Source organism: Phytophthora infestans, genomic scaffold, assembly GCF_000142945.1.
Source record: "Phytophthora infestans T30-4 supercont1.7 genomic scaffold, whole genome shotgun sequence".
NCBI classification, from domain to species: domain Eukaryota; phylum Oomycota; class Peronosporomycetes; order Peronosporales; family Peronosporaceae; genus Phytophthora; species Phytophthora infestans.
In genome coordinates this window covers 4187983-4320696 of record NW_003303752.1, presented here as the reverse complement: position 1 = coordinate 4320696, position 132714 = coordinate 4187983, and the positions used below count along the sequence as shown (strand labels likewise).

Genomic DNA, 132714 nt, shown 5'->3' with positions numbered 1-132714 from the left:
AGTGAGAGGCACTATGGGGTGACGGAAGCCGTTCAAGTAGAACGGCGTGATCCCCGTGGTCGCGTGCACCGCGTTGTTGAGCGCAAACTCAACAACTGGAAGCTGCGACGACCACGTACGTGGCGCTGCCGCGCACACACTGCGCAGAGTGTCCTCGAGCACTCGATTGACGCGCTCTGTTTGGCCGTCTGTCTGCGGATGATCCGCAGTGGACATCTGCAGACGAGTTCCCAGTAAATGGAACAGCGTTTTCCAAAACGCAGCCGTGAACCGCGGGTCTCGGTCCGAGACAATCGTCTCCGGGAGACCGTGATAGCGGAAGACGCCATCGACGAACAACCTTGCGGTTTGTTCGCCCGTAACAGTGACGGGAACCGGAGCAAGATGTCCCATCTTGCTCAGCCGACACACGAACACCAAAATTCCGGTGTTGCCGTGTCCGTCGGCAAGAAGCCCAAAGATGAAGTCAAGACTCATCGACTTCCAGCAGTCAGCCGGTGCGGGCAGGCTCTGTAGTGGAGCTGAGGAGTGCCCTGCGGGTTTGACCCGCTGACATGTTTCACATGTCTTAACGTATCGGGCGACCCACTTGTACATGTGGGTCCACCAGAAGGCCTGAGAGACCGACAGAAAGGTCTTCTCGCGGCCCAAGTGGCCGCTGGAGGGCGCGTCGTGCGCCTCCGCGAGGATGTCGAGCTTCATATCCTCGTCGTTGGGTACGACCACCCGTGGAGGTTCATTGGGCTCCACCCGGTAATAGAGGAGGCCATCCTTCAGCTCATATCGGTGGAGCCATGAGCGCTATCGCGACGAGAGCCAGTCGGACTTCGCGCTCGTTCCTGCCATGAGGAGCTTGACGATAGGCGCGACAGCCTCATCGTCCCGATACGCCATGCGTATCCGATCATATAGATCCGTTGCCACCCGCGTGATGTGGGCCATCTCATAGTCGGGACGCCGAGAGAGGGCGTCCGCAAGCACGTTGAGCTTGCCCGGCTTGTATTCGACGCGGAAGTTGTATTCCGCGAAGAAGGACAGCCACCTCGCCATCCTTTGGGAGAGGTGAGGCGAGTTAGTCGCCGTCCTCAAGGACGCGTGGTCTGTGTAGATCACAAAGGGCCTAGAGCCCAGAAGGTGAACACGGAACTTCACAAGGGCATATTACATTGCCAGGAGCTCCTTGTCATGGACAGGGTAGTTCCGTTTGGCGGCTTTGAGCTGCCTGGACTGGAGCGAGATGACTCGTTCCTGTCCAGCCGTGTCGTCCTGCAGCAATGCACACCCGATGGCGCAATCGGAGGCATCGCAGACGACGCTAAACGGCTTCGTCTCGTCCGGCAGAGCCAGGACAGGGGCCTCTTGGAGACTGGCCTTGATGCTGTCAAAAGCATCCTGGTGCTCTTGTTCCCAGCGCCAGTCGACGTCCTTCTGAAGGAGGCTCGACAAGGGCTTAGCGAAGCCCGCGTACCCAGCGCTGTACTTGTGAAGGTAGTTGGCCAAGCCCAACCACTTTCGAAGATCCTTCTGGGATCGGGGCGTCGGCCATGCTGCTATGGCCTTGACCTTGTCTGGGTCAGCCCGAACGCCCACGTTGCTGACGAATCAACCGAGAACTTTAATCTCTGGTGACGCGAAAACGCACTTGTCGATGTTGGCGTAGAGCTTGTTCGCTCGCATCACGTCCAACACTCGACGGAGGTGTCCTAGATGCACCTACATGGCCGTCTTGCCTCCCTCGGCACGGCTATGGACGAATATGTCGTCGAAGTACGTCTGTACGAAGGTACGCAAAGGGCGGAACAATTGCGTCACCAGACGATTGAACGTCGCCGGGGCGTTAGACAAGCCCTGCGGCATGACGAGTCACTCCCTAAGCATGCCGCTTGGAGTGCTTACCGCGGTGAGCGGGATGTCACTCTCTCGCATCAGGATTTGGTAGTATCCGTCTACCAAATCCAGCGCACTGTACAGTACGCTCCCGGCCATGTTGTTTAACAACACATCCTTTCGTGGGATTGATGTTTGGGCCGGCACCGTCGCGTTGTTCAGCTTGTTATAAGCGTAAAATAGACGCCACTTTCCGTTCGGCTTCCGAACGCAGAAAGTCGGCGTCGAGTGTGGGGATTTCGATTCCCGCACCATGCCTGCCTTCGCTTTCGCGGCGAAGTAGGCATCAATGACCTCGCACTGTTCGCGCGAGAGAGGCCATTGCCTCGTGACACAATACTTTGTGCCGGGCACGAGATCAATCTCGTGCCGTACGCCTCGATCCGGTGGGAGTTGGGTCGGTGGATGTTTGTTCACCACGTCCGCATACTCCGTCACCAAAGGATACACCGGATCCTTGGGGTTCTTGAGAATCTCAGAACCCAAGCGCGCCTGACGCTGCTTGTTCATGTCTTCCAGGACGTTCTCGTCCAAGACAGAGGAGGAGTTCAGCTCCTCCTGAGTGGTCTCAGGTCTCATGAGTACCATCTCAGCAATCTCTCCAGCCTTGAGGTTGGCCAGGAAAGCCTCAGCCGTCATTTCCTCGAGGTTCAGTATCTCCGCAACCTCTGGCAACGGTTCCAAGTGGACACCAGATGGCTTGACGGGTAAACCGGTCTCGCCATCGAAGATGTGATAGCACTCTTCCATCGGCCTGGTCGGAGGACCCCGGGCCCTGGACTCCGAGTCGCTTGAAGCGACGTCGATCGGAACGAATTTCGGATCCGACTTGAGGCGGCGGCGGCGTCGTCGTCGACGGCGATCGTGACGGGGAGCTTTGCTACCCACGTCTGGGGATGTCGGCGCTCCGACACCCGAGGCACTCGTGGCCTCGTGTGGTACTGTGGTACCCCCATAGGAAGCGTGTTCGACGCCTTCCTCTTCAGTTAAGGTCTGGGCGATCGCGTGTGGCACTCTGTTAACCACACAGGAAGCGTATCCGACGTCTTCCTCTGCAGTTAAGGTCTGGGCGACCGTGTGTGGAACTCTGCTACCCACCTTGAACACACTATTGTCAGTCAGTGTTCGTGACAGCTACAGCTGTCTGCGGAACTAAGTTACTCGCTTGTGGACCTAGGTTTACCCACTTCGCCAGCGCCTCTTCTGGGCGCTGCCACCATCAAAACATCCTCGGAGTCGTCATATACGTCGACGACTCCCAAGCATCTGCCGGATGCTTTGGTACCCTGGCAACCCTTGCGGGCGCCCCGGGTCCTGACAGAGGTGGGAACATGACTCACCAATGCTCTGTCGGACTGCGCAGGGCGGCTGGCATCGATTGCCTTGCCTCGCCAGTCGATCCAGGGCTCGTGCTTCTCAAGCCAGGGCATGCCCAGGATCATATCATATGGATCCATATCGAGAACAGTGAGCTGTTCGAGGCTGTCAAAGTCTTCAAACTTGACAGCCAGATCCACTTGGACGTTGGGGACAGTGACGACCTTCCCGTCGGCCAGTCGCACTGACACCGTCCCGTTGCCCTTGCTTTCTCTCAAAGCTTCGGACAACTTGTTGCTGTTACGAGCAACCGTCTGGCGGCGTGCGAAATTCTTCGACGCCCCAGAGTCAATCAAGATTCTAAAGGGATGATCGTATCCCCGTACACATCCGTGTACTACGAGCAACCCGCCGCTGCTCTTCGCCGATTCGAGAGTGCGACGACTCTCAGGGGCTAAGTCCCCGTGGTACGCGCCACCCGCGCACCCATCACGAAGACTTAGTTCTTCCCCAGTAGGGCGCCCCGCCCCTACTGACTCCCTGCGTTCCCCTGTCCCCGGGATCCTGACTTCTGCCAGCGACCCTTGAGGACGGGCTTGGGGAAGGACCGTCTGCGGAGTCTTTCCGCGGGACAGTCGCGCTTGAAATGGCCCATCTTCCCACAGCCGAAGCAGCGGATGTCACGCTGTTCGGCGGACCCGAGCTCCATGGGAACTGGTCCGTTGGGGCTTGTTCGACCGGGAGCCGACAAGGAGCTCCCAGGCCACGCTGAGGCCGGCGTACGCGCCTGGCGATGGCTGTACTCTTCTTGAAGAGCCACTTGAATCGCCTCTTCAAGGGTGTTTGACTGCACCCGGAACAGCTGAGTGCGTGCGGGGCCCACTCGAAGTCCGTCCATGAACACAGTCATCTTGATGTGTTCATTGAGTGGGTTTCCCACTAGGGACACCGTGAGCTCCCGTATCTCTTGCACATACTCGTGCAGTTCGCGCCTTCCTTGTTTACACGCGAGGAAGCGCGAACGCTGGCGGTACTCGTAGTTCGCCGGGAGGAACGCGGCTCGGAGCTGTTCGCACAGCTGAGCCCGGGATGTGAAACATCCAGGGGATGTTGCTTCCCGAGTGTACACCCAACTCTTAGCACGACCGCTAAGGTTGGAGAGTGCAAAAGCAACACGCAGTTGCTCGGTCGAGATCAGAGCCGCGTCCATCGCGAGCTCTACTTCTCGGACCCAGAAGTAAAGGTTCTCGCCTTCCTTCCCTTCATACGGCTTTACCTTCAGCCGTATTGGCTTCGGGTGAGGCGGATTTGCTTCCGCCGCCGGAGCCTGCAGGTTCTCCCGCACATGCGCGATGAGGCCCTGATCGTACGCGTCGAATGCATTGACGCGCTCGAGCTGCTCAGCCGGTGTTGACATCATCCGGCTCTGCAGGGCCTCCATCCCGAAGATGCCTGCCATCTTCCGAACCGACTCGAACTGAGAGTCGTTCAAATGGGAGAAGTCGTTCCTATCCATGGCAACGAACTTCGGAGGTTCAGGTTGTCTACCCGCGATGGCGTGGATTGACTACAAGTGCTACTAAGTGTGACGGGGTCACACAGCACCTTGCGCAAGAGGAAGTTATCTTCCGAGAGTATACAAACTCTCAGTGAACGGCAGTTCACAGGTCCCCTCTTTTATTAAAGAGAGCGAAGTGACCTAAATAAGGTAGATTGTAAACTGAGTATATTTATAGGTAGGATAAGTTCGGGTTTAATACAAACTATTAGTTACCTATAGAAATGCAATGTCATTTAACCAATGGTTGGCTTTGAACGACTTTGGTACCTTGTACCAAATATCCCGGAGTATGACGTGTCATACTCCTGAAGTGTGAAGTGTCACACTTCATGTAACCAGGGTACACTTAGGGCTACGTACCCCGTTACAACTTTTCACGAAATTTTGCGCCTTACACATCGTGCTTGGATATAAATGTGACGGGGTCACACAGCACCTTGCGCTAGAGGAAGTTAGCTTCCGAGAGTATACAAACTCTCAGTGAACGGCAGTTCCCAGACCCCCTCTTTATCAAAAGAGAGCGGAGTGACCTATTTAAGATAGAATGTAAACTGAGTATGTTTATAGGTAGATAAAGCTTGGGTTTAATACAAAATATAAGTAACCTATAGAAATGCAATGTCATCAACCAATGGTTGGCTTTGGACGACCTTGGTACTTTGTACCAAATATCCCGAAGTATGACGTGTCACACTTCATGTAACCAGGGTACACTTAGGGCTACGTACCCCGTTACATCCTCCCCCACTTAGGTTCGGTTTACCGACCAATCAGAATGAAGAGGTGTTCGTAACAAACTTTCATTCTCAAAGTTGAAAACCATCGACTTGGCCGCGCGAGCGCGGCGGAGGCTCACTTCGCAGTCAGAGCCTCGAGCAGCAGTTTATGCGCTCTTTTTCTAGGTCTCCACTTCCGTTTACATGCCTCGTGGTACTGCAAAGAGCGGTGCGAAGACACGCTCCAAGGCTGGTGCCGGGAAGGCGCAAGTTAAGAGCACTAAGCCTCGCGGTAAAGGCTCGGTACTTCAGGAAGCTACTCAGGTGGCCTCCGAAGCGATCGGTTCATCGGGCGACAAGGCTGTGGGCAAGCGAACAAGCATGCGCCGCAGCCCGTCGCCCTCGGCCTCAGACAATCGTCCGAACCCTCGGTTCGTGGAACGTGAGTTCGACTCTGGCAGTGAGGACGAAGCCGAGTCCGAGAGCACGCACGATGCTCCTGCGGGCTCTGCGGAGGGGCACAGCCCAGTGCCCAGTGAGCACAAAGTAGGTAGCGTGCAGACGCCCGCTAGTGATCACGGTGATCACAGTCCCAGGACCTCTGTGCGCTCTGAGAGTCCGGCCGTTAAGGCTAAGGGCGCTCCCAAAGCCGGTGGCGATGAGGAAGAGAATCCTCGCAAACGTCTCTCGCTTGCCGAGGGTCTTGCGCGCGCTAAGGCCTCTAAAGCCGAAGGCGCCAAGCCCTCAAAGAAGTGTACCGCCTCTAAGTCTCCACTCCGCGAGGAGAAGGAGACTCGACGCTCGTATCAGAGTCTCTTCGGCTCCTCGGATGAAGAGGAGGAGAAGGAGGAAGAAGAGGAAGAGGAGGGTGCCATTGTTGAGCCCCGGGAGGTCTCGAATGACCTCGACCAGCAGCAGGAGGATTTCCAAGCTGCCCAGCGTGTGCGTGGGGGTTCGGTGGCGGCACCCGTCAGCCAGGGAGCTGCCATCAACTCAAGAGGGTATTGGCCTCCCGAGGAGAGCTCTGGGGCTGACCTCTTCTTAGAGCTTCTCGTCGCTCCTCGTGGCCTTGTGGGTGGCCACACTTCTAGGGGCATCTATAAACGAGCCCTTGTTCAGAAAGAACAGTTGTTCGTCGACAACTTGGAGGCTGCTCGGTGTGTGCTTCTCGCGCAACACCGCATTCCCCTTTAGGACTTCACGACTTGTCGTAAGAAGCCCGAGACCCGGGGTGGTCTCTATCCTGTTTGGGGATACCCCTGGGTTATGCCCGAGAACTGTCCCACCTGGAATTCTTGTGAGGACATGTTCTGGGCGTGGGTAGAGTCTCTCGAGTACTCACCCACGGAGTTACGGGAACTCCAAGAAGATCAGCTGCTGTCCCGCATCCTGGACCAGCGTGATCTTCGTGTGAGGTTTGCCCACTTGGTCAGCAAGCGCATGCTGCCAAGGGACATCCTGAAGCGCGCGGCTTCTAGCGCTCATGATGAGCGCGGGTACGGAGTGTCTTCAACGTCCGTACCCCGCTCGGGCAAGAAGCCCCGGACTACTTACGAAGCTGTCGCCGCTTCTGTTCCCAGATTGCGGCAGCCTTCGGGCAGTCAATCAGGAGCCGTTCAATCGGCTCCCACGAGTTCTCGGAGTGGGCATAACCCCTCCACTTCACGAGGAGCTGTCGCTTACCGCGACGCCGTTGCTCCTGGAGGATCCGCTCCACGTGGAAGTGGGCTTCTTTATTCCGGTCAAGCAGGGGCGGAAGTGCCCTCGTACGAGTACGAGTACTCGGCGCCTCCCGAACGCCACTCTCGTCCGAGTGCTCCGGCTGCGAGTCCGACACGGGGCCCTGAGGCTGACCGCCTCCGTCAACGTGTCCTCGTGCTCGAGATTGCACTTGGCCTTGGGACTGGCGATGATGCTGCCGCCCAGGCCGGGAATCAGGGCGAGCTCCCTCGTCATGCGGGCCGCCTGGACCTGTTGGAGCGAGAGGTCGCGGGCCTGCATCTGCGGGTGGATCGCCGGGCCTCTTCGTCCGATCTGGACAAGGCCTTTCGCATGCTCCGACGGATAGAGGCTCTGCTGCCACGTCTGGAGCCGCCTGCGGCACACTCCCAGACGTGCGCGTATGGTGCGTTCCCGGCGTACTCAGCGTACTCGGCGTATGGCGCCGGGGTCCGTTCGTACGGAGCCCCTCCGGCGTACGGTCTTGAACGCAGCCTTGCCGTTCCGACCGAGGCTTGGGTGCCTGCTCCGACGCCGTCGTCGACGTCTGTGACCGGCCCTCGCTTCGAGAAGCTGGGTCAAGGGGTCTTCGAGTCAGCAACCCCCTGCGGATCAAAGTACCGCTTAAGACGTCCAACATAGAGCGTCGGGTGTGTCGTCATTGACTTTGGCAGGTCGATGGTGTACGACGCACCATGTCTGGCCTGGACTGCAAATGGTCCGACGAAGCGGTGCTTCAGCTTGTTGCTGCCGACAGAGCTGACAGTGTCAAGATGTAGGCTCCTCGTGTCTAGTAGCACTAAGTCCCCCACTTTGAATACACTTAAGTTTACTCTTCCATGTTTGTCGGAATACTCCTTTTGTTTATCCTGGGCCGCTGCCATGGCATCGCGGACCCTGCTGACAGCGTTCAGCTTAGTATCCATAAAGGATTCCACTTGTTTCCGCAGCAAAACTGGTCTCACATCCGAGACCTGGGAGGAAAGGGCTTTCCGAGCCTCTCCCCCACTTAGAATAGAGACGTCAGAGTCTCCTCGAAGAGTGAGAGGCACTATGGGGTGACGGAAGCCGTTCAAGAAGAACGGCGTGATCCCCGTGGACGCGTGCACCGCGTTGTTGAGCGCAAACTCAACAACTGGAAGCTGCGTCGACCACGTACGTGGTGCTGCCGCGCACACACTGCGCAGAGCGTCCTCGAGCACTCGATTGACGCGCTCTGTCTGGCCGTCTGTCTGTGGATGATCCGCAGTGGACATCTGCAGACGAGTTCCCAGTAAATGGAACAGCGTTTTCCAAAACGCAGCCGTGAACCGCGGGTCTCGGTCCGAGACAATCGTCTCCGGGAGACCGTGATAGCGGAAGACGCCATCGACGAACAACCTTGCGGTTTGTTCGCCCGTAACAGTGACGGGAACCGGAGCAAGATGTCCCATCTTGCTCAGCCGACACACGAACACCAAAATCCCGGTGTTGCCGTGTCCGTCGGCGGGAAGCCCAAAGATGAAGTCAAGACTCATCGACTTCCAACAGTCAGCCGGTGCGGGCAGGCTCTGTAGTGGAGCTGAGGAGTGCCCTGCGGGTTTGACCCGCTGACATGTTTCACATGTCTTAACGTATCGGGCGACCCACTTGTACATGTGGGTCCACCAGAAGGCCTGAGAGACCGACAGAAAGGTCTTCTCGCGGCCCAAGTGGCCGCTGGAGGGCGCGTCGTGCGCCTCCGCGAGGATGTCGAGCTTCATATCCTCGTCGTTGGGTACGACCACCCGTGGAGGTTCATTGGGATCCACCCGGTAATAGAGGAGGCCATCCTTCAGCTCATATCGGTGGAGCCATGAGCGCTATCGCGACGAGAGCCAGTCGGACTTCGCGCTCGTTCCTGCCATGAGGAGCTTGACGATAGGCGCGACAGCCTCATCGTCCCGATACGCCATGCGTATCCGATCATATAGATCCGTTGTCACCCGTGTGGTGTGGGCCAACTCATAGTCAGGACGCCGAGAGAGGGCGTCCGCAAGCACGTTGAGCTTGCCCGGCTTGTATTCGACGCGGAAGCTGTATTCCGCGAAGAAGGACAGCCACCTCGCCATCCTTTGGGAGAGGTGAGGCGAGTTAGTCGCCGTTCTCAAGGACGCGTGGTCTGTGTAGATCACGAAGGGCCTGAATGAATTCGCAACTTCACAAGGGTATATTGCATTGCCAGCAACTCCTTGTCGTGGCCACAGTAGTTTCGTTCGGTGGCTTTGAGCTGCCTGGACTGGAACGAGATGACTCGTTCGTGTCCAGCCGTGTCGGCCTGCAACAATGCACACCCGATGGCGTAATCGGAGGCATCGCAGACGACGCTAAACGGCTTCGTCTCGTCCGGCAGGGCCAGGACAGGGGCCTCTTGGAGATTGGCCTTGATGCTGTCAAAGGCATCCTGGTGCTCTTGCCCCCAGCGCCAGTCGATGTCCTTCTGAAGGAGGCTCGACAAGGGCTTAGCGAAGCCCGCGTACCCTGCACTGTACTTGTGAAGGTAGTTGGCCAAGCCCAACCACTTTCGAAGATCCTTCTGGGATCGGGGCGTCGGCCATGCTGCTATGGCCTTGACCTTGTCTGGGTCAGCCCGAACGCCCATGTTGCTTACGAAGCAACCGATAGCTTTAATATGTGGTGACGCGAAAACGCACTTGTCGATGCTGGCGTAGAGCTTGTTCGCTCGCATTACGTCCAACACTCGACGGAGGTGTCCTAGATGCACCTCCATGGCCGTCTTGCCTCCATCGGCACGGCTATGGACGAATATGTCGTCGAAGTACGTCTGTACGAAGGTACGCAAAGGGCGGAACAGTTGCGTCACCAGACGATTGAACGTCGCCGGGGCGTTAGACAAGCCCTGTGGCATGACGAACCACTCCCAAAGCATGCCGCTTGGAGTGCTTATCGCGGTGAGCGGAATGTCACTCTCTCGCATCAGGATCTGGTAGTATCCATCTACCAAATCCAGCGCACTGTACAGTACGCTCCCGGCCATGTTGTTTAACAACACATCCTTTCGTGGGATTGATGTTTGGGCTGGCACCGTCGCGTTGTTCAACTTGTTATAAGCGTAAAATAGACGCCACTTTCCGTTCGGCTTCCGAACGCAGAAAGTTGGCGTCGAGTGCGGGGATTTTGACTCCCGCACCATGCCTGCCTTTGCTTTCGCGGCGAAGAAGGCATCAATGACCTCGCACTGTTTGCGTGGAAGAGGCCATTGCCTCGTGACACAGTACTTTGTGCCAGGCACGAGATCAATCTCATGCCGTACGCCTCGATCTGGTGGGAGTTGGGTCGGTGGATGTTTGTTCACCACGTCCGCATACTCCGTCACCAAAGGATTCACCGGATCCTTGGGGTTCTTGAGAATCTCAGAACCCAAGCGCGCCTGACGCTGCTTGTTCATGTCTTCCAGGACGTTCTCGTCCAAGACAGAGGAGGAGTTCAGCTCCTCCTGAGTGGTCTCAGGTCTCATGAGTACCATCTCAGCAATCTCTCCAGCCTTGAGGTTGGCCAGGAAAGCCTCAGCCGTCATTTCCTCGAGGTTCAGTATCTCCGCAACCTCTGGCAACGGTTCCAAGTGGACACCAGATGGCTTGACGGGTAAACCGGTCTCGCCATCGAAGATGTGATAGCACTCTTCCATCGGCCTGGTCGGAGGATCCCGGGCCCTGGACTCCGAGTCGCTTGAAGCGACGTCGATCGGAACGAATTTCGGATCCGACTTGAGGCGGCGGCGGCGTCGTCGTCGACGGCGATCGTGACGGGGAGCTTTGCTACCCACGTCTGGGGATGTCGGCGCTCCGACACCCGAGGCACTCGTGGCCTCGTGTGGTACTGTGGTACCCCCATAGGAAGCGTGTTCGACGCCTTCCTCTTCAGTTAAGGTCTGGGCGATCGCGTGTGGCACTCTGTTAACCACACAGGAAGCGTATCCGACGTCTTCCTCTGCAGTTAAGGTCTGGGCGACCGTGTGTGGAACTCTGCTACCCACCTTGAACACACTATTGTCAGTCAGTGTTCGTGACAGCTACAGCTGACTGCGGAACTAAGTTACTCGCTTGTGGACCTAGGTTTACCCACTTCGCCAGCGCCTCTTCTGGGCGCTGCCACCATCAAAACATCCTCGGAGTCGTCATATACGTCGACGACTCCCAAGCATCTGCCGGATGCTTTGGTACCCTGGCAACCCTTGCGGGCGCCCCGGGTCCTGACAGAGATGGGAACATGACTCACCAATGCTCTGTCGGACTGCGCAGGGCGGCTGGCACCGATTGCCTTGCCTCGCCAGTCGATCCAGGGCTCGTGCTTCTCAAGCCAGGGCATGCCCAGGATCATATCATATGGATCCATATCGAGAACAGTGAACTGTTCGAGGCTGTCAAAGTCTTCAAACTGGACGGCCAGATCCACTTGGACGTTGGGGGCAGTGACGACCTTCCCGTCGGCCAGCCGCACTGACACCGTCCCGTTGCCCTTGCTTTCTCTCAAAGCATCGGACAACTTGTTGCTATTTCGAGCAACCGTCTGGCGGCGTGCAAAATTCTTCGACGCCCCAGAATCGATCAAGATTCTTAAGGGATGATCGTATCCCCGAACACATCCGTGTGCTACGAGCAACCCGCCGCTGCTCTTCGCTGATTCGAGAGTGCGAAGACTCTCAGGGGCTAAGTCCCCGTGGTACGCGCCACCCGCGCACCCATCATGAAGACTTTGTTCTTCCCCAGTAGGGCGCCCCGCCTCTACTGGTTCCCTGCGTTCCCCTGTCCTCGGGATCCTGGCTTCTGCCAGCGACCCTTGAGGACGGGGTTGGGGAAGGACCATATGCGGAGTCTCTCCGCGGGACAGTCGCGCTTGAAGTGGCCCATCTTCCCGCAGCCGAAGCAGCGGATGTCACGCTGTTCGGCGAGCCCGAGTTCCATGAGATCTGGTCCGTTGGGGCTCGTTCGACCGGGAGCCGACAAGGAACCCCCAGGCTACGATGAGGCCGGCGTACGCACCTGACGATGGCTGTACTCTTCTTGAAGAGCCAGTTGCATCGCCTCTTCAAGGGTGTTTGACTGCACCCGGAACAGCTGAGTGCGTGCGGGGCCCACTCGAAGGCCGTTCATAAAAACAGTCATCTTGATGTGTTCGCTGAGTGGATTTCCCACTAGGGATGCCGTGAGCTCCCGTATCTCTTGCACGTACTCGTGCAGCTCACGCCTCCCTTGTTTGCACGAGAGGAAGCGCGAACGCTGGCGGTACTCGTAGTTCGCCGGGAGGAACGCGGCTCGGAGCTGTTCGCACAGCTGAGCCCAGGATGTGAAACATCCAGGGGATGTTGCCTCCCGTGTGTACACCCAACGCTTAGCACGGCCGCTAAGGTTGGAGAGTGCAAAAGCAACACGAAGTTGCTCGGTCGAGATCAGTGCCGCATCCATCGCGAGCTCTACTTCTTGAACCCAGAAGTGAAGGTTCTCGCCTTCCTTCCCTTCATACGGCTTAACCTTCAGCCGTATTGGCTTCGGATGAGGCGAATTTGCTTCCGCCGCCTGAGCCTGCAGGTTCTCCCGCACATGCGCGATGAGCCCCTGCTCGTACGCGTCAAACGCATTGACGCGCTCGAGCTGCTCGGCCGGTGTTGACACCACCAGGCTCTGCAGCCGAAGATGCCTGTCCCGACTCGAATTGAGAGTCGTTCATATGGGAGAAGTCGTTCCTATCCATGGCAACGAACTTCGGAGAGGTTCGGGTAGTCTACCCGCGGTGGCGTTGATTGACAACGAGTGCTACCAAGTGTGACGGGGTCACACAGCACCTTGCGCTAGAGGAAGCTAGCTTCTGAGAGTATACAAACTCTCAGTGAACGGCAGCTCACAGGTCCCTCTTTGTAAAAAAAAAAAAAGCGAATTGACCTATTTAAGGTAGAATGTAAACTGAGCATATTTATAGGTAGATGAAGCTTGGGTTTAATACAAACTAAAAGTCACCTATAGAAATGCAATGTCATCAACCAATGGTTGGCTTTGGACGACCTTGATACTTTGTACCAAATATCCCGAAGTATGACGTGTTATACTTCTGAAGTGTGACGTGTCACACTTCATGTAAACAGGGTACACTTAGGGCTACGTACCCCGCTACAATAAACCACGACGAGGGGTCTCTCAAAAAGCCTGCTATTTTAACGCTCCGCATATTTGTTGCCTCATCCGTGTCTCGCCACGCGCGGAGGTCCCAATCGCAAACGGTGTCAGCACTTGGCATACACGGGTTACCAAAGCGAGTGTATTCGACTCGGTCTGACTCTTTCCAAGCGTTTATTTCCATGTACATTAGGTCCTTGAAATGACATATTTAATCCACTTGATCACCTCTTGCTTTCGCCCAATGCTAGCCGACTGCCTTTGATGAGGCATTATTGCAAGTGACGGAAAAGTGTTTCTCTCTGTAGAATGGATGATCAGCAAGTTTGTAATAGCAAATTTGGTAGTTTTTACAAGGACTTTATTCAGGAGAGGCTTGTGTTTAATAGTGCAGGCATGTAGCACCCCACAGGACACTATTCGGTAGGGGTTTTTATTTGGGCGCATCCGTTAGTTCATTTAGCTAATACTGTACCGAGCAAAGCATTCTCTGCGGCCGCGAACAGGAGCAGGGAATGCTTTGTTGCTCGTTAAACACATTGACATAATGCACACTTGGCGGTCGCATGATTCCTTTTAAATGAAATCAAATAATAAATCAAACTGAGCTTAAGCCGGGGTCACACGTTACACGAATTAAATCGATATCGGCTCCTAGCACCCTACCTTCGACAATTGCTATCTCAGTAATACACTCCATGTGAGAGAATGTGACGGGGCACACAAGCACCTTGCGCAGAGGAAGTTCTTAACCGTATTTCCTACCCGTGTGCCCGGCCTCAGGCGGCACGGAGGAGGTGATTTGGTCATCAATTTGAGCGCTCAGGCTTCGTGAACTGGAAGAAATCCCGTCAGGTCAGAAAAGCTAAGCTACGGCGCTGACGATACGTATCATTGTGGGCTCGTTGCCTTCTACAATGCGCTCAAGCTTTTGGGGACACCGGGCACTGACTCTTTGCCACCTGGTCGAAGTCGCTTAAGAAGCTTGTCATGAGCTGGTGAGCAGCTTTCCCTAAGGCTGCAGGGAGAGTCTGACGGTCAGGCAAAGACGTGGCAGCAGACTGTATGCGTTACAAAGCAACAATAGTCTTGGTTCAGGTCCAAAGCATCCAGATCCAGATCACCTGCGGTGAGGCCTGTCACAAGAAGTTGCAAACGAGTGTTAGCTGCCGAGTACACTATAGAAACAGCAACAGCAGAGCCGTACCATCAACCGCCATACGCAGGGCCTCTGAATCCATCCCTGCCAAACTCACGTGTGCACGGAGAATACGGTTGACTTGAAGAAGGTGCGTGTTACGGGTCTGCTGATTTTCGAGGACCTTTAACGTGTCATTGTCGATATACTTGCCCTTGGCGAGCTTGACCAAGAGAAGATGGAGCTGGCGAGCTTGTTCGGTGTTGGCTCCAATTGCAGGCTTGTAAACTTTGCGTTATCTAGTCAGCTTCTTGTTCAAGGTAGTGATGAACGCGTCACGTGCTTGAACTTCAAGGTGTTGACACCTCAGCTCTTCCGAATGCTGCTCCATTGAAGACTACACACTCAAGAGCATAGCGCCGTTCTTGGCGTCGGACTCGCAGAGAATCTTGATGTCTGCACAGAGAGCTTCAACTTTGGTATTGGCGGCCTTCAAGAACGCCTCCCCGTTTTTCCGAGCCATGATTTCGGGAGCCACCGAACGTACGGCGGCAGCGGCCTCGGTCTGTGAAATCCACAGCTGACGCTCCAGACTGACGACTCGGTCAGTAAGGTCCGCTAACGCATCAGGAAGAGGCTGTACAGCCACGAGAGCCTCGTCGAAGCCCACCGCGGTCTCACGACGACGCTGAGAACGAGCATCGCCGTGAAGAGGAGGAGCGACGTTGATCTGCACTTAATGACGAGCCATCGCAGTCAAGTATGGGATAATTGACGTCATCATATGATAGATCGATGCTTCCCTGCTCTCAGCCAGCAAGACGCGCAACGAATCCTCGGTGACCGGTGGAGAATCACCAGCAGGCGCAGGCGGAACAGGAAGAGCCATCTCCGTGGCTTCACTGGCGACAATAGGCGCTGCCGAAGCTGCCGTAAGTGCTGAAGATGCTGGAACTAGAGGAGTCGGGAGTCCAGCAGACGAAGGCGCTGTCGAAGTAAGTGGAGTGGGCTGAGGGTTGTTCGAAACCTCGGTGCCGTCCTCCCGTGAAACAAGACGAGGGATATGTGGAGGTGAGAAAGTTACCGATGATTTACGAGGAAGATGTTCTGGCTTACCTCCAGCTGCTCACGTTCATGTTGTCGGCGAGGTTGGAGACAATGAAATGCCTGAGTCACGGCACGGTTAAGACGCTTGGACATCTTAATACTTGATGGTGATTTGGAGAATGAAGAAGATGTCACAACGGGCACCAGTACCGTGGCTTCCATAGCGACAAGGGCAGTTGTAGTGACATCTTCAAAGTTACGGATAATCGTCCGTCAAGAAGATGCTCAAGCGATGAGCACTCGGTCACATGATGTACGGTGACTCCAAGGTGCAAGAGACTCGACGATGTCACTACCGAGCACTCAATGGATATTGCATACGGTCCAGATGTCACTCAATTCAGGATGTCGTTATTATTAATAACGGACTGGCCGGATTCGCATTCAGCAGCCAAGAGCTGACCGTCTACGGTACGAACCCTCGGTGGCGGTTAGGATGAAGGCACGGTCGCCGTCTCGGAAAGGGCGCGAGCTGTTAAAGATGCGCATGCGACGCTGCAGACGACGCTTGGCGTACAAGAAGCTCCATAACGGATCATAATTCACTTGATATTTGTAAACATAATTAGGATTCTTAAGAGTAATAGGCCCGATAGGAAAAATATAAATACAGAACGGAATTTCCACTCAAGCACACAGAGCGACGTCCGGCTTCAAGGTAAGCGTCTGGTCAGGCTTATTTAAGTGTGTTATGTCTGTCAGTGCACCCGAAGCTCTGTAGCAAGGGTTCATCCGGCAAGGCCTAGAGACTGTGTGTGTTTTGGCCGATTACTATCAGGAGGTTTACGTGACGGCTTATTGTTGCCTATATGCACGACTAGGATTGCTTGTATTACATCCATTTTATCCCCCCAATCTAGTGCTGAGCACTCGGTTCCCTCGTAAACTTCTTACCCGTGCGTGGTACCCTTTCGCTTTGGGACCACGAGGATTCATAGCACAAATTAGCTTTGCTCGTGCTAGTAGCGTGTTCTTATTTTGGATGGCCTATATAAGTAGTTTACAAGGTTCAGTCTGTCTCGATGCAAGGGTAGAACTGGGGTCTTCAGGTCCGCCCGAACGATCGTTTGCTGTCCTAGCAGATGTATTGTAGTGGGAGCTTCCTAACTACATTTGTTGCTAGAGTTCACGTGGGATTTCCAATACCACAGTTGGAGCTCAAGTTGCTGAGATCTTGTTGTCTGCTTTAGCTCGGAGGTGAGTCGGTCAAAGCAAGTGGTGATGAGGTGAAAAAGCTGTGTGGTTGCTTCTCTTAATTTGGATGTATCCTCTGATACAATTGGCATTGCTTGTTGTAGGAGGACGTTCTCGGGATGAGGTGCGGTCGAAAGCTTTTGTTCAAGCTCATTTCGGAAAGAGTGAAATAAGTCAGTGTTGAATATCGGGAGCAAGAATAGTGGATGCTTGTACTTCATCGACATTAAAACGTCCACGTCTTGAAGAATCACGACCCGCATTTATTTTAAAAGATTTATAAAGCTCTTTCCAGCAATTTCATGATCATTGGATAGCATGCATTTTTAGATTCAGCTTTTTGAGGAAATATCAGCTCTTGCAGAGGTGATGGATGTAATATCGCTTAGGATCGGGGCCAAAGCCAGCGAGGACTCGAGCACAGTCAAATGGAATAAATTGACTGGCGTACGCCCCATTTCGACTTTTAGTTGCCCAGTGGCCTTGTTTATCGACCGACTCTGCTGAGGCTCCACCGGACTCAACTGCGGCTGCTTGTTTTCGGCCAAGCTGTGTTTTTACAGTACTTTGCACTCCAGTTAAGCTGTACACCTCCTTCAACGCCGAATATTGCTGGGGATAAATCGCCGGGGTGGTTGGTCCAGCACCTTTACGAACGAATATAGAATACCAGTATCATCGCTCACTAAAATTCGGCTAAGACTCGTCACCTACATGCCAGCTCTGAAAACGTAGAGGTATAGTGCGCTGAAAGGACAGCGCTTAACAAGTTTATGTCTCATCAAAGTTGTCTCCTCCACATTCCCATACTGTTTTTTTTTTGCCAAACTGTGCGCAGCAGGCTGGCTCCAGTAACACCTTCATTTTTGAACGAAATGAGACCGATGTGCGGTGAACATAATCTTCTTATGTCATCACCACGTGAAGATAAACCCAGCTAGAGTAAAATGTCAGCATGATAACGAACTCCATCCTCTGTTTCATTATTAAACATTTCATCAACAATTTTTTGTAGAGTTGTACCATCAAATGTCGCGTCAAACATTGTATTTTCGCCTGCATCTTGACACTTGGCAGCTTCATGTTGAACTGCCGTCACTTTTTTCTGTTTTAGAATTCCTTTAACAGTATTAGTCCGCACAGGAAGACGAGTATTGGTACCCAAACTGTGCTGCAATCTCCACGAGTCCATAATTGCACTTACATATACAGCCAAAGAAGAGTGACCAATAAATTGACTTTGAAAGTCGTCACAAGTAGCGCTAGTGGATGGAGAGACGGGGCCGATTTTTGCGTTTCCTGCCTCGCTTTCTTACGTGTCGATCTTGGATTGTAGTGTCCGCTGAGCTCAGCGGCTATCCGGATATCAGCATCCGGACAGATCGCCTAGTACTTACCGTGATACTTTGTTCCTAAGCTCTGGGGGCTGTCCAAAGTAGGTTGATGTATGGCCGAATCTGGAAATCCCTACACCACAGTTGCACTTGATCGCTGTGAGCTCTTCGTTGTATGGACACGAAGATGGGCCTCTCTTTCCTGAAGAGCAAGCTGTAGAGCACGCTCACAGCGCTCAGCCAACAGCGTAGTAGCGCTAGATGCGCAGGGTAGCAGCGATCCTACGTGGTTATTGCACTTACAGTGAGCTGTACATGTACGTACTACTTGTAGAGGTTTTACAATACATCATCGTACCAATTGCAGAAGAGCGAGTTTGTTGGCTCAACATGGCAAGCGGAAATGAGGTCCGTTCGAAAGAATTTTTTTACCTATTTCCAGAAAGTGCTAGTTTTAAGCGGTCACACATGCAATACAAGGGAACTTCAGATTGAATAACGATTATCTGGATAAAATCTGAATAAATGACGGATAAATTACCGATCGATAATCGATCCGTCATTTATTCAGATTTTGTCTAGAACTTGTTTTTCAAAGCCTTGTGTTATTCCAGAAACTTACTGTCTAGATTGTTTTTATTGGTTGAAATTTCACGTGCTTCATGTGGCCCACACCTAGTTTAAAAAAAGACCGCAGAAGGCAGTGGAGGGAGTCTTGCCTTGTTTTGCGCGGGCGATAAGATGGACGAAGCCAGAGGCGGCCCCCAGCAGGAGGCGCAGACTACGGCGTTTCAACCTGTCACTGCTACTACCAGTGTGACGTGCGACGAAAAAAAAATGATCGCGGGTAGTGTGACTCCTGGTGTCGCTTCGACTGTGAATGACAATCTCGAGACGACGGAAGGTGCTCCTGTCTCCAGTAAGCCTTTGGTTGAAAGACATGATGAATTGGAGGGTACGTGCGCTACAGGGGTGGAAGGTGAATTGGTTGCAGCAACAGCTGCGACGCTAGTGCTGCTTGATACACCGATCAAAAACGAAAACGTCGAGACTATGGAGACAGCGAGTGATAGCAACAAGCGCGCTCATGAGGAGGGCGTAGAAGACACCGCCTTGCATGAATCGCACTTACGAAAGCGCGCCGCTATTGGAAATGATGAGAGTACCGTGCCGAGCTCCGGACAAACCACAGACGAAACTGTGGGCGACAGCTCAGATGACGTTGAGATGATTGAGGCAAAGAATGAGGAAGAACTTCTTGGTAACGATACAATTCACGCCAGTGAAGAAGACACTTCCACTCATGAAGAGTTCTGCCGCAACCTTGACGTAAATCAGCAAGTGGACGTGTATGACGTGCGTACCAAGGATTGGCTGGCAGCCAAGATCGTGCACTTGGGTGAGGATGGCTTCACTGTTCACTACATGGGCTGGAATGTCAAGTGTGATGAAAAGATAGCCAAATCTAGCAGCAGCCGCATCCAGGCTCGAGCCACAAAAGCTATTACGGCGTGGGCAAAGCATCAAGCCAAGATCGACAAGCGTAAAGTTGAAAAGAAGGTCGAGGCTACACCATCAGTGGATGGTAGCCTTGGACGTCTTGGGGCGGAACAGCAGGAACTGGCACCGGCATTTGTTCAAACTGGTCTCACTCGATCTGGGCGTGCGATTACTAAACGTGTTGAAAACGGAGCTCTTAAACCAAAGGCACCCCCCAAGAAGAAAAAGGACGCGGCGGTTGTTGAATCTGGATTCCCAGAAGAAGATCTATGCGGAGTATGCGGTGAAATCGAAGATGATGAACTTACGGACATGATTTTGTGCGATGGTGGCTGCCTCAAATCGTATCACTTCTCCTGTCTGGGTATCGATTCGGCACCTGAAGGAAAGGAGTGGTTGTGCGAACAGTGTCGTACGAATGAGCAGTTGTGTTTTTCATGCGGACGCAATGGAACGATAAACGAGAAGGGAGGTGTGTTTCGCTGCAGTGCGCCGTCTTGCGGCAAGTTCTTTCACCAGACCTGCATCGATGCCAACAAAATGTCACGTCGTGCTGGGGGTAAAACCAAGCCTGGCTCTACATCAATGGAAGAGTTGCTGGAGTCAGACGCATCTTTCCGATGCCCTCGGCACGTTTGTTTCGTATGCGAGGGGAAGAAAAAAAGTCCTGACCTCATGTGCTGCCTGAAGTGTCCAGAATCTTATCACCCGCAATGTGTACCTCCAAGTGCTCGATACAATTCTGTTGGTTTACTCTGCTGGAGACACTTTGCAGAAGAGTTACCGAAGATTCCATCTTTTTACCTTTCCGACCGGAACATTGACACTGTGACAGTGGATTCCAGTTTGCACCTCCCTTGGATGTTTTTGCCAAAGCGCGACCCTGATGCCAGCAACCCAAATGATTGTCATCACTTTCGCCTATTAAAGAATATTATCGAGGATGTTCGTCTACAACCGCCAACTTACCGCAAGTTGGGTCGCAGCATCTACACGTTTAAACAGCCGAAGGTCTCGCTAGAGGATGCGCCAACGTGTGTTTGCAAGGAAAGGTGCGGAGATGACTGCATTAACCGGCTGAGTTTTACGGAGTGTTTTGGACCAGCGCCGACTCCAGGAATGAAGTTCAACAAGCACAATAGAGAATCAAACTGCATGCTTGGCGAGAATTGCGGGAATCGCGCGCTTCACCAGAAGGTGTACCCGCGCTTCCAAAAGTTTCACACAGTCGAGAAAGGCTGGGCCCTCCGCCTGCTAGAACCTGCCAAGGCAGGACAGCTAGTGATTGAGTACGTTGGAGAGGTTATTAATGAGGAAGAAAAGGAGCGCCGGCTGCTTGACCACGCGAAGAATAGCCCTGAAGACAAGAATATGTACATTATGGAGCTGGGCAAGGGCGAGTACATCGATGCGCGATTTAAAGGAAGTGTGTCCAGGTTTATTAACCACTCGTGTGATCCCAATTGCCACTTACTGAAGTGGCGTGTAAAGGGGGTGAACCGAATCGCTATCACTGCATTGAAGGACATCGAGCCGGGTACTGAGTTGTCGTACGACTACCAATTCCATACCAAGCAGGCGATGGAGTGGAAATGCCACTGCAAGGCTAAAAATTGTCGCGGAACCATGGCACCGGAGAAAATTAACCAAGCACACGAATCGCCTGTGAAAAAGCTTACGAAAAAGGAGCAGATCAAGCAGCGCAAGCGTGCTCTTATGCAAGAAAAGCTTCAACAGGGGAAGGAAATCAAGAGCACCGCTAGGCGCCTTTCCTTGACAGCTCATGTCAGTATGGGTGACCGAACTACTATTGAAAAGATGGCTGTTCGGACGGGCCCTGCAACGCGTGAGCTAGAGTGGGCTAAGTACTACCATCTTTTCAACATTCGAGATGCTAAGCATGGCTTCAATTTCAAGCTCCGGAAAGAGATGCGAGATCTACGAATCGCGCACCAGGAACATGTAAAACGGGAGCTCGTTAGTGTGTCTGGCTCGACAACTGCTGCATCAAGTCGATCCGTAAGCCCAGCTCGTCTATCGGGGAATGACATAAAAGCAGACCAACAAAAGGCTCCGGAGGAGCCGGCCGAGGACCGACAAGTGGTTACCCGGGGAGTGGTGGCCTCTGAGCCTTCACTGCCGATGGAGAGCTTGACCGAAGAAGTCTCAGTAGATCGGCAGGAGGTTGCGAAGGAAACCGTGGTCAAGGAAGAGTCCATCAAAGAAAACTCGGTAGCCACCGAGCCGAAGGAAAATCAGGCTGCAGATTTGACACTTGGGTCGTGTTTAGTTTTGAACAGCTATGCTCGTTCGTTGATTTGAGCATAATGGTGGCATATAGGCGCACAAATAAAGCAGAAACCTTTTCACTTAATCTCAACGAGGAAGTTAGCAGCCATTAGAGTTTGAGCCAAGATGGTTTCTTGGCAGACTTCGCTTGCGCACTCGATGATTTCGCTTGCGCACTCGATGTTGATCCAACGGGCGATTTTGCGCTGGGACGAGTCTCTGTAGGAAATGTCAGTAGCATTTTCTCAAAAGTTAGCAAACTAGTCACAGAAAACATATTCCTTCCAATTCATACCAAGGTCCATCGGCTTTGGATATACCGTTTTCAACGGGTCCACACTTCCCTTAGATTCGGCATGCTGGTCCATCAACTAAGCACTAGTGATTAATAACGTAGTCCATTCGACACAAGATCAGCACCACTTACCAGATCCTGACGAATGTAAAAACCGATGCTAGCATTCTCGGCTTGAGGCATGTCCAGCCACGAGAGATACGTCAGAGCAGCAGGTACAAGGTTCAGCTCGGCCAGGGTCTTTGTAGTCGCCAATTTCTGAGTCGGAGGCGTTACGTAGAGGTAAAACCTGTTAGGTTTACACTGATCCGTCAAGCACTCTGCGACATGATCCATGACGTCTTGGATCGTTTCGTTCGGGTGGAAAGAGGCCTGCACGACAGCTGTCGATTCGGATACTGTAAGATACATTCTACTCAATGTCCCCCCTGTTGTGCACATTCACATACCTCGGTCCGGAAACTGAACTCGAATTAAAGCGGTTTGATAGACCTTTTTACGCTTAAGCTCGTCAAGTTCACGCATCGCCTGAGTACGAAAGTTCTGGGTATAAATCATTAAAAAAGCATCCGCCGCGCGTACCACCAATCAATCCCCCGAACCAATCGTAGCAAAACATTAATCGAGCGCACCTTCGTCTTTTCCATTTCCTCCCGTCGAGCTCTAAGACTCGAAATTAGTAACTGCGTGTCATTTCGCTCACCAAGCCCGCCTTCAGTGGGGGGTTCTACCGAGTTCATTTGACCGCTTGCTCGTGTTCCTCCCAGAACAACAGTTGTGTTGCGAGGAGGCTTCTCGTGTCCAAGCAGTTGGTCTTGTTTCGACTTTAAAGCGTCAACAAGAACTTCAGTCGTACTTGGGCCACGAGGTTGCATCTGATTACAGAATCACTTAGTCCAATTGGTACGAACTTGTAGCAGCCGTACCTGCACTCGGGTAATCTGCGTCCGAAACACGTCAAAAGTCGGGTTTGTCTTCTTTTCGCGAACAACTGGGCGCGTGTCCGGCGAGATGCTCAAATCATCTGCCTCAACGCTCAACAATCGGAGACCCTCCTCCAGCACGCTTTTTTCGCTTGGGCTAGGACTGAGCATGAGCATTTGTGTGTCGGGGATCACTGCAAATCCAACAGACTTAAGAAAGTCCAGGCCCCCCTTCACTTGTCCCACTGCACGAGTGAATGCTGCATTTGACAAGCGGATCGAGCGCACTTTATCATTTTCTGTACACATGATACAAACAGTTTATAAATCTTGTTAGAGCCAACGAGAAGACAAAGGCTACGAGTTTTACCTAGATCGGATAGGACATTCGTGATAATTTTCATCAGTGTCGTGACAGCTGTCCGCGATACTGCATCAAAGTTGCTGTCTCGCAAGAGCTGCAGTGCATCATAACTGCCGATAATACTCTCCTCATCGTTTGCTCCTTTCTCACCGACAGGCTCTTTCATCTCAACGTCCTCAGTCTGCGGCTGAAGAACACGGTTCAACGTTTCCGATGTAGCAGCAGGCTGGTAGGGTGGGCTCGGCGTAGTAGATGCAAACGAATCATGAGACTTCTGTGAAGACGCGGTGATGCTATGAGTAGCTGTCACAGAAGCTTTCTGAGCGCTTGGAGTGGAGCTCGGCTGTCCATCTGTAGCTTGAACGCGAAACATCGCTGAGCCACTTAGTATGCCCAAATCTACATTAAAGAAACACCAAATTGTAGCTAGAGAAAATGTGTAGATATCGCGACAATAAAGGTATTTCGTACCTGCCAGAGTGGTCGTCGCGAAAGCATGTGATTCAACCTCACGTCGCAGGAATCCAAGGGAGAACTGTCACGCACAAGCATGCTCAGTAATTCTATCACACTTCACAATTCTCTTATAACTGAGTAAATTATCACCTGCTCTGGCGCAGGAAGCAGCTTAAAGAATGTTAGGATGCGTTCTATGGTAGCGTCGCTCCCAAAAGATGCCTGGACACGCTTGCCGTCACTCAATTGGACGCACACGCGCACTTGCTGCACCTCGTCCGCCCCCTCCAGCTCCTTCATTTCAACGGAGGCATTGTTCGAAATACCAGTGAGACGAAAGGGGATTGACAGGTCGATGGGTCTACTGCGGTGCAGGAGCTGGTACTGTCGCGAGTCGTTCAATCCGAACTGTTCCCGTGCTTCTGCTAGAACTTGGAACTGCACGATCATACAGAGGTTAGAGCGAGAGCCAAAGGGAGGGTAGTGTAGTAGACACACCATCGTCGTGCCGGGTGTGACCTTCACGCGCTTGGACTGGCGATTAAACTCCACGTTTAGCGCCATATCGGAGCAACAATTTAACTTGGAATATTCAAGAAAAAAACTGTAACAATTGATATTCAAGAAAACTCTGTAACAGACTTTTACATGTATATTCGCAGCAATGGCAAGTTGAAGCTTCATTACCATATTAAAACAAGGGTCGAGCGTCCTTATTTACTGCTGCTTGTAGTGGTAGCGCAGGTAAGGTAGCTCAACGTCTTCTCCCTCTGCATCCATCGCGCACACCTCTAGAATGAGGTACTTCAAGTTCGGGTCGATGGGCTTTTTAGTCACTGTACGCACGAGATCCGAGATCTTCATCGCCATGCGCTCCTTCGACCGCGACTTCGCAGAGTACATTGCGTAAAGAATCGTGACACCATACGACAGCATTGAGACCTCAGCGTCGTATTCCTTCTCGAAGTACGCAAGAAACTCCTTTAACGTCATGTCACCACGGTCCACTTCTAAACGATCCCACGCCGTCCACTTGTACTCCTCGCCTTTAAGCATTGTCTTCGTAAACTTTGGTTCAATCGGTTCGGCAAAGGTAAACAACGGCAACGCGAGGTTCACGAATCCGTTTTTGTAGTGGTCCAATGGCTTGTCCTGGAACACCTTTAGGATTTCAAAGCATACAAGTCCTGTCACAAGTGCTGTCGTTGTGGCGATGGCTGGGATGATCTTGCCAGCAATAAAACGAGACTTGTGCATGTCCTCCTCCGGGATCTTGTACGACCGCGCCCGCAGGTTGGAAACAGACACGATAACCTCCATGTGCGAGTCGTCATCTTTGTCAAACTCAATCGGCTCCATGCGGTAGCCTGCGAGCGTTGCTGGCTTCGGCAACTCCTTGAGAATAAAGTCGCACTGGGCATCCGCGTCATCAAGAGGTGGGGCAGCCCCCCGTTCCTTTAGCTCTGCATCAGAAGCAGCAATTTTCACACCTTTCTTGGGAGAAAATTCCGGAACGTGAATACCGCTGATGACTTGGGCAAACGTGTCTCTGTCAGTGTGTCCCTTAAGACCATAGTTCTTCGCACGACTATTAGCAACGGAAACAACGAAGTCCATGTGAAGCGGGTCTTTCACGTCAAAGGTAATTGGCGTTGGGGGTCGCTTAGGTCCAGACCAGAATGGAGTACCTGTCGTTGTCAACTATGCAGCACGAGGTTTACTAGTTTGTTGTAAGGTCAAGCAGTAATAATAAGGAGCGCGTACCTGATCTAGAGGAAAGTTGTAAAGAAGCTGTTTGATCTGGTTGCTAAAAAGTTCTTCGAACTTGAAGCGCGCCCATGAAATGCAGTCTTCAAATGACATCGGGCGATCATCCACAAGCGAGTATTTCAGCCGCTCTAGGGTTTCAACCTTGGTGTTTTGCTGCTCATTGAGTTCCTTCATGAATGTGGGCCCCTCTAAGTAACGGTTCACATCCGAAGGAGCTTGATAAAATTCACCCTCGAACCAATCGCGTGCCCACTGAAGAGTATGTTCAATCGCGTTGGGGAAGTTTTTCAGCGTGCAAATGGGAATACTTTTTTCAGGAGGATCCCGAGAGGCTCCGTAGTTCTCAGTGTTGTGTGGGACGACAATCTGTGTGTTGCCCTTCGTGCCAAGCGTACCGGACTCGAACATTGGGAGACCGTAGAACAAACAGCGCTGGTCCATATACAGACGAGCCTCGACGTTATCCAGTGCTGTGCACACACCGGAGAGCGACTCGAAAAAGTCGTCGTTGAACTGACCTTCAGATTCTGCACCGACTCGAGACACGTAAGCCCGTACATTAACGTCTGCGTTCATTTCCTTGACTGCCCGAGCAGCAACCGAGGACTTAGCTTGCTGGACATCCTTCGAGCGAAACAAGAACTGACGGTTCAGGTTCGACTTCTCGATCGTGTCCATGTCCGTGATGTGGATGGTGCTATCCTCACTTGACGCCACACCCATCATCGCCCAGTTCTTCAGCATTTCACAACCGATTGCACCGGCGCCCACAAGGAACATGTTCAGACTCTTGATTTTTTCCTGCAGCTGCCGGCCAAACACAACAATCTGTCCGTCGTATCTCGAGCCAGTGGGCGCGAACTCGTCGGGAACTCCGGCGTATACTGTGTCCGGGAGACACTCCACCGCGTCGAAAAAAAAGAATTGCTGAATTGGCGTAAACTTTCCACTGCATGCTTTAAGAGCTTCCTGGCCAACGATACCTCCGAGGAAAGCTGCCATAGGGGAGATCACGCCAGAAGCGCCAGCTGCAAGTGCTTGGATGATCTTTTTTGAGTCAGCGCCATCGATATTCTCAATGGTAAACTGATTTTTGGCAGCAGACTGCCTGTTGATCTCAGAAGCAAGTGTGAAAACCTCATTCGCGTCCTCCATGCAACCTGGTTTCGGGTAGCTTCCTTGGTGCTTCTCCTGAAAAGCATCCAATGCTTGAAACGCCACATGAAGAAGCTCGGAGCGTCCAAGCTTGGCAAAATCGTTGATCAAGAACTCCCCGGGTGCAGCAAGCGCGTTCTCCAGGCTTTTAAACTTGGTCAGGAGAGGCTGTTTTACCTGAGTAACATAACCCCCCGTGGACGGTGGTCCCTGCTCAAAGAGCTTCTTGTCGGCTTCATCAATGATATCCAGGGTAAACGTGAACGGGCCAGTCACCGTTACCTTTCTAGGCTTGCTGTCGTTCAAGAACGAGAAACCGGTCACGTCGCGAAACGACACCAAATCCCCGGTTTCCAAGCCATGACGGGTGTCTTCATTCACCGTAACTAATGGGGGGGCAGAGTTGGAAATGGACGAGATCAAACAGCTCACAGGCTCCACACCATCGCGATCTGACACGACAAACTCATCTCCGAAGTCGCAGAATACCGAGCCAAACACGCCACGCGCCTCGGTCGTGATGAAAGCAACTGACTTATCGTGGCAAAAGGCGTTAATACGCTTCGCCTCCTTCAGCGGGGCGTTGACGAGAACTACCACCTGGAGGCAATAAAAGAAGATTTTCGCACCAGTCCATTAGACTATCGCACCTCAATACATAAAGCTACCATTTAGCACGCACCCGGAATCCAAGCAAAAAATCTTTCGAGATCTCGCCGCTGTGGCATCGGACAGGCACGTAAGGATTCAGCTCCGCTAGTCTCGTTACAGACACAGCCGCTCGCGGCTTGCCAATGTCAGCCTCTGTCAGGTAAAACTGGGACGCGAGGTCAAGAGAGCTGGCAGGCGTATCATCGTGCAGCGTAACGCTCTTCACTCCCGCTAAAATGACGTTTTTGGCGATCTCCACACCAAGGCCGTTAAGCCCAACTATGAGCACATTGGATGCCCCCATGCGTAACTGAGCCTCGCGGCCCATCACGTACAGCTGGCGGCTGTAGAGCCCCTCGTCGATCGATGCGGCGCCGGTCTGATCAATGTCCATGGCGTTCTCTGTGACATGCACCAAGTTCCGCACACCGTCAGCAGTCTCACTCACATCCCCCGCCGTCACAAAGTGCGAGCTCATGGCGCTGGCGTCGTGACGGAAAGACAACATAGCATAAATACTAAAGTCTACGCCCTTGCAGCACTAGCTGCTCGTCTCCAGCCTATATAAGCTACACATAGCAAACACAGACACCAACCTCACTCAGCGTGATATAGAAGTAGTTTTCTCTTGGATCTACTGCAGTACGTTTCCAGGCCGCAGTCGATCTGTTTTCAACATAGGGATCCTTAGCACGCCGAATATTCCTCGCGGGGGCACCAGTATCGGCCCCCACCTCGCAATCTTCCTCACCTTCGTTTGAATTTGACTCGTGTTCTAAAACCTCCATCTGGTTTAAGCCCATTGGTCAAAAAGAAAACGATTTTATCCAATGGTGTAGTGGAGTTGTTTTTCTGCGAGACATATCGCTGTCGCCGACACCAGAGCAAGCAAGGCAAGCGATAACATGGGAAAGAAGCGCACAGGTCGTTCAATTCGAACCTCGAACATGTGTTTCTCAGATTGTTGACTTGTTGGCGTTACTGTGCAGGAGACCGGCGAATGCGCCGTGAAGGCGACGACGATGACGAGGTCGCGTCTGTGGCATCGGTGGAAAGGCGTGGGACGTTCGTGTCGGACGACGGCGAGTTCTATGAAGGCTATTCAAAGAATGTGGACGACGAGCAGGAGATCGACGATGCTGTCGAGGAGCTGACCGAGAAGAGGTATGTCCGTAGGGTACATCGTTAGAACAAGATACGATAGATCCTCACGGGTTGAAATATTGCCATGCGCACAAATGCTCAGAACAACGACACGCGTCGCCGCTCTCGAGAAACTGACCGCACACCTGCTGCAGTACCTGTCGCCTGAAGACGTGAGTGAGAGGTACGCTAGAGTAGTGCCTTCTAGTACAAGATTTTGGATTTTAACACCGTTTGACGAGCAGCTTCATGGACAACGTGCTTGGGTGCCTTCGTAAGCCTTCTGAAAGCGAGGCAGTATTAGGATCTCGTATCCTGGCAATCATGGCAATCATCTTCGGAGAGGATGAGGAACGTTTTTTCCAGCGATCGAAAAATGTGCTGAAGCCATTGGTCAAGACAGCCAGAAACGCAAAAATTAAGGTTTCGGTATGTATTGTTTCTTACTGCTGCCCCACCTATCATTGCCCCGATGACCAACGTTAATGCATTGTATCGAAACGCAGACTATCCGCGCGCTTGGACTGATCTGCTTCGTGTGCAGTGTTGAAGAAGAGAACACAAAGGACCTTTTGGAACTTTTCGAGACATTTTTCAACCCAAAAATCATTGGCGACATCTGTAAAGCCGCTCTCGACTCGTGGGGACTTGTCGCATCCTCGCTGTCGGATGAGATGCTGGCCAGCGACATATTGCTGGAAAGGTGAAGATATGCATGCGGTAAAAATATCGAGTCTGAGCTGTTGTGACCATCCACTTTTCCCTGCTACGTGAACAGACTGGTGCCGAAGTTTCTTGCCTTGCTAGATCACAAGGATGTTGAAGTTCGCTCAGCTGCTGGTGAGAATGTAGCCGTCCTGTACGAAAGCGCACAGAATTGCGGTGTCCCGTTACCCTACAGCGAAGAGATCCTAGATCGCTTTTTAGAAATGAGCAAGGACAGCAGCAAGAAGAACAGCAAGAAGGATCGCAAGACCCAACGAGTTGTTTTCAGAGACATTCACTCGACTCTTGCAGTAAGGCTCGTGAAAGTTTGCAACCCATAGTTTTGTTGAGGTTGTTGTTGCTCAAAGTGTTTAATTGTTTTACAGAGCGGAGAAACTCCGCACGTTTCATTTTCGGTGAAGAACGAGGTGCTGGAGATCAGCTCGTGGAAATCTGTCAAACAATTTGAAGCGATGAAGGAGTGTCTGCAGACTGGTCTTCAGGAACACATCAAGTACAACAATATACTTCGCGCGATGCTGGACCTACCGGAGACTTTGGAAGACCGCAAAGTGGACAGGGTACGTCGAGTTGATACAACACGTTGCGATTTAAATACTGACAGCTTCGTTTTCGACTTTGAATAGCGCGATGTCTTCAACAAGAAATCTGCTTCAAGGAAGCAACGCAGCAATGAACTGAAGGGGGACCGTAAGCGGAAGCAGCATATGCAGGATGCTTTTTATGATGACGGCTTTTAATAAGTACTGAAGTACTGTAGACAACAGTATTAGCTCTTCTTTGAAGTGTTTTCTGTGAAGCTATAAAGCACCTTCCGAACTTGTACATGTACCTCAAAGTACTTCGTTCAGCTTCTACAGTAGAAGTAACCTTGGATGCACACTGAAGAATATCGCATACTTCAAGTACTACGTTGTACGCTGTAAACTACTACTAACGTTACACTGACACTTTGTCAGGCCTGCGCTGTTCGACTGAAGTCTTTGACCCGAAGACGTTTGTACATGTTGGCTCACATTTGGACTCATTCGAATGGATTCATGTATTAGGTTTCAAACCGAGAAGGTGGCAAAGGCAGCAACAGACAGTCTCACTACCCACCTCTCGGTAGCCCGACCTATGCAGCAACGAATAAGAGATCTAATCTGCAGTAAAAAAGGTCCCTCAATCCTTCTTCTCCACAGCATCCCCTTCCGTCCTGGCAGTATCGCGCTTCGAGCCCCGAACGGGAGATCGCGGGCTGTGACTGCGTGAGCGACTACGACGGTCTTTCTTGGCAGGCGACGGGGAGCAGCTACGACTGCCCTTGCGACGGGAGGATTCGGCCTTTGGAGCATCATGCGACCCACTACGCGAGCGAGAGCGGCCTCGCGACTGCCGCCCGCGTCCGCGGCTTGCACTGCGGCTTCTGCTCTTGCTCCTGCTTCTGCTACGACTTTTGTCACGTTTCCCGCGGTTGAACATTCTCTCTAGCTCGCGCTGCATGGATCGCGATACCGTCTTAATGTGCATAAAATTGCAGTAGCCGCCGCGGTTGCAAGTTCCCTCATCGAACTGGCGGCAGCGTGCTTCCCTGAAATCTGTCACTGGAGAGAACTCGCACACGAGCGGGCGACCTGCGTAGAAGCGTCCGTACAAAGATTTCTGAGCTGCCGCGGCATGTTCCTCGTCCTCATACTTGGCGTACACATTGCCGACGAGGTGGTCACCCAGATTGTCGCAAATGTTGAGCTCCTCCACCTTGCCGAACTTGCACAGCTCCTCAAAGACCTCCTCGTAAAAGTCCTCAAAATCCTCGTCCACTTGACGCTGGTCCAGCGAGGCTGGGTCTCCGTTCTGCGCGATCACCTGCGCGATCGGGTTCTGGTACATGTGGCTCACTAGGATGGTCTGACTGAACACGGGCTTGTTGTGCAGTCGAGAGCAGCGGTCGCCGTGTCGGCAGGCACCGATCTTGAAGTAAAACGGACAGTTCACGCGGTCCTCCTCTGTGCCGTGAATGCGCGCCAAATGCTCAGCACCCCCTCCGCTCTGCTCCCCGCGTCGGCTTCCCGCACGATCCCGTCCATAGCCCCCACCCCCCGATCGGCCGCCGTACCCTCTATCGCCGCCACTTCCACTGTACCCACGCTCTCTACTGCGGTCTCGACCGCGGCCTCGGAATTCGTCCCCGTACCGGCTCGCCATTGCAGCGCTACGAAAGATTCCAGAATGGTTTCCACTCCACTCGCTGAGAGCTAAATATCATTTGGCGAAGGTAAACTTTTAATTCTAATATCGCTCTGCGGGCTATTTATTTTGGGAGGAGCGATTGATTAAGTACGAAAACGAGCGGCGTCTGCACAGTTCAAATTTGAAATCGAAGCTGATAACGTACGTACAGTACTGTTACCGACGGAAAGCGATGAGCCCCCTGCATCTAGACCTGTCCTGGGAAGAAGAAGAAATTGAGGCGGAGCCGCCGGTGCACCGGAGTCGAAACTGTGAAGACCATGATGATGACCGTTATCTGTGGTTCAACACGCACTTGCGGCCATCGGGTAAAGTGCATTTCTGATTCACGCCTGACAATGATCTACATCTAACCTGGCCGCACTTGTGTTGCAGACGTCGTGGAGGCGATGGAACACAGACCTAAATACGAGTATACAGTCACTGGACGCAAGCGCATCAAACCGGGGTCTAGGACAACTACGCTAGGTTTGTGGTGAGATCGCTTCATCATTTGTGAGCGCTGAATAGTGACAACAGCTTTCCTCTTCTTCTCAGGGACAAAGCTGGAGGTGAACGGGAAGACAGTGGCAATATTCAAATATGGTGGCGGGATCTATGCCATTCAAAACGCCTGTCCACACCAGGCTGCGTCATTGCATCTAGGCGACATTGAAGACATTGATGGCACATTGTGCGTCTCGTGTCCACGGCACAAGTGGCCCTTCTCGCTGGAGGACGGTCAGTGCATCATTCCAGTAAACCGCCAAGCTGAGTGCTATCCGATCCGCGTGAGGCAAGAGCGTGATGGATCGAAGATCCTTTACATAGGGTTTACCGCGATTTCGGAAACGTTATTCCACGACGACTCCTTTTGAGGATGGCTTTGATTTGGAAAAAGTGATAAAGCAGGAGGTTTCAGCTTCGCAGCAAGCGATGTAAAAAGGAGCACAACCCAAACTCGTCAACGAGTTTTGCGTTATGTATCAAAGATCTTGTACTGATAATTATTTACCCGTTGCGCAGTAAAGCGATATCTTTAATGGGGGTTAGCGATCGACTTTGACCCAACATAAGCTCCCTAATTAGCCTGCTTTGTGGAAAACGATATGGGGTCTTTTCAGAGCTCAGTGCAGCTACAACCTGTGCGTGAACCTGCAGCACTGCTGAACACGGGAGCAGGCATGATCATTCGCATCCCAGACCCTGCAGGTGGTGCATCCACATACGAGCATAACTCACGCCTTTCGACTACACCCAAACCAATTGCAAGCTTGATTGAGAGATCGCAATCCCAAGTACAGCAGTCATGTGTTGCTGTCGTGGTAAGACCAGGGGAACGGAATCAAGCGCTGAAGGGAAACATCGTGTATTTGAAGAAGACTTCACGCAGCTCGTCGCTCAGCTCTTAGACCACGCACAGTGCAATACTACTTTGAAGCACTGGTGCAACAGGTTGCGGGCCATTTTAAAGGCAAAACGATTTTTTTCGTGAGTACGCCGAGGAGAGCTTCCTATTCTATCCTTGTTCAAATTCTGCTCGCGACCTGTTGACAAACAACGGCGCGTTCATTCAGTGCCTACAAAACCGTAGCGAGTCGGTCGTAATCCACAAGCTCTCCGCAGTCGGTACCGAACACGAGGTGCCGGTCGTTAAACTTTGTCGAGATGAAGCGTGCAGAGGCATTTGGTGGTTCAAACCATCGCACCGGATTAGGCTCATACCACCTCCAGAGTGCCGCCTACGCATTCAAACGACAAATACCTTTAGTACCCGTTTCGAATAAGCACGCAGCAACACTGCAGCTATCATGCAGCATACCTTGCCGGTCGATGACACACTAACTAGCTTGCGGTTGTCAAACTGAAGGGCTTTAACACCCCCATGCTCCCGATTGCTAAATGCACACAATGACTGCTGGGTTCTCACATCCCAGGCTTCCATACCCTGCTCGGAGTAGCCAGCAACAACCACTGTCTCATCCATCTCCAGCGCCGAGATGGAACCTTCGCACAAGGCTGATTTCGACAAAATCTTCGCACTCTTTCCACCCCACCATCGAACTGTGCCCTCGTTACCAGCAGACCACAAAACTCGTCCTTTAGTATCTGCGTTGACGACAGCGCCTGTTTAATAATTATTGGTCAAGAGCACATATCAGCATTAGCCAACCAAGCACTCACTGGCAAAGAACGATATTTTTTCATACCTGGGTGACCTGCGAGTCGGTGTGTGAGGCGGCTACTGCGCACATCAAAGACACGAATGAGACCACACGATGTACCACATACGAGTGTGTTACGTAGCAGCATCAAACTCGTGATCTGCGGGGCAGTCTCTCTCTGCGATCGCGGAAGCATGGACTTGTGTATCTTACTGGACGGGATGGATACAACGATTTCTCCCTTTGTGACATCCCAAACGTTAGCTTCTCCCTTCTCTGTCGATGTCGCTAGATGCAGGAAAGAGCCATCATTGTGGTCAATTTTAACGTTAACCACTTTGTCCTTCGCACGCGTCCTAATGAATGGAACCATTCCGAGACTGGAACGATGGGATATCGAAGTTGTAGGTGAAGCGCTCACCAACGACGTTGTATCGAGGTTGCGACTTTCAAGCGAGGAAAAGCTCCAAATCTTGACCGCACCATCGGTGCAACCAACTGCTAGCGCTTCGTCGCACACATCGTAGCATGAAGCATTGGTTTGAGACATGGAAGCGCGTAGGTGTTGCTTCTCGAGCGACCACAAATAGAAGCTAGCACGCTCTTGATCAATATCGCCTGAAACTAGCTGCGCACATTTCATCTGATATTTAGCCCCATAACCACAACAAACCCAGCACAGCGCAAGCATAAATTGCAACCTACTCGTGCTTCTTGACTTCGACTGAATCGGCTGCTTAGTAGGCCTGGATTCTCAAACGCCGTGCGAGGGTTCTTATGCACCTCGTTCTTTAGTTCCGGTACGCCATCCAGACTGAAAGTCCGTGGGGACTTATCAAACCACTCGTTTTCCGCAGTCATCAGTTTTAAGTCATGAACGTATTCCCGCATAGATGTACGTTCATTCAGTAAGCAAGCCCGAATGGCAGGGGGCGACCCTCGTCGGTTCACATTGCTGTCGTCGCAAGCGCAGCAAGCGTCAGCATTTTCTACACCTTTATCCCAATGATTATCCAAGAAAGGTAATGCAGTTAAAGTATATCAGTGGGGTCTTACGGGGAGGGCGCGTCCACTTCTCGGTAGCAATAATTGGAGGCGCGACGGAAGCAGTTGGTCAGCAGCGGCTCGTACGGCACCCCAGCCGAAATCTCCCACACCGACGGCTTCATCATTTCCCTAGCCCAGTTCCGGTTAATACACACTACAGCGCAATAACGAAAGCGTGCACACAAAGGTATAGATCGACCGTCAGCGCTCAAGCTTTCTTTCTAGCATTTCTTCTTTCCATTCGATACGCACCCAGCAGCCGTGTATCCACAGACCCTACATAGGCTACCACCCGTGCCAGCAACGTAGGCTTCCCCAGAAGTATATTGATCGGAGCGTTGGGCGCCGAGGCCTCGACGTCGACTTGAGCAGCCATCGTCGCTTCTCTCGGAATGCGGGGGGAGGACCTGGCGCTTTTCTTGCCGCCTGATGTCCGAACACAGTTTGGTACCGACCATCAATAAGTAGGTGTCTTTAGCCTTCTAACATACTCGGATTGGTGAAAGTATCAAGAGGTTAATGTCATACTCGGATTAAGCTTGGTTTCAGTAAGGTCTCACATATTTGCAATATCCGATATCAACATTAGGAGGTCAACGGCGAGGGGGGAAACCGCGCCAGAACGAACCAAGAGCGCTGCGTGAGTGAGCCGCCAACATGTCATCGAGCGAAGAGGAGCTGGACCGCAACCTGTCGGAGGACGAGGACGTCTCGGAAGATGAAATTCCGGAGGAGGAGGATGACGAAGAGGAAGAGGAGGAGACGCCCGTGAAGAAGCGTAAGGCCGCGGATAGCAAGCCCAAGCCCAAGAAGCGCCGCAAGCCCGTAAACAAGTTTATCGAGGAGGAGGCCGACGTGGATGAAGACGAAGAGGAAGAGGAAGATGATGACGACGACTTTTATCGCTCTGAGCGGCAGATGGCTGAGGAAGTCGAGTCTGGCCACTCGTATCGCTATGAACCTCAAGATCGCACACAGTTCGACGAGTCGGAAAGCGCCGAGGCCATCGTAAACCGCATCAAGAAGCGCCACCAGCAGAGCCGCAAACAGTACGACGGTGATGAAGAGGGTGGCGACGTTATCCAGAGCGAGGTGGCGCAACAGTCGCTCCTTCCTTCCATCCAGGACCCGCGCATGTGGGTATTCAAGTGCAAACCTGGCCGTGAGCAGCACCTCGTGGTGGCGCTTATGAACAAATTTATTGAGTTCGCGCGTCGCGGCGAGCCTCTCATGGTCAAGTCTGTGGTGGCATCCAACTCGAAGGGCTTTATCTACGTGGAGGCGGAGCGTGAACCACACGCTAAGGATTGCTTGAATGGTCTGCGTGACGTGCAGCAGTGGTCGATGAAACTGGTTCCTATCCACGAAATGACGTCGGTCCTCAATGTTCAGACGCGGAGGAAGCCGCTTGTTGCTGGTGCTTGGGCGCGAATGAAGCGCGCTGGACTGTACAAGGGCGACCTCTGCAAGGTTATTGAGATTCTCGACAATGGCGCGCGAGCTGTGGTGAAAATGATCCCGCGCCTTGATCCTATTGTGCTAGCTGGAGGTGAGCAGCCTAAGTACAAAAAGGGTCAGCGCCCACCACAGAAGCTGTTTCACGCAAACATGGTCCCTGGGGCGGACGTAGCTCGTCGTCGGTATCCCTCCACGGGAGAAATGATGGATACGTTTGATAATGATTTCTACCAAGAAGGCTTCCTGATCAAGGAAGTGAATATTGCCACTATGCTGACGACGGAAGATGTGAACCCGTCATTAGACGAGATCAATCGCTTCTCGTCTGTTGCTGGGGAAGATGGCGAGCACACTGCTGAAGAGATGTTAGCCTCTGTTGAAGCCGACGACTGGAAGAACAAAGTGGATCTTACGAAGGGTGATACGGTGCGTGTGATTGAAGGCGATCTTATTAACCTCATGGGTGTCGTACTCAGCACCAACACTGCCAACGACACTGTCCGCGTCATGCCGCTTCACGAGGAAATTAAGGATACGATCTTGGACTTCCAGTTGAAGCAGCTTATGAAGTACGTCAAGGTGGGCGATCATATTAAGGTGGTATCTGGAATGTACTCCGGTGAAACTGGTACTGTCGTGGCAGTGGACGATAGCGAAGGTGCTCCCGTGGCCATTGTTTTGGTGGATAGTATGGCGCGAGAAATCCAAGTTCGTGTTCGTGACTTGCAGGAGTCCGCGGAAATCTCGCACGGTCTTGATTCCTTCAAAGGCAAAGAGCTCTATGATCTCGTTGCCCTGGCTCACGGTGATGTGGGCGTTATTACCCATGTCGGACGTGAGGGCTTTACAGTGCTTTGCCAGAATGGACAGTCTCGAAACATCTCTGACCAGGAAGTGCAGCGCAAGATTGTATCTTCGCGCACGACGGCGGCATTGGACAAGAAGCATAACCACGTTAGCGTTGGAGAAATGGTAAACGTGGTGGAGGGGCCGTTCTCCGGTCACAGCGGCACTGTGAAGCATATTTACCGGACATACCTCTTCATTCACAACAACCGCGTCACAACGAACTCGGGCATGTTTGTGACACGTGCGCGTGGAGTGATCCTGTCTGGCAGCAAGGCCCGTTCCGATATGATTTCGAACTCCACAGTGCCTCGAATGGACGCCGGCATGCGCCAGCAGAACCAACGAGGTGGAAGGAATCAGCGCGAGTCCGAGTTGATAGGTCAGACCGTCAAGGTGAAAAAGGGACGCTGGAAAGGATACATCGGTATTGTCGTCGACGAAAGCGACCAAAAGGTCAAGGTGGAAATTCATTGCAAGGCGAAAGTTGTGGACATCGATCGTTTGCACATCACTGTGGCTGGCACACGCGATGGCAGTGTGGTGGACAAGCCTCGCTACGCTGGAACTCCGATGACTGGCGCCACGCCGCTACCGTCGCAGACACCGCTCCATGGCAGTGCAATGACACCGATGGCAACTCCATTGCATCGTGGTATGGGTACTCCGCAATCTTCTGCACGTGCTGGCGATGCATGGAATGTTGGGAATGATGACGCGCTACTTGAAACGCAGATGAACCAGGAGAAGGATATTACCCACGCTAATAGCTTCGGCGTTCCACTGGAACCCACGGCGCCGTCTAGTGACATGTCTAGCAACAGATATTCGAACCCGACGACGCCAATGGCCCCGCGGTCTCCGACAAGAGATGGTATGATTCCTGTAACTCCAGCTGTAAACCCGACGACGCCGGGATTGAACCCCACAACGCCTGGGCTGAACCCGACGACACCTGGACTGCAGCCAAGAACTCCAGCGTACATGATGGGCCATAATCCGACGACGCCAGGTCTAAATCCGACTACACCAGCACATTTGTCTGCTGCAACACCTGGTATGGGCCTCGAGCCGATAGGAATGGAGCCGATGACTCCAGGCTTCAACCCAACGACACCGGGGTTGTCAGCGATGACTCCTGGTCTCAACCCGGTGACACCGGGAATCAATACTCCGGGCTACAGTCACAATCCGATGACCCCAGGCTTTGGTGTGGCTACTCCTATGGGTCGGATGAACTCGGCTGCCACTCCTGCAGCCACTCCTGGCATGATGGGAAGCGGCGGAATTCCTATGACTCCTGCTTTCAACCAGGATCTAAACGACGCAGCGGGTGGACCTGCTAATGGAGAAGTTACGTGGAAGATGAAGGGCGTTGAGGTTGAGGTGATCGCTGGTGAACACAATGGTAGCGTGGGAGTCATCACCAGCGTGAGCAGTGGTTCATGCTCTATCGATGTCGACGGTCGTGTGATCACTGTGTCATTCAACGACGTGCGGCCAGTGGTCCCAGAAAAGCAGGATACGGTGATCATCTTATCAGGCGACGAGGCTGGCACCAGGGGCTCGCTGATCGGTACAGATGCCTCGGATGGTATTGTCAAGGTTGACGGTGGCTCCGAGATTAAGATTTACGCAATCGCATCGCTGGCCAAGATTGCACAGTAAGTAAGACTACTAGGAATGGATGGAACCAGGCAGGAGGCACGTATATACGACGCACAGACAGACAGATGATGCTGCCGCCCATCAATACTGTCAAACTAACATGCATCCACAGACTGCTTGTTCAATGGTCTTTGTCGGATTTGGAATCACTTAATATGACATTGTGAAACGACTTATGGATGGGCGGACGACTCGGTGACTAACTAAATGCCAGCAGTATCGGCCGGCAAGCCATCCACCGGAGGTATTGGCGCCAATGCTCGGAAGCCTACGCACCAGACCAACCCGCCCCACGGCCACAATCCCGCGCTTTATGTCGAAAGCATAAGTGAGCTAGAAGCAAAGAGGCTTGCGATCCAACGGGCAGCAATGGTGATGGCTGGTCGCGCCACAGCTATTCTGAAGTTGCAGCAGCAGCGGGATCCCGATGTCCTTGACCTTCGACCTTACACCGAAGAGATCAGTGATTTTCTTCTGGTCGAAATGGCACACCAGCTTCGAGCCAACCGATCCGTCACTGGCTATTCACTTCTCATTCTCTCCGAATGCAGCGGGTTTACTCCTGTACGTGTAGACGCAATTGTGGGTCAGTCAGGATTCACCAGCTAACAATTTACCCGTTTGATAATTACAGGTGGGCTTGCGCTCTCTTGTGCACGCCGTGGGAGAAACGCTTCGCCAGCTCGATTGTTCGTGCACAACCTTATCGGTGCCGATGCTGCAGGTGCTAGCTACGGGTATTGAGCGTCTGGATGCAGTCGATTTTTCGTCATGCCCTCACCTTTTGAGTGAAGGTGTGCGTGAGTTCATTTCGTGTTGCAACACTTCGTTAACCCGTCTGAATCTTTCACGCTGTAGAGCACTAACAGATGATGCATTGGGGTGGGTCGGCGGCGCGTTGGGGCCTCAAAGCTCTCGAACTCGATGCCGTCGGCTACTGTCGCTCGATATTTCCTATACAAGTGCCATTTGTGATCGTGGTCTTGCAGCTCTTGGTGTAGGCTGTCAAGCACTGCAATTTTTGAATTTGGAGGGTCTCGAGCGCATTTCAGATGATGGAATATTGGACGTTGTCCAGGGCTGTAAGGTTCTGCGTGTCCTCAGTCTAAAGCGATGTCACCAATTGACCAACACTACACTTGGACACATTGGAAAGCATGGTCTGAATCTGCGTACCATTAATCTAAGCGGGTGCTACGGGATGTCATCTGCCGGACTAATAGCAATGATGCGGGGTACATCATCACTGCAATCCTTGAACCTGGAGGGGTGTTTGCACATGCGTGAGGACATCCTTGCTCTTCTTGCAACAGCTTGTCCTGCTCTGCAAACGCTCAATCTGACGGGATGTCAAGAGATCACGGATACCGGTATAAAGACATTAGCCGAGAACATGCCATTCGTACAAAGAGCATGTACATATCGTGGGTTGGAACCACGTGTTGATGGACTACAGATCAAGTACTCCATTCAAGAACAGACAATACGTTCCTCGGCGGCATTGAGGCTTCAAGCCTACTATCGAGGGTATGTAGGTCGATGTGTCGCTGCCTCGTGGCGTGAAACAATGGTGCAAACTCCAGCTTGTAGCAAGATTCGGCGGTGTTACATGTGCTGGCATCTTAGACGAGAACTTGATTACCGTGTAAAGCACACAAAGCTCATATACAACAGCGCCGTGCGAATTCAAAGCTTGGTTAGAGGGGTTCTCGGTCGGGCCGCTGTAGTCTGTTCTCAACAAGAGGAACGTCTTCTCACTATTTGGGCTGTCTATGCGATCAAAGTGCAGTCTGCGTACCGAGGATATTGGACACGACGGCACCTCGTCCTCGTGCGTAAAGCTATGGAGCGATACCGCCTGGAACAAAGCTTTCTTCAGCGTGAAGCTGCTGCAGCTCGTTTACAAAGCATTTACCGTGCGCGATTTGGTAGGTCTCGCTTTGAAGACCTGATGACGCTGAATCAAAGGCAACGACAAGAACAGCACGTAGCTGCTGTGACGTTGCAGCGACTTTATCGAACTCGCACGACACGTCGTGCGTACCGTCAATTGCGTGCTGCTATTGTGCGGCAGCTAGAAGAGACTCGCGAACTTGAGAGGTTTGCAGTGAAGTTGCAAAGCAACTGGCGCGGGCATCGAAGTCGTCAAAACGAATTGATTCGAATCCGTGTGAAAGCACAAGCTCGTGATGCTCTTCAATACGCAGCAGCTAGTTATATCGATGCTGGTGTGCGCGGATACTTTGGCCGACGGTATGCAAGATCTGAGCGCGTCCGGGCTCAAACACGACACCGTGCTGCTTGTGCCATCCAGCGTGCGTGGCGAAGATACTCAGAGCCTGACTCAAAACAACTGGAGCTGAACGTAATGATAATGCGTTTACGCGAAAGCGCACTCAATGAAGATGTTGTAGCCCGAGCTCAACAGGAGGTAATCTTGCGGAAGGCACGTGATTTGGCTAATCGCGATTCAGCTTCAGAAACCGAGAGCGACGATGACTGGCGCGACTTCCAGGACGAGTATGGTGACCAGTTTTGGTTTTCCCCATCTCGCAACGAGCGAGTCTACATGCGTCCAAATGATCACGCTCGCGAAAAAAGTATTCTCGAAATGCCTTGTCGTGTGTTGTGGCCGCTAGAGCAGCGCTGGTTTGACGGCCGCATAACCCGCTACAACTGGAAGAAAGATCGACACCGCATCAACTACGACGACGGTGATCATGAGTGGCTCAGTGTCTTTCACGCCGATTCGTCGCGCGTTCAGCTCTTTAATGGACACTGTTGGTGCATGGCTCCGATGCTAGATACGTCAAAGCGGGCGCTACGAGCGGCTATCTTTATTGGGGTCTACTTCCAGCGATTCGACCCCCGACGAATGTTTTGGCGAAGCGGTACGATCCGAGCGTACCACGAGCCTAGCGACATGTTCTTGCTGATATACGACCCTGTCGACTATGTAAACGGCGAACCGCCGCAGTACGAACAGGAGTGGGTGAGTGTTTTCACGACTGAAAACCATTTTCAGGTGCAGGATTTGATGACTTGTCAATGGTATTCTCTTAGCGGGTATGTATTTGGCCGCGTCAGAGGGCGACCGCTAGACTTGCAGATGCTCCAAGCCAAGCAAAACGAAGGCTACTGGTACAGTGTGACAGACTTTTTGGAATATGACGAGGAGACTCTTGTGCTAGCAGACGGCGACACTGCTGCAGGTATCATGGAAATGGATATTGGAGGTGTTGATGCTGGTGGTGAGGCAGACAGTAGTGATCTTGGTCAGACCAACAGTGTAGATAGAGACTACACGGAGGACTCGAGTGAAGACGAAGAGTTGGAGCAAGACAGTGAACAACAGTCTGATCGAGACAGCGCCGAAGAATCCGAGGATTGATGATGCATAGTTGTATGTCCTGGACTTATGATCCTAAAATATGTGACGCGCGCAAATTCGTACCTTATTTGATGCTCACTCTACATGTAACGTTTTCGCGCTGGGGGCACCCATGAAGCTCTTCCAGTTGACGCTGCCTAATGAGCAGCACGGCAAGGTACCGACCTCGCTCTGCTTACGGCGCCGATTACACCCCCTCCACTACTAACTCCTTATCATCTCGCGGCTTCAGGTAGTATCTGTGCTGCAAGATGAGCTCAAACTAGATAATGTAACGAGTGTGGAGGCCCGCACGTCTTCAATCGTGACGTTCCGTGTCGAGGACGAGGAAATGCAGGCGATCCTTAACAAGCTGCAGCGCATGGGCGTCGGCGTGCAGTTTGGCTTCTGCGACGTCATGTCGCTCACGCCAGGCACCACCATGCGTAAACACAACCACAGCAAGAAGAAAAATCGCAGTGTGAGCCGCATCCTGGGACGCAACACCGACGTGGGCACTGCGGTACCTGTGGCCGAGATGTACGCGCACATTGAAGCAAACTCTACTCTTTCCCGGGACTCAGTGGTGATGCTGTTGATCTCGTCGTAAGTTGCTTGCTTTGTTTACTCACTGGTTGGGTGGGATGGATGGGACCTCTTAATGATTGTTCTCTCTTACAGGTCGATCGCTGGAATCGGTCTAGCTGGAGACTCAGGGGTAAGGATAACGAGGGTATTGTTGACAACTAAGGCAAGGGGAGTCTTGGTGACAACTAACATATTATACTACTACGATTTTCATGCAGACGTACGTCGTTGCCTCAATGCTTTTGTCCCCAATGATGGTGCGCTGCGTCTTCATGCCTAAGTTGCATTGCCAGTATTTTTCCATAACAAAATTTAATTTGATGGTGATTTCTGGTGGTTCTAGGGACCGATTTTGGGCTGCGCTTTTGGATTTGCCCTGCGAGATAAAAATCTTTTCATTAACGGAATGGTGAATGAGCTGTTTGCGTTGGTACGTACTGTAGTACTATACATGAAGGATTTACGTGGCTCCTATATCTATCGCTGGTGCTGATGAATACTGTGCTGTCATTATGCCTTCAGACAATTACTTTTCTACTGGGCATAATGATTGGGGCGTTGTTAAGCCCCTACGCAGTGGCGCTGAACTGGCCAACGGCCGAAATGCGCGAGCGTGGGCAAGCCATTCAGCTCCTGTTCGGCGCTATTGTTGCCGCTCTCTCGGGCACTGGTGTTGCGCTGGCTGAGTTAAATGCTAATATCTCTTCTGTTGTCGGAGTTGCCATCGCTGCGGCTCTACTTCCACCCACTGTTAACTGCGGAATATGCTTCTCCTATGTCATGATCGGGCAATACTTTGTGGTGCGTATTGCTGGTACCAAACCGTGAAGCCATCACTTCTGAATGTTGTTTTTCCTTTTGTTTTCCGCTAATGTAGACGGACGATGTTATTGGAGAAGAGCAAAAACTTGTTTTCTATGAGATCGCAGTGGGAAGTCTGATGCTTTTGTGGATCAATGTCGTCCTCATTTATGTCACTGCAGTATTGGTCTTTAAGATCAAAAAGGTGGACCAATTTCAACTGATCCGGCGAATTGACGAGGGTGCGTGGCAGAATTTGCCACGCGTGCAGAGGACTCCGGCTCACAGAGACATCAGCACTAGAGAGGGCTTTGAGAGGCGCGAGCGAGGGGATAGAAGTGGGAGTGCAAACAGTGCTCACGGCTTTCTGTCTGATGAGGACGATACGGACCTTTTCCCTGCTTCCCAGAATGATGAACCGGTACGCAAACTGGCGCCGATACGCCGGCGGCCTCACTCACCACTCACTCATACGGACGAAGCAAACTTTAGGGAGAAACAAGATGCGGTTTAATGCCCTGGCTGCCAAGCGAGAAATATGAACAAGTAGAGTTTTGCAAATGCAGATTATCCCAGTGTAGTTACACTCCCACGTAACGTGACGGATGTTCTCTCTAGTTTTCGAGCGACGGTGAATGGTGTGGTAATCTCTCAGTTACGATATTCTGGCGAACTAAAATGCGCTAGTTGGTGTCTCCTTGCGAAGAGGGGCTGCTTGGGCATAACAGGCTGGTTTACGTTTGTCCGGACTACCACAGCCGCGGGTACTCACTAATCGAGCGTGCCTGGGGACCTCAGCGATGGTGTCGCGGTCTACATATTTGTGTTCCTCGGGTTCGTCCAGCGATGACAAATAGGGCAGAGCGTGGCCGAAGCCTGTCTGTGCGGCAGTGTCGAACTACGCCCACTTCTCTTCGGATGAAGTGGTGTGCCGGGCCTAAGAGAGCGCTTCTGCAAAATCTTGCACGGTATCTCGGAAACCGTCGTAGGAGACAATAACGGTTGACGTAAGTTTGCAAATAAACAAAAAATGCCTTACGACACGGTGGACATGAATGATATGATTTCTTTTCTTGTACCGAGTCTATGCTTAAGCAGTGGCAAAAAGCACAACAGCCATTTGGCCGATGTAGAAGTAGAGGAACTTGGATTGCTCGTGGGTCACGTAGCAGGCAACATTGCGCCCAACACAGCAATGCCACAGCAGCCCATGGTATTTCTGCTCGAAATGCTGTTTAACTTTAGCCGCGATCTCCTGCTCGTTCGTCTCGGTGCTCATAGCGACTTGGGCAACGGCAATGACCTCGTCCTGTAGCTCCTGCTCCATCGTGGACGTCTTCACCACGGGCTTCACTTGAGTCCCCATCGCGCCCAGCTTCCAAGGGTAAATTTATCTCGCTTTTGAAGCTTCGTACCTGCTCGACCTTTCAGCGACATTGCTGAAGGGTGATCTCAATTTGGATCCATGGTCGGTGGTTAACCCTTTTATTGTGGAGGCCTCACCTACACATAGCTCCACCCCATGCACCATGGAAGCTCCCAGCACAAGAAAAATTGCTTTGGACTTGACCCCTTTAGAAGCGTCACGACTGAAGGAGGAGGAAGCCGACGCTCGAATAGCAGCCCGCGATCTAGATGGAGCACTACAATGCCTAGCCAAAGCCATATTCCTAAGACCAGAGCACGCACAGCTTTATGCCAAACGCGCACAAGTGTACTGGGAACTATGTGACATCAAATCAGCGATTGCAAACTACCGGAAGCTGTTCGCTGTAAATCCAGACCCACCGCAGCGCATCAAAGACCAACTTGCGGCATTGCTGGACCTTCATGCGTACTCGTTGCTCTGCCTGGGGGAGTCGCCTAATATTGTTCTTGGCTACCTTAACGAGGCCATTCAGCTGAACGCACTCGATGAAGTCTACTGGTTGCATCGAGCGGTGGCGAACATCGAGGCTGGTTGCTTTGAGAAAGCTGTACTGGACGTCGACCACTGTATTTGCCTCAACAGCCGTGACGTCGAATACTTCGTGCTGCGCGCTAAATTGCACTGGCGACTGCACATGCAAGAGAAAGCGAACGCCGACATTTACAAGGCAGCTCTTTTGCAACCCGATCACCCAGAGGTACTTGGACACGAACAGCGATTGCTGAAAGAATCTCAAGCTATCTACGAACAGGCTCGCACACAGTTGATGGCTCATCAGTTTGAAGATGCCATCCAAAACCTTTCCAGAGCGACAGAAATTACGCCCGAAGAGACAAAGCTCTATCTGTTACGTGCATCTGCCTTCCGTGAGCTTGGAGAGTATCACATGGCGTTGCGAGATACCGAGAAAGCTTTAAGCTGCCATCAGCACAAAAGAGACACCGTGCAGTCTGAGCAAAATTTACAAGACAACAATTATAATAAACCAGCACACGTACCAGCTCTGCGGCTCAACGCAGAACGAGACACCTCATCACAATATCGTGATATTATCAAACAACGGAGCCTTATTCTCACTGACATTGGGATCCGTTTCCTGCATCAAAAGTCGTATCAGCTTGCAGTAAACGCGATGAACCAAGCGATTCGCAGTCACACGGAGCTCACAGAGCTCTTCCGCGAGCAGTTTACTAGCCCACACTGCTTTCTTCATCGCGGTGATGCATACCGCGGACTCGGAAACTTCCAAGCGGTGCGTGTGTATATTTCGGTTTTCCTCCATGTCACCGCGAGTATAATTTATTGTTGTCATTATCAAGGCTTTGGCAGATTACCACCACGCACTAGAGCTGCTTCCAGGAGACCAACACATTCAATCGCGCGTCGCACTGGTGCACTACCAATTTGGCGTGGAGCTGTTCAACAGAGCTCAATTCGACAAAGCGGAGCTGGAATTTACACAAGCTATCGAGCAGGACTCGAATGTATCATACTACTACGTGAGAAGAGGCGATGCTGCAAGATATCTTGATAAGCACCAAACTGCATGCGAAGACTACCAAAAAGCACTGCGACTCAACCCAAGTGACACAGAAACTCTGGTAGGTCTTCAATACCTCAACACTAAAAGTACTCTTCCAAACCTGACAGCGATCAATCTTTTGTCCCACGCAGACAAAACTTCAGCAGTACAATGTAGCCACCCTCCCGACAACCAGAAATCAACGCACCCTGATCTCGTCGAAACCGGTAGTTTCCTTTTCACAATCGCCGCAGCAGCGCCGCTCCCAAGGCAATGTGGACAATGCTCGAAAGTCGTACAAGAAGACGAATCAACGTGTGCAAGATCTGTTCCGCAATCGTCCGGTGGTGCCTCCACCAAGCATGAATACACTCAAGTGACTCAATCGCATCAATCTCGTTAGATGTCCTTGTAGATGAGATCGTACTGGGGAATATGCGACTTCTCAATCGGGCTGTTCACAATTGACTTGCCGTGTTTTGCACCGCGATAAATAACCTGTGAGCAAGGCAACATTAACAGCGAATCTAGCGGACAGCTGGAGCCTATGCCCTCTGACGCACCTCAACAAGATCGATAAAGTCTTGTTTTGTGTGGAAAGCTCCGATGAATTTGGTGTGGTCCGGTGTTCTGCATTACTCCATAGAATATTGTAGTAGGTGAGAAACTGTGCTCTATAATACTAGTACTAGCGTGGGAGCTCAGCAGTGATGGCGGATATTACCCGTAGTCCACTTTCATGTGTTGCCCGTTAACAAAGAAAATGGTAGCGGGTATGAGAGTAATGTCAAAGTACTGGCAGTAAATAGGAATCTGTTCTGCCTCCACCAGACACACCCGCGCCATCTTGGACAGCTCTTGCTCGCATTTGGCCAGCTGTGGAAACAATTACGACGTCAGAACTAAAAACGTAGCATTTTTTTCCCGCCCTGTTACGCACGATGTCGTCCTGCTGCAAGCACACAGTGTCCGATGCTCGGCCAAACCGCAACACCAGCACACGGTCCTTCGTGGCGCGGATGGCGTCGTCCACTGCCGCCTTGGTCGAGAGATGCTCAAGTAGAAGCGAAGCCATTTCCGAAAATAGTTCATGCCATTTTTAATTCTGAAAAAAATGTACACACTTCGAAAATAGTCTGCACGAAAATAAATTTTATTTTCGACACACTGAGCTATTTTCGAAGTGACTGGAAAATGATGTGGTATCCATAGGTTTACGTTAAGTACGACAAATTTGGCGCCAAACCGTTTAACTCACAACCGAGTCCACCCAGCAAGCAGAAACGGAGTGGGCGAGCGATCATGGTGAACCTCACGCCCAACGCTGTGTCGATGCTGTACCATAACCAGGTACCCGATGGCTTCGAGCCGTGGCTGCAGATCATTGACACCAAGAAGATCAAGCCAGCCAGCGGCACGGGTGGCGATCGATACCGGTACGAACCCAGACAACTCTAATGGAGTGTAGCCCACTCACCGTTGCTATGCTTAAACCAACCACAGCATCGTGCTATCCGACGGTACCTCATATCTTAGTGGAATGCTTGCGACGCAGCTAGCTCCGGTACGTTTAAACCCCAACTCTTTCCAATTTCCTCTTCTAACGAATGATTACTTCTCAGATGATGGAGAACGAGAGTCTCAAGACAAACTACGTGCTTCAGCTCAAGGACTACCTCGGTAATGAAGTGCAAGGCCGTCGGATCATTATCGTGCTTAAGGTCGGCAACATCGTGCCGCACTTTGACTGCATTGGATCGCCCCAGAATATCGATGGTTCCAGGGGTCCTTCTGTTCCTGCGGCTTCATCGGCCTCTGTCCCACCCGCAGCGGCTCTCGGAGCGAGATCGGCTGCACCTGCACAGCCTTCGTACCAGCAGCCCCGAGCTCCTACCAATCAGTTCCAACAGCCACCTGCTGCTCCGTCTAGCTACACGCCACCTACGAAGCCTGCTGCATCTACGTATAACCGTGGACCTGTCGTGCGTCAAGACCCAAACATTCGTCTGTCGGATATCCAGAGTCTGAACCCGTACGCGGGCGGACGGTGGACCATCAAGGCTCGTGTGACGACGCGCTCTCCGATCAAGAATTGGACCAATTCTCGCGGCTCCGGTAAGCTCTTCAGCGTTGACTTGCTTGACGCCAAGAAAGGTGAGATTCGTGCCACTTTCTTTAATGACGGTGTGGACAAGTTCTACGAAATGCTGCGTCCGGGTGGCATTTTCTACTTCGCTGGTGGCAAGGTTAAGATGACCAATCGTCGCTTCTCGTCGGTGGACAACGACTACGAGGTGACTTTCGACCCGCATTCAGACATTTCCCCAGCCCCGGAAGATGGTCAGATCTCGCAGATGCAGTACGCCTTCAAGAAAATCGCCGAAATCGAAAACGTGCCGGCCGATTCTAATGTGGATATCATTGGCATTGTGCGCGACGTCACTCCAGTGAATGAGTTCACGTCCAAGGCCGGCAAGCAGCTTTTCAAGCGTGACATTTCGCTCGTTGATGACTCCAACGTGGAGATCAAGTGCACTATGTGGAATGAGCAAGCTCAGCAGGAGTGCTCTAACTGGCTCAACCAAGTTTTGGCTATTAAGGGCTGCCGTGTAAGTGAATTCAACGGGCGGTCCCTCAGCACGGCGGGAAGCTCGAGCTTTACTGTCAATCCAACGATCCCGGAAGCCGGACACCTGGTCACGTGGTTCTCCAACGGTGGCAATGCGACGCAGACAAAGTCTCTCAGCTCCGGTGGTGGTGGCTTTGGCGGTGGTTCGCTTGGCAGCTTTTCCGAGCGTGCAGTTATCAACGATATTAAGAGCAAGCAGCTTGGCTTTGGTCAGAAGCCCGATTATATCACTGTAAAGGGAACGGTGAATTTCATCAAACATGACACGGGCATTTACTACCAAGCGTGCCCCAAGTGTCAGAAGAAGGTTGTTGCTGACGTGGCTCAGAACTACACGTGCGAGAAATGCCAGACTTCCTACCCCAATTGCGAGAACCGCTACATCCTTTCGGTGATTATGCTAGACCACACCGGCAGCACCTGGACAACATGCTTCAACGACCAAGGCAAGGTGGTGATGGGTGGTCGCACAGCGGATGAAATCGGCGAGCTTCGTGACACCAACCCAGCACTTTTTGAGTCCATTTTCAAGGAGGCGTTGTTCAAGCAGTATGTCTGCCGACTTCGCGTGAAGGCTGAGAATGTGCAGGAGGAACTTCGTGTGAAGGCAAGTGTTGTGAACTTGGAGCCTGTCAACTTTGTGCAAGAGTCGAAGGATCTGCTCCAAGCTATTGCCCAGTACAATTAATCGGCTGAGGAAAGCAAGAACGCGCGTAGGAAGAGCCCAGGAATGGTCTTCGGTCTGATGCTGGCTATGATGGCGTTAAGTGTGGCGCTAACTTTATGAATTCGTGTTTACACCAACTTGCTTTTCAGCATTCATGATGATGTGTCGAAAATTATTTCTCTTTCCGATGGCGGGTTCCGCTTGACTGCCTCTCTTTAGGGTCAAATTGTCGCCTCTGGGTCATGTGAAACGGCACATTCGTTTGCTCAAAGGGGTCTCTGATGAAGATGCTGGCCTCTGGTACCACATTTGTGGATGCCTTCCCAATCGCAGTACGGAAAGGCCCCCCTATCCATCGCAGCTTGCTTCTCTGGTGAAACACAATGACACAGTCGTTCATGATAGCTCGAAGCAGATGTACTACATCCAAAGTGTTCATACCTGCTTGTTGACGACTTCCTGTTCGTAGGCACTTACGTAAGGCGCATCGTTCACCACCGAATAATAATTAGTAGTAAGTTTTTCTTCGTCTTTGCGCATCTTGGCAAAGCGGTGTTGCGCGCAATAAAGTCTTTCCAGTTCATTCTTTTGGGGAACACGCACAATTCGTGGTGGTTTAGCCTGATGGGATACTGTCTTTGGCGAGGATTCAGCTGTCTCGGGGTTAAGTAGATCCATGCGAGCAGCGGTACTGCGTCGATCGTTTATTTCGGAATGTATATCCGTGGCATTGTTTCCTTCGAAACTCACGTGTCCAACGGGGCCCTGTTGAACCGAATTTTTATCTTGTGGAGAAGCATAGGCCGATCTTGATGTATGGATACGCCTTGATATTGCTTCATGTGGCTTCGCTCGAGAAGGGCCTGCTGATACGGGTCGGTTGCGTTTAGGAGATGATCTACCGACTCCGATTCCTTCGTGTCCTTCAACAAGATGCGTGTTGTTGCTCGGTAGTGTTCCTTGGAAACGTGGAATTTGAGTGGATCCAGCGTGTTTGTTTTGTGCTTGATTAAGTCTCTGCTTTAATCGAGCAGATCCGCTGATCGCTGATACGTAACTTCGGTCGATATGAGCATGTACTTTGAGCTCATCATACTTCGCCAGTGTAAAATTTCGCAACAACGCTACAGTTTCCGGGTACTCGCTAGCCAATTCAAAGTGTGATCCTAGGCAATTTCCAAACTCCAACATCATCGGCCCGCGACTGCTATCGATTAGAACTCGATACTTGTTGCCACCCGTAGTAGCGATCTCCTCGTCCAGATCCCATTTGCTCTTACAGTTAAGAACCAGCTCCCGTTCTCTCGGAAAAGTTGTCGTAATAACTGGGTGCTGGTTTGCTACTTCGAGTCGGATACAGCATCGAGTTTCTCCTCGTTTCGAGAGAAAAAGCGGCTGGCTGATCAGTCCAACATTCGTTTTCTTACTTCCAGCACGGGCCGAGTTCGGTCGAGCCCCGTAGCTACGTGCACTGTCGCTTGAATGGAGAACAAGACCAGTGTTACCCTTAGGGGCCCAGGAGTGCTCGCGTTCAACAAAAACGAAAAAGTCACCACTCTTAATGTCGAGCAGCACATTATTATCGCCACCGCGAGGAGATACGAACCCGATTGGTCTCCATTCTTGCGGAGGCGGGGGAATATCCTGCAACCTGTCAAGCAAGCTGCCTTTTCCTTCATTATTCATAACGCGCAGTAGCTCGCCTCCAGTGGAGCATACGAATGCGAGTAGCGATGCACCGATTCCACTCCCAAAAAAACATTTTCCCGTCATCATGCACATTTTGGCCAGCAGAGTGAGCTTTCGCATGTTCGGTGCCCATGGACTTGAATTTGAATCTCCATCGACAAAAACGAAATCCAGCTGATCGAAGTTGGTGATGTTGTGCGGATCAGCAAACTCTGAGTGAAGCTCGAACAAGAATGAATCAAGATTGCTGCGGTGCTTCTCCTGCAGACACATGATAATCAGTATTACAGGCAAAGCCCGACCTAGTTTTTGTTTTCTTTTCTCACCACGATTTCGACACGCGTGACTTCCGCTTTTTGGACTTCCCTCACTACGCGCGTGACATGGCGACGGAATTGCTCAAACCTCTCACGACCACGCTTGCTTGAAGCTGGAAATGCATTCACGATCAAAACCCGCATGGATCAAATGTTAAGTGTCTGGAAGAAAAAAAAAGTCGATTGGAAAATAAAATATAAAATTAGATTGCAAAACGTTTTATGGCGTTGCATTATTACATGTACTAATAATACAATAGTAAGTTAATATTTTGATAAGATCAAATTTATGTATTACATGTACTGCCGCGATCCCTCAGCCGCATTGGATACTCGCCTCCATTAATAAACCAGTGCTTGTTTATTCTCGCTTTGATAGGATCAAAAATGCAATAATCTATCTTCAAGTTAAAAAGCTGCGAATATTTTGCCCTTGTAACTTAGATTGGAAACGCTATTTCGGTGCAGAAGGTCTTATAATTCTTCAATGCTGCAGGCACTACCACCGCATTGGCAGCTGTTACTGGTGTGCGGCTTCTCGTTCTGCATCGGACTTGCATCGGCCCAAGTCTACTCGCAAGGGGCATTTAGCGTCGATTTGGCTGTGGAATCCTCTGCGGATTCGGAATGCGAACACGATGAGGTACAGCTCGCATCTGACGGGGCGATCGCCCAATGGGGACCAGCGCTAGGCACACGCGTGGTGCCAAACATGACTGTGAATGGCACTGTGGCACCCGACGGTTACGATTTCTACCACCTTTGCGTGGGGCGCCATGAGCACGAACACCTCATCACAGTTGAGCTGCTGTGCGACAATTACGACGTGTCCGAGGGTGGCGACGCAAATTTGTATCTCTCCAGCGAGGTCAAGTACCCACGCATGGGACATTCCACATGGATTGCGCAGCGCCGCGGTGACGAGTTTGTCAAACTTTTCACATATCTTGACGGATTTCCTCGCAAAAACGAGGACGGTGGCCGTCGCTGGATCGCGCTGCATATTGGGGTCTTCGGTGCAGGAAACGTTGACACAAGCTATGACCTCATAGTCTCTGTCACGGACCTGCCGAATACGCCAGACATTCTGTTAAGGCAGGAGTTTTACACGCAACAGCACAACCAGGCACGAAAGCAAAGACTTCGCCGAGGGTAGCTAGTACTACTACTAAAAACGCAGTACAATCTCAACGCACTACATGCTTCAACGACTACATAAGTTTTTTTTTCAACTACTATTAGTATTATAGTACCTCTACATTAGTAGTACTAGCACGTAGTATGTATTAGTAACACGTACTACAGCTACGCTCTACAGTACTTCGAATAGCAGGACAGTTCTCGTGGCATTTTTACAAGCCTAAAAACTGTTGCTACTTCGAAGTACAAGCACTTAACTACACCGACGGACAGAATGCAACTGCCACTTTCCCACTGGTACAAAAGCGGTCAGATGACCACAGCACTTTTTTTTACAGTAACGAATTACCAAGAGTTTTTGGCAAAGTTAGGGAGGCAGCTGTATTTAGCACTAAAAGTTGGTTTTGTACTTAGACTTAAAAAGTTTAGCGAAACTGTCCTGTACTTCTACCAATTTTCTTATAAATAAAATATCAAAATGATCAAATTAGATCAGTTCCATACAATTTATAAGTCAAAGCACTACCTTTAAACCGTGCGGTGTGCGCTGCACGAAGCCATGCCGATAGGCAAAACGTCGTAGCAACCTTTGTAGAGACTGATACGCAGTATATTCGCCCTTCTTGCCCTTCAAGAGCATGTCGTTTCTTCTTCATTGTATAATGCATCTGACGCTGTTTAGGCTCCGCGTATACCTCGTCAAGTAGGTCTGCAATCGCCACGATTTCTGGTGGTGACGGAGGCTCAGGTGGGGGCTCCGACCGGCGTTCGGACTCGAACTCCGAGGTGGTTTCAGCTACACGTACCGCCTCCATTTTACCAAGTGACTGGTGCAGAATAACCACTGCAGTTCAGCTGTACAATGTGGCGTTTTAGCTGTTTTGATTGGCTTATTTGGTAGATTTGCAAGTGGCAGCTATGACCTGCGCCCGTTTTACGTTGAATTTTAATGGCAGTTGCATTCTGTCCGTCGGTGTACTAGTGCTGGAATTTCACCTTTCGCACCTTGAGCCGCATTCGCGCCTGTAATTGCAAGTTTATAAACTAATCCTACAGAGCTTAGATTTCTCTGAAAAAGGGTGGTGTTAAAAAACACCAGGAAATGAAGCTCTGGAAGCTGCCACCAGACTATCCGTTCATGTTAAACAGAAAGACTGCGGACTGCAATTTGGAGCAGGTTGTTGGAACCATCAGAACCGGGAGGGAATCAGCGGTAAAGCGCTTATCCGCCGAAGCCGTACAGGGTGCGGCCCTGACGCTTGAGAGCGTACACAACGTCCATGGCCGTCACGGTTTTGCGACGAGCGTGCTCAGTGTAGGTGACCGAGTCGCGGATGACGTTCTCAAGGAACACCTTCAGGACGCCACGGGTCTCCTCGTAGATGAGGCCAGAGATACGCTTCACACCACCACGACGTGCGAGACGACGGATAGCGGGCTTGGTAATACCCTGGATGTTGTCGCGAAGAACTTTGCGGTGACGCTTGGCACCGCCCTTACCGAGTCCCTTGCCGCCTTTGCCACGTCCAGACATGTTACTTGAGTTAGTTGGGTGAGTTGCTTGCTTCTTGGTTGGAAGATTGCAGAATGAGACTTTGCGACGCGATTCAAATCCGGACAGCCTTTTTGTCTTGGCTCTACCGCGTCAATTTTTCCCGCCCACGTTTGAGGCAACCGGTGCGACCTTCGGCTAACATTCGCAAGTCTCCACCATGTCCCCGCAAACGTCGTGCTGATTGGCTTAAGTTGTGACCTCTTGGTCTCCTATCGTTGATTGGTGGAGGGTCCAAATGCTTCATGATAACTGGCCAAAACGCGTGAAATTAGCAGCTGATTGGTATAGCCTCGATTGAATCGTTTTACTTTTTAGACGTTGCCTTGTCTCCAACCTCGTTTGAAAGTCTGATCGAAAACCATTCCCCAATTTGCTCCGCTCTCAGCACCCGATCGCTCAGCAAAGTTTTCTAAGTCGCAATGGCTCGTACCAAGCAGACCGCCCGCAAGTCCACCGGTGGCAAGGCCCCGCGTAAGCAGCTCGCTACTAAGGCCGCCCGTAAGTCGGCCCCCGCTACTGGCGGTGTCAAGAAGCCCCACCGTTACCGTCCCGGTACGGTCGCTCTGCGTGAGATCCGTCGCTACCAGAAGTCGACGGAGCTTCTGATCCGCAAGCTGCCCTTCCAGCGTCTGGTGCGTGAGATCGCTCAGGACTTCAAGACTGACCTGCGCTTCCAGGGTTCGGCCGTGCTTGCTCTCCAGGAGGCCGCTGAGGCCTACCTTGTGGGTCTTTTCGAGGACACCAACCTGTGCGCTATTCACGCCAAGCGTGTCACGATCATGCCCAAGGATATTCAGCTGGCTCGTCGCATCCGTGGCGAGCGTTCGTAAGCTGTCACTATCTTATGATAGCGTCACCTAACTGGTAACGGCTCGTCCATTTCAATTGGTGAGCCAGTCCTTCTCGAGTTGGCTCTTTTGGGCCGACTATCATTTTATACCTGGTGTTTTTTAACACCACCCTTTTGAAAGAAAATGCGAGCATTGTAGAGTTAGTTAAACGTAAAATTGGTTTGAAATTCCTTTTATTTCGCAATTTGTGTCGCCAACATTCTTTAATGTTTGATTAGCTGTAGAAACACTGTTAGGAAAGAGTTTGATTAACAACGATGATGTGTGTCGATAAATTTAGGTGAACATGTTGAACTACAGGTTCTACTAGACCGCAGTTTACCACAGTAGTTCGAGTGATGAGCTACCGGTAAAGGCGAAGCTATAGGCGAAGTCGTTGTGACGAATCGAACCTCACTCCGCATGCAACACACCTGCAGACATATCGTTAGTCCCCATTAAAACATTTCAAGCATCCTAAACTTACGCGAAATCGTCTTCCGTGGCAACTGCAGTTTGCAGGCAGTAGTAGCAGTAGACGTGCTTGCACGACGTGATGTATGGCGTCTGTGGAGGTGAAATACCACACAGGCAGCACTGGGATAAACGAGCATCCGCAACGGACAATCTTCCTTGAAACGCTGCGCTTGTACGCGAGCTACTCCAGGTCAAGAAGGGCAACGCAAAGTTGCCGAACTCCTGCATGACACGAAGCAGCAAATCATTTACCGCTGTGGAAATGTGATTAGACATTGAACGTACCATCAAGCCCTCCCACAACAACTGTCGAGTCATGTACTCAAAGTTAATCGACCGTGGAGCTGTCGACGGCGTGATGCTTTCCTATAAACATGGGATAACGTTAACGTAAGTGAAAGCCCATGAACAACCAACACTACCTTGCTCGTTGTACCATTTTCATTCCCAGACATCTCTCGGGGAGCGAGCGATAAGTTCCCTTGCGCAAGAAAATGAGCAGGTTGACGAACTGACACGTAATTACAAGCGTCTCAAGCTTCTTCATCACCGCTAGTATACGCTCACGAGAAGTCACTTCACCATCAGACCTGTCGCCACGTGAAGCAGCTCGAGCAGTCCATCGCGAAGACGATAGATATCGAACGAGGCGTTTCCAGGCGTACGGTACTCCCACTGACAGCAAGAAGAAAACACCCACACGACGCCGAGTAAGCAAATGGGGAGCGTATCGGAGTTTTTCGAGTTTCATGCCGGGTGTCGGCTGCAGCAAAAAAACATCAGTCACAGAATTTGCTTAGCACAAACAATTATCACTCACCCTTCCGACACCGGTAGTGAATGCAAACAGCACAGCCCCCAGTACCGCGTCAATCTCCGGCTTGACGTGTTCCACAACACCGGGATCGAACATGCTGAACATGCTCTTCATGGGCGTCTTGAGCAGCCCGAGAATCTCCGAGTCTAGAATCAGAGCGTCCCATTTGTTCACACGGAGGTTGCTAGACGGATTGCGCAGGGACTTGTACAATATACGCAGATCGGTGGCATTACTTTCTTCGGAAGCAGTCGCTCGGCTCTCCTGCAAGGCCAGTGTCGCTGCCTGGACGTGCGGCTGCATGTAGCTTGACCTTGGTGCTTGTTGTTGACGCAGAAACAATCTCGGTACCTTAATTTCGGTACACCTAAAGTTCCATGTTGCAAAGATATCGAACTTCGATTCGAAGTTATCAATAGCAGAGATATTTGCACGAGTCAGAGATGGTATCGCCAGCGGCAAAGGTGCTTGTTTCGTTTGCTATGTTGGCATATTTCGTCATGGCGAAGATACAAGACCACGGTCACATCCGAGGCGGTGGGTCCATGGCATTGCTGCTGTCGGAAAATACACAGGGAGACACCGCCGAAAAATTGTGCGATGCTTCAAATGGCCAAGGGTGCCAGCGCCATTTGTCAGAAGAAAATGTAGGGCACCACAATGCCCCTCCCGATTTCATACCGACGCACGAGTGGCAGGATATTCTACCGAACCAGGCCATTCCTCCAGTAAGTGTAGCTGACCGAGTGGTTGCCTAGTAGTTTCCCTCATCTCCTTATTCCACTGCCTCTCGCAGGGTTTGTACATTCGTGTAAACCTTCAGACTGGCAAGAAAGAAGCCAAGCTCCTTGTGTAGGCTGCCAGAAGTCATCGATAATAAAGTTATAATAGAGTGCCTCGGGAGATATCGCCTTGCTGCACTTTTTAATTTGAAGACAGCAATGCAGCAGGGTCACTTCATCAACGTGTGGGTCTGTTCGCCAGCACGCCCCTGCTGACTGCAGCGCGTGTACGGGCGAATTTTGACGAACAAGCATCGGGAGGGAGAGCTGCATTTGTCCCAGTGCGGAGGCGATACACTGCAGAGGCACCCGACAATCGAGGCACAAACACAACAACTCCACTCATGTTCGAACCGACACATGAATGGAAGGAGATCCTTCCCAATCAAGTGCTTCCAGCGGTACGTCGGAATTCAATGACGGATCAAGATGCCCTTACACTGTAGTGTGTTTGCTGCAGCTTAGTGCCTGTCCGTCACTAATCCATGAAATGTACAGGGTCTCCACATCCGCGTGAATCTGCAGACCGGTCAGAAGGAGGCAAAATTACTCGACTGACGAACGTACTGATAGATACGAAGCTAAGTTTGTCTTCTCGATGCGTGCGCACTATGCATATGCCAGAGACTCTGGCCCAGAGTCTTTGGCAGCTCTGCTTTTGTAGACACGCGCCCAAGGACAGCACAAAGACACCACAAGAACAGCATTTGCTATTCTCGAACTTCCTTTTATGTTGCTCCAAAAGCTGAAGTTGCACATTTTTGGTTAAGTTGCACGAAGCAAAAGCAGCAATCGATGACAAGCCATGTTTCCACGTCAGCAAGTTGCCATTCTCGATTCCGACAGTTGAACACACCGATTCGTAGCGCGCAATGGCTTTAAGAAGATCGCGATCGGGGCGCCTCCTGATGCTGGCAGTGACTGCACTGCTAATTGTGCTGGCGCTCGGAGCCGCTTCCGCGGAGGAGCATGGCAAGGTCTCTGTTGAGATTACCGAGTCCGAGCAGGACACCACAGGAGTGACGGTGCCCGAATTTGTCGCCACTAACGAGTGGCAGACACTTCTACCTAGTCAAGGTGTGCCACGGGTAAGCGCTGTTTCTGATGGGAATAGCAGTTGGATGGACGTGTTCGTGGCTTGACAGCGCATGGTATGTTTGCAATGCAGGGACTACACGTGCGCTTGAACCTAGAGACTGGCAAACGCGAGGCGAAGCTGGTGGACCCTGACGATGCTGAAACAGAGGATATCATGCGCTCGGTGGTTGTAGACCCAAACGCGAAGGAGACTACCGTGACTGTGTCTACGGACATCTCCGGAGACATCGTGACTGAAGATAGTAACGACGACACTCTCACTGTATCCGAGGAGGAGATCAGTGAGGCTATTGGCAAGGAAACTACTGAAGACATCAAGTTGATTGTGAGTGAAGAAGACGAAGCTCCACCTGCGGAGCCGAATTGGAATCACGAGAAAATCTACGACGCTCTCCAGGCACTACCTGAGCCGCCAAAGGTTGAGGGCATGGATATTCACGAAGCGCATGAGAAACTATCTCCTGTTGAGTTCCGAAAGCAGATTGTTACTCTCTGGAAGAAGCGTCAAGCCGAGCTGAAAGAAGCTTTGGAGTCACTTCAGGATGATGCCAAGTATCTGGGCAAGCTATTGGGGCAATTCAAAGAGGCTGAACAGAAAGGTGATACGGAAGGCCAGCTGTCTGTGCTTGAAGTGTTGGAGTGGGAAGTGCAGGATCTCGACAAGACCCATGTATTTAACTTCATTGGTGGGTTTGGCATTATTGCCGAGTATCTGAACTCGACCAACTTGCCTGTCCGTGCAAGTGCCGCGTGGGTGGTTGGATCGGCGGCAAAGAACTACAAAGATGGCCAGGAGTGGGCAATTGATGCAGGTGTTATTCCGAAGCTGGTTGACTCGTTGAAACTGGAGATTTCGAGCAGCAAAGAAGCAGCGAAAGATATTCTGGAAGTGAAGAAGAAAGCTATCTATGCGCTATCCTCCATTGTCCGGTCCAACGAGCGTGGACAACGTCTGTTTTCGCTTCATAACGGACCGGAGCTTCTGGCAGGCCTGTTCGATGATGCTCATCCTGATAAACTTCAGCTGAAGGTAAGCGTATACGCAGTTTGTTCGTCGTTTCAGCATTTTTTTTCTAACTTCACGTGGCTCTTTGTTTAAACGTAGACACTTCTGTTCGTGTACGATCTGTTGGCTGAAGCAGCGGAGCTGAAGCTGCGTGATGGTGGAGTGCCAGTCGCTTTGGTTGAGCTTGAAAGAGTATTTCAATCGACGGAGTGGTGTCAGCGTTTCTCCATGCTTTTCGTTAAAATGGTACGTGCACTTTGTTTTGTGAAGCTCATTAGGTTTGAAAACATCGACACTAACATACACCTCACTTCACTGTTGTTCTCGTACAGGCGCACCAACTTGCTCATCGCGAAGTGATTGAGCTCGTGGACGCCATGCGGCATCAGCTTCCTACATGCCAACAAGTCCATCAGACGTCGGGTGTCAAGGCCGTGGTGGAGACACTTAAGAAGAGTTTTGCTGACGATGGAGAGCTAGATGCCGAGGAGAAGAAGGAGTTGGCGCTGTTCTTTGAGGATTTTTTAGGCCGCGTGTGAGTAGATCTACCACCAGGATACCTATCAGACAGGGGTGGGAAAAAATAATATCAATCCCGTAATTACTGTATTATCCGGCTACAATTATTATTATTGGATCTGTCCAAAGTCAATATAATATGATATTGATCCAATAATATCAGTACAATACCGGTTTATACCAATATGTTAGAGGCAACTAGCTCTTCGCGCCAATCGTTCAAGTGGTTGGCTGGCAGGCACAGACACGAGCACGAGCCGAAGCCTCACAGCACTCCCTCACTTTTCATTTGACCACGATGGCTCCGAACCGTGATATCTGCGCATTCTTCTACGAAGACAAGGGCCAAGGCGACTTCCGCTGTCAGCTTTGCGGAAGCAGCAAACCGGTACCGGGGTATCGAACCTGATGTCCCACCTCAACCTGACGCACCCCGACTTCAACGATACCTTCAGCGCATCTGCGGCTACGGACGCCCCTCTGTCCAACTTTGGGTTCGTGTCCGAGGCGACTCAGCATCGCTATCAGTGGCTTCAGTGGGTCGTAGAGAGGCACATGCCCGTCTCCGAGGTCGACAACCACCTCACAAGGTCCATGTCGTCCTGGAAGCCCGTTTCGTCCAAGACGTTGAGGGAAGACATGAAGAAGTGCTCCGAGAGCGTTGGTGTGCTGATCGAAAGCGAGTTGGGCAAGCTGTTTGGTGTCATGTGGGATGGATGGACGCACGGTACCACGCACTACGTCGGTATCTACGGTGTTTGCTACGCAGACGGCAAGCGCCGTGAGCGACTGCTGTCGCTGTCACCGCTGGAGGACGGTAGCCAAGATGCTGAAGTGCACATCGAGATGTTCAAGCGCGTGCTGGCGCTGTATAACAAGGACATCTCTATGGAGTCTTTTCTGGTAGCCGACAATTGCGCGACCAATCAGCGGATCGCTACGTTGTTGGAGTTGCCACTGGTTGGCTGTGCAAGTCACCGGTACAACCTTGCGGTGAATCGCTACTTAGCTGCTTATGAGCCGGAGCTCGCTGCAGCTAACAGTCTGATGGTGCAGCTACGACATGTGAACAATGCTGCGGAACTATCAAAATTCCCGGACCTGAAACCTGTCAAACGGAATGTTACCCGTTGGTCTTCGACATTCGCAATGGTGGACCGCTATAAGAAAATTCGAGATTCTATTCGACAGGTTGATGCTGTTGACGAGTTCATCCCAAAAGGTGCGGCCCACAAGAAGCTTCTCGGCCTGCTAGAGCACCTCAAGAAACTCGATAGTGTCTGCAAGACACTCCAGCGCGAGGACACCAGCATGGCGGACGTGCGTGTTTTGTTTGACTAGGTTGTTGACGACTACCCAGTTATGGCGAGCCATCTGCGTCCGGCGGCGAAGATCGTCCATGCGCCGGCCTTTGAGGCAGCTTTGGTCAAGATTTGCAACAATGCGAAGCTCACTGCGTCTGAGTCGCGCGCAGTCCAGCGATTGGTGGAGCCAGATGCTGCAACTGGTAAGAGGAAGGAGCGCTCGACGAGCGATTACGCCAGCGCAATTCTACGAGGGGGGAAGCAGATGCGAGCGGCTGGTGCTGCGGGTGTGAGCTTTCATGAGCTGGCAAAGGTGGTGCCGCCCACCTCGACCGCAGTTGAAAGACTGTTTTCGCAGTGCAAGCTCATTCTGACGCCTCAGCGGTCATCCATGCTTTCTGCAAACTTTGAGATGTTAGCATTTCTTCGCGTGAACCGCGACATGTGGAACGCGACTTCGCTCGTCGCCAATGGGTAGGAAGACTTGGTAGTTAGAGGCCACAATATACTTATATTGGCCCCGTTATTATTATTGTACTTCATCATATTCCCGTTATTATTATGGGACTCGATGTCTTGCAGTACAATTTCGTATTATATTGTCCGAGGCCTGCTATCAGATAGCTGCGATTCGTTCAGAAGTAGAGCCTTAATCTATTAACCCTTTCTTGAAGACTTTAAGATAAACCCGGAGCAACTACAGCCGAAGAAAGTTTCTTCGGCTGTAGTTGCTCCGGGTTTATTTATATGAAGAAAGTTTTTTCGGCTGTAGTTGCTCTGGGTTTATCTTAAAGTCACGCTTCAACCAGCTTCCACAGCTTGCTCACGGACCAATCAGAGTACACCAAGTGCTCGAGACGCAAAATGCGTAGCACATCAACTATGACGGCTCCAGGGCCGCTCGGCGTCCTGCGTGGCCACGGTGCACCCGTCAACACTGTGGGCTTCCTCTCCTCATCCACCGTCGTTTCTGGTGCAGGTAATGGTGCTGTCAAAATCTGGGATCTCAAATCGCGTCGAGAGCTGGCAACGAATTTTGCGGCCCATTCGAAAGCTGGCGTGTTGCATGCTGCACTACAAGGAGTCGCTTCAGAGCACAAGCTCGCCACGCAAGGTCGCGATGGGTTTGTGAAGCTATGGGACGCACAGATCTTCGACATTGCAGCTAAGCCATTGTCCAAGCTCTACTGCGGGTCGTACTCGTTCACCAAGTTCGCTACGATGCGCTGGCTGGGCGACACCACTGAGGGCGCAAACTTAATTGTATGCCCCAGCAGCGTGGACAATAAGGTGAGCTCTTACTCATTATCCTTCGTGGTGACTCATCGCTAATGAACGTGGCGTCTTAATCGTGTTGGACATTTTGATGTGCAGCTCCTCGTCTTTGACATTCGAGAGGATACGTCCTCACCAACGATGACACTTACAGTGTCGGATGCTGCAGCTAAGAGAGGTATGTGCGTGTCACTGTCTCTCTTTCACAGTAGCGTTGCGCAAGCAGAAGATGGCGCCGGCGGCAACGTGCAGACGTACATCGCGGCCGGATTCGAAGGTGGACAACTTGCCATCTTGGATCTGCGGTCGGGCGGAAAAGTAGCTTGTGAAACCACCGTTACTCAAGGCGCGAATGCATGTACGTCTCGAGTATGACTCGCTATTGCTATACTATTAATACTAACGTTGCATTTTTCCTGGCCGATCTAGTGCTCTCTTTCGACGTCACGCGTGACGGACGGTCAGCAATCTGCGGGTCCTCGGGTGAAGAGCTGTACGCGGCAAGCTTTGACGTGGCTTCTTACACGCTCAGCTCTCGATCTTTCTTTTCCTGCACTCATGGTGGATTTAGCAGCGTGCGTATTCGCGGGGATCAGCGCATTGTGGCTACCGCCGGCTGGGACTATCGTGTCCGTTTATTCCATTTGCGAAAACTCAAGCCTCTCGCTGTGCTCAAGTATCATAGCGAGAGTGTGTTCGCTCTGGACTTCAGCGCTGACAGCGCACTGTTGACTTCTAGCTCCAAAGACCACAAGATAGCCCTCTGGTCGATATTTCCACCCTCGCCAGCCGCTGCTGCAAGTGCGTTGAGGCCATACTAACGCAAGTTTGAGGCAAAAACCAATGACATTAACTTACAAATTGGCTTACGAAGTGAACTCGACGGACTTTTTGAGATTCGCGTTGTAGTAGAGGAAGTGGTGGTAGCGGAAGTAGGTGAGCAGCTCAGCAAAGCCCACATCACGTTGCGCATGGCACTCGCGTCCTCGGTGGCCGTAGTGTTGGCACACGCGGCACTTGTGCTCACCTGTGCAGTGGTTAGCGTTGCCACACAACAGGCACGGCTTTTTGCGGTTCGGACAGTCGGAACCCCTATGAGAGCCACGTTCGATGCAGTAGCGGCAACGGTGCTGGGCCTAGAGATGAGCTTTGCTTTCAACTAAGGAGCATGCCGGTCGCTTGCACTTGTTCTGCGTATGGGCCTTGTGGGCGTGTTCAAACGCGCGATCGATAGACTTCGTGACGGGAAGCAGTGAAAAATGTTTCGGCGTTCGTCGACCAACACCCATTCCATGCTCGCGTAGGAAGATCTTGATACACGCGTCCACGTACCCCTCGGCCGTAGGAGGGAAAGCGTGCACAGTGTCCTGTGGATGCATAACGATCAGCAACTGCTGCGGGTCGAAGAGTACGCGCAGTCGAGCGGCAAAGCCGATGTCGCCTACTCGGGGAGATCCAAAGCCGACAAAGTTGATCTTGCTGGCGTCCCAGCCATTCATTCGGGCGTGATCACCCAGATACAGCATGAAGAGCTGACCCAACATGCCTCCCATACTGTAGCCAGTGACGTGCACAGGGATTCCTTGCTCCACGTACTTCAAGATAGCATCGAGCAGTCCTTCCTTGATCATATCTTGCATGTAATCGTTGATAGCGCGATGCACACGAACCACCCGAGCCTTGCTGAGCCGAACAGGGTTGATCTCTCCAGACCCAGTGCTGTCCGTGTCGCTGACTCGACGACGGCGTCGGGTATGAGTCTGTGCGTGCACTGGCACAGCCGTCGGTTGGTCCAGCACCAGTGAGTCAAAGCGTTGGATCCGAGGCTTGCGCATGAGTTTCTCCAATATGGAGATGCCTGCAGGTTCAGTGAAACCGCGATCCAATGCCACAGCCATCATGTTTTGAATACTCTGGCGAATACGCGTCTTCTCTCCGTCAGACCAAGCATGGCCGATCTTGCTCCACATGAACTTGAGAAGCTGCGAAGCAGGCTCATAGTGACCTGACACCGACGAGGTCACAAGGTTGATTGCCGATGAGAATGAAATGCCTTTCATCTCCGTCTTAAACTCTTGCAGCTCGTCTTCCGCCCAACCTGACCAGAAATCACCCCACACATCACGGATTGTTTCCGGGTTACCTGCGGGACTGAAGGCCACCACAACATCGCGTGTCGGCTCACTTGAGGAGTGCTCCACCACACCTTCCCAAACATGAGCTCGAGCGCAGTGGCTTTTGTTCTGGAAAATATTCTTGAGCTCATACACGGGAGCGATTGTATCAGGAGCTCTTCGATCGGCACGAATCTTGACACCTAGACCGAACTGGACGTTCTTGTTCCCGTCAGCATCTTCATTCACGACATCATTCTCCTTTAGCATCGAGAACTTGGCTGAAAGAAGCAACAGCTGCTTGCCACGCACCAGGATCTCCCGCTTGCGTCGAAAGCTGCGGTGCATGTCAGCTATGGCCGAAGCAAACGCATCGTTGATGTCCTCATCGTCAGGGCAGCTTACAATTGCTTCCTCCTGCTCCGTGATGAGCAGAATCTCGCGCAAGTGATGGTTGCCTGCGATCACATCGACGCCCCATTTCTCCAAGTCAGCGTGTGCATCCTCAATGTCCTCGCCACTTGCGAGCTGGTGCTTGCATGTGACCAGATAGGCCTTCGGACACCAGTCCTTGCGGATCTTGCGGATAATGTTGGGGACGCGCACAAAGTTGACGGAAAACTCGTCACTTTTCTTCTTGCCGATTTTCTTAGCGAGCTTCTTGATGTGCTTGGTTGTACCGTGCTTCGACGAGGAAGAGGAGGACGATGATGACGCCTCTGCGGAATCTGTATCATGCGCATCTTCCGTAGCTGAGGCTGAAGGGGCTACCGGTACGTAAAAGTCCATGAGCGTAGCTGCAAGCACGACAATGCCTCGGTCCTTTGCCACTTCCATGGCTTGTGCCGTAATTCGGGTGAGCATGAGATACTGCTGCACAGACGTGAAGCTCAGGTTGAGTACGCGGGTACTGCACTCCGTGTAGAGCTGCGCTATCTTCTGGAACTGCAACTGCTGCGAGAGATCCATGCCGGAGAGCACTAGCCCATTGTCTTGCATGCGGAACATGTCCATGAAGGCTCCATTCTGGATGTACCTTTGAAAGTGGCGCGTAAAAGGTCGGAGAGAATCCTCGCGATGCACGAAGATGACCGCGTAGCCCAACTGTAGCAGATACTCAGCACAAGCAGGTCCTCGCTGCTCCTGCACCTGTGGTGCCGCGTCCACGAACGTATCATTCTCTGGATCCAGCGGCACGATCGTGGCGCCCGAAGTGATGAGCGCGATACCACGGCGATTGTGAGCCAGCTGTGAGGCGACAAATTCCTCGGTCTTCTTCTGAATAGCATCCAGCTCCCAGCGTGGGTCCTCGGGCGTCTTGCTAAAAAAATTCTCCACGAACTCGCTTGAGTCCGTGGGCACCGAGCCGCTCATGCGGTGGCGCAGCGTGCCCCAAAGCGCCATGTCCTTGTGTTGTGGTAGGAACGACGGTCGGTGTGAGTGTTTGCTGTCGCTCGTGGTGGATCTTGCCGACTGGCGCTGCGTTTTGTCGTCGCTCATGCGGTCGTGCGTGTCGTCTCTGACTCTTATTCGCTTCGGTGTCTTTTGGTATCAGTTGAAATGTGAAACGGAAAAACAAACCTGTCCGGACTGAAGTGGCATGTGTGGCGCACACTGCATTACTATTATAATTGGATTTTATCGGTGCTCTTTTGAACCCATGCAAAGCAAGTCGGTTCGGATGGGACGCAGCATTGCAGTCCAACTCTCGAGATGCGGCGCCAGCGCACATGCGCAAGCTTCGACGTTCGTCAATAATGGCGACGCAGGCAGCAATCAAAGAATGCGTTCATGACAAGGACCAGCTAAGTTTTGCTACTACTTTGTAGTTTGGTAGCGGAGACAACACATAAAAGTACGTCGTAGAAGTAAATCATGCTTCCTGTTTCATGAATGGGCCGCGAAATCCAGCGCTGTCAAGCTTACGCCACAAGTTGCACTGCAACGGGTAAAACTGAGAATCGTCCCTTCTCTGCACAATTCTTCAATTTATGAGTCATCAGTTCGATCTATTCAAGATCTTCATTTATTGCGTGTCAAGGCTGCCAGATTCCAGGCGATGAAACAACATTCGCGGCAGTATTCTGCCCTCTGGCTCGTGTTCTGCTGGGTTATTTCCTCGCTACGGTTGTACGGGGCAGTCAACTGCGCGCTACCGCAGCCGCAGCTTCTGGGCATCCAAAATGCTACCGCGGTGCCGCTGCCCGTGGTCATCGAGCTGACGGCAACAACGACCTCAGATACATCCAGTCGTTTTAGCTTCGTTGCCGTACATAATGCGAGGAACATGCTGTGTAGGTAGTGGCGCTTTGCGGCCTCATATCGTGGTGGATACGGTGCTATTTTATGGTGTCATGCTGCTGGACAGGGGGCAAAAGAATCACCATCGACATCCCCGGCCGCCATCGCATCCGTAAGTAAAATAATGTGTCGCCAACGCGTCAAATATGTTAGCTAACTGTTCTCTTTATGCAAGTTACGATTATAACTACGCCGAAATCGTCGTGTTCGAGAACCGATTTTTTTGTTTTCGATGGGTATCAGCCTTTGGAGATGAATGCAAACGCAAAATTAGAGCCTCCCGCGTTGGAGTGTCCGATGATGACTGAGCCCCACCTTCTGGTATTTTGGTCTGCTATGCCCGAAGATGAAGTTTTGAGAAACCTTCAAGTGATGACCGCGCTTTCCGACATCGTTAACTATCCTGAAGCCGATTACCATGTGCGACTGCTCGAAGTTTTACGAGCGGATCTAGGTGTAGAGCGTATCGATGAGAACTGGTACCAAGAGTTTTACGGAGATACGTATTACGGTCTTTACTTCAGCACTGCGGACAAAGCTGACATGGTGCAAGTGAAAGGAGATGGATCCTTTCATGTGGCTCTTGTGGAGGATTTGTGTCCCAAATACGCATTCGATCTCAAACGTGGCATGCTATTGAATACCAACATGTTCGCTCTGAAAAATTTCCTACGCGAGCAGAGTTCACAATGGTATCAGGTGCATACAACGCAGACTCGGCAAGAGTCTGACGCCGACTACACGTTCTTGTTTGGTGAGACCGGAGAACAGATTTTTAAATCGCTACGCCTCGCAACCGAGATTGAAGACCTTCGTGTCGATAACAGCGTGTATATCTTATCGTGGAAGCGAGTCTTCTTCGCTACCGATGCGATGGAAATGCTTGGCGTTATGATGCAAAGCGAGTGGTATCGTTTCAAGCTGGACGTACCTGAAATCCATGTACGCAGTGCTGATACCGTCTCAATCACTCCTTTGGTCTAACCCCGATCTTGTTCTAGGCCGACTTAACTCCAGGTATGCTGGACCCAGATCCAGCTTCCATCAATGAAAACATTCATCGCGCAGCCTTCCTGGGGTCCAGTCGACTGCCTCTTCTGGCGCATTTGCCGACAGATTGCCGTTGGTACAAGGGAAAGTTAGAGTTGAAGCGAGTCCGAGAGTTCCACGTGCTGAAGGAAAATAGCTGGCGGCAGCAATTGCCTTCATGCAGTACAGTTGAAGATGCAGTGATAATTCTGAGCTCGCAGGACGGTGTCGAGGAGAGCTCTCTCCGGAATCACGTACGTCAGCTTCAACATCGCGTCAAACACTTCAATCATACAGTAATCGTCGTAGGCGCAAGCGTCAATGGCCCCTTCACAATATGGGACGGTAACCACCGCGCTATTGCATTGGCACTCACCCAACCGGACAGTCACATGCTGATGGTGTACATTGGTATTAGTCCCAAGTTTGCGTCGCCACACCGAGGCTCGTTTTACTGTCCTTAATATGAGCTCAGAATGTGCATACCTTTCTTGGCATTCTGAACGCAACTTTCGTGCAACCTTCACCTGGGCGGTTGCGTCTAAAAAACTTTTAGACCTCGAAAAATGGAGCACGACGGAGGCAAGAAGCCTCTGGGAGGCCTGTCGCCCCGTGGGCTGCTGAAGCGCGGGTGGAATGGAGTTACGAGTCCATTAAACGCGCTGAAGGACTCGGTAGTTGGGGCGGCAGCACTTCGCTCCGTTGCTGCGACACCTACGAACCGCATGGCGTTGCCCAGTCCTACTGAGTATCCAAGTCTTTTTGACGTGCGGGGCCCAAGTTCTACACGCTCGGCTGATGGGGCGACTGTATTCAGCCACAAACATGAGGTTGAGGCGCGTATGCCACAATCTGCGCGTGAGAGCAGCAGCGCCAGGACCGGATCTTGGGGCAGTTCCGGGCGAACAGGTTCAAGCAGTGTGGGATGGCCAGAAGAGGGAGTGGGTGATGCACAGGGGGAAGAGGAACGTGCATATCTCTCAGTGTGTCATCATAATTTGCACTCAGTGTTGACCAACCCCAAGGCCAATAATTGGGGTGGTGCGCTGCTCGACGCTTTCTATCCTTCACTAGATGTCGATATTGCGCTAGCACCGTTTCCTGGACTTGCGGACGTGTCAACTCGTGACTTTCAGTCCTACCTGCGCCAGTTTGGTACAAACGCAGCCAAGTATGAAGAGAATCACGTGAAACCGGTCAGTGAACAGCTCTCGTCGAGCAACGTACCGTCCATCTCCGTCGCTGATGGTAAAACAACTACCCATGAATTTTTTTTTCGGAGAAAACACGCCTCTCTTGTTGATGTTGCGAAGTTACGTCTAACGGATGCCACTTTTTGTGCTGCAGAGGATGTGACTAAGTGTCTGGATGTCGTGCCCAACTTATTTTTTCGACCAGACTTCGACCTGACAGATCCGAATACGTTTGATGAGGTGATGAATATGCCAAACGCTGCATCTCTCCAAGAAGAGGTGCGTTCCGCTAATTACTGTAATTGTGTGTGTTAATCCATTGGTGAGAGAGGGAAAAAACAACACGCGAAATTAATGTGTGATCAATGTATAGCTGACGACATACCTGGATCGCGTCGAGTTTACACTTCTTCGCCAAGTATCATCTCGATCAGACCGATTTTTTGAGGCGTCAGCAGACCAGGAGGTTATGAAGCAATCAATTAAAGCTGCGTGCGACCAAGTGGCGACACTAAGGTTGGTGATGCTGCAACTGGATCCTTTATTATTCTCATGCTAACATCCTACCCTATGGCTATATTCTGTATTTCTTTCAGGAAAACAATGGACCGATTACGAAACCTCCTCGCTGACAAAACGCTTGATATAGTGAGTTTGCACCGACGACAGAAGCGTATCAAGGAGCTTCATGATTTAGTGACGATGGTGGAGGAGGTCAAAAGTGCTGAGTCCGCTGTTGAGGCTTTGGTACAGTGTCAAGATTACACGAACGCCTTAAACTTGATCGAAAGCTCTCAAACAATGCTGCGGGAGCATTTGCAAGGCATTCATGGACTTAGCTCGCTGAGTGAGAAGTTTCGTGGCTATCGTGGCTTTATTAGTACGCAAATATCGCAGCGTTTTATCTCAGTTATTACATCTCCCGAGTGGACATTTCAAGACGAAGAGGAATCAGCTTACTCTGACAAAAAGAGACACAGCAGCCTCGGTGATGAAAAAGACACGGTGCAACAGGAATCGAAGCGTCTTGTGGATGTCCTATTCCGTTTGGATGCTCTAGACGATACTGTGAAGACGTATCTTGACCAGCTCAATGAAGAGATTCGCGTTGTCGTGAAAACGGTAGTGACTGAAACGATTGCAGTGTCAAGCAGCAGCAAGAATAGCGGTGGTTCTGATTTAGGAATGTCATCCGGGAGTGAATCGAAAGTTTCGGTTCAGCTGCGAGCACTGACATCGGATGAATTTCTTCAGTGTGTGCAGATGATCTTTGAGCATTTACTCATGATCTTGAAGCGAGCTGTAGTGGTGCAGGACATCCTAGTAAAGTCTATGCAGAAGAAAATTGATGAAGCTTCGGAAGAGGAGAAACGCCTGAAGACTCTTGCTATCAATGAAGCCAACAGTAATGGTACGGATAATTTAAAGACAGTAGCAGGCGAGGGATGGTCACCATCTGAAAATGCTAGTGACGAGCAGAAGAATTTGGGTGATTGGAAGAAGAAAACGCGGTGTGCTAAAGTGATTCGAGAAATCGACGAAGTTGTGCGCAAGACATGCGAATTCTCGCAGCGCAGCGTATCGAACCTGTTTGCAGTTAGAAAAGAAGTCCAGGCCACCTACACTATGCCTCAGCTGCGCAAGCTATACGACACAACTATGGATTTTGTTGTTAGTATTGAAAAGCTGACAGGCAAGACGGATTATACTCTACGCGGTGCTCTTTTCTCTCAGCTGAAGCTGTTCCTTGAGAAGTACCATCAAACTCAAGTGACAAAACTCGTGTCAACCTTGGATCACGAGCTGTGGAAGAACACGGAAATCTCCGAAACAAGGCATAAATCTTTGGACGATCTTTCGAGTGGGCGAGGTGTTGCGCTTCTTCTTTCTGAAGACCGAGAGATTGCTGGTGAAACCGCACCACCGCGCAAGATGGTGTCTATTTGCGGGAAATCGTTCCGAGTAGTATGGTCGGTCCTTCTCATGTTGGAGATCGTGATGAACTATATGTCGTGCGCCGCCAATTTCCCTGTATTAGCAACGGATGTACTCCAGCGATCGATTGAGATTTTTCGGGTTCGTTGCTTGCATTTCGATATGGCTGTCCAAGCCTTTCACAAACTGATTCTTGATTTTTGCTGTAGTTATTTAACTCACGGACGACTCAGCTGGTACTTGGCGCTGGTGCAATGCAGATTGCCCGTCTCAAGAGCATTTCTGCCCGGCACTTAGGTAAACGCTTCAACCGCTACTGTCATCAGCGATTGTCTGCTAATCGAGCTACGTGTGTGCTCTTGATCTGTATGGCTACTGCAGCTTTGGCTTCGCAGTCTTTGGAGTTGTCCATGACTCTCATTCCCCACATCAAGGCTGCCCTAGCTGCACATTTCACTGATCGCCAAAAACTCCTTTTAGACGAGTTTGACCGCGTCCTGCGAGACTATGCGGAACACAACGAGAAGATCTTTAGCAAGTTCACGAGCATCGTCGAGGATCAGATCATGAAGCGCTTTTTGGAGAATGTTGCAACGGAGGTGCGTTGGTGAATATACAGTAGGACAACCAGTATTGAGCACTAACATTCTTGCCGTGTGGCGCGTTCAGGTTGACTACGATTCTGCCAGTCTCGCCGTTCCTACAAATCCGATGCGTGGGATAACACAGAGCACTCTCAAGCTTCATGCAGTGCTACATCCCGTCCTCTCTCCGCCGCAGATGAAAGACGTGATGTCGCGTGTGTTTGACATGTTTACACAGAAGTTGCCAGAGTGCTTCAAGTTGGTGCAACCACGAACGGCAGCAGGCAAGGAGCGGTACGTGATCGCAATGGCTATCCATCCTTGCGCACTATTCTAACAAAAAACCTGTTGTTTTGACTTTAGTGTCTTGAACGACATCGAGGTGTTCGTACAGAGCTTCAAAGGGGTGACCGAGCTAACTTTTGACGGGGGCGCCCTCTTGAGTCACTTCAAAAACGCTTACGTCTCCTAGAACAATCCAGCAGAGCAATAATATCTGCATTTCTATCCTGAAAGTACAGCCATTGACTGTTTACCATTGCGCGAGCAATACTGAGCTGCAAGGCTTACCCGAAAACTCATACTTGACAGGGACATATTTGCAAGGACCCGCGCGTGGCAGGAAAATATTTGTTACTGACTGCTTGTGAAGCCTAGCTTGATCCGTTGGTCGTGTCGACGGCCATCATGAGCGTGATGGTGTCGCCCTTGAGCAGAATGCGCCCCAAAGGCGTGCGTTTAAGGTTCTTCACATCCAGCTCCTCCGCATCGTCTAGCACCAGGTTCATGTACTCATCGAAGCCCATGATGCGACCCTCGATCCGCGTGTTTACCTGCTCGTAAAGCCACACCTGGATGCGAGATTTCTGCGTAGACAGCCAAAAGAGCTTCATTAGACGACAACTCCGCAACAAAAATACAAATCAAGCCAGATGCGTACATTCTGCAGGAATCTGAACATCAGATTAATGGGCTGGGTCATCAACTTTTGCACTTTGGCACTCATGGTGGCTTTGGAACTGAGTGAACACAGGGTCTGTTTCTGTCTGAAGCAGCAGCAATACAGACAAAACGTTATGTCAACCGAACAGTATCATTATTCGCCTCCATGCAGTCATGTCAAAGGCCACATGAAGCAAGGAAAGACACGCATGCATACCTAGCGTCGATATTAGCTTTCCCCCGCAAAAAGTGCTGGTTGAGATCCCAATGTATTTTAGCCAATGCATTTATAGTATCGATTTTATTGGACGAAAATAAGTGAATTGACTTCAACATGTAAGTAAAAATGGCACCGGCCAGGTTTGGAACTTGACTAAAGAGCAATGACGCAGTCTCGCTCGCATCCGGTCCCTACTGATATCCACAGACAATTACCTGGTCAATATCAGAATGGCGTTGATTCGTCGCGTAAGAAAACTCTTTTCGTGTAGATCTTGGGGTGTTTATTTACTAACTGTAAGTGTGTGATCGAAACCAAAGACCAAGATGAAATACCAAACTACGACTACTTCTTTGCCGAAGATGACGGGTTCCTTGATGCTGTAACTGCTGCACTAGATCAACTAGCCGCAGATTGTAAGACTGCTCTGCGATGGTCTCACGACGACGCTGACGCGGACGCAGCAATCCTAGCTGCAGAACAGAGCTTCTGCACCATTGCAGCAATATGCAAGGAGGCTGGTCTCACAGTCGCTAGTGATGCTGTTTGTAGCCACCATGACCTCAATGCAAGAGACCACAATTTCAGCACGCCCTATGCTCTTGCGAAGTCACACTTACCAGCTGATACAAGCGATGAATATCCATCCTCGTGTAGCAACACGCCGGATAGCGATAAAGTGTGCCAACAGGATGATGTTGCCTCCAAGTATCCTCCACCTTTGCCTATTAAAGTGAACTTTTTAAGCCAAGCCATTTCAAGATCCACCCAGGAAATCGTGGAGGTGGAGCTTACGGATCTCTTGACTCAGTCACACGAAGAAGTTTCGAGTCTCCAGCGTATATTTGAAGCTCGAATGGCTGAAGCCGAGCAAACACGCGAGGATTACGAGCACAGGCATGCCAGCGAAATGCAGGCTTTGCAGGAAGAACTGGCGAGCTCGCGCTGTACAATGGACCGCATCAAACATGAACTCCTAGATAGCACCTCGCGCAAGCTGGAAGACATGCACTCAGCCATCTCGACATCGCAGAAAGTGATCGAAGCGGGAATGAAAGACCAGACGCGATATTGGAAATCCATTTGCGAAGAGCTCGTCTTGGAGAGGCGAGAAATGGCTCAAAAGTTTGCGGAGGAGCGAGGGCTATACACAGCTCTCAAAACATACCTCGCTGGTCACGACGAAACTAGCACAAGGACGCTGTCTCACAGCCGTGCACGGATACGAAGGACACAAGAGACTGCTAGCAAAGTGCGCGTGTGCACCTCGTCACCTTCAGCAGCACCGACATTTACGTCTGGAAACAATGAATCAAACGGTGAATCTGCTACCTGCGCATCCACGTGCAGCACGCCAACAGACCCTCCCTCCAGACTGGTAGTGGTTCCTAATGCAGACATCGCTAACAATCCAGCTAGTGCCGAGGCTTCTCCAACGCAAAGCAATTGCAGTAGCAGCAGCAGCAAGTCGACATTTCGAAGGTACTACCTCGCTCAAAAGCGCGAAAACCGCGTGGTGCTTCAATAGTATAAATGCAATTATGAATGAATCCTAGCGACAGCTCATTAGCTATGTCCACACCTTGCCTCTCACACGATGACCAGCAGTTGGGCCTCACGACGGTGTCAACGTCAGCGCCGCACGTGCACTTCAAGTTGGTTTTATTCAGTTATCTGTTTAAAACACCTCGTCACTTCGTCCGATCATTTGGCAACTTGCCCCACATCGTGCTCAAGTTCTAGCCTTTTCAGATCATGCGTGTCCATACGTCGTTGCGCCCGCTAGCGACCCACGCACGGACACTAAGTTCCGCTGCGGGCGGGCAGCAACCTGGCTGGTTCAACCGCATGCTGCTCACTAATGAATACAATCTACCGCGCCTACCCGTGCCGCAACTTGAGGAAACGGTGCAGCGTTACCTGGATAGTGTGCGGTCATTGGTGAGTGGCAAGGAATGGAAGACGCATGCCGAGCTAGCCAAGGCTTTCAAGGACGCTGAGGGTCGTCAGCTGCAGGAAATTCTGCTCAAGCGTGAGCTCAAGCAGGCCATGGGACGCGCCTACCCGTTCAGCTACATCGAGGAGGACTGGGACAAAATGTACCTAGGAGGCCGCTACCAAAGTCCTGTCAACGTCAACCCGTCGTACGGTCTGCTGGATGAGACTGATGGTAATCTCGAAGGCATGGTGCCTCGCAGTGCCGCCTTTGTGCGATCCATGATTAAATGGTGGACCAAGGTCAAGAACAGCGAGCTGGAGCAAGACAAAAACCAGTGCATGGCTGGCTTCGCGCGTCAGTACGGCACAGCCAAGGTGCCCAAGAAGAACATTGACGAGCTGACCTCACACCCACGTGCTACGCACATCGTGGTCATGACTGACAACAAGTACTTTAAGCTGGACGTGCTCAGCCCCGACGGCAAACAGCTGCTATCTCAGAGGCAGCTCGAGGCGCAATTGGACGCGATCTTGAACTCATCGTCCAAGGGCGACCACGACGACTTGGATCTGTCCACACTCACAGCTGAGGAGCGCGATACGTGGGCACAGATTCGTGACGATCTGGCTGCACACCACCCCGTGAATGCTGAGACACTGCAGGTGATCGACTCGGCGCTATTCATGCTCGTACTGGAGGATCGCAACCCTTCCGACATGAAGCAGCGTATGGAGCTGTCGTTGCATGGCCAGGGATCACACCGCTGGTTTGACAAGCTACAGGTGATGGTTCAACCGGATGGCCACTTGACTGTCAATTTCGAACACTCGTTCTCGGACGGTACGGTCTGGAACCGCTGGCTGCACGAGTGTTGGCATGATATGCGTGGCTCTGACTCTGGATTCGCCCCCCTCGAGGAGCTGCCGGAATACACTGGTGCTACTAAGCCTGACAAGCTCAGCTGGAAGCTGTCGAACAATCTGGTGGAAGATATCAAGAAGGCCGAGAGTCACTTTGCTGACTTTTCTGGTAACCTGAACTCAGAGTATTTGGTGTACAAGAACTTCGCGAAGAATAACTGCAAGCAGTGGAAGCTCAGCCCGGATGGTATCGCGCAAATGGCTCTTCAACTAGCGTTTTACCGAGCCCACGGCAAGATCGCACCTACGTACGAGTCGTGCTCGACGCGCAATTTCCACCATGGACGCACCGAGACAATTCGCTCTGCAACTCCTGCTGCTGAAGCCTTCGTCAAGGGTGTGGAGAATGGCGTTGCTGTGGATACTCAGCGTGAACTGCTGGTGACGGCCGTTAACCGTCACGTCGAGATGGCCAAGACGGCGCAAAAGGGTTTGGGTGTGGACCGCCACTTGACTTCGTTAAATTCGATCGCCAACCAGAATGGGATTTCCAGCGATTTCCTGGCGAGCCCCGTGCGAGCGGAAAGCACGAACTTCCTCATCTCGTCGAGTAATGTGACTACACCGTTCCTGCAGTACTTCTCATTCGGTGCTGTCGTACCTCATGGGTACGGCGTGGGCTACCTGCTCCATAGTAAGAGCATCAACGTCAGTCTTACGAACTACAAGGACAGCGGTGTATCGGATGGAAAGAAGTTCAAAAAGGCCCTGGAAACCTCGTTTGACACCATCAAGGCTCTTGCGGACAGCCCCGCCCCGTGAAGACATGTTGACAAAATGAGCGCTCCATTAGTTGACAAGACGTTGATGCCAATCATGTCACCGTTTGAGGCTCTTAGTTCGATGATTCTGATGATTCGAACGAATGGTGAACAGTGTTCTTAAGCCGCAGCCGCTTACCGGTAATAGTGAAGGAATCTCAAGGCTGTTTTCCCAATGAACGACATTTGCGAGTGCTACCGCATTGACCATTGAAGTATAGTGGATGGTAAATCCTTTTCATTCAGGTTGTACGGGTGATCAGCGTCTAAAGCTACGCCCTTGGTATACGGTAAATACTACAGCAACGGAGAACCGAAGTCAAAGCAGGATTGAAAACGCCTAGACAACGCAGTAGCGTGATTGTAAAAGTTGTTTTCTCGACTGGCCGGCCCGTCAAGCACACTCCCACAAATGGGCTAGCGTGACCGCGACGAACGCTAACGCTAGCGCTAACTCCGATGGCTGCAAGGACACGGCGGGGGCTGTCGGACATGTAGAGGAGAAGGACGATACGCCCGTCATAGCACACAGGGGCTACACACGGGGCAGTAACAAGCTGAGGAGCCATTTGAAAGCACTTGACACGCACCGATTCCGCAATCTGTACGAGTTGTGCACGAATCCTCAACGGCTCCACACCAGTCTCCGGTGTAACCTGGAACACAGTCGCAGTTGCCTCTCGACCTATACATCAGCAAGAACGGATCGGGTCCCTGGAGCAGTTCTGGCCCAGTTCTTATCGGCTACGAGAACTTCGAGGTGCAGGGCCGCCAGTATGAGTTCCAGACCACGGTTCTTCCTCATGGTTTTGGTGAGTTCGCCAAGTTAGACAATGCGCTGTCGATATTGTTGTACGTTAACAACCCGGAGTCCCGCGCGGCGTCCGGCTTTGACAACAATAGCGCATGGCAGCCTTTCAAAGAAGGCGGTGCGTACTTTGCTACAAACCGCGACCTAGTCGCGATGCAGCAGTACGCCCAGCACGTTGTGAGTGCCATGAAGGCACAAGGCGCAACGTTCCTTTCGGGCGCTTCGGACCCGAACGGTGTGGCCAATTGGGTATCGGCTAACCGCGGAATGGCGGCGCAGCATTTTGGTGGAAGCTGCTACGCATCAAGCGACGCGTCTGCGGGATCGAGGCGCTGCGCTGACAACAAGTTGCGTGTGCTGGGCACGAGCAACATTTTTGTTGCGGATGCCAGTGCTATGCGCGACGGCACCGTGAACCCGTACGGCTTCATCATGTACACCGGCCGTGAGGCTGCCGGTCAGGCTGCCAGCTACATTTCCACTGGTGGAGCCGGTAGTGCATTGGCAATTCAGAAAGCAGCTCAGGGTGCCACATGACGTAGTAGCTGCTGGTGTCTTCGTCGTTGCTGCAGTCGTAGGAGGTAGGGATGTTCTTCTCGCGGTGTGGACCGCAGTTTTTGTGGTCGTCTCGGAAATTAAGCAGCTGATATACCATTTATTTTGCGGTGTATTTTGCAGGGAGTTGTAAGCGGGGAAAATGACACCGGGTGAGTGGATACACTAAAGTTGTGACAGAAAGTGTGTTTTGATCACAGACGAAGATGGTGAACACAACACTCACATACTGTCGCAACTTGGCATTCAGCAAATCCCGTTGTTTGCGAGAGAGACGCGCTCAAACATGGCGCCGCGATACGTAAAGCACGAGAAGCGCATGAAAGAAGCACGCACTACGAAGACCGGGTATTTCAAGGCCAAGTCACGCAAGAAGTTTCGTATGGCACGGCGTGCCCCAGTTTCAGACTCGAAACGTACATATCGCGGTACAATGCAAGCCACTCCGCTCAGTCAATACTGTGCGGTGACTGCTACTGGGCCCTCTCGATTACAAGGATAGGGAAAACGGTGAAAGAGAGGGGCATGGAAGCAAACGTCGGCCATTTAGCTGATTGGTGGATCTCACTGAAGATAAGGAGACATGCGTTCTCAGTAAAGTAGCCACCAGACAGCTAAACCAGACGTGATTTACCTGGATGGAACCTGCGAAACGACGACCAGCACAGCCAAGGTAGTGGTGGACTCCAGTTCAGCCCGGCTGTCCAACATGACAGTGACAACAATATTTTGATTGAGTTGCCCACACCAGATATAATCTGTCTGCTTGACAGCAGTGATGAGGAACAGGTTGAGACGGCTACCAGCAACAAATCTGTAGCCTGGCCTGATGATGTTATCCAGATAGATCACACGGAGAACCCCGACGATTTAATTGTTCCTGACCTAGGCCCGGAAGATTGGTGTGGCTGTAAAAATGTTTGTGATCCCGAGAGCTGTCCCAATGCTCTAAGCAGCATTTTTTGCGCCTCAAATAACTGTCAAAACGGCGTGCACTGCGGAAACCGGCTGCAGCAGCTAGACTGCCTGCAACTAGCTGAAGGGTCAATCGATTTTTCTTTTTACGACGCAGTGGATTAGTGAGGGAACAATTGTAGCAGAGTACGCTGGTGTCATATAAGGCAGTGACTTACAATAAGAACATTGCTTGAAAAAATATATTGGTGCTTGCTTCTATACTGTTGAATTTGTTGAAAATGATGTGAAAACGGGTGTAGCTCAGTTGAAGCGACTGAGGGACAATAATGAAAATTCCGGGTTTGCCACGAGTTCAGTAGTTGGGATTAATAGTAGCGAAAGTGAATAAAACTTTGTTGGGACCGTATTACGACTGAGGAACGTTATTACAGACCTGAAAGCTAAGTAACTCTACATGTGCGCTTGTTGTGACCCCTTTGATGGCAAATTCCGCATCGATTCATAGAACTTGATCCCTCCTCGCCCACGCTTCGGATTATTTTCGTCTTGGGCCGCCCCACGCGCTTGACGTACACTGCTGGTAACCAAGATGCATCACTAAACACCTCAGACTCGATGGGAATGCTTACGGATTTGTGTCCAAAAGTTTGCAATCGATTGGACACACATTCTGACATTTGTTCCCTAAATTCCTCACTTACTGACACGGATTTCACTTGGTACACCTACCGGCGATACCGACCCCACTTTGCTCACGTTTTGGCACACCTTTAACTTTCTGTCACAACTTTAGTGTATCCACTCACATTTTGTCATTTTCCCGTTGTACGTCCAGAATTGTTGCGGTCCATACTAAAACTTCTATATCATTTTAGTATAAGCTTGACAGCCTCTGCTGAGTATTATGCTTAGTACTAATATTTATAATGTAGTATTTCCTGAATTCAAGTAGACCTCGGCTTTCGCCATCTCCCTCGCCATTCGCCATCACCCTCCGAGAGGGGGAAATGCAGTCAATTGGCATCTTTTCACGATGTCGGACTCGGTAACGCTGCCTCCTAACGCCTCGCTACTAAGGCCCACATCCGCTGAGGAATTGGTTCCTTATGGGAGTTGGCTCATCCCAAAGCATTTGGAAGGAAGGCTGTACAGCCCACAACGCCAAAATCCCTTCACTCGCGAGCGATGGAGGCCGCTGCGGCTGGTAAGCAAAACCTCTGTTCCCCAAAGGGTCCACAAGCTGGGACTGAAAGATGCCATCAACGTGCTTTGCGTAGTTTGTCGGAAACTGATACTTTGCAGTGAGGAGGAGCGGCTAAGAGCCGAAGGTCGCCGGGCGAATCCTATTCCCAAGATGAAGATTGACGCACACCGCCGGACGCATGAGGCGATTACGCCTACGCCTACGGCTACGGCTAAGGGGACCCGCTACGACGCGTTCTTAGACGCAGTGGAGGAACAAAAAAAGACGAAGAGAGGCTCAGTGCGATTTGACGACAATGTCACTATGAGTGACGGAATTCCTATCGCTAAAGACGACAACGTCACTGTGAGTGACGCAATGGCCGTTCCAGCTTCGATCAGTACCCCTGGTTCAGTCGTACTGTCCGAAGCTACCAAGTCGAAGAAGAGGAAGAGAAAAAACTAAAAGAACAAGAAAAATCTACAACAAGTGTAGTCCATTTTTATAATTGAGCTGGTGTAGTGTCTTGAGCGAGGCTCTTGAAGAAAAACCGAAACAGGGGGCATCAAACTTAAACTTTTAAAAAAATCTATATAATTGTGCAGCTCCAGCAGAAAAACTTATCTGTTTCTTAACAAAAACCATCTCGGGCGAGTTGGGCGACGGGTTGGCCATCTCACTGTCGAGCACCTGTCGGTACGAACTTATGTTGAAGCAGTCCACGAAGTTGGTCGGGCTCGCAGTGTTGCCTACTCCGGCGCCAATACACTCGTCATCGGAGTCATCGTCGCTCTCTTGATTCTTGCTGCACGTTTCTTGGAGCTCCTTTGATGCTCTCGAAGTAGTCGACCAGGTTGCGGCAGTTCAGTTCTTGCCCAGGTTCATCGCCACGTTTAAGTAGCAGCAGACTTCGCGTACATAGAGAAGAGTGCTTAGAGGGCAATAATGCGAGATGCCATAGCGCAGGGATCTGACTGGTGCTTGGTCGGACGACGGTGAGCGCGGTGCCGCAGATGTGATCCTGCCAGATAGAACACTTCGGACGACGGCTGGTGGATGGTACAGATAATGGTACGGCCCGAGTCAGCCACCTTGCGAACACCGTCCACGATCAACTTAGCCGAACGCGTCCAGGCCACTCGTCGGCTCATCCAGGGAAATCACACTGGGATGTGCAGTCAGCTCCACGCCAATCGTTAGACGCTTCATCTGCTCCACTGGGCTGCCACGGATGATCTGGTCGACGATGTCTTCCATACCAAGCAACTCAATACATTCATTCACCGAGTCGTACTTCTTGGCGTCCGGCATCGACGCGTCCTGACGCAGGAACGAGCTGAACGTCAACGCTTCACAATAAGTAGTAACGTACGGCGAATCCACGCGTGGTAGCCGAACGGGCCATTGCCTCGGCCAGCGCCTGCTTCATCTGTGAGGAGGGCAACATGCTGCTATCTGGAATCTAAGTTCGTCCGCAAGACCACCGGAAACCTCACTGCTCGCACAAAACTGAACTGACAAGCGGTCCACAGCCGCAATAATGAGGTGACGGTGATCGCTTTCTCCGACGATCATCATCGCGTCGATAGCTGCTGTGCTCTCGGCCACGTCGTCTACGCGACGGTGAGTCATACTTGTCCGACTTGCTGACTGTGAACCTTGAGGTCCTTCGTCGTGAAGAGGGTCCTCTGCTTTCACAAACAACATGCCCAAAGCCGCTAGATTGGGACACATTGGTTTTTTAGGCCTTGCTGAATCAAATTTAAATGTTTAAAGCAGATTAGGTTTAATTCAAATCTCACGCGTTTTTACACCTTTGCCAGGTCAAGATGGTGCTACTCCACTTCAAAGTGGTGAAGTAACCAAAACGTTATAAAATTTATTTTCAACTTTTACATTAGAATTTATGTCACTTCACAAATTTGTTGAGTAAACGCACTCCGTACTTCAAAGTGGTTTATTCGCAGTTCAAAGCGGATCAACCCACGTGCCCGCGAGCACTTCATTGCCACTCCTCGCTCTCACTTTTCAATCTTCTCCCAAGTCCCAAGCCTCTTCCTACTCCAAGATGCCCGAAGCCCCGCACCCTTCATTTGCCAGAGCACGTGTCCTCGACAGCCACCGCGCGGGCGGAGACTGGATGCTTGTGGCCGCCCACAACGGCATCCCCGCCACCACAGCACGTCGAATTGTGGAAGTAGGACGGGCGGAGCTGCTCCCGCGCGGAGGAGCCCGTCCGTCCAACTTCAAATGCACTCCGGAGATCGAGGCGGCACTCGAGGAGTACCTCGAAGAAAATTGCACCTACACTCTCAGTGCAATGAGAGACATGGTGCAATTCGACTTCGGCGTGGACCTAAGCACCTCGACAATCAGCAACAAGCTGATTGGCAAGTTGTACACCACCAAACAGGTATGTTACAATGGTAAAATATATATTATGTTTATTTTAAATAATATTTTTATTTTAATGAAACAGGTCCGCGTGGAGCCGATGACTTGCAACAGCGAAGTCAACAAAGCAAAGCGAATGGAGTTTGCCAAAGAGCTGCGCGAGCACATGAGTGCAGGAAACCTCATCGTATATTACGATGAGACAAATTATAACTTGTATTGTAAACGTAGCCAAAGGCGTGCCAGAAGGGGCGAGCGGGCGACGATCGTCTTACCGCCATCCAGGGGCGCCAACCTGCAAGTACAGTGCGCCGTTTCAACGGATTTAGGGCTGGTGCATTATAAGTTACAAAGGGGCAGCATCCGCATGGATGTTAACGCTGCTTTTGTTGAGGAAATCTACAATAAAGTCAAGTCCTCGCCAATCTTTCAAGAGCACTTCCAGGGCAAGAAAATCGTTGTCGTTCTCGACAACGCCCCTGCCCATAACCAAACGGAAGAACGCGTCGCTGAACGAGCCGACTTCGTACTTCTACGGCTGGCTCCATACTCTCCAATGTGTAACCCCATTGAAGGTACGCAGTATACTGTACTACTGTACAATATATTTTTAAAAGGCCAGCTAATCGACTTTTGAGCTGGTACTACAGGGTGTTTCAGCGTTCTTAAGGCCAAGATCAAGGCCGACCTTGCCTTGTCCCGTGAAGAGCTGGTTGCGGAGCGTCCTCGTGGGACTGTTGCGGCTGCTCGGATGGAGATACTGGAGCGCGCGGCGAGGCGCGGCATCGGCTGTATCGACTTGCGCCTTGTTAGCAGGATGGCACTGCATTGCCAGCATGCCGTTGCTGCCGCGGAGCGCATGGAGGACATGCAGTACGGCACCTAGCTGCAGTTCAAGCTGAGAGAACCACTTTGCTCTGCGTTTTCACCACTTTGAATTTCCTTTTTAGTGTTACTTTTTTCTAATCAAATTTTTGTTTTCATATCTTTAAAAATATCCGTTTTGAAGTGGAGTAGCACCATCTTGACCTGGCAAAGGTGTAGAAGATACTTACAGGAAATTAGATATTTGGAAGGCCTACAGTGTTTTCTTAATATTGGTCACCGCTGTCTTCATCCATGCTGACGAGTAGGCCGTGTACCGGTGACGGAAGCACCGGCCTCCATCGCGGATTAGACCCTCCAAGTAACTCAAGTGTCGGCAGCAGTTCCTCTTGTTGTCGCTGAAAAGGTGACGGCGTGTTGCCAGTCGCGATCTTCTGGCCCATCAACGCTATCATAGCGATTCGCGCCGTTTCCGGCTCTTCTTCCTCTTCTTTTTTCTTTTTTTTGGTCGTTGAGCGACTGCTTCGATATTAACAAGACCGTCACCTACAGTAACGGTGATCGCTATGGAATGCCAGTTGACGCACACTACGTGAGACTCAGAATTCTATGTTTCCTTTCCCATATTGAAGTGCTGTAGTGGACAGCCACGCAGCAGATAAGTAGGAAAATACATTGTGCTTCTTCGTTTGTCAAAGCTAAGTCCTCTGCAAGCCAAGACTTTCAGCTTAACCCTTGCTGAGAACCCCGCTGCGAGCCAAGGGTTGTCACTTTGCGATATCGCAAACCTTGTGGAGGCAAGGAAGGCAAGAACGCAACAATGAGTGAAGAAGGTAACGAAGGCACTGGTGTGTCGAGATCCGTAACGTTTCAGGTTACGACCAGGAAGAAGACTGGGAGTCATGAGCGTGAGTTCATTAAGATCAGTATTCCGCGTTTCAGTGGCGGTTCGGCGCAGGAATGGCTCCAGTGGATTCAACAGTTCGAGCATGTTAGTAAGATGAAGAAGTGGTCGTCGGAAGAGAAGGCACAGCACCTGTGTTTGGTGCTAGATGACGAGGCATTAGATGCGTGGGTTGACACGTCTGGATCCGAAGACATGGCGGACCAGGACACGTTTGATGACGCGTACCAGAAGTGGGGTCACATGTTCGTGCCGAGCATGTATCACGAGCGACTGGAGGAGGAGTTGTTTCTCTTTGCGAAGAGACGCCATGAGTCTGTGGCTGAGTGTCATCAGCGAATGCGACAGATCACTCGAATGCTGAAGAATTTACCCACAAACGCTCTGGTTGTCGACGAGCAGTCGATGATCCGGACGTTCAAGCGGGCTATGCCAAATGAGTGGAAGACAGCATACGAATTCAGCGGTATCCACCTCACCACCATGCCTAAAGCTGGTTAGTACTTTGAACGGCTTGAACAGTCTGAACGACGTCAGGGCAAGGAGCGTCATTCTGGAGGCTGGAAGCAGCACGGTAAGCAGAATGGTGGTAAGCCGCATGGCGGTTACAAAGGTAGCGGGAAGAACTTTGGGAAGAAGGATAAGAAGGAGTTCCACTCGTCAAAACAGTTTCAGTCACGGGAGAAGAGCAACGGTGACAAGTGGTGTAGTTTACACAAGACGAGCTCGCATTCTGATAGCGAGTGTTTTACGCAGAAGAAAAATACGTCAAACCACGGCGGTAATAAGTGGTCAGCAGCAAAGAAGATTGAGGAAGCGAAGATGACACTTGTGGAGGAGATGGATTCTGATTACTCGCTCAGTGACGAGAGTGAGTGTAAAGTCATCGGTAGTATACTGAAGGACAGAGAGCCGTCTAAGAAACCTCCTATGCGTCTCCGGTTCCGATTATGCAAGACAAGGCAGGAGCGCGTCGCACTCGTGGATACAGGATGCGGAACAAGCTTCATTAACGGGGAGTTACTGGCGGCAAATCGTGAGCTGGGCTTTGAGATGTCTCCGTCTGATCTGACATACGAACAGGTCGAGGGCTACGTAAAGGTGGCTGGATCGACACAAGTTCAATTTCGTTTGATGGATTTGAACTATGGGTCTCATATTACGCATAGATTTTCCGTCGTCAACGATGCCAAGGACGAGATGGTGATCGGGCGGGATCTATTAAGTGCGCTTGGGGTAATTGTTAATTTCCGCGATGGGATAGTGGAATGGAATGGCAACACGGTGGCAGTGAACACGGGAGACAAGTCCACAGCAAGTGATGAAAATGGAGGTCCGAACATACAGGAGGAAGTGAAGGAGATCAACGACACCTCTGTGGCGCCTGAAGCTATGGTCGGGACAGCAGAAATTGATCAGTCCACATACGAGCAAGTAATCAAGCTGCTTAAGCAATTCGAGCAATTGTACAATGGGCATTTAGGGCGGATGAAGTTTCCTGACTATATTCTCCCTATGGCAGAGCAGTATACACCAATACAGGCACGCCCATATTCAATTCCAAGGAGCGAAAAAAACGCAGCGAGAAAAGAATTGTATCGACTCATGCAGCTCGACGTGTTGGAGCAGATATTCGATAGCGAATGGGCTTCTCCGGCTTTCTTCTTAAAGAAACCAGATGGGCGTCTGCGATTATTGACCGACTTCCGAGCTTTGAACAAGTTTTTGAAGCGTAACCCCTACTACGTGCCGCTAATTCGGGAAGTCTTGATACGTCTGGGCGGAGCGAAGTTCTTCTCCTCTCTGGACGCTAATATGGGATACTATGCTAGGCAGTTGGCAGAAGAAAGCAGACCGTTTACGGCATTCTGTACACCGTACGGGAAATTCCAGTATAAGAGACTCCCAATGGGAATCTCAACGGCGCCAGATGAGTACCAGGCGTGCATGTCTAGAATTCTGGGCGATTTGGACTTTGTTGTCGTCTATTTAGACGACATACTCATCTTCTCTAAAACTGCAGAAGATCATTTGGAGCATTTACGGGTGGTGTGCTCGCGTCTACAGAAGTTCAACGTGACGCTTAATGGTAAAAAGTGTCGAATTTTCTGTGCAACTGTGGAGTACTTGGGATTTACGATCAATGCAGACGGGATTAAGCCTCAGGAAAAGAAGATCCGTGCCATTCTCCAGATTCAGCGGCCGAAGAACAAAAAGGAACTACGTCGGTTTATCGGTATGATAAACTACTACAGGGAGATGATACCAAGAAAGACGGCGATGCTGAAGCCACTAACACGATTGACGTCTCCAAAGACGGCGTTTCAGTGGACATCCAGCGAGAACAATGCTTTTGAGGAGATTAAGAAGGCGTTGGCCAAAGCAGTACTACTGACATTCCCCAATTTCTCGAAACCTTTCGAGATATATGCAGATGCAAGTGGAAAGCAGTTGGGTGGATTGATTGAACAACAAGGAAAATTAGTAGCAGCTTACTCTAGAAGTCTCACTACCGCGCAGCAAAACTATACGACGACTGAACTAGAGTTATTATCGGTGGTGGAGATCTTGAAAGAGTATAGAACAATGCTGCTTGGATTTCCTATTGTGGTCCGCACGGACCATAAAAATCTCATTTATCCAACCGAGAATTCATTGCGGGTCAAGCGATGGAAATTGCTACTATCTGAATATCATCTTACCTGCGAGCATATTCACGGAAAGGAAAATGTTGCTGCAGATGCATTTTCTCGACTGGCGTGCGACTCGGAGCAGAAGATGGGAGAGACTGAGCTGGAGGCGCTCTTGATTGATCCTGTTGAGTGTGTTCTGGAGGGCAGCTACATCAAACAATACCAAAATGAAGATTCTGCTATCCAAGACATACTCCAAGCCTGCATGAATGGTACAAACGACCCGGATTACAAGATACAAAATATCATGGGTGCACGTCTATTAACTTACCAGAAGCGTGTATTAATTCCCACCGAATTACGTCAAGAACTGGTCGATTGGTATCACACTCAATTAGTACACCCTGGTGCCAAGCGCCAGTATCACACGATGAAGTCATTCTTTTATTGGTCGGGAATGAAGCAAACAGTGGTGAGCTTTGCGAGGAGATGTCTTACATGCAAGAGAGCCAAACTCCACGGTGGACCTCAGGATTATGGCAAGTTACCACCACGAGAAATGCATACAGTCGATCCTTTCGACGTAGTGCATGTGGATACCATGGGGCCTTACGGTAGTGATCGCTACTATGCGCTTACAGTGATTGACGAAGCTACAAGATGGCTAGAAGTCTCCATTCAAGAAAATAATCGTGGTAAAACCACTGCAGAGAACTTTGACGTGACGTGGTTATGCCGATATCCAAGACCAAAAGAGGTTGTGTTTGATCAAGGCAACGAATTTAACACTACAGAGTTTCGAGAAATGCTTGCCAGCTACGCGGTCAAGCCAAAGCCAATCTCCACCAAGAACCCTCAGGCAAATGCCATTTGTGAGCGAGTCCATTTAGTCATTAACAATGGTATTCGATGCTACCCGGAAGCAGATTGGCGACAAGTGATTCAATATGCAGCATTTGCAGTACGTGCGAGTTATCACACGATTTTGGGTACAACACCAGCACATTTAGTCTTTGGGCAGGACCTGATAACGCGGCAGCTTCATGAAACGAATTGGAGCTATCTCACGAAGCGCAGATTTGAAGCAATACTGAGAGATAATGATCGTGAGAATGCTACGCGTTTGGAGCATTTCTATCATCCTGGAGATCAAGTCATGATGCGAGTTGCAGCTAAGGATCGAGGTAACAAGCATCGTCAGGTGGCCAAAGGGCCATATTCTATTGTCGAAGTGCATGCTAACGGCACCGTAACGCTGGACTACGGTGTGACGCAGCAACGCGTCAACATACGCCGTCTCTTTCCGTGTTAATCGACAACTGGCATGGGGGTGAATAACAAGACCGTCACCTACAGTAACGGTGATCGCTATGGAATGCCAGTTGACGCACACTACGTGAGACTCAGAATTCTATGTTTCCTTTCCCATATTGAAGTGCTGTAGTGGACAGCCACGCAGCAGATAAGTAGGAAAATACATTGTGCTTCTTCGTTTGTCAAAGCTAAGTCCTCTGCAAGCCAAGACTTTCAGCTTAACCCTTGCTGAGAACCCCGCTGCGAGCCAAGGGTTGTCAATATCCTTGGAGCTCTCCCAATAGGAGATCCTGGGATCTCGAAGCGGTCGCTGGGTGAGAACGACTGTCGGAGCTAATTTGGTTTCTGTTGCGCTCGCTCGCAAGCTTTATGAGCTTGATGTACTCACGCAACAAGCTCGTTTCGCTCTTGTAATGCACGCATACTTAGTTTGACACGTAGCTTCTTGGCTACGACTCGACACTTCCTTGCCCACTCATCACTTGATCGCGTTACACAAGCTTGCGCCAGTTGAGGGAGTTGCCGCTCTCCTGCTTGTTGAGTGTCCCGCTCGTCGCTCAGCTCGCATTCGAGCTTCTGCAGCGCGTGCTCTGCCTTCTGCTTGGCCGCACGCATCTCCTAAATCTCAGCGCTCGTCTCAAACTCTACATGACGCACCTGTAGCGCTGTGAGCTGCTCGCGTAGCTCCATCAGCTGCCCATCATGCTTTTTCACGCGCGCAGCATCCTTTGCACGCCACGCTTCGGCTTTAGCGAACCGGTCCTTCCAGTCGCACCGCTTCGTAGTCTTTCTGCGTCATTTGGCTCTCTAGTTCACGCATACGGAAGCTCAGTTTGTCACTATCTACGCGCTAATCGTGCTGTGCACTGAGCAGGTCATCTTTCAGTGCGGCGAGCTGTTTCTCGACTGTGTGTTTAGCTGTCATGAGTGCGTTTGTCTGTGCTTTGCGCTGCTGTTTGCGACGCACTAGCACGTCAACTTCCAGCTCCAATTGGTTCGTTCGGTCTGTCTGTGTCGACAGCTCTTGCTTGGCGATGCGTAGCTCCTTCTCGAGCGTCGGGACGCGCTATTAATAAGCCAGATTGACACTTCTTCGTCTGCTCGTCAAGTGTTGACTTTAGAATTCGATTTTCTAGTGCAAATATTTCCAGCTGGTCACAAATTAGAAGCGCGATTTCTTAATAACCGGTATAAGAAACAAATTTACTACGTGTATTACTTTAAGTACAGATCTATACTTCAACCCCAGCTAAGCGTAAACGTACAGCATTTTGGTCTTGTAAGGCCGGAAGCAAAATCTCCGGCGCTACCAACGCGGCTACAATCTCGTTCCTATATATTAACTCGGTGTTCGTTCGAGGAATTATATCCTGCAGATATGCCTCGAATCTCTCTCTCTCTTGCAAGTTGAAGTCGAAGACCCTCCGTTCGGCGTTCCTGTCTTGCTCGCAGCTGCTGTATCTGACGGGCACATCGTTCTGGCGACGCACGATCGCGTAGCAAGCGACACGATGAAGCGCTCGCACTGCAGCCCGGTGCGAGCTTCGACAGTGCTCTGTAACAGCACGCTGACGGCGTCTACAATTGGTCATCTCATCTTGGATCTCACGTTGGCGCCGTCTGTCTTCGCGAGCAGCTACATTCCGCGCGGATCGACGACCGCGATTTGCATCGTCTCTCATCAATGTGAAGACCTCCTGCACATTTAGTGAATCTCTTGTGAATGTGACGTACTCAAAAGACTCACTGTGACGAGATCGGTCTCGAGCGTATCTCGTCATACCATGGGCGTGATAACGCATGCGAAAACGTCGGAGTTTGTTGCGCATTGCTCTCCACGTCATGAAGGAAGTTTGTCTCAGGAAGCAAACCCGTAAGTGCATGGCGTAAAATAAGTCTTAGCTGGTCTGGCGGGTAATTTTTGCCGAACACGAGCTCATTTGGTAGATACGATCCTCGATCTCCAATCGAAGTACAAGTAAATCCATATTTACAGACGAAATGGCCTCGGTAGTTCTCGATATCAGATATGGAGATGTTGAAATAGCCAGTAGTGGGATTTGGGTGCAAATTGTGATGTTCATCCTCGTCGGTCATTGGTGACAGCTCAAACATGTACTCGCCCGCCTCATCATAAACGGGATGTGGGTCTCCAAGCAGTACGTTCGGCTTACTGTACTCAATAGGTATTTCGAGATACTGCCGTGCAAGTCGGTCTTGATCCTCCATCATCTGCGCTTTTCGTTGCAAATGGGAGAATGAAATTAATACATGTATGCATGATTCCACAAAGAAACATCGTGCTTATATGTCTCCAGGTCGATAAATATGTCTGAACGAAAATTTCATAAGCCAATACCGACACTGAATTGATCGCCACACTCATTTCGCGTCTCCCAAGAAGAAACCTCGAATGTCATTAGGTCGATAAATATCAGCCAGCAGCCTTGAAATTGTTTGTATGATTCTTCGACTGTATCCAGAACACATACGATTTGTATGTGCTCTAGATGCGTCAAAGTCGCCATCGACGCAATCGCGCCCCGTGCCGCAATCGACGTCACAAGCACCCGACACTTCAGTCTCGCATTTGTCTCCTTCATATCCAGCGTAGCCCTTACAACTACTTGGTGACTTTTGTTCTGTTCACGTAGGCACAAGTGCCCTGATTGCTGCATTGCTGCTGGGATTCGGGCGAGCCACAAGTACTAGGATACCAGGTACTGGCGTCGGCAGCCAAATTTTCGCACTCATATATTTGGAGACAGACGAGCTGACCGACAAGTTGTCACTCATATATTTGGAGACAGACGAACTGACCGACAAGTTGTTGTCGGTGACAACGTCCTCCTTGTTGATCTTCACTGTGTACGTTGAATCGGTGACAGTTGTGAGTGAAGAGACCTCATCACTATTGCTCAATGAGGTGATGGTCTCCTCGGAAAAGGGGTGCTAATTATAATCTGTTGTTCTAGCACTGTTCACCTGTTAAGTACCTGTGATCCCTACTGGCCTGTTGTCATTATTGTTCAGCTGTTAGTTGTTCTCGTTTCTGAGTACCCGCATAAAGAATAACAATTTTGATAGTTTTTGTGGAAGGTGCAGGCGTGATATACGGACACCAACTTCAACGAGTTGCAGTGCTACATGTTGAAGGAGACACAATATAATTAATATCTTCATTATTTTTTATTATACGTTGATGAAACTAATTTTTACGTTATTACCTATACTTTGACGACAAGTAATAAGCCTCACATATAAAATAATAAAGTACTTCCATAGCGCAGCTTGTAGAGACATTGTATGTATCCAGTGGTATGCATCAGTACTATTGAAGCTGCACGCATCTTTTGAATGTGGTTGTGACCTTAACATACTCGAATCGAAAGGTAGATTAAATTGTTAGCAGGTCCCTAGTTCTCGGCACCCGAAGCGCTCGATACATCTAGCCTCTAATCTTCAAATGTATGGTTGCCACATGAATCATTTCGCCACTTTTGCCTAGTTTGTAACACGAATGTGTAGGTTGTGGGCTCGGCTGACAGCTGTGGCTAGCTGTTCAGCTTCATAATCCTGAACACTACCGTTGCCAAAACGCACCGACCATTTGTACACTCCGTCTGAGAGCCGTACAGCAATGACGTCGCCAATGACCGAGCTGGATTCGGCTGTTTGGTCGGGAGCAACGTTGAAATTGCCCACTATTTTCCATTGTAGTGGCTGTCCCGGTCGCTTGAGAAAAAGTCGAACGAGTCGATTCACCTCATAAAACCCGTCCTCGTTACTCTGTGTTGTCAGGGCTAGACGCCTAGCTGGAGGTCGACCTGGTGTACGTCGAACTGGAACAGTAGCCATAGCAGTACGTAGATCCAAAAGGTCCAACAAGGACAGTACAGCTAGTACGTGAGAACACACCCATCCTGATCGGATAAAGGCCTCGCATGTACATTGCAAGAATTTCCGTAGTCGTTCGATCGTCTCGTGTGACCAAATTGGTAAAAGTTCGAAGGGGGGTGGGTACTCTTGGTGCTTTACCATCACTCTGTGCAGAGAAAGCAGCTCAAACTCTAGCATCAAGTAAGTGATTCGTCTGGGGAAACGACCATCGAGAGACTTCAGGAATTTAGTCACTCGTTCATTGTCCACATTAGCTCCAAGCATACCTTGACCACCAACGATATGCTTTGTAACGTTAAAAATACGACAGCACTTAGGCGTCGTAGACGTCCTCTGCCTTTGTAGACGAGCTTGTAGCTACGTTGCGAAGCAACCAGAAGTTCAGCTTTTACCATCATTTCTGGTGGAACGGGACCTTCGCTGAAGTGGGCGACCCTAAGAGCCAGTAGTCGATCGCTCTCGTTTCGAGTTTCGAAGGTATAGACGTCATCGCTTCTGTTGACCATCGCTCTGTATGCTGCCGAAAACGAGTCAAAGGTGGCTTCACGTACGTATGGTCACTGCGAAGCCACTTCTTCGTTTGCAGTCGTCGAGCTACTCCATCTTCGAGCTCGAAGGCGGTATCATTCGAACTTTCCACCGCATGGTCGAGGTCCACATCAGAAAAGTCTAAATCGCTCAACCCGATAGAATCCGCGTTGCTGTCGGCGGCGTCGTTAGACCCAACAGCGGCGTTGACTGCCATACTGGGCCGGTTTAAAACTTGAGCTGCTGCTAATACGAAGTCACAGTGTTGATTATATTGCGAAAGTAGAACTGTCTAGCTTACGATCGCTGTAACCTGGAACCTCGGAGTTTGCTTCCAAGTTGTATTCCATCAGCAGCTGTAACCTCGCACGTGTCCTCTTATGATTCGGCTGAACGGCGTTCCCACTAATATCATGATAGCGTTGGCGATCTGCTTCAATATGCTCCATCAGAGATCACACCAAGTGTGCTGGCTGCGGGGTGGAGGAGCTGATACAAGATGTGGCTCTATACGCCACCGTCACTCCGGATTGGCTCAGGAAGTCCCATGTAATCGGTTGTATGCTGAAGCAAATGAGCAAGTCGTTAGTTCGCAGATGATGCTATCTACAAGCATGTGCTATCAAAGGGTAAGTAGCCAAAACTCTCGTTAGATGGTGTTTTCCTCAGCTCCTATGCTCACTTATAGTAGAAATGAGATAAATATTCGTAGCGAGAAGCTAACGAGAAGCTCGTAAGATTGAGTTCAATTCATATCACCTTGTCGACATGTTAGTGCACTGAAGATGGTACTCGCCTTGAGTTATAGAACTTCGTCAGACTCACGGTATCGATTGGTCCCGCGTATGTTGTGCTGACTCCCTGTTGATGTGCAACAGGTCACCAGGGTGGACAACAGGCCAGCAGGGGCTGTAAAGGAGCAACAGGATATTATAGCAGGGGCAGAACAACAGGTATTAATTATTTTCCTAGGAAAAGGCTGCTGACCCAGTTGAGTCGACGACTTGATCCGTTTCCACTCGCTATGTTGCTGTTCGTAGAAAGGCAATCGTTTCCACGATCAGGGCCTTGGCAGGACGGACACAGGCCGGCTTGTGTCCCACGACAGGCTAGACGCTTCGACGTGTTTGGTGTGCACTTGGAGACTACGTAGTTTTGGACAGGGATACAGATCGTTCCGGGGTAGTGCTTCTCACAGTACGAGTCTGCTGTGCAATAGTACGGATGCTTATCGTCCGCCGAGGCCCCTGAGACGACACAAGCTGCGAAGACGGCAAGTTTGCAAGCCAATTTCATTCGAGGTGGGCGTTGCTGTAATGGCAATGGTGCAAATTCTTGAGTGGCTAATGCTCGCGGTTGCGACTACTGTAGATGATAAATAATACTTCAAGTAACTTGCTTAGGCACCTTGTAGTGTCGTACAGGTATTGTTATATAGTATGTATATGTTTATGCTTTTGCAAATCGAATGGATTTCGCTCGTTTTCGGTGTCAGATTTAGAAAAAAAGTTTTTTGGTTTGCTTAAAACCCACGACGATTTCTTTGAAAATTCCGGTAAGCACCAAAACCCACCCCAAAGAAAATTTGTTCATTTGAAGTATCATAGACAGGGCCCCCGAAAAAAAAATTGACGACACAGTAATTTCAATAAATAAGCAGACATTATTTATGTTGTCACCCTAAACTAGGCTCGTGCATAATTTATGGTGGCTGCATATTACATACGGTAATTTATGCGTACAGTTTCCTGAAGTTATCTGCAGCAGTCAATCGATCGCCACGAACCAGTCGTTTTGTTGCCGAATCGGCTGATCTCAGCAGACTCATTTCCTTTTCTCTCACTTCCCACTTTAGAAATGATTCTCTTCCTGCGCGAAAATGCTGGTTACTGAGACGCACAAACACTTGACACAGCAACTCGAGCGTAGATACCTGTTATTGATTCAATAAACCTTGGTTATTGCAGCAGTAACTCAATTATTTATTGGTCTTCTAGCTAAAGCATCATAACGTATTGCCAACATACAAGCTAGCTTCGCGATAATTTATCGTGAAGATGCTACTACGATAAATAACAATATCATTTTCGGACCCCCTGATCATAGAGCTCAGGTGTTAGTGTTTACAGGAAAAGCTACAGCATTCGATGGAGCAGTGGTCAGAAGTACCTGGTATTTTTACAGGAGCTATATGTACATGTTTGAGTCACACACCACCGTCTAAGAGCAAGGTGGTAAATGTTCATGTTACGTAATTAGTGCGCCAACCAGCCCCTACTGGCTGGCGTGCCCATGGTGGTAGGCCGTACTACTATTCGAGTGAAGTGGTCTCTCACAGAGCCAAGTTGGCAAGCATGACCGCGACAAACATCGATGCAAACACCAGCAGCTTGGAAGACTGCATAGTCATGGCGGAGTCGGAGGGGCATGTCGAGCAATCAAAGGAAGAGTTGCCGGTAATGTCGCACAGCGCGCACGAGGGGCTGCACATGGGGCAGTAGCAAGCAGAAGACCCGTTTGCCAGCACCTGGCAGGCACCAATGCCGCAATCCGTACGGGTCGTGCACGAGTCCTCCGTGGCACCGCACGTGTCACCGCTGTAGCCAGGGCCGCAGATGCACTTACCCGTCTCGGTGTTGCATGTGTTACCATTCTGACAAGCCAGGTCGTTCGTGCAGAGCGTGCAACGCTGGTTGGGCTTGCCCTTTTTGCCGTCGTACTCCTTGCCGTCGAAACCTTCCTTGCACACGCACTCACCGTCCACGCAGTCACCACCAGTACCGCAGTCCACGTCACAAGCATTCGAAACCTCCTTCTCGCACTTGTCACCCTCGAAACCAGCGTAGCACATACACCTACGCTTGGTGATTTTCTTCTTATTCTTGTACGTGCAAGTTCCGTGGTAAGTGCACACCTCCTTGGAGTCGGGTGCTTGGCACGTCGTGGGTTCACACGTGCTGGGGTCGGCGGCCTTGTTGGCGCAGTCCGATACGTCCAAGCAGACAAATTGGCCGCTCACCTTCTCTCCGTCAATTGTGACAGAGTACATGGCACTGGCGCCACTGCCGCTTTCGGTGGCAGTCGAGTCCTCACTGCCGCTAGCTTCCGCTGATGATTCCGTAGACTTAGCGGCTTCCGCTGAGCCAGACGAAGTAGTGGACGACGCTGCAGCGCTACCGCTGGCAGCAGCCGAGGAAGCGTTCGAGGCTGCGCCCATTAGGCGTCGACGGCCAGAGCCTGAGCCGCTGGAGGATAGCGATAAGTTCTCCTCCGACACGAACACACAGTGAGCGTTCAAGTAGCCAATGTCGGCGCTTTGGAACGACGGACACAGACCAGGTGTCGCGCCACGACATGCTGGACGCTTGGCAGTGTTGGGTGTGCACTTGGAAACCACGTCACCGTAGTTATTAACGGAGATACATGCCGTACCCGGGTAGTTCTTCTCGCAGTACGAGTCCGAGTCACAGTAGTAGGCCGGATCGTCGTCCGCATACACGCCCATGGCCAGGGCGGCGGCAAACACAGCCAGCGCTCGGATACACTTCATGAAGCCGGGAGGTGTGCGAAGCGAGCTTCTCGACTGGCTGAAGGACGGCAAAAGCGAAAATGTGCGCAGTCGTTGGGTTGAATGGTTTGAGCCTGAGCGGAAACCGACAGCAACTCTCCGCAAAACACGCGCTTGCAAGAGGATAAGCTCGTCATCAAATATCCAATTTAGCGTGCGTGCGTGACAGTACTGCTTAGAAAAGCCAAGATTATTGGAAATTTGCGTCCCCTATCCGCGCGGGTAGAGAGAGGGGCCGTCCACGTCGCCAAGCTGGCAAAACAGCAAAACGAACGCCTGAAGAGCCTGCAGGTTTCATCAGCCCGCCGCTCTGCGCTCCACAAATCGCGCCACACACCCACAACATCGATCAGTGGATGTCATGTTGTGGGGTGGAGTAGCGAAGCGATGAGAGGCAAGTCCCGACACTTTGCTGAGCTGGGGACCGATGTACATGTACAACAATGAACTTGAAGTAGTAAAAATCTGAACCAGACAGAAAAATGCCAGCCACGATAGATCCGGTCCAACTTCCTGTCTAACGGCATGTCAGCACTACCAAAACGCATAGAAACGTTTCAGCCACTGACACGGCTTCATCAAAGATAATTGCACGATTGGCTGAAAATGAAACTGCATTTCAATTTCTGCTGCAGGCAACTATGGTGTTCTACTTCACCTCGTCTGGTGCGTATTGCGCGTCTTGGCTCCATGTGCTGATGAGTCAGATCAGCGCCACTGCTAGTCTTGCCCACAATAATATTTTTTGCACACAGAGGGCCACACCATCTACATGGGCAAGGACAAGTTTGAAAATGAAGACCTAATCCGCTATGGCTTCATGGAGGATATTTGGTGCGTCCCAACTGTCATTAAATGATAAATTATATCACTGGTGGCTTTTGAATCCTAAAGCGACGCGTTTGCGTCGAGGTTACAGGTTTCACGTCGACGACTTATCGTCTGCTCATGTATACCTGCGCCTCCCTCTGGTCGTTTTTTTTTTTTCTCTCAACGAAGATGCATCTGCTTACTGCTGGCTGTGTGCGTTGTCTTGAGCCAGGGCCAAACCAAAGTGGACGATGTTTCGGAGACGTGTTTGGAAGAGTGTGCTCAGCTGGTCAAGGTGTGTCTAAGCAGGCCTCAAAGTTCTTTTTAATCAATAAATCGCTCACTTTTTGTCTTGATCGCTGTAGGAAAACTCGATCGAAGGAAGCAAGAAGAAGAGTGTCAGTGTCGTACGTATAATTCTTGCTTTGTCTTGTCGACACGATTATGCCGTTAGTTTTATGACACCATCATTGTGCGATTTAATACCATTCATAGTGTTACACACGATGGCGAAATCTGAAGAAAACCCCGTCCATGGAGATTGGCCAAGTGGGCTTCAACCACCCTGAACGAGTGCGTGAGGCTGAACACTTACTGTTAGGTAACGCAGCTGACGATACGTCATTGCAGGTTCGACATTACAAAGTGGAGGAAAAGAACAAAGACATCATCAAGAGTCTCAACAAGACGAAGCAGGAGTTCCACCCCGACTTGGAAGGTGCGTTGGTGGCCCGAGAGTGCATTTTGCTGGTCTCTCTGACGCAACGCACTTCACAGAGGAGCACCGACAGCGCGAGTTGTTGTACAAGGCCGAACGGAAGAAACAGCGTCTGCAGCTGGAAGCGGAGCAGCGCAAGGCGAAGATGGAGTTCAAGCAGCAGAAGGATCTGCGTAGCTACTCGTACGTTCGCTCATGCCGAATATTTCCAAGTATCTCGACTTGTTTTCAATTGAACTGACACCGCCTTAAACGACAGGACCCTCATGTCGAGAGACAACATTGAATCAGGCGACAAGCTGGATGCTGCTGCTGATCTCAGTAGCGTCAATGCTTACGAAGAGGACTTTATGTGATAAAAAAAACTGAAGATGGCTTCAACTTGAAGCTGAAGAATTGGAGTCAGCTTTCGTTTTTTCAATAAAACGTTATGTGTACCACACAACTATTGCCTTGACCATCATCAACCATCCGCCGAGGTTCCAGGAAATGGCTGCAGAGACCACGAGGTCGCCGGTGGTCACCGGTGAGGCCACAGCAGCAGCAACTGCGGACGAAAAGGTCGCGCAGTGCATGCGAATGCTGGAGGGTCAAACTGACGAGCACAAGTTCGCCGGTCTGCTCATGGTCACGAAGCTGGACGATCTGTCGACCGATCAACTCCAGCAGGTTCGGCAACAGGTTCTCACGACCGTCGGTGTGAGTTTCTTTCTACGGCTACTGCACACGAGAGGTCTGTCTTTTTTCTCTTGAGCGATGCTAAGCCATGAGGTAGCTAACTCTGTGCCCTTTTCCGGTGCTGCAGGCCCGGATGACGTCGAGCTGCTTTCGTCCTTTCAAAGCCTCGGACTCAACTTAATTGCGAGGTACTTCCATAATTTAGTTCTGTAGGTCATGTAGCTATATTGAAAGAACTGACTTGTTACACTGACTCAGCTTCTGCACAGACCCAAGCGTGGCGAAGGAGTTTGCACAGGATAAGCTCATGAGGTTTCTTTTAGAACAACTGGGGTCCCAGTCAACGCCGCATGAGTCGGCTCTGGACTGCGTTCGCATTCTATCAGGCTTGAAACAGACTGAAAAAGGCTTGCAGGTGCGGCAACCAGCCGAAACGCTAGATGCACTGCTTCTGTGTGGTTCCTGAGGCGTTGTCCGTGTGCTCTTGCCTAGGTTATGATGAACGAAAGTGTTCTCGGACGCCTCTTTAGTGCGATGAAGAAACTGAGTCGATCTCACTCGAACCGAGATCTGACTGTGGAGAGCAAGTCGGCTGAGCAAGAGCAAGTGACAGATTCCCTATTGGAGGATCTGTGGAGCATTGTGGGTGGCATGGCGAGCAATCCAGAGCTTTGGGCACACATCCATAGCTATGACTTCGAGTTCATCTGCTCTAACTTTTCACGCGTGCGAGGTGACAGCGCCATCCAAGTGCTAGCTGTTTTGAACAGCTACATGAGGCTCGTTGAGATTGGTGACGCGCCGGTCGAGCTACTAAGCTCACAGTGTCTTTCTGACATTCGCACGGGCGTCCTACGCTTTCTACGTGCTAAGTGGCCTCATCAGGAGCGTGACGAGTGCTTGCGACTCATATTCCAACTCATACAGCACTCGGGTACTTCGTGGATGCTGCCAGGCACTACGCTACGCAGCCAAGCGCCCCCTGATGAAGTGTCCGGCGGCAAATTCGTTCTGTTCCTGCTGAAACTCGTGTCCATTGAAGTATGTGTTTTGATATCGTACCTTCTAATCAGCTGAGCTCTCACTAATTAAAAGTCCGCTTGATTAAACGCAGATTAAAATTATGCTGGACGAAGTGGAGCTATCTCTGATACAAGTCGATGAAGCAAAGGTGGAGTCTGTGGAAGAGTCCGAGAGACGCGATAAGGAAGTCAAACGTGTGCTCGCCATATTACCAATTTGCTATGGGATCGTTGAGATGGTCATCAGCGGTTTAGTCTCCAACTACGAGAACGAACTCATGCTTCCCTACGACATTTTGCTGGAGATGAAGGGGACATTCAACCAGGTATTTGTTGTGGTGCTCGAACTGCTGACACTAGTTCGCGATTACGTCCAGACTCATCGCTATCGTGAGCTGCGCGAGACCCACGCAGAATCAGTATACCACCTGGATGCAGTGATTTGCGCCAGTGTGCGTATTGTGAGTGCCTGGATTGCAGAAGACTCCGACACGAGTGTCGATCTAGTGATGCAGTTGGTTCCATTCATGGTATGCTACAAGCCATTACTGGCTTGGGTTGCAGAAGACGATGGAGCCCAACTCTTTAAATCGGAGGACAATCAGACTTTCGATTCCGATGACGAGATTGACTCAGACGACGAGATTGACGCCGTATCTCAGATGATGCAGAAGGCTGCCGTGATTCACAAGACCGATAGCAGTATTGACCAGCTGCATTTCTTATTGCCAGGATTGCTCCAGCTCAGTGCACTACCCGACGGCGCAACGGTAATGTCGGAGAACGTGGATGTTCTGAGACGTTTGATGCAGTTTTGCTGCACCATCTGCGCCGATATCGCCGACGGGAACACAGAGTTTGCCAACGTGTCTACCCTCACACTCTGTCTGGGCATTTTGATCAACCTTATCTTGATTCGTGGAAGCAACGAGAGCTCTGGAACGTCGCAAACCTCTGGTGTACCCAACGCACTGGAGTGGTTCCGTGCATTGACGTTCCTCCTTCCTGTGGCGTGTGCCAGCGGATCTCGATTAATGACAGATAAGGAACTTACGGTGGATAATCGAGGTGAAGACGACCGCTACGTGATGCTTCTACACATCGTCTGCGTGGTGATGTTTATTGTGAGCCATTTTCAAGACAAGAAGCTCCACCCGTGCCGCTTACCGGCTGCAATTGCAAGTTTGGTCACGTCATGCAATCACATTGTCACGTGGATTGTGGAGCACCCTCCTGATGCGAAGACCGAGTCAACCTCGGACCTCTTCGAGCTGGTGCGAGTCCTCTCGATGAAGTCATTTTTGACGCCGGAGCTGTTGTCTCGATGAAAGTTTTTCTTCGGACCAGTGATGGTACATGCATTTAGCATGCTTGACAGAGGATTCGAGGCTGTACGTGTGGAACTGCATACTTGTTTTCTCGGTTAAATAAGTTTCTCAATAAAGCAGCTACTGTACGGCAAAGCTCTGTGCTTTCCTACTGAGGGAGGGCAACGCCGGCTGTACGAATAGTGAACATGACTGCATCGCCCGTCACTGGTTCGTGTCGTTGGCGAGACTTGTACTTGACTGTAATTTTTGCTACCTATCGAGTTCTATCTTATTGTGGCAAAACGTGGACTTTAAAGCCGGCGGTTCACGAGGTCGAGATATCCTGTTCCTCTGCAGAATCACTCAGACGTCGCCGCTTGTCGATCGCTCGGATGGTTTCTTGTTCGCGGAAACGACGACGGGATGCGTTGCGGTGCATGACGGGTACTACGGGTTCAGAAATGCAGGGGGGTAATGCTGCAGACAGACCGGAGCCGCGTTGCAGCACACTTGCGTTCATGACGGGCGGCTGAGTCTGGAATATCGGTATTTCACTTGATAGAGATCCGCGCATGGCCAATCCAGTTGCTGACGTTGAAGCTGCGTTGCGTCTCACCCGCGCGTTCACGATGGCTCGGATGACCTGGTTGCTGGCCGACAGTTCCAACAGTTCGGCTGCGGGCATACTGGACTGGGACTGTTGTAGGACGATGGTGGTGTTGATGGCGTAGACGCTGTAGCTAGTGTACGCGTCGGTAGGTAGCTGGTGACGGCATGTGGGGCAGGTGCTGTGCATCTTGAGCCAGGGTTCAATGCAGCGCTCGTGGAACTGGTGGCGGCACGTGGGTAGCTCGGCGCAGGGTGATGTGAGTGCCTCCATACAGACGACACAGACCGCACGCTCTCCATCTTGTTGCTGTCGCGCGTCGGCCGGGTTGCTTTTGAGCGTCTCCATGAGATGCATGGCGGCAGGTGACACACCGTTAAGCTGTGGAATGATGTAGCGAATAATGGAGTGCACCCAGCGCGCACTCTTAAACAGTAACAGCGCATCCTTGATCTGGGAATTGGCCGGGGCTGCGTAGCGTACATTCACACGGATGGCGAGATCCATGGCTAGTTGACGTCGAATTCGAGAGTGTGTCCTTTCTCGCTGAGGCAGCGGATGAAAATGAAGCTGAAGCCGAGCTGGCTACAGTCGTCTGGAAGTATCAGAAGCTGAGTTCCGAGTGATGGTCTAGCGTTTTGTGCGGACTTTCTCGGGCTGGGTTGCTGACTGACGGACTTGCTTCTGTTGCTGCTGTTGATCAATGCAACAGGCGGCTTTTTCGTTTTTGGGCTGGAGTTGCGGGGTGTTGCCAAACTGCAATGCACGCCGCGGGTGAGATGAAGGGAGTATTTTGGTCGGGACTACGCGTGCTGCCGCAAAATGTTATTTTGAGGCGGTGCCGTTAATGCTTCCTCGGGTGCTCAGCGTTGGGTAGTTTTGCGAATGCTAGCCTTCCGGTGTGAGGAAAAGTGTCTAACCGCTGAGGATTACGTAGTCCCGATTGAGAGCGATTTGCAAAAACCATACATACTTTTTGGCCGCTTACATTTCTCAAGTCAAAACCGACTACCCTGCCGGGTAAGATGCAAAAGTGACCCGTAACGGTTTACCTTGAGGCAAATTCACAGCAATAGTTGCCAGGAAAGTCACAGCCGACAATGAACACCCTCTCACTTCGCCAAGCCTACATCCAGCACTAAAATGGTGTGTTTCTAAAGGTAGTAACAGCAGCGTAGAGCAGACGCAGCTAATATAAGCGTTAGTGGCTTGAGCTAATCCCTCGAATGGATCATAATCTGAGTGACACACTGATAGAGCGAATGACGCACGCGCCGGGGCCATTTATTCGCTCAAAATGTCATCACCGACGCCAGAAATGGTAGAACGGGAGGGCTTGAAACGATAGAATTGGCCAAAGTCCCTGACAATCGACGATTCTGAACATTGTAGAGTAATCAGATTCTGATTATCAGAGCTGATAATCAGAATTAAACAAAGCAAAAAAACGAAATGTGTTTACTCTTGAGTCGGCCCAACTAATTTAGCTGGGTAACCTAACCTAGGCGCTTACAACAATAACAACAGTTGTTACTGAATTATGTAGTATCCCCAGAAATGTGTGCTTCTATTTTCTGTGCTGTCATACATGTACTATTATTAATAATGATGCAACATGAAACTTCAAAGGAGCTAGCCGCAAACATTGTCCGTTTCGCGAAACACTATGTGGACTGTCGAGACATCAGAGAGTTGCTAACTGATGTTGCGAGCTTATTGGTATTTTTTAAGCGACAGTTTCGTTTGGTTGATTCGTTTTGTCAAAACTGTGTGGGGATCGTCGATCACCGAAAACCCACATCTTCTCATTCTTACCGAGGTAAAGATACCGTTGTGCTGCGGGCCTCAAATCCCGTGGGTTTCTTGCTGGTTCTGCCCCACCTCAGTGGGTTTCATCGGTGCGCTGGTATGAAACTCTGGTGGGGCGAGCAGGAACGATGATTGCAATGGTACGGGCACCTGAGCGGGCGTCAACGGTCGCAATGACCCAATACGGGAGACTACCATGGCTCCTTTTGACGAATCCAGTGGGGTCAGCGTCTGTGAGGACGGAGAAGGCGACAATGGAATCACCCGAGCTGTTCCTTTGTAATGGTGGACCAGGGGTGCATCTGCTGCCCCTGACAGTAGCAACTGAACTTGCGTTTGCAACCGCTGGATGTCGCGCTTCTGCTTCTCCACCACAGAGGCGAGTTCGTCGGCACGAGCTACACTATGACGACCCCGCTCTACGCGCCCAAACGGGAGCTGCGTCAAGTTGTTGGGACTTGGAGATGGGCTGCTGCTAGGTGTTCGTTGTCGTCTCTGCTGCTTAGACGGCGTAGTTGTCAGTCCTGTGGGCAAGGGCGCTAGACTCATAAGTCCACTCCCTGCAGTGACATCAAGCGCCAGATCGAGGTGAGGCGTTTGTGACGGTGAAGCAGGACGCAATTGCGGGCTCGAAAGACTGAGCGATCCGGACATTCGCTCGCCATCAAAGTTGTTGGACTTCCTGTTTGTGATGAACAGAGCGCGTTTCAGATCACGAATCAGGACTTGCAATTGTTTGTTCTCTTTCCGCAAGCTGTTGCATTCCTCAATAAGCATGCTACCTTCAGCGACAGAGTCGCGTCGGACGCGGTCGGTCTGCGTCTTCGCATGATCCAGTGCTGTCCGCAGAGTTTGGATAGTTTTACTCATAAACTCCATTTGCTTGACCGACTCGTCCACCGACTGTTTGCAGTCGTATCCTAGCGCTTCATCGGATACAACGGACGCCATCACATTGGCAGGGGTAGCAGTAGACGATTGCAGTTGCTTCGACTGCACATGGGACGCTTTAGTGTTGAACGTTGTGGTCGTTTTTGCTGGTGAATAAAACCCACCACCACCAGGAGAAAATGGCAGGGCGGTACTTGCCGCAGTACTGGTAGTAGAGAATATTGCTCGAGGAGGTTTCTTATGCAAAGTTTCTCCCATGACGTACACTTTGTAGGCGTCTTTCACAGCACTCTCCAAGTCTTTGTAGTTGGTGAGCTGAGTGAGACGCGTGAACTCACGAGTCATTTCACCAACGGAATACTCCTTCTTCAACGAGTTTTGACGCAGCGTTTTGACCTCGTGCAACAAGGTTCGAATTTTAGCGTCTTTAGTCTCCGTTTCCTGTTGCGCCTCTGCCTTGGCTAGGTATTCGTCAGCAAGTTCCGCTTGCATCTCACTGATCTTTGATTCCAAAGCGTGCAAGTGCTCATGCATCGGTACTTGCTCGGTTTCAAGCCCGTCGATACGATGAGAAAGCACTGAGCGGAAGTTCTCGAGGACGCGGTTGTCCGACTTCAACCCGGTGATTGTTTTTTCCTTTTCATGACTCGAGCCTCGACATACTTCAAAATGCCGTTCATAGTTTGCCAATGTCGCCTCAAGTCGTGCCAGTTTTGCTCGCTCTGTCGACAAAAGCACATCACGAGCATGCGACGCCGCCTCCAGCTCCTGCATCTTCCTTCTGAGCGACTCGAGCCTCGTATTCGCCGCACTCACTTGTCCCTGCTTCACTGCGGTGTTCTGACGTTCGTTTTCCAGCTGGGTAGTAAACTCAGCTCGCATCTTCTGCATCTCGTACTCGTAATCCGTCTCCTCTTGGTGCAAGACTTCTTCAAACTTGACGTGATTGTATTTGAGATCTTCATGTAAGCGTTTGATGATCTCGTTCTGCTCCTTGGAGCGTGTGTAGGCTGCCTTCCGCTCTGCATGCAACGTACCGCGATTTTGACTATCTTGAGCCTCCATCAGCGCTTCGCATCGTTGTCGTGTCTGCTCTAAGGTCTCCGACAGAGCGTCGTACCGAGCCATCTCTTGTGCGAGCTTCCGTTCGTACTGGTTTTCCAGCTCTTGGGTCATCTTGACGTGATGTGCTTCAAGCTGCGTTAACTCTTCTGTGTGTTTCCTTGTCGCCAGTTGATGACGCGCTTCTAATTCTTCATAACGCACGCGTTCCTGGACAACAAGATGCTCGGACTCTTCCTTCAGCACGTGCAGGCGATTGATCCACTCGTTTTCTTTCCGATGCAGTGCAAACTCGACGTCCGCTTTCACTTGGTCATGTAGTAGTCGCCATTCCAACACCTCAGCACGTCGTTCCTCTAGGTCATCACGCGCTACCAGTACGGCGTCGGTGTAGGTTTCCCCTGCTTTCCTACGCTCTGCTGAAGCTGATGATGACACGGGTCTAGCAGTCGATACACCCGTGCGAGATGTTCGCGTTCCACACGAATCGTCCTTTTCTTGATGTTGTAGTCCACCGTTTAGTATCTTAAAGATGCCAACACTGCCATCCTCCGCACATGTAATTAGCTGCTCGTTGTCTTCTGTCACGCGCAAGTGTAATATCCCTTCCGCGTGTGCGAAATATTCAGCAACACCCTTGTTGCGTAGTGGCCACGGGTAGGTTAGTATGCTCCCTGCTTTGGTACCGACGAATAGACGCCTGCAATCCTTCATCAAAGCCATGGAGGTGATTACAGTACCCGCAGGAAGATCATAGCTCTTTGTCTCTTCACCCCCAGTGATCTCACGGATCTTGCCATCGCTTCCAGATGCCACCACAACGCTGGGATCATTTCGGTCCACGACAAATGCTGCATATTGACAGTGTTTTACCACGTGCTGCATTTCTTCACTTCGCAATCCTGTGCTGATATCCCAACGGTATATTGATCCATCATGCGCTGCCGAGAAGAGATAGACATCGTCACGACTCCAGCTCAAGCATCGTACAGCGCCAATATGGCCGGAGAATGTATGGACGGCCTCGAACGTGTACGTACGGAAGGTTTTGACTGTAAGACCAGAGGCACAAGCAAACAAATGGCCACCGTGTGCGTATCGAACAAAGCGACAAGCCTTGGTAGCGAGCTCTTTAACTTGCCGCAAACTCTCTTGTAAGAGTTGATATACACGAACTCGCTCCTTGAAGGCTACAACGAGCTGGAATCCAGACGGATGCACTGCAACCGTGGTGGGTTCTTCGGGACACTGACTTAGCAGTTCATAGTGATTCAACTCGAAATTCCACACTCGCACGGTCTTGTCGGTACCGCAAGTCACAACAATTGGCCTCTGCACACTTACATCTACTTGTAATACAGGACCAATTTGATGACTCTAAGAACGAAAAATGGGTAAGAACATGTTCACCAAAGAAGAAAAAATATCTAAACGCACATGACGAATCAGCTCTCGGAACTCAATCTTGTCTTCCTGTCCGGTATCAATCGCGCTCATAGAAAAGGTGACTAATTCTCGACTTTTTGAGCAGGCTACGATTGTTTCCGAGTTTGGTGAGACAGCGATGCAATCAAACGCAATGTCACCGACCGATACGGAGCGCACAAATGGAAAAGGGTCTTTCGGATCGTCCTGTATCGTAGCCAGTGGAGCTTAGCATTGCCGTTGACAGTTTACATGATCAAGCACAACGTACCGATGCTTCAAAGATGCTGAAGAAACCGGCCGAGCCACCAAGAACAAATCCCTTCCCATGAGCGGTGACGCACTCCATGCGTACGTGAGATGGCTGATGACACCGAAAAGAATGAACGAGATCAGCGTTGCACCCGTCGAGCGCGATACGGAAGCAAAGCAGGAGATCACGCTCGGAGAGAGCGACCATGTGCTCTTTCAACCAGGTGTGGTCGACGAAATGTTCTTGATCCTTAAGTTGTGGTAGGAAATTCGAGATCTTGAAGTCGTTGTTGGTCCAAACCCAATACTTGAGTGTAGCAGGCCCCGAAACTGAGATGAAATTGGCGTTGGTAGGACTGATGTGGATTCGCGAGCCACGACTTGGACATTTGCCCGAGGCCAAAAGCTTGCAATTGCTCACCTTCCAGTATGTTACAGAATGTGTCGGAGCATCCTCAAGAACCGCGAGAAACTTGTTATCAGTCGAAAAGCTGCATGATACTACGCTCGAGTTGGCTGGTAAAGGTATATTTCTCACTCGGGTCTTCGTACCGAGTTTGTAGATTGCAAGAGCATGAGCTTCTTGATCTCGTAGTAGGCTTTGCAGTGCCACATTTGACCCTTTTAAAGGTGAGGTTGTAAGCGGCATCGCGGCGGCAGCTCCAAGTGCTCCGACGTGCCCGATACCCTGTTGAAGTACTTCTGCTACAGCCAAGAGCTCACGATTGGGCGAAACCTGGAAGCTCTGAATGCACTTGACATGGTGAATATGATGAAAGAAATCCATAGCTCGAGTTTCGAGGTTGTACATGACCAAATGGTGGGCCACAGGATAAATAACCGTGCAGTCGCCAGCAAAATCGACGACTGTGCGACCACATGAGCGAAGTCCCAACGCATAGCTGAGAGCCGCAAGAAGTTTAGTGTTATCTTCTAGCACGCAGAGCTGAATTCTACGTACGTGGGTTTGAGGTGAAGCGTTGTTTCCTTCTCTTCTTCGGTATTTGTAAACAAGGTCAGGCGTTCTTCGCGAGGTTCCTCTCTCTTGTTCACGGATGATTTCACCTTGCCTTCCATTAAAGACCCTTTGTTGTTGGACAGACAATATCTTCGTCACGCCTGATAAAAAATAGGGATATAATAGTAGCGAAATAACGCCGTCCATTCCTGGCACTGGTCGTTTCGAAACTATTCTTCAATGTCGGTGTTCTCTTCAACAAGAGGTCTTCCAGTTTTCGTGTTGAACATCAACGCTTCCCATGCTTGGCGGGTTTTTTCATAAGCGCAAGAAGAGCCAAGATCTGCGGCCCCCGTCGCTTCAGGATGTTAAGAAGTACGCCCACTTTACCAGGTTATCACCAAGTTCTGACCCACGCTAAAATATTAAATTCTTTAGATTTCGAGATACATACGCCAAATATGCTGAGCTCAGACAAGTTGGAGCGCCCCCATGCTTTGAAAAGGTGAATTTTGAATTATTAGAAGTAAGCGCTCACAGCCAATCTAATACCTTGCTTCTAACAGAGCATTTACAAAGCCATCGCCGGCCAGAAAGAGCTTCACACCGTCGAATTTAGACTTGAAGATATCACGGATCCACAGATAATTGCGTTGGCGGAAGCGCTAGTAGAGATGCCAATCATTTCGGTGCTCGATTTGAGAGACAACCGAATTACTGATGACGTACGCTTTCCGAAAGACTCTTGCCTCGTTCGGCCAATAACGCATTCTGTGACTTAACCTCGTATTTTCTTATGAATGAGCAGGGTGCTAAAGCTCTACTGGAAGTTCTTCGGATGCAAATTGTCGCTGCGAAAACTTCACTAACAATCGACTCTCGATCGAAGCAACCACTTTATCCGCCTATGCCTGAGTACACACGGTACGTGACGAATGTAAATCTGAAAGGCAATGAGGTATCGGCCTCTGTTGTCCAAGAATTCTCGCAATACGTGGATGTTCTGCGTCGGGAAGATAAACGACTGGAAATCCGTGCAGCTCTCAATCAAATCGACCGCAATAACGACGGTAGAATTGATGAGGAAGAGTTCAAAGGTGTACTTAAACTTCTTACTGCATCCACGCCGACGAAGAAGGAAATCCGAGCTTTTATGCAACAACACACTCTCTCTACAGACAACGCACAAAGCGTTGTCAATCTGGAAAGTGTTCTTCTAGCCAAGTGCGCAGTATCACCGTCTAGACATTCCGCATGTCCGCCGTGGGAGTCATTAGTTCAAGAACGTCACGCCGTTTTAGGGGCTCCTCGGATGGCTTCGACAATGGTATCTACGACTCCAGAGTCTCCTGATTCTTCTTCGTCTAAAGCTCGCGTGAGTCGATCCAGTGTTAAATCCTCGAGTGAAAGAAGCGTTGGTCCGTCTGTTCAACGCGGCAATTATTCGGACGCGTCTCCCTTATCGTCACCTCCATCCCAAGCAGCTCCTGTCTCGTCTCTCGAGACCAAGCCACCACCAACTCCAGTAACCAGTATCCCGGTAGTTACTCAACAAGTGGCGCCGAAGGTATCAGAATCGAAGAATGCAGCGTTACCATCGGATCAACCGGCCCATTCCACGAACTCCCCGCAAGTACCTATGCTCCCGCTGTCCTCTGTGCTACAGCATAACACGGGTCCCAGCCCACGTTCTGCTCGATCAAGCTTTGGTGACGGTGGACACCGCAACCTCACCAAGCCCAGCCCACGATCAGCTATTGGCGACGAAGGGCTACGAAACCCGTCGCTAACAGGACCCAGCTCCGGTATCCCTGCACCCTCCTCGCCCCACGAGTCCGATTTCAGTGACAGTATGAGTTTCGTATCCCCAACACTTGGTGGATCTATATCGCAACGTATTTCGGAGGATCACTCTTTGACAGAACGCAAGGCTCATGTAGCTACGAATAATTCGTCACCAACAAACGTGGACTCATCACGCTGGCGAAGCGAACGCTTTTCAGGAAAGGATGACGAAGCTGCTAGTAATGGTGGCGTTCGTGGTGCTCTAGAAGCATCGGATGTACCAAACAGTGGCAACTTTGATGACGATGTGCGTTCGGTCACTAGTCACAACCCGTTAAAGGCGACCTTCATAGCTGGAAGCACCAATGACAACAACAGTGTATCCGGTCTATCTCGTCGTGAAGACAGCTTTGATACTGCGAGAGAAACGTCAACGAAAGGTGCTGAGTATTCCACCAGTGGGCATGATGAGAAGCGTTCTGTTCCAGAAAGTGTGGTATCAACACCGCGGTTAGATTTGACGTCGCTGGTATTTGAAGGAATGGAAGATGGGACCCGAACTGCAACGTTTAACAGCAACACCAATGGTCCTCTTGATGAACCTGAAGACGACGATCAAGTCGAAAAACGTATTGATTCTACGATATTTGACGTAACAAAGGACGGTAAAGAGCGCTCAGTGGTGAAACTCATTCATTCGGAATTCAGAAGCGGCCTAACTGTGAAGGATTTCCCAGTCGATCTCCCATTCAGAAACTTGTTGGCTCTGCTTCTCCCCGACAATGGTCTTTCAGATCTTGCATTATTTAATAAGGTAAGCTTCCAGAGGATTGTAACCACGACATCACTTACTAAGATCTCATTCTGTTCGGTTGTTAGTGTCGCTTTTCATTCGTGACGGTACTCGATTTGTCACGAAACAAACTGGGCAAACTACCAGACGACGGATTAAGTGCCTTTCCACGACTGGAAGTGCTGAATCTGGCAGAAAACCAGCTGAAAATCATTTCCGGACTCACCAAGACATTTCAACTCCGGGCTCTTGGTCTGAATCACAACTGCATTCGAATCGTGAAGAACATTGAACATCTTACACAGTTGGAGATACTGGAGTTAGCTCACAATGGAATTGCTACCGTCCACGCTCTTCGGATATTATCGCTCAACAACAAGCTGACTCACTTGAATCTAGACGGTAACTCTGTTGTCGACACGGACGAACGTCAAAAGCGAAAGAATATTGTTCATGTTCGGAATCTTGTACCTGCTCTTCAATTACTGGGTTCAATCCCGTTGGCCCACACCAAGAAAGTGAGCAGTGATACCAATACCGGTAAAGGAATATTCGAAAACGATCTACTTCCGGACTACAAGACGTTGTGGGTCTCAACTGCGTGTGACACGCTTCACATTATACAAGACGCTCAAAGCCACAGTGCATACCACAGTCATTATGACGATGAGTGGGATGCGAGGGATGAAGATGGAGAGGGTCGACCTAATAAACCACTAACTCGAGAGCAACAACGGCACAAAGATGAGCTCAGAAGTCGAGCACCAGGGTTTCGATCACGAGGGAAGGCTATGCCTTCACCTCCAAAGGTTAAGACGTCTGTATTCAGCTTTGGTCCATCCCAGCAACCCCCTGTAAGGAAGAAAAAGAAAAAGCCAGCTCCGGCTGACCCCAGCGTTGTGAGAGAACAGCAACGTCGAGCTAGTGAACTCAGTGCACCCAAGTATGCTCCAGTTGATAAAACCTTGATGCACCAGGAGCAGCAAAGAAAATCTCGAGTTGATTTCCACGCAGCAATGACAGTCGGAGAGCGATTGCAACTTGCACAAGATATGACCCAACGACGACCCACTGCAACAGTAGGTCTGAGTGCTAGATCACGATCAATACTAGCAAAAGCAGAGAGCCGCAAACGAGTGAGTATGGAGTCAGCGATGACTATTGTCGAGGAAGCAACGGAAGCAGAAGAACACTATGAGATTACGTCTCGACCCTCCAGTCCCCAACCTTCTCCAATGAAAAATGCACTGGTGTTCCGTATCGACCCAGCGGATACCCCTCACTCACCAAAAGCTCTTACGTTCCGCATCGATCCTTATCCTGTTGGACCGTGTCAACAACCTAGCTCACCAAAACCAACCGAAGCAAAGGAAGCTGGTTTCTTGCACGACCTCGCCGTCTCGGACTTTCTGAGTCATGCCGAAGAGGAGTTTTCAACTGCGCTTACTGCTCTTAACGTTTTGCTCGCTATCAGTGAAAAGGAGCAGGGGGATCGACATAAATTGGCAGAATATCGCGCTAGTCTTGACGCATTGGACATTCTCAATGCAAGTGAGAGTCACGAATTGTACAAAAAAGCTCAAGGCCACGCGGATACTGAACTTGCAGCTCAATGTATTGAATGGTTTACCAAGTTAGGCGTCGTGAAAAAGTGCATGCGTCAGCTTTTGGAGAAACTAGAAATGCATGCTCCGGGCTCCGGCGTAATTCGAGCCTACTGTCGGTGTCTCCGCTCTAATGAACTGCGTGGAATTATCGCTGCAATATTTAAATCCCAAGAAGGTGCTCTTGATCCAAGTGAGGCAATTGAAGCTGAAAAGGAGGAATCATCGGTTGAGCACGAGAACGAGTTGCCTCTAGAAGCACTAAGCGATGATAACGACGAAAAGCCGAACCATCCCGAGCCAATATCTGGTCCTAGTGTCACCTCTAGACTCTTTGGGGATATGGTGTCATTATCCCATGATGAAGACAACAGACATGTCGCCGAGGCAGTACCGAAGGAGGATCAGGTTTTCGATACAATCCCGATGTCCGAAGCAAAGCCTAGTGATGACCAGACTCTTGATTTCGCAGCTGGAGATACTGACTTGGATTTCTTGGAGTCAACGGATTTCGTTTTTGGTGAAGATACGGCCGATGATGTGGGAGCGAACGAACCAGTTTCCCTATCACACGACTGCTCTAGGGACGATTTGGAAATTAGGAACCATACCTTTGATTCAGATCCTGTGCATCTTACCACTACAACAGATATCACGATGGATATTCAGATGAACGAAATCGATAGCAATCACAACACCAAAAAAACGCCATGGGAGGTCAACTCTACCGAAGATAACGAACACTCTAACATCGTCGATAATTCAGCAGCTAGCGCAAGTGATGAACTTGATGCAGCGATTGCATCGGTAGAATCGTATGAGGATGAAAGATATGATTACACCACGTTTGATCATGCAGAAGACGAAGCTACTGATGTACCAGCTCAAGTTGAAGAACCAATCGACTCATCAACAACTCAAAACGAGGACTTTGGCTGTCTTGCCACGTCGACGAAAGTCAGCACTGACACTACAGAGGCAGATTCATTTGAGCAAGAAATTAATGCTGTTTCAGGAGACGAAGCTGACGACGTAGCTTTTGAAGAACAAGCTGGGGCAGACCAAGGCTACGATTGGTCTAACACTGAGGTCAACGAATCAACTTTTGAAGAGGGAACTAAATCCGCCCAGGAAGTTAACGATGAAGTAACCTTTAGGACTGAGGCAACCTACGAGAGTGGAGATGCCGCGGAAAACGTCGGCCAGATCGATGAAAACGTCAGTTATACGGGTGAAGGTGAAGTAGCGATTGAGGAGACTGAAGCAGCAGAAGGTCAGCTCGAGATCGGAGATGGAGTCGACGCGGACGACGAAGAGGCTGAATTGTTTGGCGACTGGGAAAAAGGCTTCGATCCCATTTCTAACCATTACTTCTGGTTTAACCACAACACTGGAGAAAGCTCGTGGACTCCGCCGGAGGGGTGGCCGTACGAAGTCGACGAACCGTTCAGTGCTGAAGACGAAACTGGCGGGGAGGTAGAGCAGCAAGAGCAAGGGTATGGGTACGAAGAGGGAGCTACAGAAGCCCATGAGTACGGACAAACCACTGCTGAAGATGAAGCCTATGGCAAAGGCGCGACGGACGGCCACTACTACGAAGAGGAGGCAACAGAAGCTCAGGAGTACGCCACTGAAGGTCAGGGATACGACGAAGGTGTGGCAGGGGACCAGTATTACGAAGGAGCGGATCTCCAAACCGGTGAGAATGATCAGCATTACGAGGAGGCTACTGAAGCAGCTCAACACTATGAAGAGGGACAGTATGATAAAGAACTCGCAGCCGATGACCAAGTGTACGACGAGCAGGTTTATGAAGAGGGTCCTACTGAAGAACAAGAGAATACCAGTGATGATACGTGGCACGACGAAACTGCAGACGTAGAGCAGGTAGAGCAGGAAAAACGGGATGACACGGAGTCTCCAAGACACAGCGAAGTGTCCGACTTTGAGTTTGATGATAGTGATTTGCCAGATTTCTGACTGAATCACGACAAAAGGTGCTTGTGGGTTAACTACTTATCTGCTATTTTTCAATCGATTTAACCTACGATGCACCGGCACCGTAGAGTTGAGGTTTGCTCAGAATTTGTAGCTGCGTGCGTTCTGTCTCTCGTGCTGCATCTTGCCGCTGCTTGGGCGTCACCATGCGTCGCGAGCCGGTCATGCACTTTTCCAAGTGGTTCGTGTATCTGGACGCATGCACCTGTAAATGCCACAGTTGATGATATTAAATACATCGACACTTACGAGAGGACAGCTACATGTACATACTTGTCGCTTGCAATACAGGCAGCTCACAAAGACGCTGTCCTGCTCCACAACAGGTGTGTCAACTGTGCATTCAATGGGTTCCACGTCGTAGAGCTCCTCAAGGCTCACTCCATCCACCGAGATCTGGCGGTGCATCTGAAGCAGCAGCGGCAGAGAATGCCTAAGCGTGAGAAGCTACAGCGTAGCTTTTAATCTGCAGGATAGCGCACCTCGAAACACACGTCCAGAGCGACATCGTCGAGCAAGAAGCGATAAATCTGCTCCTCCATGTTTAAATCTGATAACACCTGAGCGTTTCTGATATTTTCTGATTCTGTATAGCTTACATTTTTTGTTATTCGCTGGAAGAGACGAAGCAGGCTGTGACCATGATCGAGGTGATCCTGAACGACCGCTTAGGAAAGAAAATCCGTGTCAAGTGCAACGAGGACGACACAGTGGGGGACCTTAAGAAGCTCGTGGCAGCGCAGGTGGGCACAAGACCTGAGAAGATCCGTATCCAGAAGTGGTACACCATCTACAAGGACCACATTACGCTCGAGGACTACGAAATTCACGATGGCATGGGCTTAGAACTCTACTACACTTAAGCTGCAAATTTCGGGTTTATGTTGCAGAGCAACCAATTCAACACGTGTGTGACCTACCCAATTAACTTACAACCTTTTCTTCTTCTCGAGTCCTAGCATGACGCTCTACCTCCTAGCGACTTACGTCTAATGGCGGTGCTGATGCAACACTGATGGATCCACCGTTCAGAAGCAATAAGAATTTATTTTGCGGCACGCAGCAGTCCAGCACAAGTCCAGTCACGTTGAACCTGCTGTTGTTGTGGGACCCGTGAGTGACTTTCGCAGCTACAACGTCTTTGACACTCTACTACTTGAAATATCAGTCTCGTTCTTCCCTGAAATTGTACCTGTCAGTATTCTCATCGTGGTGACCAGGCTTGGCATTGTAGCTGCATCAATGACGCCTGCACGAGATTCGCGCAACAGGAAACTGTAAGTTTCGTTGCCATAGCTCAAAGAAAATCGTTGAATCTATATATTGTCCAATCACCGGTCGGATCCTTTAAATATCAGCCAACCATCGCTCAATTATTTTAACCGAGGCGACTCTACGATCTGCGTGGTTGTTTTTCGCAGTACCCCGACGCCAGTACAGTGAGTGCGGAACTCAGGCAGCAGACACCTCGAGTCTCGCACGGCAGGAAGGCAGGTCAGGCAGCGCATGCCGCCGACGCTTTCTCCCCTAAGCTCAGCGAGACAATCAGCGCACTAGGTTAGCTGTGTTTGAGGGGATGAGTGGCCTTGGCGAGAGACTTACGTGTGTGTTACCAACCGCTGTGACAGATCTCGTAAGCTAAAACAACCGAAGCGACTGGGTCCTCGAAGTAGGGAGACTCTTATTAAGGAAAAAGGAAGGAATTGACGGCGGCCGCAGCCCGCACACACCAGCGCCAGGATTTTGTGCTTCGCCCATTCCAAGCGCAACGGCATGGAGGTGCCGCACACGTTCGTGCGCACCGTCAAGGCGCAAGATCTTCGCTTCAGCCAGGTGGACAGCGTGTTGCACGACATCAAGACCAAAAACTCGCCCACATGGGTCATTTTCTCCTTTGCGGTACGCCTTCTTTGTCTTTGGCTTCACTTGGCGTGCTACATCTCATGTGAGCCAATACAGGACCAGCGGGAGATGAGAAATACACTCAAAGTGCTTGCGTCTGGAGATGGCAGTATCTCGGATCAGTCCAAGTGGCCATCCGAGCTTTTCTCGCCCAACGCTCTGTGCTACGGACTCACGAGCATCGACTGTTATGACGAGAATGCGGCACCGACCAACGTGTTGTCGTTCTGCTGGAAAGGACGCAACCTCCCGATCTACCTACGAACCAAATATGCAGAGTTTAATCAAGTCATTAGGGTGAGTGTGCAATTGGACAAATTGCTGCGTGGAAATGGAGATTGAGCTGATTTTTATTGACTGCAGAAACACATGGGTGCTGTTGCGCATGTGACGCTACACAACCCAGAGGAACTCATGTACGTATCTCGTCAGCAATGCAAGCGTGAGTACAGGCTTTAGTCTGAATTTTGCTATTGTTTTGCAGGGATGGATCGGTGTTTCTACAGACCCCGCGGCGGCGGCCACGGAGCTCTTCTCGGCGGTTTGTTACGACCGATATTGAGTTCACGCCCGAGTTGACGGCAACAGTACTGGATATTCGATCGGATACGTCTCCGTTCAACTGGGCGGTATGTGGTTATGATAACTCGGACATTGAGAGTTCGACCCGGAGGATGATTGTTGTGGAGAAGGGCATGGTACGTCGGTTTGCATTAAACGTTAATGAGGAAAGGGACGCATCTGACGTTTAGTTTTATTGGGGGCCAGACTGGACTGTATGCTTTAAAAGGAATTGGCGGTATTACGTCCGTTCTGGAGGAAGGAAGCACGATGTACATTTACTTGCGAGTGGATGTCCCACTGCATCGTGGAACTGAGCGTATTGTGTCGAAATATGTCCTGGTCACATGGCAAGGTGTGGAAAGGAGCTACAGTGGAGGAGGGACGTCCGACGATGAAGTTGAATTATGGTTTGGGCCAAGCTCGAATGGAGAGCGATCGCCTCAGCGCCGAGATTCGTTTGCGTCAAGCTCCAAGCTTCAGCGTGCTGTGACTGCACATGTTCACGGCAGCGAAATCTACCGTGTGTTCCCGCATCACGTACGCTTACTGGCCGTTTTATTTTTTTATCAGGAAGCAGGCAATAAAGAACCTCACAATCTGCTATGCTTGCAGGTCCACTTTTTTGCCAGCACTCAGTCGGAGATATCGGAAGAAGCGATTCGCGAGCGTATCAGACGGGCAGTGGACAATGACTGTATGCTGCTCCGAGTTGTACGTGTTTCGACCACCTATTTCCATCTTGATGTTGCTATACCTAAACTGCTTCACTGTTGTAGGTCTGCGTTCAAGCTTCAGGTGATACTCAAGCGCCGGTATGTTTGGAAGTCCCATTTGATGCCACAGTCGGCGTGCTTCGACAGGAGATCGCTTCGAACATTGGAATTCCCAAAGATCGTCAACGCATTGTATGGATTCGACAAACGGACGATCTTGCAAAAGGTTCGTGTTAGTATTATTATCTCGCGCTGCTATGTAAATTTTGACGTTAATGCTGCGCTTGCGAAGACTCTCAACTGTCGACGGCATTAATGCTGGAGGACGAAAATGCAGGCATCCGAAAGGACATAGGCCTCGCTCATGGTGACAAAATCCACGTTGATGACAAGGACAATGGCGAGAATTCCGTACTCGCGAAGCTGTTTGAGCAGGTGCGGCTCTATTGCGGGGTACACTTGTGTGCGCATGTACTTAAGTATCCTGTTTCATGTCGCCATTGTAGATCAACTCTGGTGCAGCAGCAGTAAGTCTCTCGGCCGAACGACGACATGAAGTGCAGCGAGGCGTGGAAGCTCGAGAAGCAGAGCTGAGGAAGATACTGTCTATGACGCACTATTTAATTCGACGGAAGGCCAATGAAGACCTGAAACCTATCCCGCGTCTCGCTGGCGTGGTTGAAGAAGCTGTAACCCGAGAAAAGAAGCAAACAGATTCTCCGTCCCCTACAAGTCAGCACAAGGTTATCCATCGGGCGGACTCGGCTGTCTCGTTGACGGGTTCAATTTCAGAAGAGCTAGCAAAGGAAGACGTCTCGGCATTGCAGGAGCACGCGCGCGTTCTGGAGTCGCAGAACCAGTACCTGGAGATTCCGTATGAGAGCATTCACATCCTTAGTGGCAAGGAGAACGAACTGGGTTGTGGAAAGGCAGCTACTGTGTTCCGTGGACTCTGGATGAACCGTAACAGCGCGGCTGAGGTGGCTGTAAAGTCGTTCCGCTATGCACGATTGACCGACAAGATCCTCGGTGATTACAGACAAGAAGTGGCGTTACTCAGGAAACTGAAGCACCCCAACATTGTGTTATTTATCGGAGCATGCACGGATCCGAAGTTGATGATTCTTACCGAGTATTGCTCTCGCAAAAGGTGCGTTGGCGAAGTTTTATTTACTGCGTCTGTTTAAAATTAACATTTTTTTCTCTCCAGTTTATTCGAGGTGATCCACAGCAACAACTTCGAGACGATTCCCTGGAAGGTACGAGTTTTTTGTGCTATGTATATGCCTCATGCATAACCTAACTCGTGTCTCCTGCTCGTATAGTTCAAAGTACGAATGATGCTTGATGCAGCACGAGGCATCCAATACCTCCACTCCAAGCGTATTATTCATCGCGATATCAAGGTACATTTGTTTTTGTATTTATCAATGCAGTACGAAGGGCTGACACATTTATTCCTTGTGCAGTCTCACAATTTCTTGGTGGACGATGACTGGCGAGTCAAGGTGGCCGATTTCGGTATCAGCAAGGTGCTCGATACCGACACTGCCTTTACGCAATGCGGTACAACAGGATGGCAAGTGAAAGATCGATTTTTAGTGCTGTGTAGCATTCTCTTCTCATCTGTATTGCCTTGTGCAGGGTTGCTCCTGAAGTTCTGTTGGATGAAGACTTGGGCTACACATTCAAGGCCGACAACTGGAGGTATGTCTTCCTACTCCTTTTCTCATACCAACCTCTCTATCTAACTGTTCGTGCGTAGTTTTGCCATTGTGATGTGGGAAATGGTCGCTGGTGGTCTCCAGAACCCGTTCATCGGGATGGCCCCCATCAAGTTCTATAACAAGACAATCAACGCCGGCATCCGGCCTCCAATTCCCGAGGGCATGGACAGCGAGTACATCAATCTCATCACCGAATGCTGGAAATCCGACGCGGCCGACCGACCTTCCTTCGATGTGATCGTGTCTCGACTGGAGCAGATGCTGCTGGATCTAGGCGCCAGCATCGACCTCCCGCCCACGTTCCAAGGTGGCTACCACCAGGCAGGACTCGCGGTGAATCCGTAATTGTTGTGATAGTAAGCCACCCACACCACGTACTGCTTGGTAATTTTTGAGAGACGAGTCGTACGAAGACCTGTCCTCGATCGTATTATAGCAAGCTGATAGAGAAACAATAACGAATCCTATCGACGAGGCAGAGAACGTTAAGATAATAACCTACTACAGTGTTCCGTGCATCGCTACGCTGCTTATCTTGCATAACGATTGGCTGAAAACAAGGAAAGTATGGAGACGCTGTACGCGCTGGCGGTGGAGCTCGTGGCGTGCTTCGGCTTCATGTGTCTCTTGTTCAACGTTCTGCTGCCTGTGCTGGCCTTCGTCTTGCGCCTTGTGGCTGTTGATGTGCCTCGCGAGTGGCGCAAATGGCAGCTACATCGAGCCCAACAGCACGAACTGCGGCGTCTCCAGCACCGCGTCGACGTGTTGACACACAGGAAGCAAACGGTGAGGACGCAATCTACGCCTTTAAACCAAGAGAGACTAATAGCAAAGAGTGCCATTCAGGAGGAACAAGAGACTCGGCGGCGTGCGAGGAAATCAAGCGCCAAAAAGCGGCAGCAGGTGGACGAAACGCCCCAGAGGGACGTACAAGGCAACGGGAACAATGGAAGTAGCTCCAAGCGGGAGATTGACTCGAGTCCTCGACAGCAACATCGTCGTCTTAGTATCCACTCAACAGCCAAGACACAACCAGCGACTGGTGCTCGAGAACGCTTGCGGACGAGGTGGGGGCTCTTGTCGTAATATTGCTTTGATGGCTTCAAGAAGATAATGGCCGTGTGGGTTGACAAACAGGGAACTAGAAGAGTTGTAACAGGGCTATCTACGCTGGTATTTATGAAATCACGCGACTTAATAGGAGCAGGATCATCTTAGTATTAAAATCTTTCATTTTTGGTAAACCAATGGCTGGGAGATCGTGTGACGCTGTTCTTGTGCTCATGAGCGGACTTCCTGGCGCTGGGAAAACGACGCTGGTAAAGCATCTAGTGGCCAGTAGCACTACTCTGTCAAGGCTGTATGAGCGGATCTCCTTCGACGATCTCTACGAGCAAATGGCTACAAGCACTGTCGAGTTCGATCCTGACCAGTGGAAGTACTGTCAGCAAGAAATGATGGTGCAAGTTTCCAGACGTATAAAGGAACTCCTCAAGATACCAGTCGGGGACACTGGGAGTGCGTCTCAACTGGTGCTGCTTGTTGATGACAATTTCCAGTATCGCAGTCAGCGCAAGCGCTTCTATCAACTCGCCGTAGAGCGTAAGAAAGTTTTCCCAGCCAGTTTATACTGTTATTAACATGTTATTCGTGATGCTTAGAGACCTGCGGCTTCGCTATTCTCTTTGTGAACACCCCTACAGAAATTTGTCGCGAGCGAAATGCTGGTCGGAACAAAAAAACACGAGTTCCTGATGAGGTTTTTCAGCGGACGGAGGCTGCTTTCGAGCCCCCGAATGGAGATCAAAACTTGTGGGAAGTAAACACCTGTGAGTTCGATGGAATGGGTGATATCTCTGATGCCAAGGAGTTGGTGAACACATTGATACAGCAAGCTGAAAATAAATTCAACGAGCGGCGCTTGGTTCACCTTGAAAAGAAAATGGAAGAAGCGCAGCAGGTAATACGCAACATTGATTCTTTGTCAGTAAGTCAGCACCTTATTGTCAGCTGTGTACCTTACATGTAGCGCATCGATCGCTTGGCAACGCAGCACAGTGTACTTCACCGTGTTGACCTGAAGCTACGCCAATGGATATCAGCACAGCTCCAGGACGAGAAAGTGCTTTCGCATGGTACACCGAAGGCACAGTTGGCGTCCCAACTAAACCAGCGCCGGAAGAAGTTTCTAGCATCCATGAAGCGATCGCCCTGTGAATTTTCAGATCTTTTTCCAAGTGAAGACATCGAGCAAGTGGTGGTTTCGTTAGTTCTTCGATTTCAGCAGCAACAAGAATAACTTAGTGTCGAGGTCATTGTGAAACCACTTTACCCTTTTCTCAGCGAGTGACACTTCATTTTTGGTAGCGCGCTGGACTTGGAACTCTGTCGGCCAGATGGCCAAAGTGGTTGATTCACCTCGTTTCCGGATTGATTCCGAAAGCGAAGATGAAGTTGACATCGAGCTTGGAACACCGCGTGATACAGTAGTAGAAAGCTCAGATGACCAAACCTCGGAGCACGATACAGCGGCCCTTCTCGATACTGATCGAAGAAGAAGACAAGTAAAAAAAGCTTCTCTGACCGTGCTCTTCCTTTTGCTTGTGGGGGTAAGCATCGGACTGGCTGCTCGTTTTTCGCGAGATCATTCCAGTTCAAAAACTATTGACACTGGCGATGGTACTTCAGTCGACATTGACAGTCTAGAAACTATTGGAGGTGAAGAAGTCCAAAACGGACATGTGGTGCCCTTCTTTGATGTGCAGTTCTACCCGGGTGAGAGAGCTATCTTCGTCATCAGCAAAGAGCACTGGAATTCTTCATTTATTGTGTATCCGACTGTTGTGAAGCGTGCTGCTCCTGTGATTACTGGCGTAGAAAGAGGTGGCATCTTGCTGGAAACCAACGATTTCGTTTTCCACTTCGAGTTCTCTGCTGACGGGCGGCATTTGCAGCTTGTACAGGAATACCATTACGCTAGTCTGCACGGAGACAAAGCCGATGAACTCCAGCAAATATTTGACGATAGTCAGTGGCCAGGATTCAATACTAAAGTGCCTATTTACGCGGAGACGGACGACGCGTATTACATTCCGTCAGATCTATTCCTCTCGAACGGATTCTTCGTGTCGTCTGTCTTGGCTTCGTCTGATTTCACGGCGCTCGATGGCCCGTCAGAGTCTTTTGCTCGCAACACAATGCTCTTTGTCGAGTATGAGCTTCCCTCTGGAGTCATGGAGGTCAACTATGCCATTGGTTTATTACCAGACGAGATCATGCCGCAGCGAGTGGCAGATGATCGAGTGGGTTATTTTTCCAAACGATACAGTCAGTACAGTCTGACTGATCAAGAGATCAGCGACGGCAATGGCTACCATCGATGGGATCCTCAGATGACCGTCATTCATCGTCGAAAACTCGAGCTGGACAGCTCTGGAAAAACGACGAAAAACCCAATCACGTACTATATCGATCCATCCGTACCGAAGGAATGGAGAGAAGCCTTTGCTACTGGTGTGAAAGCCTGGAACCCTGCTTTTGAGAGAATTGGTTTCCCGAATGCAATTCGTGCAGTGCTTCCAGGAGACAGCGACTGGCCGAGTGATTACCGGCTTGGAGATCTTCGGTACAACAGCATCTCGGTTATGATATCGGAGCAGACTTACGCTTACGGCCCTTCTATTACTGACCCGCGATCTGGGGAGATCTTGCACAGCGATATTGTCTTCGAATATGGGTTTTTCAATGAAGTGATGTTCAGTTTCGACATGAAATCACTAGTAGACCCACCACGAGCCCGAAGTGAACATAGTAACGGAGACAACGCAAAAGTATTGAAAGCAAACGCGCAGTTCCAACACACTCGCACAGGTCAAAGTCGGTCTTGTGGACTCGCTCATGAAGACCAGCACAAAGCTGATTGGATGATGCTGAGCTCAGTCACTGGAGATGAACAGGGCTTCGTTCCTAAAAGACTTGTCGCCCAACACTTTGCTGATATTGTCATGCACGAAGTGGGCCACACTCTCGGTTTACGTCACAACTTTGCCGGCTCATCAGCTTATTTACGTGACCAGCTACGAGACCCTGCATTCGTTGCCGAACACGGATTATCGACATCGATCATGGATTATTTGCCGGTGAATATCTTCTCGGATCTGACTAAGGACGAAGCGAAAAATCATGGTTTCTTTATGACTACAATCGGAGCTTACGACTATGCTGCAATCGCCTACGGCTACTCAATTATTTCTGACGAGACCCCTGGCTACAAACATCCTCGTTTGTCTGAACTGGCAGCAAATGCACCACTGTTTCTTACTGATGAAACTGTGGACTACATGCTGAACCCTTATGCTCAGCGCTTCGACTTGTCTTCCGACCCAGTGGACTACGCAGCTGATCGTCTTAAGTTCGTCCAAAACGCGCGAAGTTCTAACGCTGCGCTTAATAAAATACCAGATGACGCCTCGTGGACCACTCTATGGCAGCGCGAAATTGTATACCTGCGACTACTGGAGCAAGCCATTGACATCGTTCGACCGGTTCTTGGAGGAGTGAACATCACTCATGCACACCGTGGTAAGGATGGAGGCGCTTACAATGCTACATTCGTGTCCAAAGAAACTCAACTTCAGGCTCTTAAGGTGCTTCTGCGCATAGTAGAAGCGGAAAAGGGGCTATTCCCTGAGCCGAAAGACTACAACTCCTTCGTGGAGGTAGTTGGCTATGATGACGAGGACTGTAACGAGTCAACTCTGGATTATGCTTGTCTTGGACGAGGACTAGTGGATGTTGGCGCCTACGTTCTTCGCGTCCGAGCACGAGCTTTAATATCTGCGTTATTCCCCGCTATGGAGCGAATAGTACAGCAAGATGTTCAGAGTCCTTTGGCACTGGATGAGCTGCTGACAGAAGTTGTCAAAGCCATGAATGCCGCCTCATTTAGTTTTACACTGAAGGACTTTATGAACGAACTCCTAGCTGAAATCATCAGCAGCCACGACACCGACGCTCGTGTCAAGAGGGCAATCGAGGAAAAGTGGAATATGACTCTACCTCCTGTTGTCGTAGTCCAAGCTGAAGAAGGAAACGATAAACCCATTGGTCATTAAGAAGTTGAAGTGCTTAATATTGTAACCGAATTATTGTAAACCGAATAGCAAATGTTATGATAGGGTCTTTTAACGTCACTTTTGTGTTTTCGTGCGGCTGGTATGCTGCTGCTCTCTCGTCTGCGCGCCCGCGTGCCGCTGCGGCCGTCAGCTTTGATTTTGCGAAGCTGCTCTTCCCACGCTGTTGAACCAGACAAAGCCAAGTCAGCTGTGCGTGTTCGCTACGCTCCGAGCCCCACCGGTTACTTGCATCTGGGCGGTCTGCGCACTGCGCTCTTTAATTATCTGTTCGCCAAGAGCTCCGGAGGACAGTTTATCCTGCGTATTGAGGATACGGATAAAGTATGAGCGAGTATATTGCTTTATTGCTATTTTAACGGCATCCCACGTACTCACAACGTGGCTATTGCGTACAGACGCGTCAAGTTGAAGGATCGGTGGAGGCGCTTGTGAACAGCCTCAAGTGGTGTGGCGTAGAGGAGGACGAGGGTGAGTGGACAAGGGCATGATGCAAGTACTGAAAGGTTGCTAATAGTAGTGAGGTGTGCTGTGTGTTAGGTCCAAACGCTGGTGGCCCGCACGGTCCGTACATTCAGTCGCAGCGACTTTCGATTTACAAAGAGGCAGCCGAGAAACTTATTGAGGTGGGAAAGAAAAAGTTGGAAATATTGTAGGAATGCACTAATTACTGTCTTAAATGTAGAATGGCCACGCCTATCGATGCTTCTGTACGAGTAAGCGTCTGCAAAAGCTGCGTGAATCCCAGACGCGTCATGGCGAGGCGACAATGTACGACCGTGCGTGTCTCGGTCTCGATGAGAAGGAGGTGGAAGCGCGAGTGGCTCGTGGAGAATCACACACGATTCGGCTGAAAATTCCTGATGGCAAGACGGTTGTGAAAGATCTGTTGCGAGGATACGTGCAGTTCGAGCACGCCGGTATTGACGACCAGGTTCTCATGAAGAGCGACGGCTATCCGACATATCACCTTGCCAACGTGGTGGACGACCATGCCATGCGCATTTCTCATGTTATCCGTGGTGAAGAATGGCTGCCATCGACGCCGAAGCACGTTATCTTGTATAAGGCCCTGGGGTATGAGGCTCCAACTGTAAGTGGTAGCTACTTGTTGGTTAGGAAGAAACTTACTGATTGTGTTTGATGTGGCTCCAGTGGGCGCACTTGGGTCTTCTACTAAATGAAGACCGCTCGAAGCTGTCAAAGCGTCAGGGAGACGTCGCCGTTGAGGATTTCAGGGTTTGTCGTATCATTGTCGCATCCACGCAGCAGAATCCAATTATTGACATCGTCTCAACTTTTATTGTACAGGACAAGGGATTTATCCCAAGTGGCCTTGTAAATTTTGTTGCTCTTTTGGGCTGGAACCCCGCTGGCGGCAACAACCAAGAGATTTTCCAGATGAACGAGCTGGAGAAACACGTACGCAACGCTATGAGTTCAATTTGCTCTTATTGAATGTTGACGCTCATGTTATCTTTGCTTTAAGTTTTCTATCGATCACGTGAACAAAGCGGGGTCAGTTGTCAACGTCGATCGTCTCCGCTGGATTAACTCTCGTCACGTGCGCGCGCTGTTTGCCGAGGAAACCACAACTGACGAGCACAAGTTAGCTGTCGTGAACGATGTGGTGTCGATGTGTTCATCGTCTTTTGAAGAAGTAGGCGTATCCTCCACTCCATCTGACCTAGTCGAGAAGTTCGGTGTAAATTACGTGTGGCGAGCGATGGATCTGATGAAGGTAAAGCTTTCCCTAAAGTGCATTCAATACGGACAATTCGTGCTCATGCTTCGTCTTTATTTCCAGGAACGCGTGAGTGCATTACCTGAATTCGGTCCCCTCTGTGTCCCGTTCTTCACTGAGCCCGATCTCAGTTCGTCGGTCGCACGAGAAATGAAGGCCAAGTATATCGATGAGAGCACACCCGAGCTTGTAGCGGATGTCAGTGCAAACCTGCGCAATCTTTCGGATGAAGAGTTTACACCAGTGCGTCATGTTTTGTTCCCGCTATTGATCTGCATCAACTAATCACGTGAATGTTGCCACTCTGCAGGATCATATCACGAAGAGTATCAAGGTTGTTGCAAAAAGCCGAAAGTTGGGGCTGAAGAAGTGAGTTGCAAGGATAATCTACCATGTTCTACTGGATTGTAGTCTCTAACTGTGGTTGTTGTGGAATTATGTACAGGGTGCTGATGCCTATTCGCTACTACTTGACGGGCATGGATGTCGGTGCTGGACTTGGTGATACGATTGAGCTGCTAGGCCGTGACACTGTGCTACGACGTTTAAAACTCGAGTAAACTCGTCTCAATAGAGAGAAAGCCAAAGTTCATCGTGGACAAGATAGCGAAAGGAGGTCGACAACTTTGGCATTGGTACAAAATGTTATTCATGTCGAAGAGAAACGGAATATAGAGGGCCTTGGTCATCAGCTCAGTGCTTCTTCCCCTTGCCAGGTACTTTGCGTACAACCTTAACGGTCTTTGCCGCACTCGCCTTTCGGTTCTTAGCGCGCTTCACCACTTTTGCCGCTGCAGAAGTTTTCTTCGCAAGAGCCTGCGACAGCTTTCCCGGAAGTAAAACCTTCGTAGCAGCCTTTTGTCGCTTCTGGGAGTTCTTCGATCCTGTGATTGTAATGCTTAGCTTGGCCTTTTTGTTATTCGTCCGCATCACCTGTCGAACATGAACTAGTGGCTTCGCTTGCGCCTTGAGCTGTTTCGTGGGAGCCTGCAGCTTCTTGCTGTTCTTCGGCTGCACCACACGCACGGGAGATGATACTTTTCTCGTCAGTTGAGGTGCGTTCTTCTTCTTCGATAGATGTGCGGTGTTGCTCTTGTTGGTGCCTTTCGAAGCAACGAGGCGGTCAGAAGAAGAGTTATTGACTTTCTCCGCTCGCATCTGCCGACGTAGCTTCGCCGTGGTGGCAGCAATGCTCGTCTTGGTTCTGGACTGGGTCGTCTTGTCCTTGGCAGTCGCAGACAGAGTAGGCAAGCCACGGTTCTTGTTCACCAGGGCCTTACGCTGGGCCTTTTGGCCGATCTTTACGGTCGAAACCTTCTTCGACTGTTGTTGCTGCGGCTTCTGTTGCTTAGCCATTTTTCTCTTGTCAGCGGGTTGAGGCTTCTGTTTGCTCTTCTTCGCATCATCCTGCTTCTTCAGCAGTTTGTGCTCCTTCCTGCGCTCCTTGATGAGAGCATCTAAAGGCAGATAACACCGCAGTCAGCACCGTGAAGACGATAGTCTCAATAGTACTGAACGTACCAAGAGACAGGTCCAGTCGTCCTTCCAGATCTACACCGCGCGGACTCAAATCGGAGGCTAACGGGTGGACGTGGCTAGGGATAGCGATGGGGGCAGTGGAGGTTGCCATGGTAGCAGGGTGTTCGACGGCGAGCAGGTCTCAGAGTGATCGGGCCCTTGCACCTCTTGGACGTCATTCCCGACAAGATTCGAAAGGGCACAATCTCAATTACAGCCAATCATGCTTCCGCTGAATAATTCTATTACCCAATAGAAACACAGAAAATCCGTGGAAAGATCTCGTTCATCTTTTTCGAAACGAATACAGTTGTCAACAACCATTGGGAATTCTAATGATATTGCTATCCCTACGGCTGCCCTATGGAGCCGTCAAGGAACTCGAGGTGCGTAGCCGTGGGCTCAAGCTGCCAGTCCTCACGGATATGCTGCTCGTTCCAGAACTTGGTGAGGTGGCGCTGTCCCGAGTCGCACAGGACCGTCACAATGGTGTGGCCAGGACCGAGCTTCCGCGCGGCACGAACGGCAGCAGCACAGTTGAGTCCACTTGAACTACCCACGAAGATGCCTTCCTCACGTAGCAGGAAACGGGACATTTCGACGATCTCTTGATCGGTCACCTTGAAGGCGTCGTCGACCTTAGCCAGCATGAAGTTCTCCGTCAAGCGGTCGATGCCCACACCCTCTGCGATGGTATCGTATCTACGGTTGGCGGACAAGAGAGAGCATGAGCAAAACTTATTAGCATAGGGCAGTACTGTATCGAAAGATATTAACTGCTCTTACCTATGTCGCCGCACCTTGGTCTCAGCCTGCTGGGGAGCGTAGCACACGTTGCTTCGAACCTAATAGGAGCATCGGCAAGCACGATCATTAAAAAAGTTTAAGCTTTCGTGCCAACGCAGAAGAGCTACCTTGTTGTACAGACTGGATCCTGGTGGGTCAGCAAGAAACACCTGGACGTTTGGGTTCTGCTCCTTCAAGTACGCCGACGTTCCAGCGATGGTGCCTCCGGTGCCTTCAACCCAAACGCAACACAATGCATGAGTAACTCACAGCGATATTGTACAAGCCGAGCAACAGCAACCTACCTGCAGCCATCACGAAAGCGTCCACACTTCCATTAGTCTGGCGCCAAATCTCAGGGCCAGTCGTGGCATAGTGACTGTCAAAATTGGCCGTGTTTTCAAATTGATCGGTGAAGTATCCTCCTAGATATTACGTTTTAAGCAAGTAAGTCAGCGTTGTAGTGCTCATCCATAAAATGCAGGGACTACTGCTCACCTTCAGTGTTACGTGCCAGACGCTTGGCCTCATTCACATAGTGCTTAGCGTTCACGATCGACGCCGGCTTTACCAACACGACTTCAGCACCAAACTGCTCCAGCAATTGACTCTTTTCCTTTGCTTGATCGTCGGGCATCACAATAACGCAGCGGTATCCCCGGGCTATCGACAATGACGACAACGTTAGCAACATGCCGCTGTTGACATGGCTAGCTTCAAGACACCAGACAACCAACCTCGAGCCATTAGTGACAGACTGATACCCGTACTGCCAGAGGTGCCCTCAATAATAGTCCCTCCTTCTTTGAGAAGACCTCGACGCTCAGCATCTTCCACGATTCCCTTTGCTACTCGATCCTTAGAGCTCCCACCTGGATTCAAGAGCTCCGCTTTCGCCTTTTCGACAACAAAAGTGTCAGCCGCACATCGTAGCATCATTTAATCCACTTGATAGTACCAGAATCTTGCATCCCGTGGCCTTGGACAGACTGGTAAGCTCTATAAGCGGTGTGTTGCCCACCAAGCCCGAAAATCCGGCCAGGTACTTCTGTTTCTTGGACTTTTTGCCGCCACGAGATGCATTGCCGCTCGCTGCAAGCTCCACAATCTTCCACAGCGACAGCGATGCCATGGTCATGCATAAGCTCCATCGCCAGAGCGACACGCTCCAGTGTCCGCCGCTCTCCATTGTTACAGAAATTGAATTGTGACGCACTCAACTGACACCATAGATTATCGTCCAACCAAAACCTTTATCGCATTTCGTCACTACCTTTTCAGCCAACCAGAAAGCTTCAACTTTAGCGAACTGATTCCGACAGTTTGGCGATTGCCGTCTGCAGTCCACTACATAGCGTCACGTCCAACCCGAGCGCCGCCGCCTCCCTATTCATCCGTCCAGCTAGAATCAGCATCATTTGACTAGCCACACTATGCAACAATATAAGCTACGTACCGTTGGATCTTTTGGAGGTCGAGCAGCAACTGCATTCGCATCTTCTCCGTGTCGGAAACAGCGTTGTTGGTTAGGGTGGAGCTGGATCCAGAGTGTCGCTGCAGCTTTCGGCTCTTAAGCGATTCTTCGAGCTCCAATGCCGACCTCAGTAGCTCCGACGACAGGCTGGAGTACACATCGCAGACATCTTCCACAATGGCCTGCAACAGTTGCTGTCGTTTGGCTGCATCGAAGTGAACGCCCCACTTCTCCAAGAATTCCTGCATTGGTCTAAGTGTGACATAGCGATTAGTTGAGCGAACAATATGCTACGAGATAAAAGCTGCTGTACCGAATGATGTTGGACACGTAGGTCGACGGGGCCGTTGGAGGAGGCTTGTTTGTCATCTGATACTGACCCTTCACAGTGCTGCAGCAAATAACAAGGTTAACGATGGCTTTATGGCCCACTCAGCTGACTAGTTGGAGCGTACCGGATAGCAGGCAGAACCTTTTTACAGCCTGCAGCTACCATCGTCACTGCTGTAGACCAGCAACTAGCCTCCAGCTCAGCCAATGATGCAAGCGGCTACAACAAAAAACAAGTCATTAAAACCTTGATCTAGGCAAATTATAGCGATTCTCACACCAGATCAACCAACCTCTTGGAACAATTCAGTCACGAAAACTTCACTGTCGTCCGTGAAGCCATCAACGTGAGTCTTAACGATAGCGAGGAGATCTTGAGAAATCTGTTTGAGATGACGAGCAGCAGCACAATTAGCCACCAACTACTCTAGCTAAATCAACGTTGGCAGCACTTACCTTCTTGAACAGGACGTGAAAATCGCTTCCAGCAAACAGTAAATCTTCGTCGGTAGTGAGAAAATAAAGCGGCACCGTGGCAAAATCCACCTTGTTCCCGGTATTTATCATCGCCACAGTATTCAACAGCGGTTCTTTCCAAATGTCAATATAATACGTGAAAAGCTGGACGCAAAGCTTGCAGAAATTGGGAAGCAGTGGTGCCAGGAAGATTCGCTCGCTCCAGCAGTCTTGCGATACCTGCCACAGGCGTTTCGAGTTCTCGAAAACTAACGCTGACGTGTCAACTGAGTTGGCTGTCCTGTTTAGCGAGTCTGGTGTTGCTGGTTCGTCACGTTTGACACCGAAAGACTTCTCTAAGCTCGACGCCAATTGCGACGCTCGCAGCTGGAAGTACACGTCGATATTCCACTTCTCCTTGAACTCCACTACGCTCTCGTGTGCTCGGAATCGGATCTTCATGATCTCCGTTTTGCAGAAACGCTCTTCAATCTCCGATAGAAAGCGCATACTGATGGTGTAGCTTTGGTGGAAGCGGTCAGGGTCCGCAGCTTGAAAAATTACTCCATGTTTTGATGCCAAGATCTCTTGCAAAGGTTTCCAGATTGCGTTCCCGAGAATGTCGACTGAACACTTGCTCTCTCCTTGACAAACAGATAGTGCAAGAGTGTCCGCAAACTTGCTGGTAATGAAGTCCACAATGGACTCGTAAATCTGTGGCAAACCTTCACAAGAACCACGAACTCTACCGTCCAGTTTACCCCGCGTCAAAATTTCTTCAGCAAAAGGCTGGACAAGCAGACGTCCGATCATTTCTTCGGGGATGTTACTCTTGTGGAGAAGTACATAAGCTCGCAGCAAGTAGCTTAGTGTCAGTGCACTGATGGCGTGGTCACGGTTGTAAAATGTATCGGGAAAGATTTCCGTCGCGAATTCCGTCTCCAGTCGATGGAGAAGCGTTTCTTCAATAGCTGCAAGACGTTTCTCCTCCCTCTACACACCACGTATTGTCAGCATCTCTTACATAGTTTAGCTACCGAGCTGAAGTATACCTGGATTGTGTTAAGGTGCATAGCGTTCATGAACTCGAGATCCAGCTGGACAAAAATCTGTGCTGCGCGCTCTAGCTTCGCACAGCTCTCGGCCGTACTCATAGTGTTGAGGCTCTTTTTGACTCGATCGAAATTCTCAAACTCGTCGTCGCTGTCCTCGTCCGAGTCGACTGTTCCATCTCTACCCGAGCTCTGCTCCTCGTCACTATCTGCCGGCGACTCGATCTCTAGTAACTCTTCCAGGAGCAACAACTTCTGTGAGATCTGAATACTGAGCTGCAGATTGCTCTCCTGTTGCTGTAGTTCTCTCGCCGTTTGTAGTTGCTTCTGCATCTTATTTTGCAGAGCGATCTAAGATACACGTCGTCAGTTTAAGAAGACCGGCAGTTTTTCTCGTTATCAAAAGATACGCACCATAGCACTCTGCACTTCGTCCACTCGCTTAAGCACCGCCAAGATAGGTGCACGTACGCTGGACACGGCCTCATCCACGCCCTTGAGTTTGGACGAAAGTTGAAGGAATTCCGCGTAGTCCTCGTTGATGATAGCAACAAGCTGGTTCTCTAGCGCCGTCTGGAACTGCTTTAGGTCTTGATGGATGGTCTCCATTGGGCTGTGTGTACGGCAGTCCTCCAGGAAAGTCCCCACCTCGAACGTCTCCCCCGAAAAATCCTCCTCATCGAAGCAGTACCTGCCCAGCACCATGCTGGTAATGACGACCACGTTGCAGAATCAAAACCTCTCCAAATCTTTAAAAATGGTAGTATTATTTTATTTTACCGTAGATGAAAAAAAAGAACCAAAAATCAGAAAAAAGTGACTGCATCTGATTTGGCATTTTATGACAAGCTAGAAGACAAAACTTTTGTAAAAGTCGATGACATTAAGTCCGTGGCAACGCTCTTTCAGCTCACTTTTGCTTTTGCGCTCGCTTTAGCCAGCGTTCTGCTACCGTCTTACCGCGCACTAGACGCCTAGGCGCTCAAAACAAGGGAATCTTATAAAAAACTAAAATTTCAAACCTCAAATTGAAAGCATGGATTAATAGAACGAACACATCTTGAGAGGTCGCACAAAAAATTAACGAGCCATGTGCTGCCTGCTTGCCATGTGATTCTTGCTCAAATGCTCAAGTTTAGCCATCCAACAAACACAATGGCTGGCTACAACACGAAGCGTGCTTCGAAGTGAGGTCCACGAGTAACATTTTCGGTTCTACAGCGTCAGTAGCATGCAGACAGAGAAGAAGAGGAACAGCTACAGCCTCCAGTTCAAATTGAACGTGGCCACGAGTACAAGCCCAATACAGTTGGCCATGGATATCATGCTCTCGCCAAAAAGCATCATGTGACGTCTTCAATGGCGAGGAAGTGGTGCAAGCTGCGTGAAACGCTGCAACACGCGTCGAAGGACCGTCGAATCTGTACACGCTCATTACGCAGAATTCCTGGTGCAGGTCGCAAACCACACTATCATAAGCTTGAGCAGGAACTCCACGCATGGGTATCCTTTCGAAACA

At 50.6% G+C, this 132714-nt stretch overlaps 46 protein-coding genes across 46 annotated transcripts; 27 read left to right on the top strand and 19 right to left on the bottom strand.

Moving 5' to 3' along the window:
* Nucleotides 1–18814: 18814 nt before the first annotated feature.
* Nucleotides 18815–21944, top strand: PITG_05692 (histone-lysine N-methyltransferase, putative; the record flags this gene model as incomplete). Its single annotated transcript, XM_002999265.1, has 2 exons — nucleotides 18815–20094; nucleotides 20458–21944. The coding sequence occupies 2 exons, from the start codon at nucleotides 18864–18866 to the stop codon at nucleotides 21942–21944; spliced, it is 2718 nt and encodes a 905-aa protein (XP_002999311.1).
* Nucleotides 21945–22296: 352 nt separating this feature from the next.
* On the bottom strand, nucleotides 22297–24513 carry PITG_05691 (uncharacterized protein; the record flags this gene model as incomplete). Its single annotated transcript, XM_002999264.1, has 9 exons — nucleotides 22297–22589; nucleotides 22656–22749; nucleotides 22839–22889; nucleotides 22980–23081; nucleotides 23133–23428; nucleotides 23500–23892; nucleotides 23965–24028; nucleotides 24100–24387; nucleotides 24448–24513. 9 exons carry the CDS (start codon nucleotides 24511–24513, stop codon nucleotides 22297–22299), a joined length of 1647 nt encoding a protein of 548 aa, XP_002999310.1.
* A 153-nt stretch (nucleotides 24514–24666) lies between these two features.
* On the bottom strand, nucleotides 24667–28003 carry PITG_05690 (ubiquitin activating enzyme, E1 family, putative; the record flags this gene model as incomplete). The annotated part of the gene is made up of 3 exons (XM_002999263.1): nucleotides 24667–25650; nucleotides 25714–27474; nucleotides 27557–28003. 3 exons carry the CDS (start codon nucleotides 28001–28003, stop codon nucleotides 24667–24669), a joined length of 3192 nt encoding a protein of 1063 aa, XP_002999309.1.
* A 431-nt stretch (nucleotides 28004–28434) lies between these two features.
* On the top strand, nucleotides 28435–30134 carry PITG_05689 (uncharacterized protein; the record flags this gene model as incomplete). Its single annotated transcript, XM_002999262.1, has 8 exons — nucleotides 28435–28449; nucleotides 28515–28689; nucleotides 28772–28852; nucleotides 28914–29097; nucleotides 29175–29371; nucleotides 29447–29684; nucleotides 29760–29954; nucleotides 30021–30134. 7 exons carry the CDS (start codon nucleotides 28526–28528, stop codon nucleotides 30132–30134), a joined length of 1173 nt encoding a protein of 390 aa, XP_002999308.1.
* A 277-nt stretch (nucleotides 30135–30411) lies between these two features.
* On the bottom strand, nucleotides 30412–31604 carry PITG_05688 (splicing factor U2AF 35 kDa subunit; the record flags this gene model as incomplete). Its single annotated transcript, XM_002999261.1, has 1 exon — nucleotides 30412–31604. The coding sequence occupies one exon, from the start codon at nucleotides 31579–31581 to the stop codon at nucleotides 30559–30561; it is 1023 nt and encodes a 340-aa protein (XP_002999307.1).
* Nucleotides 31605–31757: 153 nt separating this feature from the next.
* PITG_05687 (uncharacterized protein) lies at nucleotides 31758–32483 on the top strand (the record flags this gene model as incomplete). Its single annotated transcript, XM_002999260.1, has 3 exons — nucleotides 31758–31934; nucleotides 32002–32094; nucleotides 32164–32483. 3 exons carry the CDS (start codon nucleotides 31799–31801, stop codon nucleotides 32481–32483), a joined length of 549 nt encoding a protein of 182 aa, XP_002999306.1.
* Nucleotides 32484–33185: 702 nt separating this feature from the next.
* Nucleotides 33186–35206, bottom strand: PITG_05686 (uncharacterized protein; the record flags this gene model as incomplete). The annotated part of the gene is made up of 6 exons (XM_002999259.1): nucleotides 33186–33347; nucleotides 33428–33732; nucleotides 33816–34398; nucleotides 34476–34725; nucleotides 34827–34971; nucleotides 35070–35206. The coding sequence occupies 6 exons, from the start codon at nucleotides 35191–35193 to the stop codon at nucleotides 33186–33188; spliced, it is 1569 nt and encodes a 522-aa protein (XP_002999305.1).
* Nucleotides 35207–35474: 268 nt separating this feature from the next.
* Nucleotides 35475–39121, top strand: PITG_05685 (transcription elongation factor SPT5, putative; the record flags this gene model as incomplete). The annotated part of the gene is made up of 2 exons (XM_002999258.1): nucleotides 35475–38785; nucleotides 39004–39121. The coding sequence occupies 2 exons, from the start codon at nucleotides 35475–35477 to the stop codon at nucleotides 39119–39121; spliced, it is 3429 nt and encodes a 1142-aa protein (XP_002999304.1).
* Nucleotides 39122–39158: 37 nt separating this feature from the next.
* On the top strand, nucleotides 39159–41960 carry PITG_05684 (uncharacterized protein; the record flags this gene model as incomplete). Its single annotated transcript, XM_002999257.1, has 3 exons — nucleotides 39159–39353; nucleotides 39424–41871; nucleotides 41937–41960. The coding sequence occupies 3 exons, from the start codon at nucleotides 39159–39161 to the stop codon at nucleotides 41958–41960; spliced, it is 2667 nt and encodes an 888-aa protein (XP_002999303.1).
* A 332-nt stretch (nucleotides 41961–42292) lies between these two features.
* Nucleotides 42293–44062, top strand: PITG_05683 (uncharacterized protein; the record flags this gene model as incomplete). Its single annotated transcript, XM_002999256.1, has 7 exons — nucleotides 42293–42337; nucleotides 42413–42765; nucleotides 42841–42877; nucleotides 42966–43004; nucleotides 43091–43177; nucleotides 43270–43548; nucleotides 43625–44062. 7 exons carry the CDS (start codon nucleotides 42293–42295, stop codon nucleotides 44060–44062), a joined length of 1278 nt encoding a protein of 425 aa, XP_002999302.1.
* A 526-nt stretch (nucleotides 44063–44588) lies between these two features.
* PITG_05682 (uncharacterized protein) lies at nucleotides 44589–44993 on the bottom strand (the record flags this gene model as incomplete). The annotated part of the gene is made up of 1 exon (XM_002999255.1): nucleotides 44589–44993. One exon carries the CDS (start codon nucleotides 44825–44827, stop codon nucleotides 44639–44641), a length of 189 nt encoding a protein of 62 aa, XP_002999301.1.
* An 84-nt stretch (nucleotides 44994–45077) lies between these two features.
* PITG_05681 (uncharacterized protein) lies at nucleotides 45078–46879 on the top strand (the record flags this gene model as incomplete). The annotated part of the gene is made up of 4 exons (XM_002999254.1): nucleotides 45078–46235; nucleotides 46297–46578; nucleotides 46652–46672; nucleotides 46754–46879. 4 exons carry the CDS (start codon nucleotides 45078–45080, stop codon nucleotides 46877–46879), a joined length of 1587 nt encoding a protein of 528 aa, XP_002999300.1.
* A 19-nt stretch (nucleotides 46880–46898) lies between these two features.
* On the bottom strand, nucleotides 46899–47574 carry PITG_05680 (uncharacterized protein; the record flags this gene model as incomplete). The annotated part of the gene is made up of 4 exons (XM_002999253.1): nucleotides 46899–46997; nucleotides 47063–47129; nucleotides 47224–47375; nucleotides 47440–47574. 4 exons carry the CDS (start codon nucleotides 47572–47574, stop codon nucleotides 46899–46901), a joined length of 453 nt encoding a protein of 150 aa, XP_002999299.1.
* A 186-nt stretch (nucleotides 47575–47760) lies between these two features.
* PITG_05679 (replication protein A 70 kDa DNA-binding subunit, putative) lies at nucleotides 47761–49816 on the top strand (the record flags this gene model as incomplete). Its single annotated transcript, XM_002999252.1, has 3 exons — nucleotides 47761–47935; nucleotides 48003–48063; nucleotides 48122–49816. 3 exons carry the CDS (start codon nucleotides 47802–47804, stop codon nucleotides 49814–49816), a joined length of 1890 nt encoding a protein of 629 aa, XP_002999298.1.
* An 87-nt stretch (nucleotides 49817–49903) lies between these two features.
* On the bottom strand, nucleotides 49904–51945 carry PITG_05678 (uncharacterized protein; the record flags this gene model as incomplete). Its single annotated transcript, XM_002999251.1, has 6 exons — nucleotides 49904–49907; nucleotides 50002–50165; nucleotides 50237–50416; nucleotides 50570–50718; nucleotides 50764–51745; nucleotides 51814–51945. 6 exons carry the CDS (start codon nucleotides 51943–51945, stop codon nucleotides 49904–49906), a joined length of 1611 nt encoding a protein of 536 aa, XP_002999297.1.
* Nucleotides 51946–52255: 310 nt separating this feature from the next.
* On the top strand, nucleotides 52256–52957 carry PITG_05677 (uncharacterized protein; the record flags this gene model as incomplete). Its single annotated transcript, XM_002999250.1, has 1 exon — nucleotides 52256–52957. One exon carries the CDS (start codon nucleotides 52289–52291, stop codon nucleotides 52955–52957), a length of 669 nt encoding a protein of 222 aa, XP_002999296.1.
* Nucleotides 52958–54044: 1087 nt separating this feature from the next.
* PITG_05676 (histone H4) lies at nucleotides 54045–54512 on the bottom strand (the record flags this gene model as incomplete). The annotated part of the gene is made up of 1 exon (XM_002999249.1): nucleotides 54045–54512. One exon carries the CDS (start codon nucleotides 54473–54475, stop codon nucleotides 54164–54166), a length of 312 nt encoding a protein of 103 aa, XP_002999295.1.
* Nucleotides 54513–54885: 373 nt separating this feature from the next.
* On the top strand, nucleotides 54886–55326 carry PITG_05675 (histone, putative; the record flags this gene model as incomplete). The annotated part of the gene is made up of 1 exon (XM_002999248.1): nucleotides 54886–55326. The coding sequence occupies one exon, from the start codon at nucleotides 54916–54918 to the stop codon at nucleotides 55324–55326; it is 411 nt and encodes a 136-aa protein (XP_002999294.1).
* A 382-nt stretch (nucleotides 55327–55708) lies between these two features.
* PITG_05674 (peroxisome assembly protein, putative) lies at nucleotides 55709–56952 on the bottom strand (the record flags this gene model as incomplete). Its single annotated transcript, XM_002999247.1, has 5 exons — nucleotides 55709–55760; nucleotides 55814–56025; nucleotides 56089–56169; nucleotides 56240–56566; nucleotides 56624–56952. 5 exons carry the CDS (start codon nucleotides 56921–56923, stop codon nucleotides 55709–55711), a joined length of 972 nt encoding a protein of 323 aa, XP_002999293.1.
* A 213-nt stretch (nucleotides 56953–57165) lies between these two features.
* PITG_05673 (uncharacterized protein) lies at nucleotides 57166–57960 on the top strand (the record flags this gene model as incomplete). Its single annotated transcript, XM_002999246.1, has 4 exons — nucleotides 57166–57352; nucleotides 57417–57470; nucleotides 57571–57803; nucleotides 57901–57960. 4 exons carry the CDS (start codon nucleotides 57166–57168, stop codon nucleotides 57958–57960), a joined length of 534 nt encoding a protein of 177 aa, XP_002999292.1.
* A 314-nt stretch (nucleotides 57961–58274) lies between these two features.
* On the top strand, nucleotides 58275–60172 carry PITG_05672 (uncharacterized protein; the record flags this gene model as incomplete). The annotated part of the gene is made up of 4 exons (XM_002999245.1): nucleotides 58275–58479; nucleotides 58548–59530; nucleotides 59606–59752; nucleotides 59839–60172. 4 exons carry the CDS (start codon nucleotides 58275–58277, stop codon nucleotides 60043–60045), a joined length of 1542 nt encoding a protein of 513 aa, XP_002999291.1.
* Nucleotides 60173–62134: 1962 nt separating this feature from the next.
* On the top strand, nucleotides 62135–63425 carry PITG_05670 (cleavage induced conserved hypothetical protein; the record flags this gene model as incomplete). Its single annotated transcript, XM_002999244.1, has 3 exons — nucleotides 62135–62619; nucleotides 62704–62962; nucleotides 63034–63425. 3 exons carry the CDS (start codon nucleotides 62212–62214, stop codon nucleotides 63423–63425), a joined length of 1059 nt encoding a protein of 352 aa, XP_002999290.1.
* A 315-nt stretch (nucleotides 63426–63740) lies between these two features.
* On the bottom strand, nucleotides 63741–66241 carry PITG_05669 (uncharacterized protein; the record flags this gene model as incomplete). The annotated part of the gene is made up of 1 exon (XM_002999243.1): nucleotides 63741–66241. The coding sequence occupies one exon, from the start codon at nucleotides 66216–66218 to the stop codon at nucleotides 63741–63743; it is 2478 nt and encodes an 825-aa protein (XP_002999289.1).
* A 500-nt stretch (nucleotides 66242–66741) lies between these two features.
* On the top strand, nucleotides 66742–68512 carry PITG_05668 (uncharacterized protein; the record flags this gene model as incomplete). Its single annotated transcript, XM_002999242.1, has 5 exons — nucleotides 66742–67016; nucleotides 67097–67131; nucleotides 67195–67773; nucleotides 67828–67961; nucleotides 68021–68512. 3 exons carry the CDS (start codon nucleotides 67356–67358, stop codon nucleotides 68510–68512), a joined length of 1044 nt encoding a protein of 347 aa, XP_002999288.1.
* Nucleotides 68513–68614: 102 nt separating this feature from the next.
* PITG_05667 (vacuolar protein sorting-associated protein, putative) lies at nucleotides 68615–72232 on the top strand (the record flags this gene model as incomplete). The annotated part of the gene is made up of 8 exons (XM_002999241.1): nucleotides 68615–69296; nucleotides 69396–69520; nucleotides 69615–69757; nucleotides 69838–71317; nucleotides 71386–71473; nucleotides 71558–71775; nucleotides 71846–72054; nucleotides 72124–72232. 8 exons carry the CDS (start codon nucleotides 68615–68617, stop codon nucleotides 72230–72232), a joined length of 3054 nt encoding a protein of 1017 aa, XP_002999287.1.
* A 181-nt stretch (nucleotides 72233–72413) lies between these two features.
* PITG_05666 (small nuclear ribonucleoprotein E) lies at nucleotides 72414–72653 on the bottom strand (the record flags this gene model as incomplete). Its single annotated transcript, XM_002999240.1, has 1 exon — nucleotides 72414–72653. The coding sequence occupies one exon, from the start codon at nucleotides 72651–72653 to the stop codon at nucleotides 72414–72416; it is 240 nt and encodes a 79-aa protein (XP_002999286.1).
* Nucleotides 72654–73557: 904 nt separating this feature from the next.
* Nucleotides 73558–74450, top strand: PITG_05665 (uncharacterized protein; the record flags this gene model as incomplete). The annotated part of the gene is made up of 2 exons (XM_002999239.1): nucleotides 73558–73573; nucleotides 73675–74450. 2 exons carry the CDS (start codon nucleotides 73558–73560, stop codon nucleotides 74448–74450), a joined length of 792 nt encoding a protein of 263 aa, XP_002999285.1.
* Nucleotides 74451–74665: 215 nt separating this feature from the next.
* Nucleotides 74666–76757, top strand: PITG_05664 (choline/Carnitine O-acyltransferase, putative; the record flags this gene model as incomplete). Its single annotated transcript, XM_002999238.1, has 1 exon — nucleotides 74666–76757. The coding sequence occupies one exon, from the start codon at nucleotides 74678–74680 to the stop codon at nucleotides 76541–76543; it is 1866 nt and encodes a 621-aa protein (XP_002999284.1).
* Nucleotides 76758–77539: 782 nt separating this feature from the next.
* Nucleotides 77540–77895, top strand: PITG_05663 (uncharacterized protein; the record flags this gene model as incomplete). Its single annotated transcript, XM_002999237.1, has 2 exons — nucleotides 77540–77810; nucleotides 77867–77895. 2 exons carry the CDS (start codon nucleotides 77540–77542, stop codon nucleotides 77893–77895), a joined length of 300 nt encoding a protein of 99 aa, XP_002999283.1.
* Nucleotides 77896–78174: 279 nt separating this feature from the next.
* On the top strand, nucleotides 78175–78705 carry PITG_05662 (uncharacterized protein; the record flags this gene model as incomplete). Its single annotated transcript, XM_002999236.1, has 1 exon — nucleotides 78175–78705. The coding sequence occupies one exon, from the start codon at nucleotides 78195–78197 to the stop codon at nucleotides 78408–78410; it is 216 nt and encodes a 71-aa protein (XP_002999282.1).
* A 10224-nt stretch (nucleotides 78706–88929) lies between these two features.
* On the bottom strand, nucleotides 88930–90311 carry PITG_05661 (uncharacterized protein; the record flags this gene model as incomplete). Its single annotated transcript, XM_002999235.1, has 3 exons — nucleotides 88930–89145; nucleotides 89345–89411; nucleotides 89827–90311. The coding sequence occupies 3 exons, from the start codon at nucleotides 90309–90311 to the stop codon at nucleotides 88930–88932; spliced, it is 768 nt and encodes a 255-aa protein (XP_002999281.1).
* A 4528-nt stretch (nucleotides 90312–94839) lies between these two features.
* PITG_05660 (putative GPI-anchored serine rich tenascin-like glycoprotein) lies at nucleotides 94840–96057 on the bottom strand (the record flags this gene model as incomplete). Its single annotated transcript, XM_002999234.1, has 1 exon — nucleotides 94840–96057. The coding sequence occupies one exon, from the start codon at nucleotides 96055–96057 to the stop codon at nucleotides 94840–94842; it is 1218 nt and encodes a 405-aa protein (XP_002999280.1).
* A 650-nt stretch (nucleotides 96058–96707) lies between these two features.
* On the top strand, nucleotides 96708–97998 carry PITG_05659 (uncharacterized protein; the record flags this gene model as incomplete). Its single annotated transcript, XM_002999233.1, has 9 exons — nucleotides 96708–96741; nucleotides 96831–96909; nucleotides 96995–97046; nucleotides 97118–97180; nucleotides 97251–97292; nucleotides 97381–97458; nucleotides 97516–97603; nucleotides 97663–97786; nucleotides 97863–97998. The coding sequence occupies 9 exons, from the start codon at nucleotides 96717–96719 to the stop codon at nucleotides 97957–97959; spliced, it is 648 nt and encodes a 215-aa protein (XP_002999279.1).
* A 178-nt stretch (nucleotides 97999–98176) lies between these two features.
* PITG_05658 (uncharacterized protein) lies at nucleotides 98177–100823 on the top strand (the record flags this gene model as incomplete). The annotated part of the gene is made up of 5 exons (XM_002999232.1): nucleotides 98177–98336; nucleotides 98409–98469; nucleotides 98540–98696; nucleotides 98774–99322; nucleotides 99396–100823. 5 exons carry the CDS (start codon nucleotides 98177–98179, stop codon nucleotides 100629–100631), a joined length of 2163 nt encoding a protein of 720 aa, XP_002999278.1.
* A 115-nt stretch (nucleotides 100824–100938) lies between these two features.
* Nucleotides 100939–101727, bottom strand: PITG_05657 (uncharacterized protein; the record flags this gene model as incomplete). Its single annotated transcript, XM_002999231.1, has 1 exon — nucleotides 100939–101727. One exon carries the CDS (start codon nucleotides 101725–101727, stop codon nucleotides 100939–100941), a length of 789 nt encoding a protein of 262 aa, XP_002999277.1.
* Nucleotides 101728–102925: 1198 nt separating this feature from the next.
* PITG_05656 (WD domain-containing protein, putative) lies at nucleotides 102926–107736 on the bottom strand (the record flags this gene model as incomplete). Its single annotated transcript, XM_002999230.1, has 4 exons — nucleotides 102926–106359; nucleotides 106420–106614; nucleotides 106679–107561; nucleotides 107621–107736. 4 exons carry the CDS (start codon nucleotides 107734–107736, stop codon nucleotides 103066–103068), a joined length of 4488 nt encoding a protein of 1495 aa, XP_002999276.1.
* Nucleotides 107737–107918: 182 nt separating this feature from the next.
* PITG_05655 (uncharacterized protein) lies at nucleotides 107919–113779 on the top strand (the record flags this gene model as incomplete). The annotated part of the gene is made up of 11 exons (XM_002999229.1): nucleotides 107919–107992; nucleotides 108056–108122; nucleotides 108184–108342; nucleotides 108426–109332; nucleotides 109387–109779; nucleotides 110011–110216; nucleotides 110282–111977; nucleotides 112449–112577; nucleotides 112689–112945; nucleotides 113006–113455; nucleotides 113717–113779. The coding sequence occupies 11 exons, from the start codon at nucleotides 107919–107921 to the stop codon at nucleotides 113777–113779; spliced, it is 4401 nt and encodes a 1466-aa protein (XP_002999275.1).
* Nucleotides 113717–114339, bottom strand: PITG_05654 (uncharacterized protein; the record flags this gene model as incomplete). The annotated part of the gene is made up of 3 exons (XM_002999228.1): nucleotides 113717–114002; nucleotides 114071–114205; nucleotides 114280–114339. 3 exons carry the CDS (start codon nucleotides 114337–114339, stop codon nucleotides 113844–113846), a joined length of 354 nt encoding a protein of 117 aa, XP_002999274.1.
* Nucleotides 114340–115570: 1231 nt separating this feature from the next.
* Nucleotides 115571–119048, top strand: PITG_05653 (protein kinase, putative; the record flags this gene model as incomplete). The annotated part of the gene is made up of 14 exons (XM_002999227.1): nucleotides 115571–115696; nucleotides 115757–115996; nucleotides 116063–116115; nucleotides 116184–116397; nucleotides 116468–116800; nucleotides 116876–116974; nucleotides 117040–117202; nucleotides 117269–117411; nucleotides 117483–118126; nucleotides 118187–118235; nucleotides 118302–118382; nucleotides 118446–118542; nucleotides 118635–118683; nucleotides 118742–119048. 14 exons carry the CDS (start codon nucleotides 115571–115573, stop codon nucleotides 119046–119048), a joined length of 2598 nt encoding a protein of 865 aa, XP_002999273.1.
* Nucleotides 119049–119270: 222 nt separating this feature from the next.
* Nucleotides 119271–119789, top strand: PITG_05652 (uncharacterized protein; the record flags this gene model as incomplete). The annotated part of the gene is made up of 3 exons (XM_002999226.1): nucleotides 119271–119489; nucleotides 119550–119630; nucleotides 119730–119789. The coding sequence occupies 3 exons, from the start codon at nucleotides 119271–119273 to the stop codon at nucleotides 119787–119789; spliced, it is 360 nt and encodes a 119-aa protein (XP_002999272.1).
* Nucleotides 119790–119950: 161 nt separating this feature from the next.
* PITG_05651 (uncharacterized protein) lies at nucleotides 119951–121002 on the top strand (the record flags this gene model as incomplete). The annotated part of the gene is made up of 4 exons (XM_002999225.1): nucleotides 119951–120141; nucleotides 120223–120305; nucleotides 120365–120663; nucleotides 120733–121002. The coding sequence occupies 4 exons, from the start codon at nucleotides 119951–119953 to the stop codon at nucleotides 121000–121002; spliced, it is 843 nt and encodes a 280-aa protein (XP_002999271.1).
* A 97-nt stretch (nucleotides 121003–121099) lies between these two features.
* On the top strand, nucleotides 121100–123614 carry PITG_05650 (uncharacterized protein; the record flags this gene model as incomplete). Its single annotated transcript, XM_002999224.1, has 3 exons — nucleotides 121100–121355; nucleotides 121428–123517; nucleotides 123570–123614. 3 exons carry the CDS (start codon nucleotides 121100–121102, stop codon nucleotides 123612–123614), a joined length of 2391 nt encoding a protein of 796 aa, XP_002999270.1.
* A 305-nt stretch (nucleotides 123615–123919) lies between these two features.
* Nucleotides 123920–126139, top strand: PITG_05649 (glutamyl-tRNA synthetase, putative; the record flags this gene model as incomplete). The annotated part of the gene is made up of 10 exons (XM_002999223.1): nucleotides 123920–124159; nucleotides 124234–124306; nucleotides 124376–124461; nucleotides 124521–124928; nucleotides 124991–125074; nucleotides 125147–125257; nucleotides 125325–125576; nucleotides 125643–125822; nucleotides 125890–125948; nucleotides 126025–126139. The coding sequence occupies 10 exons, from the start codon at nucleotides 123920–123922 to the stop codon at nucleotides 126137–126139; spliced, it is 1608 nt and encodes a 535-aa protein (XP_002999269.1).
* A 133-nt stretch (nucleotides 126140–126272) lies between these two features.
* On the bottom strand, nucleotides 126273–127209 carry PITG_22765 (uncharacterized protein; the record flags this gene model as incomplete). The annotated part of the gene is made up of 2 exons (XM_002999222.1): nucleotides 126273–127036; nucleotides 127101–127209. 2 exons carry the CDS (start codon nucleotides 127207–127209, stop codon nucleotides 126273–126275), a joined length of 873 nt encoding a protein of 290 aa, XP_002999268.1.
* A 238-nt stretch (nucleotides 127210–127447) lies between these two features.
* Nucleotides 127448–129072, bottom strand: PITG_22764 (cysteine synthase, putative; the record flags this gene model as incomplete). Its single annotated transcript, XM_002999221.1, has 7 exons — nucleotides 127448–127799; nucleotides 127884–127942; nucleotides 128012–128115; nucleotides 128189–128308; nucleotides 128382–128546; nucleotides 128621–128780; nucleotides 128842–129072. The coding sequence occupies 7 exons, from the start codon at nucleotides 129070–129072 to the stop codon at nucleotides 127448–127450; spliced, it is 1191 nt and encodes a 396-aa protein (XP_002999267.1).
* Nucleotides 129073–129184: 112 nt separating this feature from the next.
* PITG_22763 (conserved oligomeric Golgi complex subunit, putative) lies at nucleotides 129185–131900 on the bottom strand (the record flags this gene model as incomplete). Its single annotated transcript, XM_002999220.1, has 8 exons — nucleotides 129185–129269; nucleotides 129340–129609; nucleotides 129671–129748; nucleotides 129813–129907; nucleotides 129981–130070; nucleotides 130144–131136; nucleotides 131196–131546; nucleotides 131610–131900. The coding sequence occupies 8 exons, from the start codon at nucleotides 131898–131900 to the stop codon at nucleotides 129185–129187; spliced, it is 2253 nt and encodes a 750-aa protein (XP_002999266.1).
* Nucleotides 131901–132714: the final 814 nt, after the last annotated feature.